We start from the raw sequence: 144,179 nt of genomic DNA, 5'->3' as shown, positions 1-144,179 counted from the left end.
CTCCTTTGTCTTGCTCACAATGAGGGAGAGGTTGTTGTCCTGGCACCACACGGCCAGGTCTCTGACCTCTTCCCTATAGGCCGTCTCATCGTTGTCGGTGATCAGGCCTACCACTGTTGTGTCGTCAGCAAACTTAATGATGGAGTTGGAATCGTGTTTGGCCACGCAGTCGTGGGTGAACAGGGAATACAGAACGGGACTAAGTACACACCCCTGAGGGGCCCCAGTGCTAAGGATCAGCGTGGCAGACGTGTTGTTGCCTACTCATACCACCTGGGGGCGGGCGGCCCGTCAGGAAGTCCAGGATCCAGTTGCAGAGGGAGGTGTTTAGTCCCAGAGTCCTTAGCTTAGTGATCAGCTTTGTGGGCACTATGGTGTTGAACGCTGAGTAGTGGTTTCTTTGCAGAAATTTGACCATGAAGGCCTGATTCGCGTCTACTCTGAACAGTTGATGTTGAGATGTGTCTGTTGCTTTAACTCTGTGAAGCATTTATTTGGGCTGCAATTTCTGAGGCTGGTAATTCTAATGAACTTGTCCTCTGCAGCAGAGGTAACTCTGGGTCTTTCTTTCCTGTGGTGAGGCTCATGAGATCCAGGTTCTTCATAGCGCTTGATGGTTTTTGCGACTGCACTTAAAGAAACTTTCAAAGTTCTTGAAATTTTCCAGATTGACTGACCTTCATGTCTTAAACTAATGATGGGCTGTCTTTTCTCTTTGCTTATTTGAGATGTTCTTGCCATAATATTTCTTGGTCTTTTACCAAATAGGGCTATCTTCTGAATACCAACCCTACCTTGTCACAACACAACTGATTGGCTCAAACGCATTAAGAAGGTAAGAAATTCCTCAAATGAACTTTTATCAAGGCACACCTGTTAATTTAAATGCATTCCAGTTTGTGCAAAGCTGTCATCAAGGCAAAGGGTGGCACAAAGGGTGGAATCTGAATTATAAAATATATTTTGATTTGTTTAACACTTTTTTGTTTACTACATGCTTACAAATGTGATATTTCATAGTTTTGATGTCTCCACTATTATTCTACAATGTAGAACATAGTAACAATAAAGAAAAACCCTGGAATGGAATACTGTATATGTGTATTTAAGTAGTAAAAGTTATTTGATCCAATATTCATAGCATGCAATGAATACATCAAGCCTGTGAGTCTACACATTTGTTTGGATGCATTTGCTGTTTGTTTTGGTTGTGTTTCAGATTATTTTGTGCCCAATATAAATTAATGGTAAATAAAGTATTCTGTCATTTTGAAGTCACTTTTATTGTAGATAAGATTAGAGTATGTTTCTAAACACTTCTACATTAATGTGGGTGCTACCATGATTACGGATAATCCTGAATTAATGGTGAATAATGATGAGTGGGAAATTTACAGATGCACAAATATCATACCCCCAAGACATGCTAACCTCTCACCATTACAATAACGGGTTGGCATTTATGGTATTATGATATATGTGCTGTGTTGAAGATTGTGGACTCAAGAGAACTTGGATCATCGGGGGACATTGATACTTCATTTCCAGCCCCATAATGTTATCAATATTGCATCATTTAAAATTAGTAACCATTATTTATTATTTTCCATAAAGGATTGTGACCAAAGTGACCCCTGTTGGTTACATCTTGGTAGTGCAGGCCATGTCCTAGTAGAGAAGGAGATAATGTCAGAACGTAAGATAAGAATCAATTAAGTGATATAATCATAAGAAAGCAGCTGATTTTGGAGGACAGTTCCACCACCAGCTAAATGGCCTTGAGGGCTTGGTCTACTCACCAGTGCACACTCGTAGATGGGAACGTCTGAGGCCCCTTGCAGCCGGAGGCTGTGTAGCACGGCGTCGTGGACCGTAGTGAACAGACGACTCTTAGGGATGGACTCAGAGAAGAAGCTTGCTCTGGATAGCTGCTCCACCACACAGACTGGAGGAAAGACAAACCAGGTTAAACAACACACGCTAGACCAGAGAGACCAGCATGAATTAGCACAGACACTCACCTTGGCATCCAGCTAAATAGATATCAATGTCAATCTCTCTATAGTCTCGGAATATCTGCAATAAAGAGAGAAAATAGTGAGAGAGATGGAAAGAGAGTGAGAGAAAGGTCAAATAAGAAGGCTGTGTTTTTCTACGGGACTGGTTGTGTTGCACCAGTTTGGATTCATCTGGTTTTTCTCTTCATCCCTCTCTCTCCACCACTCTCCCTCTCTCTCCACCACTCTCCCTCTCTCTCCACCACTCTCCCTCTCTCTCCACCATTCTCCCTCTCTCTCCACCACTCTCCCTCTCTCTCCACCACTCTCCCTCTCTCTCTACCACTCTCCCTCTCTCTCCACCACTCTCCACCACCCTACCACTCTCCTTCTCTCTCCACCACTCTCCCCCTACCACTCTCCCTCTCTCTCTACCACTCTCCCTCTCTCTCCACCACTCTCCCTCTCTCTCCACCACTCTTCCTCTCTCTCCACCACTCTCCCTCTCTCTCCACCACCCTACCACTCTCCCTCTCTCTCCACCACTCTCCCCCTACCACTCTCTCTCTCTCTCCACCACTCTCCCCCTCTCTCTCTCCATCACTCTCTTTTTCACTCTACATCTTTATAAGTGCCTCTTCCCCGACATACAAAACAATCTCATTTAGACCTGCCTACTCACAGAACACAAGACCTTTGTTTGATTCAAGCACAAGGCCACTCAGGAGTATGACAGCGAACAATGTTACATAAGGAGACTGGATACAAAGAAACTACAAATACATTTCTGAAAACATCATTAACCTCTCCTTCCTTTTTTATCCTCTCTCTCCCTTTCTCTTTCACTGTCTTCTCTCCATCCCATCTGTGATCAACCCTCCCTCTCTGTCTTTCCTCCTTCTATCCCCCTTTCATCCATCCCCATCCTTCAAAAAAACACACACACACTCCTCCCACACACACACAAACATACGTTATTCAGCATCATCACAGTGACGGTGTCTACAAAGCTGGCTGTGGAGAGATCCAGGATGATGGTATGTGTGTCATTGTCGGAGCTCCTCCCTCTCTTCTCTTCTCCTATGGTACTGGACGTCTGGGTTATGGCATCATCGCCATGACTACCAGTCTCAGAGCCCAGGTCCAACCCGGTCCCTTGCTGCTCGTAGGCCCAGTTCACCTTAGTTTGACAGAGAGACAGTATGTTACTCTGCTCTGGAGTCAATTGAGGTTTTGCTGACTGTAGGCTTTACTTGAGTCTAGAGTGTTTCCTGTAGAATTATAGTACATCATGCTACAGACCTGTCCATTAGTGGGTCTGTCAGTCAGGGCGATGTCTGTCCTGTTTCCCTTCAGGTCAGGGGAGCCCTTCTCTACATCCACCTTGTCCTCTGGGTGGACTGTACCATTGGGTAGGTGTCCATTCACACCATTCTGGGAAGGGAAGGGGAGAGACATCCATTGAAATAATGTAATTTGATAATAGTATAAAACCATTTTTGTGTACAGTGTGTGTGTGTGTGACGTACAGTATGTGTATGTGACGTGTATTTATGTGACGTGTGTGTGTGTGTGTGCATGTGTGTGTGACGTGTGTACGTGTGTGTGTGTGCATGTGTACGTGTATGTGACGTGTGTGTGTGTGTGTACGTGTATGTGACGTGTGTGTGTGTGTGTACGTGTATGTGACGTGTGTGTGTGTGGAACCTGTTTTTTTGCCTCCTTTTTGCCTTTCTTTTCTTCTTTCTTGTCTTTCCTCTTTTGTTTAGCATCTCTTTTCTTCTTTCTCGTCAGCAGCTTCCCAATGTCAATACCGCTCTGTGTGAGGAAATGAAAGAGAGCGGTTGAGAGAGAACATTTCAGAGAAAAGGGGCAGATTGAGAGTAAGAAACACACACAAACACACACACTACCTTCTTCTGCAGTGCGTCCAGGTATAACTCAGCGTTGGTATAGTACACTGTGGTTGAGGAACGGAAGATAGTGATACCTGGGATCTCTTTTGCCTGCGGGACAAACCAACAAACAAACGGGAGGGGGGGTGTCAATAGACAGTCATCTAAAAGCTGCTTTAAACTCCATTGTTCACTTACCCATCGCCCCCTTAGTATGTATTGAGGTCCTCCGTCTCACCTCTTCGTATGTGTCTGTGTCCAGGTAGAGCTCAGTCCCAGGAACCTGCCCCAGAATAGAGTACCGTGGCCTGGGAGAGAAGAGAACAGGGATGTTATGCACTTTGAGAAGAAAGTGGGACACAGTACAGTTTAGAAAATAAACCTCTCTCCCTTCTACATCAAACAAACACAGACTCACAGCTGTGTTCTGAAGATGACAGTGAGCAGAGAGAAGGCGATGGATGCAGCCAGGCCCAGGTCCAGGTTCAGCAGGATAGTACACACCAGCGTTACCAACCACACCAGCTAGGGGGCAACAGAGATACATGTCATCAATAGGGGGAATACACAGCAACAAGGGGCCTCATTTATAAACGGTGCTTGTGCACAGAATATGCCCCAACACATTTATAAAAACTGAACTTGACGTGAGAATGTGCTTATCCTCACGCTAACTTCAGACCACGAGGACGCACACTTTCTAGTGGTTGAAGTATTGTATTACAAGAAGGCAAAAGTAGCCTAGTAGCCTTGTGCCAATGGGGGATATACACTGAGTGTACAAAACATTAGAAACTATATAATATTGAGTTGTACCCCCCACGCAGATATTTAGTGTTACATTTACGGTAAAAGGTTATAAATGATGGGGTTCTATGTTCAGTCATATACGTCCAGTTAGGATGCAGGTCATAGATATGAAGTTTATGTCATGTGTTGCTCTCACCAGGTCCACTGTGTTGCTCTTCCAGAGTGCAGGAATGTCTAGGTACTGCTTAAACATGCCTTTCAGGTTTACAAACACTATGCAGGACAGGACAGCCTAGGACACACACACACACATACATCAGATCAGATCAGTGGTGTTGTGTGTTTGGGGGGGGGGGGGGGGGGATAAATACCTTGGGTAGCTCCTCAAACAGTGTCCCCAGTTGCAGAATGGTGATCAGCACAATCACTGAGGAAACCACCCCGGCAACCTGGCACAATACACAAACACACATCAGAAAGTGTGTATGCCTGCAGAAATATTAGCAGGTGGACATACAGTGCGTTCGGAAAGTATTCAGACACCTTGACCTTTTCCATGTTTTGTTACAGCCTTATTCTAAAATTGATTAAATTGTTTTTTCCCCTCATCAATCTACACACAAAACCCCATAATGACAAAGCAAGAACGTTATTTTTTTGGGATTTTTGCAAATGTATAAAAAACAAAACAAAATATTTTTTGACATATTTACATAAGTATTCAGACCCTTTACTCAATACTTTGTTGAAGCACCTTTGGCAGTGATTACAGCCTCGAGTCTTCTTGGGTATGACGTTACAAGCTTGGCACACCTGTATTTGAGGAGTTTCTCCCATTCTTCTCTGCAGATCCTCTCAAGCTCTGTCAGGTTGGATGGGGAGTGTCACTGCACAGCTATTGTCAGGTCTCTCCAGAGATGTTTGATCGAGTTCAAGTCCGGGCTCTGGTTGGGCCACTCAATGACATTAAAAAACTTGTCCCGAAGCCACTCCTGTGTTGTCTTGGCTGTGTGCGTCGGGTCGATGTCCTGTTGGAGGGTGAAGCTCCAGTCTGAGGTCCTGAGCGCTCTGGATCGGGTTTCCATCAAGGATCTCTCTGTGCTTTGCTCCGTTCATCTTTCCCTCGAAGAACATCCCCACAGCATGATGCTGCCACCACCATGCTTCACCGTAGCGATGATGCCAGGGTTCCTCCAGACGTGACGCTTGGTATTCAGGCTAAAGAGTTCAATCTTGGTTTAATCAGAGCAGAGAATCTTGTTGTTTATGGTCTTAGAGTCTTTGGGTGCCTTTTGGCAAACACCAAGCAGGCTCTCATGTACCTTTTCCTGAGGAGTGGCTTCCATCTGTTTTTATCTCTGACATGCACTGTCAACTGTGGGACCTTATATAGACAGGTGTGTGCCTTTCCAAGTCATGTCCAATCAATTGAATTTACCACAGGTGGACTCCAATCAAGTTGTAGAAACATCTCAGGGATGATCAATGGAAACAGGATGCACCTGAGCTCAATTTCGAGTCTCATAGCAAAGAGTCTGAATACTTATGTAAATAAGGTATTTCAGTTTTTTAAACTTATTTATACATTTGCAAACATTTCTAAAAACCTGTTTTTCGCTTTGTCATTATGGGGTATTGTATGTAGATTGACGAGGAAAACATTTCATTTAATCAATTTTAGAATAAGGATGTAACGTAACAAAATGTAGAAAGAGTCAAGGGGTCTGAATACTTTCCGTGTGTGTGTGTGTGTGTGTGTGTGTGTGTGTGTGTGTGTGTGTGTGTGTGTGTGTGTGTGTGTGTGTGTGTGTGTGTGTGTGTGTGTGTGTGTGTGTGTGTGTGTGTGTGTGTGTGTGTGTGTGTGTGTGTGTGTGTGTGTGTGTGTGTGTGTGTGTGTGTGTTACCTGTGTCCTGCCCCCAGTGCTCTCCTGGATGAGGCTACGGGACATAGAAGCGGTGACAGAGTAGCATTGGAAGAATCCTCCCACTGTGTTACTGAGACCCAGAGCCACCAGCTCCTAGAGAGAGAGTTTGAGAGGGGGGAGATAAGAGGTATGCAGATGCCAGAGAATGCACTAATGACCATCATTTGACCACCACAAGTCAAGTAAGTCTTAGCGCATATTCAGACTATACTGAGTCCCAGCTGCTCCACAGCCCCCCTGTTGTATTGTTAACTGCAACTGGTGTAGTTCTCATCCATACAGATGTGGGATCTTAATGTGATCGCTCTTTTGTTGATAGAAATGTTCCTGCTAAACAGGAAATGCAAACTTGTAGTGTATTCAAGGTTTAAAAAGCTTCTAAAGTTTGTCATTTCCTCTTTAAAATTTCAGACTTGATTTGACCTAACGTAAAATGTATTAACTCCTATTAAAAAATATCCATGAATTATAATCTGCATAATAATTTACATTTCCTGTTGCTGCAGGATTATTTTCCTGCTGTAGCAAACTGGCTTAAACTAAGATCCTACATCTGTGCTTGACTGAGCAGAGCGTGTCGGCCATTAAACATTCAGGACCAGAGAGCTGTCTCTCTCCTTCAGACCAGAACAACCTCAAGCATACCCCTGCCTACCTGCATAACTGTGTGCGTGCGTGTGTGTGTCCCACCTGGTTGCTGTCCACCTTGTAGCCGTGTTTCAGGCCGAAGGTTTTGCCCAAGGAGATGTTTATGGCATAACCCACTATGGCCACAGCAAACGCATCACCAACCACCATACCCCACAGACTGACGTCAGGTAGACTGGGAGACTTCAGCCTAGGGATGAAGAGGAAGAGGAGGGAAAGGTAAAAGAGAGAGGAGAGGGAGGACAGAGGGAGAGGGAGGAAGAGAGAGAGGAGGGGGGAGAGGAGAGGTGAGAGGGGGAGATGGAGGAGAGAGATGAGGGGAAGGAGAGGGGGAAAGGGAGGAGAGAGGAGAGGGAGAGGAAGGAGAGAGGAGAGAGGATAGAGGAGAAGGAGGAGAGAGGACAGGGGAGAGGGAGGACAGGGGAGAGATAGGAGAGGGGGAAAGAGGAGAGGGGGGAAAGGGAGGAGAGAGGGAGGAGAGAGGAGAGAGGAGAGAGGGAGAGGAAGAGAGGGAGGGAGGAGAGAGTTGAGGGGAAGTGGGATGAGAGAGGAGAGGGGGAGAGAGATATATACGGGAATGATGTGGGTCAAGGACAGGAATGTTGTCAACACTGTAAAATGTATCTCATCCATTACTGCCCCTGTCCAGACCCCTTCCTCCATTACTGCCCCTGTCCAGACCCCTTCCTCCATTACTGCCCCTGTCCAGACCCCTTCCTCCATTACTGCCACTGTCCAGACCCCTTCCTCCATTACTGCCCCTGTCCAGACCCCTTCCTCCATTACTGCCCCTGTCCAGACCCCTTCCTCCATTACTGCCCTTGTCCAGACCCCTTCCTCCATTACTGCCCCTGTCCAGACTCCTTCCTCCATTACTGCCCCTGTCCAGACCCCTTCCTCCATTACTGCCCCTGTCCAGACCCCTTCCTCCATTACTGCCACTGTCCAGACCCCTTCCTCCATTACTGCCACTGTCCAGACCCCTTCCTCCATTACTGCCCCTGTCCAGACCCCTTCCTCCATTACTGCCCCTGTCCAGACCCCTTCCTCCATTACTGCCACTGTCCAGACTCCTTCCTCCATTACTGCCCCTGTCCAGACCCCTTCCTCCATTACTGCCCCTGTCCAGACCCCTTCCTCCATTACTGCCCCTGTCCAGACCCCTTCCTCCATTACTGCCCCTGTCCAGACCCCTTCCTCCATTACTGCCCCTGTCCAGACCCCTTCCTCCATTACTGCCCCTGTCCAGACCCCTTCCTCCATTACTGCCCCTGTCCAGACCCCTTCCTCCATTACTGCCCCTGTCCAGACCCCTTCCTCCATTACTGCCACTGTCCAGACCCCTTCCTCCATTACTGCCCCTGTCCAGACCCCTTCCTCCATTACTGCCCCTGTCCAGACCCCTTCCTCCATTACTGCCCCTGTCCAGACCCCTTCCTCCATTACTGCCCCTGTCCAGACCCCTTCCTCCATTACTGCCCCTGTCCAGACCCCTTCCTCCATTACTGCCCCTGTCCAGACCCCTTCCTCCATTACTGCCCCTGTCCAGACCCCTTCCTCCATTACTGCCCCTGTCCAGACCCCTTCCTCCATTACTGCCCCTGTCCAGACCCCTTCCTCCATTACTGCCACTGTCCAGACCCCTTCCTCCATTACTGCCCCTGTCCAGACCCCTTCCTCCATTACTGCCCCTGTCCAGACCCCTTCCTCCATTACTGCCCCTGTCCAGACCCCTTCCTCCATTACTGCCCCTGTCCAGACCCCTTCCTCCATTACTGCCCCTGTCCAGACCCCTTCCTCCATTACTGCCCCTGTCCAGACCCCTTCCTCCATTACTGCCCCTGTCCAGACCCCTTCCTCCATTACTGCCCCTGTCCAGACCCCTTCCTCCATTACTGCCCCTGTCCAGACCCCTTCCTCCATTACTGCCCCTGTCCAGACCCCTTCCTCCATTACTGCCCCTGTCCAGACCCCTTCCTCCATTACTGCCCCTGTCCAGACCCCTTCCTCCATTACTGCCCCTGTCCAGACCCCTTCCTCCATTACTGCCCCTGTCCAGACCCCTTCCTCCATTACTGCCACTGTCCAGACCCCTTCCTCCATTACTGCCCCTGTCCAGACCCCTTCCTCCATTACTGCCCCTGTCCAGACCCCTTCCTCCATTACTGCCCCTGTCCAGACCCCTTCCTCCATTACTGCCCCTGTCCAGACCCCTTCCTCCATTACTGCCCCTGTCCAGACCCCTTCCTCCATTACTGCCCCTGTCCAGACCCCTTCCTCCATTACTGCCCCTGTCCAGACCCCTTCCTCCATTACTGCCCCTGTCCAGACCCCTTCCTCCATTACTGCCCCTGTCCAGACCCCTTCCTCCATTACTGCCACTGTCCAGACCCCTTCCTCCATTACTGCCCCTGTCCAGACCCCTTCCTCCATTACTGCCCCTGTCCAGACCCCTTCCTCCATTACTGCCCCTGTCCAGACCCCTTCCTCCATTACTGCCCCTGTCCAGACCCCTTCCTCCATTACTGCCCCTGTCCAGACCCCTTCCTCCATTACTGCCCCTGTCCAGACCCCTTCCTCCATTACTGCCCCTGTCCAGACCCCTTCCTCCATTACTGCCCCTGTCCAGACCCCTTCCTCCATTACTGCCCCTGTCCAGACCCCTTCCTCCATTACTGCCCCTGTCCAGACCCCTTCCTCCATTACTGCCACTGTCCAGACCCCTTCCTCCATTACTGCCCCTGTCCAGACCCCTTCCTCCATTACTGCCCCTGTCCAGACCCCTTCCTCCATTACTGCCCCTGTCCAGACCCCTTCCTCCATTACTGCCCCTGTCCAGACCCCTTCCTCCATTACTGCCCCTGTCCAGACCCCTTCCTCCATTACTGCCCCTGTCCAGACCCCTTCCTCCATTACTGCCCCTGTCCAGACCCCTTCCTCCATTACTGCCCCTGTCCAGTACCCTTCCTCCATTACTGCCCCTGTCCAGACCCCTTCCTCCATTATCCCCAACAAATCCCCTTGATTCCTGCCGCTGATGGTCCTCTAGGTCTTTCAACCGTGGTAACAGGTGTCGTGACAAATGTACACACACTCAATGACCCATATACAATGAATAATATTCTAGAGTTAATCATTAGGATGCCCCGGACCACAAATTTGACATTAGAGGTCATACAGTGCAGGTGCCTGGTCTTCCAAACACTGGCTGTGTAGCGGCTGCTTGGCTTTGGTCTTTGACAGTCCAGCAATCTGAAGACCATGCAAAATCAGCTAGTACGCATTACCCGAAGTGTCCCCAAAAGGCTAGGGCCGGCTCTGACTGCATGTGTGGGTATGGATGTGGGTGGGTACACAGCCCCATGAGCCTTTGCGGTCCCTCATGATGAGTTCAGCCCCCACCCCATCAAAGTTGCCCATCCCTGCTCTAGACTCCTTCTCAATGAGCTAAAGTACATTCAGAAAGTTTTCTTACCCCTTGACTTATTCCACATTTTGTTGTGTTACAGCATGAATTCAACATTTATTAAATAGATTTTTCTCTCACCTATCTACATACAATACCCCATAATGACAAAGTGAAAACATGTTTTTAGAGATTTTTGCCAAAAAATAATAGTAAAGTACAGAAATATCAAATTTATCCTGAACAAAAATATCAACACAACATGCAATATTTTCAAAGATTTTACTGAGTTACAGTTCATATAAGGAAATCAGTCAATTTAAAATATTCTCCAAGGCCCTAATCTATGGATTTCACATGACTGGGCAGTGGTGCCGCCAAGGGTAAGCCTTGGAGGGCAGCCAGGCTCAACCACTGGGGAGCCAGGCCAAGACAATCACAATGAGTTTTTCCCCACAAAAGGGCTTGATTACAGACAGAAATACTCCTCAGCATGGGGATATTTTATTTCAGCTCATGAAACAGGGCACCAACACTTTACATGTTGCCTTTACATTTTTGTTAAGTGTACTTAAGTATTCACATGCCTGAGTCAATACTTTGTAGAAGCACCTTTGGTATCGATTACAGCTCACACTCACACATTCTTTAAAAATTCTTCAAACTCTTTCAAATTGGTTGTTGATCATTGCTAGACAACCATTTTCAGGTCTTGCCATAGATTTGAAAGTAGATTTAAGTCAAAACTGTAACTCGGCCACATTCACTGTCTTCTTGTTATGCAACTCCAGTGTAGATTTGGCCTTGTGTTGTAGGTTATTGTCCTGCTGAAAGCTGAATTCATCTCCCAGTGTCTGGTGGAAAGCAGACTGAACCAGGTCTGTGAATATTTCCATTCCATGTATTTTTTATGCTGAAATTCCCATAACATGATGCAACTTATTATGTGACTTGTTAAGCACATTTTTACTCCTGAACTTAGTTAGGCTTGCCACAACTAAGGGGTCGAATACTTATTGACTCAAGACATTTCAGCTTTTTTATTTTTTATTAATTTGAAAACAATTCTAAAAACATAATTCCACTTCGACATTACGGGGTATTGTGTGTAGGCCAGTGACAAAAAAATATCAATTGAATCCATTTTAAATTGTACATTATGTTTGATTTCACCCTCCGATACTTTCTGTCCTTGCCCTCCCCCCTTGCTTTGTTCCGAGTGTAACCTTGACCAGGAGAGCACTCTGCCCCACCAGACAGGCCACAGTCAACAACCTGTAGCTACTGACACACACACGCACACACATGCAAACACGCAAACACACACACACACGCACACACGCAAACACACACACACACGCACACACGCAAACACGCAAACACACACGCACACACACACACACACACACACACACATATAAACACTCACCCTCTGGGGATCTCTCCAACCACGGCCACGTCGTATTGGCTGTTCAGTTTGCCGTAGTAGGAGATGAGTGTTGCTGCTACGATCTGTGACACACACACACACACACACACACACACACACACACACACACACACACACACACACACACACACACACACACACACACACACACACACACACACACACACACACACACACACACATATAGGTTGCCATGCTCACAACAACAAAGCATCTGCTGTTGTTTGCACGTGTAGGAACTTGTATGCATGCATGTGTGTAATTGTGAGTAAATCATTATCGCAGACCCTGTGTGGGTTTGGAATTCAAGCAGAAACGCAGGCAAATCATTGAACAGAGCTCATCACTTGAGAACATTTTATTGGATCAATGAGAAACCAAGCACTACCATGAACTGGAGGAAAACACACTGACTGGGTAGAATATTAACCCTTTGAGATGTACCAAGAGCTTCCAACTGATTCTAATTGATGATATCACAACAAAAATATGGATCATTAAACTGAGAATAAGATTAACATCCTCTCAAAATGTTTAACAGGATGAGAAGACACTGTGTTCTGTTACGCTCCTTCTAGATATCAGCCATGTAGACAGGATGCCCTCTAGTGGCTTTCATTGGAACACACATGTTCAAGGGACCAAAAGAGAGAGAAAGAGGAGGAAAAGACTTGACAGGAGGATGGGAAAGACTTGACAGGAGGGTGGAAAAGACTTGACAGGAGGGTGGAAAAGACTTGACAGGAGGGTGGAAAAGACTTGACAGGAGGATGGGAAAGACTTGACAGGAGGATGGAAAAGACTTGACAGGAGGGTGGAAAAGACTTGACAGGAGGAGGAAAAGACTTGACAGGAGGGTGGAAAAGACTTGACAGGAGGGTGGAAAGACTTGACAGGAGGATGGAAAAGACTTGACAGGAGGATGGAAAAGACTTGACAGGATGGAAAAGACTTGACAGGAGGATGGAAAAGACTTGACAGGAGGGTGGAAAAGACTTGACAGGAAGATGGAAAAGACTTGACAGGAGGGTGGAAAAGACTTGACAGGAGGGTGGAAAAGACTTGACAGGAGGGTGGAAAAGACTTGACAGGAGGATGGAAAAGACTTGACAGGAGGATGGAAAAGACTTGACAGGAGGATGGAAAAGACTTGACAGGAGGATGGAAAAGACTTGACAGGAGGATGGAAAAGACTTGACAGGAGGGTGGAAAAGACTTGACAGGAGGATGGAAAAGACTTGACAGGAGGATGGAAAAGACTTGACAGGAGGATGGAAAAGACTTGACAGGAGGGTGGAAAAGACTTGACAGGAGGATGGAAAAGACTTGACAGGAGGGTGGAAAAGACTTGACAGGAGGATGGAAAAGACTTGACAGGAGGATGGAAAAGACTTGACAGGAGGGTGGAAAAGACTTGACAGGAGGATGGAAAAGACTTGACAGGAGGGTGGAAAAGACTTGACAGGAGGATGGAAAAGACTTGACAGGAGGATGGAAAAGACTTGACAGGAGGATGGAAAAGACTTGACAGGAGGATGGAAAAGACTTGACAGGAGGATGGAAAAGACTTGACAGGAGGATGGAAAAGACTTGACAGGAGGATGGAAAAGACTTGACAGGAGGATGGAAAAGACTTGACAGGATGTCAAATGTTTTCTCTGACGCAGCCTACTACTTGTAAAGATCTAATAAACTCAATCAATCAATCAATTAATCAATCAATCAATCAATGAATCAATGATTGTGTGACTAATGACACAGAGAGCGGATAGGTATGGAGGACTTACCACTATGAGTTCTATGGGAATAGGCAGAGGTAGTTTCTTCTCATAACAGGAGTTGAGTTCTTTGACCACTATGAGGACCACCAAGGCCACTAGACTAACCACCAGGGCCCCAATGTTAGTCTCTGGCAGATGTCTACAGATGTCTATTAGGATCTAGAGAGAGAGAGAGAGAGATGGACAGTCAGACTGTTATTGCCTGCATCCACTAGGTGGAAAACTTGTACAACTTTGTCACGTCTGTCTGTGTCTGTGTGTGTGTGTCTGTGCGCTTGAGTGTGTGGATGTGTTGTGTGTACTCACATAGACCTGAGACAGGGGTCCGGAGAAGCGTGCAGGGTGGATACCAAAGATATATTTGAGTTGTGAGACGACCACGTGTGTAGCTGCTCCTGTTGTGTAGCCACGTACCAGGGGCTCCGACAGGTACGTCACCACGAAACCAAACCGCACCATGCCCAGCAGGACCTGAAAGAGCCCACTCAGTACTGTGGTGCTGGCTGCTATCTGAACTCTGTAGGCGTCGCGGGCTGTCACATCCAGAACTGCTGTCCCGTTGGTTCCATTCAGGAATGTGAAGTCACTGTCTGGAGCCAACCTCTCTGTCACACTGCCTATCATGATGCTGATCACAGCAAACGTTCCTAAGGAAAAACACACACAAAAGCACCTTAGTGAAACTCTTTATTCCTCTGACCGATGATATTAAAAACATTCATTCTCTAAAGTCTTTCTCCCTCTCTCTCTTTCTCCTCTCTTTTTCTCCTCCTTTCTCTCATTCTCCTCCTCCTCGCTCTCTCTTTCTCTCTCTCTCTCTGTCTCCTCTCTCTGTCTCCTCTCTCTTTCTCCTCCTCTGTCTCCTCCTCCTCTCTGTCTCCTCCTCTCTCTGTCCCCAGCTCTGTCTCCCTCTCTCTTTCTCCTCCTCTCTCTGTCTCTCCTCTCTCCATCTCCTCCTTTCTATTTCTCATCTTCTCTCTTTCAATCTCTCTCTGTCTCCTCTCTCTCTCTCTCCTCCTCTCTTTCCCTTTCTCTCTGTCTCCTCCTCTCTCTGTCCCCACCTCTGTCTCCTCCTCTCGCTTTCTCCTCATCTCTCTGTCTCCTTCTAACTTTCTCCTCCTCTCTCTTTCCCTCTTTCTCTGTCTCCTCCTCTCTCTCTCTCTAGTCCTCTTTCCCTTTCTCTCTTTCCCTCTCTCTCTAGTCCTCTCTTTCCCTTTCTCTCTTTCCCTCTCTCTCTCTAGTCCTCTCTTTCCCTTTCTCTCTTTCCCTGTCTCCTAATCTCTCATTCCCTCTCTCTCTTTCTCCTCCTCTCTCTTCTCCTCCTCTATTTTTCCCTCTCTCTCTTTCTCCTCCTCTCTCTTTCTCCTCTCCCTTTCTCCTCTCTCTGTCTCCTCCTCTCTCTTTCCCTCTTTCTCTGTCTCCTCCTCTCTCTCTCTCTCTAGTCCTCTCTTTCCCTTTCTCTCTTTCCCTCTCTCTCTCTAGTCCTCTCTTTCCCTTTCTCTCTTTCCCTCTCTCCCTGTCTCCTCCTCTCTCATTCCCTCTCTCTCTTTCTCCTCCTCTCTCTTCTCCTCCTCTATTTTTCCCTCTCTCTCTTTCTCCTCCTCTCTCTTTCTCCTCTCTCTTTCTCCTCTCTCTGTCTCCTCCTCTCTCTTTCCCTTTCTCTCTTTCCCTCTCTCTCTCTCTAGTCCTCTCTTTCCCTTTCTCTCTTTCCCTCTCTCCCTGTCTCCTCCTCTCTCATTCCCTCTCTCTCTTTCTCCTCCTCTCTCTTCTCCTCCTCTATTTTTCCCTCTCTCTCTTTCCCCTCCTCTCTCTTTCTCCTCTCTCTTTCTCCTCTCTCTGTCTCCTCCTCTCTCTTTCTCCTCTTCTCTCTTTCCCTCTCTCTCAGTCTCCTCCTATCTCTCTCTCCTCCTGTCTTTCCCCTTCTCTCTTTCTCCTACTTCTCTCATTCTCCTCCTTTCGATCTCTCTCTCTCTCTTTCTCTCTCTCTCTCTGTCTCCTCTCTCTTTCTCCTCCTCTTTCTCCTCCTCTCTCTGTCTCCTCCTCTCTCTTATTCCTCTTCTCTCTTTCCATCTTTCTCTGTCTCCTCTCTCTCTCTCTAGTCCTCTCTTTCCCTTTATCTCTTTCCCTCTCTTTCCCTTTCTCTCTCCATCTCTCCTCTCTCTTTCCCTCTCTCTCTTTCTCCTCTTCTCTCTTTCTCTCCTCTCTCTCTCTCTCCTCTCTTTTTCTCCTCTCTCTCTCTCTCCTCTCTTTCTCTCCTCTCTCTGTCTCCTCCTCTCTCTTTCTCCTCTTCTCTCTTTCCATCTCTCTCATTCTCCTCCTATCTCTCTCTCCTCCTGTCTTTCCCCTTCTCTCTTTCTCCTCCTTCTCTCATTCTCCTCCTTTCTCTCTCTCTCTTTCTCTCTCTCTCTCTCTCTCTCTCTCTCTCTCTCTCTCTCTCTCTCTCTCTCTCTCTCTCTCTCTCTCTCTCTCTGTCTCCTCTCTCTTTCTCCTCCTCCTCTCTCTTTCTGCTCATCTCTCTGTCTCCCTCTTTCTCTTTCTCCTCCTCTCTCTGTCTCCTCCTCTCTCTTATTTATCTTCTCTCTTTCCCTCTTTCTCTGTCTCCTCCTCTCTCTCTCTAGTCCTCTCTTTCCCTTTATCTCTTTCCCTCTCTTTCCCTTTCTCTCTTTCCGTCTCTCTCTCTTTCTACTCCTCTCTCCGTCTCTCCTCTCTCTTTCCCTCTCTCTCTTTCTCCTCTTCTCTATCTTTCCCTCTCTCTCTTTCTCCTCTTCTCTCTTTCTCCTCCTCTCTCTGTCTCTCCTCTCTTTCCCTCTCTCTCTTTCTCCTCCTCCCTCTCTCTTTCTCCTCCTCTTTGTCTCTCTTCTCTCTTTCTCCTCCTCTCTGGCTCCTCCTCTCTCTTTCTCATCCTCTCTGTCTCCTCCTCTCGCTGGCTCCTCCTCTCTTTCCTGCTCTCTCTTCCACTCTCTCTCTTTCTCCTCCTCTCTCTTTCTCCTCCTCTCTGTCTCCTCCTCTCTCTGTCTCCTCTCTCTTTCCCTCTCTCTCTGTCTCTTCTTCTCTCTGTCTCCTCCTCTCTCTTTCACTCTCTCTCGTTCTCCTCCTCTTACTCCTCCTCTCTCTTTCTCCTCCTCTCTGGCTCCTCCTCTCTCTTTCTCCTCCTCTCTGGCTCCTCCTCTCTCTTTCTCCTCCTCTCTGTCTCCTCTCTCTTTCCTGCTCTCTCTTCCCCTCTCTCTCTTTCTCCTCCTCTCTCTTTCTCCTCCTCTCTGTCTCCTCCTCTCTCTGTCTCCTCTCTCTTTCCTTCTCTCTCTTTCTCCTCCTCTCTCTGTCTCCTCCTCTCTCTCTGTCTCTTCTTCTCTCTTTCCCTCTCTCTCTCTCTTCTTCTCTCTGTCTCCTCCTCTCTCTTTCACTCTCTCTCGTTCTCCTCCTCTTACTCCTCCTCTCTCTTTCTCCTCCTCTCTGGCTCCTCCTCTCTCTTTCTCCTCCTCTGTCTCCTCTCTCTTTCCTGCTCTCTCTTCCCCTCTCTCTCTTTCTCCTCCTCTCTCTTTCTCCTCCTCTCTGTCTCCTCCTCTCTCTTTCCCTCTCTCTCTCCCTCTCGCTCTTTCTCCTCCTCCTTCTCATCCTCTCTCTCCTCCTCTCTCTTTCCCCTCCTCTCTCTGTCTCCTCCTCTCTCTTTCCCCCCTCTCTCTGTCTCCTCTTCTCTCCACTCTGTCTTACCTATGGAGATGTGTCTGGAGGTGCCAAGGAGGCAGTAGACCAGTACAGGGTAGAAGGAGGTGTAGAGACCAAACACTGGAGGCACAGAGGCCAGGAGAGCATAGGCCATACCTAGGCAAATGTTACAGGAAGGTCTTCACAAAATAGTTATCATATATTCTCAAATAGGTCATTAAACAATAACTTCAGATCAATTTATGTAAATCAGGCTTTTCCATACCTCAAGCATTGGCATCAATCAATCAAATATATTTATGTAGTCCTTTTTACATTAGCAGGAGATTTGGGAGATTTCCATGTGAGTTACACGTGTTGCTGATTTCAAGTTATGATCATGTGATCCGGCCCTGTGATTGGACCCTGTGATCTGGCCCTGTGACTGAACCATGTGATTGGACCATGTGATCAGGCCCTGTGATCGGGCCCTGTGACTGGACCATGTGATCTGGCCCTGTGACTGGACCGTGTGATCGGGCCCTGTGACTGGACCATGTGACTGGACCATGTGACTGGACCATGTGATCAGGCCCTGTGATCCGGCCCTGTGATTGGACCCTGTGATTGGACCCTATGTGTGTGTGTTTGGTCAGACAGTAGATGTAGCACAGACCCTGAGGCAGGTGCATGATGCCAACGCTGATGCCAGATATGAGGTCTCCCAGGCCGTTGTCTCTCACTGAGTAACGTGGCAGCCATGACAGGACAGGCAAAGTGCTCAGCACAGAGCGCTTCAGCTTGGGCATGGAACACCTGACACCAGGAGGGGCGGAGTGCATCATGGAGAGTTGGAGAAAAGAGGAATAGAGTTTTGTTATCCATTTGTGACAACTGAAATGTGTCTGCTGAGTTTAACAGTTGGTGGAAAGGGCATGGGTAGGCAACTCTTCTCCTGGAGCGCCACAGTGTGTGCAGGGTCTTGTTCTAGCCCAGCTCCAACACATATGATTTAACTAACCAGGAGACTTAAAGCTAGGCTGGAACAAAAACCTGCACACACTGTGTCCCTTCAGGACCGGGGTTTACAGAGAAACCATGACAACTATCTGTACGGTCCTTTTTAGCCGCCCAGTAAAAACAAAAGGGGTGTAATCTGTGTTTGGAGTGTTCATCTGGATTATGTAGCTAAAGCGTTCTAAAGAGTTCATTTTTTCTGACTTGATATATTAATATTTGTTGGCCGTGCAGTGTCATACTCTGTGATAGGTTAGTATTTGGTGGCAGTGCAGTGTCATACTCTGTGATAGGTTAATATTCGGTGGCAGTGCAGTGTCATACTCTGTGATAGGTTAATATTTGGTGGCAGTGCTGAACCTATGTTTCAGTTTCAAGAGGCCATCAGGGCTCAGGTCCAGAGGAAGGTTAACTTTTCTCTTCAAGCCTCAATAAGTCACACGACCTGGACCAAACTGTCTGGATACAGTGCCTTGCAAAGGTATTCACCCCCTTGGTGTTTTTCCTATTTTGTTTCATTACAACCTGTAATTTAAATGGATTTTTATTTGGATTTCATGTAATGGACATACACAAAATACTAAAAAAATTCCCCAAAAAATAAAAGGGAAAAGTGGTGCGTGTATATGTATTCACCCCTTTTGCTATGAAGCCCCTAGATAAGATCTGGTGCAACCAATTACCTTCAGAAGTCACATAATTAGTTAAATAAAGTCCACCTGTGTGCAATCTAAGTGTCACATGATCTCAGTATATGTACCCCTGTTCTGAAAGACCCAGAGTCTGCAACACCACCAAGCAAGCAAGCAGCACCACCAAGCAAGCGGCACTATGAAGACCAAGGAGCTCTCCAAACAGGTCAGGGACAAAGTTGTGGAGAAGTACAGTTCAGGGTTGGGTTAAAAAAAAATATCCGAAACTTTGAACATCCCAGAGCACCATTAAATCCATGATTAATAAATGGAAAGAATATGGCACCACAACAAACCTGCCAAGAGAGGGCCGCCCATCAAAACTCACGGACCAGGCAAGGAGGCCATTAATCAGAGAGGCAACAAAGAGACCAAAGATAACGCTGAAGGAGCTGAAAAGCTCCACAGCGGAGATTGGAATATCTGTCCATAGGACCACTTTAAGCCATACACTCCACAGAGCTGGGCTTTACGGAAGTGTGGCCAGAAAAAAGCCATTGCCAAATGCCAAAAGCCATTGCTTTAATACCTCTCTAGGCTAGGTGGGACGGTCCCACCTGACCAACATCCAGTAAAAGTGCAGGGAGCCAAATTCAAACTACAAAATTGTAAATATTTACCATTCTTGAAAATACACATGCAATATGTCAAAATAAATCTTAACTTCTTGTTAATCCAGCCGCGGTGTCAGACTTCAAAAAGGCTTTACGGCGAAAGCAAACCATGCGATTATCTGAGGACAGCACCCCACCATTCAAATGCATAACAATCATTTTCAACCAGGCAGGTGGCGACACAAAAGTCAGAAATAACGATATAATTCATGCCTTACCTTTGAAGATCTTCTTCTGTTGGCACTCCAATATGTCCCAGAAACATCACAAATGGTCTTTTTGTTCGATAAACTCCTTTTTTATATCCCCAAAATGTCCATTTATTTGGCGCGTTTGATTCAGAAAAACACTGGTTCCAACTCGCCCAACATGACTACAAATTATCTAATAAATTACCTGTAAACTTTGTCCAAACATTTCAAACAGCTTTCCTAATCCATCCTTAGGTAACCTAAAACATAAATAATCTATACAATTTAAGACGGAATATATTGTGTTCAATAGCGGATAAAATCAAAGTGGAGCGAGCAACAGGTCGTGCTCTAGAAACAAAAGAGTCCACTTGGCTTGACTCTCATTCTGAATAGCCGTACTTCTTCATTTCTCAAAGGAAAAACATCAACCAATTTCTAAAGACTGTTGACATCTAGTGGAACCCATAGGAACTGCAACCAGGTGCCTCATAAATCTAGTTTACCATAGAAAACTAATTGAAAACACAGTGAACTCCAAAAATGATTTTCCTGGATGGTTTGTCCTCGGGGTTTCGCCTGCCAAATAAGTTATGTTATACTCACAGACATCATTTTAACAGTTTTAGAAACTTTAGAGTGTTTTCTATCCAAATCTACTAATTATATGCATATCCTAGCTTCTGGGCCTGAGTAGCAGGCAGTTTACTTTGGGCACGCTTTTCATCCGGACGTCAAAATACCGCCCCCTATCCCAAAGAATAAGCAAACACGTTTGGTGTTCACCAAAAGGCATGTGGGGACTCCCCAAACATATGGAAGAAGGTAGTCTGGTCAGATCAGACTAAAATTTAGTTTTTTGGCCATCAAGAAAAATGCTATGTCTGGCGCAAACCCAACACCTCTCATCACCCCAGAATACCATCCCCACAGTGAAGCATAGTGGTGGCAGCATCAGGCTGTGGGGATGTGTTTCATCAGCAGGGACTGGGAAACTGGTCAGAATGGAAGGAATGATGGATGGCGCTAAATACAGGGAAATTCTTGAGGGAAACCTGATTCAGTCTTTCAGAGATTTGAGACTGTGACGGAGGTTCACCTTCCAGCAAGACAATGACCCTAAGCATACTGCTAAATCAAGGGAAACATTTAAATGTCTTGGAATGGCCTAGTCAAAGCCCAGACCTCAATCCAATTGAGAATCTGTGGTATGACTTAAAGATTGCTGTACACCAGCGGAACCCATCCAACTTGAAGGAGCTGGAGCAGTTTTGCCTTGAAGAATGGGCAGAAATCCCAGTGGCTTGATGTGCCAAGCTTATAGAGACATACCCAAAGAGTCTTGCAGCTGTAATTGCTGCAAAAAGGTGGCTCTACAAAGTATTGACTTTGGGGGGTGAATAGTTATGCACGCTCAAGTTTTCAGCTTTTTTGTCTTATTTCTTGTTTGTTTCACAATAACAAATATTTTGTATCTTCAAAGTGGTAGGCATGTTGTTTAAATCAAATGATACAAAACCCCCCAAAAACTATTTTAATTCCAGGTTTTAAGGCAACAAAATAGGATAAATGCCAATGGGGGTGAATACTTTCGCAAGCCACTGTAAGTCACACGGTCTGGACCAAACTGTCTGCCTTTCATAACCCAGATAAAAAAGACTACAGTTTACTATAGAATACTATAGTACTTACTATATAATGATATAGTATTCTGTTACTATAGAATTTGATAGTATTTTGTAGTAAACTAGTATTTTGTAGAATACTATACTGCACACTGCTGTATCCCTCGATTATGTAGTGCAAACTATTTAATTGTGTAGTATACTGTGGAATACTACTGTATACTACACACTGTTGATCATGTATTGCTTACTATAAAGTGTTGTAGTATACTGTAGAATACTATATTAATTACTACAGTATTATCTGCCAAAAACACTGTAGTAAATACTACGGTAATGTCCGCAAAAACAAAGAATTGTAAAACTATAGTAATACTACATTATTCAATTTGCATATGCTCCACCCATACCCATCCCCCATATCCCAATTTGTGCCACCCATAAGTAAGAAACCTACATGCAAATTATAGACCATATATTGTGTTCCCCTACAGATTATAGAAAAAAGCAGAAATGTTGAACTATCTATTCAGACTCCAATCCTACCTTCAGTTTATGGAATATTTGCTCATAGTATATCTTATATGTCAAAGATAATAGAACAAAAAACACTAGTAGATACTACAGTAATATCTGCAAGAACACTACAGTAATTACTATATTATATACTATAGTATTTATACTGTAATACACTGTACTAAAGTATACTACAGTCAGTCCACAAAAACATATAGTGAACACTACATTAAAGTCTGTAAAAACACTACCGGGGAATACTACAGTAAAGTCTGCAAAAACACTACAGTGAATATTATAGTATTTATACTAGAGAATACTATAGTATACTAGTTTGTCCTCAAAAACACTACAGTGAATACTATAGTATACTAGTTTGTCCTCAAAAACACTACAGTGAATACTATAGTATACTTCTGCAAACCACTACAGTGAATACTATAGTATACTACAGTCTGCGAAAACACTACAGCACATTACAGCAAAAAAACACTACAGTGAATACTATAGTATACTTCCGCAAAAACACTACAGTGAATACTATAGTATACTTCCGCAAAAACACTGCAGTGAAAACTGTAGTATATAAATATAGTAATACTACAGTATTTAGACCATAGTATACTGTAATATTTTTCATATGGGCAGCTGTCCTGTCTTCTCTTTCTGCACCTTTATCTGTTCTCTTCTTTCTCTCTCTGTGCCTCTCATTATCCTTCTCTCTTATCCTCTATCTGTTTTCTCTCTAATATTCTCCTTCTCTGTCTGCCACAGACTGTCCCTCTCTGTCCGGCACAGACTGTCTCTTCTCTGTCCAACAGACTGTCTCTTCTCTGTCCAACAGACTGTCCCTCTCTGTCCGGCACAGACTGTCCCCTCTCTGTCCGCCACAGACTGTCCCCTCTCTTGTTCATTCTGCTCCTATCTTACCTCTCCCTGCGTCAGTGGGATTGCATAATGAAAGATCATCCATTGCAACCATATAAAGGAGCATATCACACATTCAAACACACAACACACACACACACACGCTCATCTACGTGCCTTACTCAACTGTCCTCAAATAACCTGGGCAGTAAATTGTAAACTGAAATCAACACAGACACATCCAAAATAGCTTTTTTCAATGCATGTTATTCATCTGCAGAATTAGTCAGCAAATAGTGAAACTGATGCATGTTCCTGCTCCACACGTGCACTATCCTCCCTCCTCCCCCTCTCCCATCCCTTCTGCCCTGCTCCCTCTCCTTCTCTTTTACCATATCTTACCTGAGGGAATCTTTCACCCTCTCCTTCAGGGGAGGTGTGGTGGAGTGTGTCCGTCTTCGGGCCACCTGGTCAAGGCAAAGCTCGTCCAAAACATCCCGCTCCACGTAAAACTTCCCAGCTCTCTGTTCTTCAACTCCCATGGTTGCCTGCCTGCCTGTCTTCCAACACTGAGTGTCTTTGTGTTGATTGCTTTGTGTCTCTCTGTCTTTTCTGTCTGTCTGTCTGTCCTTCTAGTCTGAAACACTGTGCAGGTCTCTCCAAAACATTACTTAGAAAAAAACACTGTTGGTCCAAAAAGTAAAAAATCTATTAGTCAGAAAAGAGAAAAACCTCTTGGTCCAAAACAACAGTTGTCTGACAATTACCAACAACTGTCCAACACCCTGATAAGAGTTACAAAAGCATGAAATAAGAAGCTACTAAGTCCCACGCTCCTGGCTGTGTCTCAGTTTGTATCCAGTTTAGCAGAGTGTGGGAGTGACAGTCCTCTCCTGCCCTTATGAGGGAACACCTCACACCCCCACCCAAGCCAGTAGTGTGTGTGTGGTCTAACTTTCATATCTTTTGGGTTCCAGAAGTCCTCACAGGGACAGTAAAACAAGGACAATTCTAACAAGTGGTCACATTTTGTAGATAAAGGCTATTTTAGGCTTATGGTCAGGTTTAGGGTTAGAATTAGGTTTGGGTTAGAATTAGGTTTAGGAGTTACATTTAGGGTTAGGTTTAGTGTTAGGGGTTTGGAGTTAAGGTAAGGGTTAGGGTTAGGTTTAGTGTTAGTGTTAGGGGTTTGGAGTTAAGGTAAGGGTTTAGGGTTAGGGTTAGGGTTAGGGTTAGGGTTAGGGTTAGGGTTAGGGTTAGGGTTAGGGTTAGGGTTAGGGTTAGGGTTAGGGTTAGGGTTAGGGTTAGGGTTAGGGTTAGGGTTAGGGTTAGGGTTAGGGTTAGGGTTAGTGTTAGGGGTTTGGAGTTAAGGTAAGGGTTTAGGGTTAGGGTTAGGGTTAGGGTTAGGTTTAGGGTTAAGGGTTAAGGGTTTGGAGTTAAGGTAAGGGTTAAGGGTTAAGGGTTAGGTTTAGGGTTAGGGGTTTGGAGTTAAGGTAAGGGTTAGGGTTAGGGTTAAGGGTTGGGGAAAAAAGGACTTTGAATGGGAATAAATGTTTTGGTCCCCACTTGGATAGTAAAACCAACGTGTGTGTGTATGTTTCTCTCTCTCTCTCTGTGTGTGTGTGTGTGTCTATGTCTGTGTGTGTGTGTGTGTGTGTCTGTGTCGTGTGTGTGTGTGTGTGTCTGTGTGTGTGTGTGTGTGTGTGTGTGTGTGTGTGTGTGTGTGTGTGTGTGTGTGTGTGTGTGTGTGTGTGTGTGTGTGTGTGTGTGTGTGTGTGTGTGTGTGTGTGTGTGTGTGTGTGTGTGTGTGTGTGTGTGTGTGTGTGTGTGTGTGTGTGTGTGTTTGTGTGTGTTTTCGGCAATGAAAGTACAGTGAAATTGTTTACTCAGGCCAGTCACCCAGCTGTACTTTTTCCCTAGGTCAATCATCCTGGGTTGAGTAGACATCTCTACCTCCTCATGCACACATAAACACACACATGTGTATTTCAATTGTTTTCCTAAGTGTTATGTCCTGTTTTCATGTGCCATCCTTCAGAGTTCTTTGTAGTTTAAAATAGTTTTTCTAAATAGTTTTTAACTGTACGAATTGTTTTACCCATCAATCAATAAATCAATCAAGTCTCTTCCCTCACACCCACAAAACACACTTGTAATCTGATTTAGTAGGAACAGTATTTGTATATTAGGATGCCCATTAGCTTTAGCAGAAGCAGCAGCTACTCTTCCTGGGGTCCACAAAAAACATCAAGCATGACAAGTAACAAAACACTGATACACTGATAGACAACGACAGTCACACTCATTTTAAATACAAAATATACAAACAATTCAACAACAAAACATTATACAAACAATACAACAACAAAAATGATGTGTGTGTGTGTCTGTGTGTGAGTGTGAGTCCCCTCACAGTGCCTCGCTTGTTTTTTAATCCGTTTTTTTTTTTTTTAAGGTAATTTTGCTGTTTGCTTGACTAATTTGAGATGGAAGGGAGTTCAATGTGATCATGGCTCTGTATAAAACTGTCCGTTGCCGTGAATTCATTTTGGACTTAGTATTGCAATATACTGCCGATTTTTATTGGTAGTGATTGTCTTGTCTTGGCTCGGACAGACTGTACTACAAGGTTTAGACAGACTGAAGTCCAGATGAGGATGTTCTACTCTGACTCCACACCTTCCTCTTTCATATCCTACTGCGCAACACATCATAACTCACAACCTCTGATAAAAATACTCTCCAAAATATCGTACAAATTAGGATTCGTTTTTGATCGGCTGTGAAATACCTCTCGGGTCAGTTTAAATATGTATGTGTTCGTAGTTAATGTTTACTGGCAAACTCGTTGAAACCACTCTATCAAGTCCCCCTCCAAACTCGTTGAAACCGCTCTATCAAGTCCCCCTCCAAACTCGTTGAAACCACTCTATCAAGTCCCCCTCCAAACTCGTTGAAACCACTCTATCAAGTCCCCCTCCAAACTCGTTGAAACCGCTCTATCAAGTCCCCTCCAAACTCGTTGAAACCGCTCTATCAAGTCCCCTCCAAACTCGTTGAAACCACTCTATCAAGTCCCCCTCCAAACTCGTTGAAACCGCTCTATCAAGTCCCCCTCCAAACTCGTTGAAACCGCTCTATCAAGTCCCCCTCCAAACTCGTTGAAACCGCTCTATCAAGTCCCCCTCCAAACTCGTTGAAACCGCTCTATCAAGTCCCCCTCCAAACTCGTTGAAACCGCTCTATCAAGTCCCCCTCCAAACTCGTTGAAACCACTCTATCAAGTCCCCTTCCAAACTCGTTGAAACCGCTCTATCAAGTCCCCTCCAAACTCGTTGAAACCGCTCTATCAAGTCCCCCTCCAAACTCGTTGAAACCGCTCTATCAAGTCCCCCTCCAAACTCGTTGAAACCACTCTATCAAGTCCCCCTCCAAACTCGTTGAAACCACTCTATCAAGTCCCCCTCCAAACTCGTTGAAACCGCTCTATCAAGTCCCCCTCCAAACTCGTTGAAACCGCTCTATCAAGTCCCCCTCCAAACTCGTTGAAACCGCTCTATCAAGTCCCCCTCCAAACTCGTTGAAACCACTCTATCAAGTCCCCCTCCAAACTCGTTGAAACCGCTCTATCAAGTCCCCCTCCAAACTCGTTGAAACCACTCTATCAAGTCCCCCTCCAAACTCGTTGAAACCGCTCTATCAAGTCCCCCTCCAAACTCGTTGAAACCGCTCTATCAAGTCCCCCTCCAAACTCGTTGAAACCGCTCTATCAAGTCCCCTTCCAAACTCGTTGAAACCACTCTATCAAGTCCCCCTCCAAACTCGTTGAAACCGCTCTATCAAGTCCCCCTCCAAACGTGCTACTGGAGTGTATTTGCATCTGGATTGGACCATAATGCTTTGTTTGTTTAATTAACCTCTTTTGAACGTATAGACAGACATGTTCCTTTGAGGTCTTTTCCAGGGAATGTAGTCTGTAGTATTTCTATGAGTAACTGAGGTTATAAATACCTTCATGATGGATATGAGTAACTGAGGTTATAAATACCTTCATGACGGATATGAGTAACTGAGGTTATAAATACCTTCATGACGGATAGCTCGCATCCGCTACAAGACCATGGTGCTTGCCTACGGAGCTGTGAGGGGAACGGCACCTCCGTACCTTCAGGCTCTGATCAGGCCCTACACCCAAACAAGGGCACTGCGTTCATCCACCTCTGGCCTGCTCGCCTCCCTACCTCTGAGGAAGTACAGTTCCCGCTCAGCCCAGTCAAAACTGTTCGCTGCTCTGGCACCCCAATGGTGGAACAAACTCCCTCACGACGCCAGGTCAGCGGAGTCAATCACCACCTTCCGGAGACACCTGAAACCCCACCTCTTTAAGGAATACCTAGGATAGGATAAAGTAATCCTCCTAACCCCCCCCTCCCCCTTAAAAGAGTTAGATGCACTATTGTAAAGTGGTTGTTCCACTGGATATCATAAGGTGAATGCACCAATTTGTAAGTCGCTCTGGATAAGAGCGTCTGCTAAATGACTTAAATGTAAATGTAAATGGATATGAGTAACTGAGGTTATAAATACCTTCATGATGGATATGAGTAACTGAGGTTATAAATACCTTCATGATGGATATGAGTAACTGAGGTTATAAATACCTTCATGACGGATATGAGTAACTGAGGTTATAAATACCTTCATGACAGATGGAGGACAGGGATCACACCCCAGATATGAATGAACTAGTTACAGCCAATGGTGGAACTGCATTAGACCACCATCTTTCATCCTCCGTTCTGCTTTTATTCTATCCATAGATAGTTGTGTACACACACACACATTTTAAATACTTTATTTGAATCCACCAATCAAATTTACTAAAAAACGATCCAAACATTTCAAAGGTCCCTGTATGCATGGCCCTCGAGGGTACAGAAAGCACCTCCTTCTCCAAACAGCTAGGCTGCTTACGACAGCTGAAACAAAGCAGTATTGCTTTGCCCTAGTTTTTGTCAGGCCCGCAATCTGGAGGCCACGCACTGCAAGCCTGTGTACGTGGCCGAGACTGCCAAATATCAGAGCCACCAGCTAGCACCACCACCCGAGGCTGTCACAGCGTGCCACGAGGGGCTGGTATTTAAGAAGCTTCTCTGCTAAGGTCTTCTCCATGTAGCCGTCCAATGAGCAGCGCACCTCCAAAATGAGTACCTCCCCCTGGCCTCCCCCACAACAACAATATCTGGTGTATTTGGCCCACAGGAAGAAACATAGTTATACCAACATCACCTTACAGAACAATGTTTATGCATGTGTGCTGTTGGTGAGACTACTTGTTTCACCTCGTTGGCTATCAGTTCAACAAGGCGGTCATGTCTAGCAATGTACAAATCCTTGTATGAACAGCAGCCATTCACAACATGGGAAATGGACTCTTACATTTGACTCATGTAGAATACAAAATGTATCATGGATTACAGGGTACCAGAGTGCTAGATTATATTTTGTTGGTAGAACTTGCAGCCTCACCTTAACAGTAAAGGTGAGAATGTCCTTACCAACGGCAGCATTCTGGTACATGGAATGGGAGACAGAGTGGTCAGCATAGTCCAGAGCAGTGAGTTTCCCCTGCAGCCTCAGGCCAGTCCAGTGTTGCAGTAGCTGCATCCGTCTGATACCAAGGAGTGCCCTGGATGTAGGATGAGATGTTCAATCATAGGTGACAGAAGCCTCCACAACACAGTGATCTGCTACAACTGCATCAGAGGCAGTCACTGGCTCAGTTTGCATATCAGTCCGTGTCCACCTGAGCTCCACTCCAGTCCTGTTGCACAGGTCGTTGAGGTCCGGCCAGTCTGACCAGACTCCGAAGTCCACAACACGAGTGTCCAATTTTCCATTGGCCTTCCTCCTGAAGCCCAGGAAGTTGACCTCAGTGTCCCTGACCAGTGGAACCTTCCTCCTGAAGCCCAGGAAGTTGTTCTCAGTATCCCTGACCAGTGGAACCTTGCTCCTGAAGCCCAGGAAGTTGTCCTCAATGTCCCTGACCAGTGGAACCTTGCTCCTGAAGCCCAGGAAGTTGTCCTCAATGTCCCTGACAAGTGGAACCTTGCTCCTGAAGCCCAGGAAGTTGTCCTCAGTGTCCCTGACCAGTGGAACCTTCCTCCTGAAGCCCAGGAAGTTGTCCTCAGTGTCCCTGACCAGTGGAACCTTCCTCCTGAAGCCCAGGAAGTTGTCTTCAGTGTCCCTGACCAGTGGAACCTTCCTCCTGAAGCCCAGGAAGTTGTTCCCAGTGTCCCTGACCAGTGGAACCTTCCTCCGTAGGTCCAGAAGGACGGAGGCTCTCACATCGTCACTGTTGAGCATGTCCAACAGGCGAGTCCGTCTGGTAGCAGTGTAAATCCACTCAATATTCGGGACTTCTAAACCCCCCTCTCTTTGGCTCAGGAAGACAACGTCACGTGTGGTGTATGTTTAAGCATAGCCACTTTCTCACCACCTGAACAGTTTTGTTATTCATTTCCCTCAGAACCTTCTGTGGGAGAGGCACATTTGTAAGCAGATGTTGAATCTTTACTAGGACCACCTCTCTCACAGCTTCTAGCTTCATGACCACAGGCAGAGGGGACATGTCAATCATATCAAGCCTGGTTGAATACTCAAGGTTCCACTGAAGCAGTGCGGCTTGGATGGGTTGTGTTTCGGAGGATGCACGGCTCTCGACCTTCGCCTCTCCCGAGTCCGTACGGGAGATGCAGTGATGAGACAAGACTGTAACTACCAATTGGATACCATGAAATTGGGGAGAAAAAAGGGTGTAATTTTTTTAATATATATTTTTTTACTTATGTCCAAGATAACTATATGTTTTGTGATGAGCGTAAACTCTTATTGGTTTATTCGTTGGGGGCTTGTCAGTTTTAGACTTGTACCAGCGGTTACCTCTGCTGTGTCTTTCATAGAACACTGCACATTTACTGTCTTTCAGTACCAAAGGCCAAAGGCATCTCTAAAGTCCAAGAACACAGTGTCACACACACACACACACACACACACACACACACACACACACACACACACACACACACACACACACACACACACACACACACACACACACACACACACACACACACACACACACACACACACTTGGTGTTTATCATGTATCGTCAGTCTTCAGGCTGACCTGACCTGGCCCTGCGTTGGGGCCTCAGTGTTCCTCAGTGCGTTGGCCTCACATTTCCGTGTGTGTGTGTGTGTGTGTGTGTGTGTGTGTGTGTGTGTGTGTGTGTGTGTGTGTGTGTGTGTGTGTGTGTGTGTGTGTGTGTGTGTGTGTGTGTGTGTGTGTGTGTGTGTGTGTGACAAGACGTTAATGTGTGCCAGCACATTTTGTTTCCAAATTAATCTGCCTCGAGTCATGTCCTTTCAGATCAAATGTTGGTTTAATTCAGTGAATATATTCGCTAAATACTGTATCTACATTAAAATAATGTGGGGTATATCTAGAAACAAAATAAAATCCCATTCAGCTGGTTCATGTCTATTCAAACCAAATGTGTGCATAACTGAATAGGGGTTGGAAAATAAGGGAAGCGCCACCTATGTGTGTTATACAACCTATAGCAAGAGCCCAGAGTTGTTCCTAGTTTTTCCTGGTCACATGATCAAGAAACATTCTTGTCCCTAATCCAGTGGTGGATCAGGAACAACTCTGGGCTCTTTTTCATGGTTTACTAATACACAGATGGAGAGGGGCTCGTCTGAAAGCACCAATAAAACCCGTTTATTACAGAGCATGACTGAGTATGTAATGGTGCCTTGCAGACATTGTAGGGCAATGACAAACACAGCACAGTTATATACAGCACAATAAAATATACAGCACAATATACTGCAGGAATAAAATCATTGCATAATGTTTTCAGACAGCATTGTTTTTTCAACACTGTATTATGACTGAAAACCAATAAAAAAATAACTGAACTTGACAACAGATTTACAAGGAACAATATCGTAGAAGAAATGAGACACATAGACTGAAATGAAATGAAGACAGAAGCTCGTAAAATGCCATAAAGATAAATAGGAGCCTTTCAGTGTATGGGGCTAACAGTCATGTCACGTCATGAAACATTAAAATATCCTCATAAAACATTTAAATGTATCGTGTAAGACAAAGGGTTGTACATAAGTCACAACTTATTTATCTCAAGATCACAACATAACAAAAGTTTTCTTGTCGAGATCACGAGATAAGCTCTATAAACAGGAGTGGATCAGTATTGATGATAGATTGACAGTATGGCTGAGGAGGCAGAGCCCACTGTGGATCAGTATTGATGATAGATTGACAGTATGGCTGAGGAGGCAGAGCCCACTGTGGATCAGTATTGATGATAGATTGACAGTACTGCTGAGGAGGCAGAGCCCACTGTGGATCAGTATTAATGATAGATTGACAGTAAGGCTGAGGAGGAAGAGCCCACTGTGGATCAGTATTGATGATAGATTGACATTAAGGCTGAGGAGACAGAGCCCACTGTGGATCAGTATTAATGATAGATTGACAGTACGGCTGAGGAGACAGAGCCCACTGTGGATCAGTATTGATGATAGATTGACAGTAAGGCTGAGGAGGCAGAGCCCACTGTGGATCAGTATTAATGATAGATTGACAGTACGGCTGAGGAGACAGAGCCCACTGTGGATCAGTATTAATGATAGATTGACAGTACGGCTGAGGAGACAGAGCCCACTGTGGATCAGTATTAATGATAGATTGACAGTATGGCTGAGGAGGCAGAGCCCACTGTGGATCAGTATTGATGATAGATTGACAGTACTGCTGAGGAGACAGAGCCCACTGTGGATCAGTATTGATGATAGATTGACAGTATGGCTGAGGAGGCAGAGCCCACTGTGGATCAGTATTGATGATAGATTAACAGTAAGGCTGAGGAGGCAGAGCCCACTGTGGATCAGTATTGATGATAGATTGACAGTAAGGCTGAGGAGGCAGAGCCCACTGTGGATCAGTATTAATGATAGATTAACAGTAAGGCTGAGGAGGCAGAGCCCACTGTGGATCAGTATTAATGATAGATTGACAGTACTGCTGAGGAGACAGAGCCCACTGTGGATCAGTATTGATGATAGATTGACAGTACGGCTGAGGAGACAGAGCCCACTGTGGATCAGTATTGATGATAGATTGACAGTAAGGCTGAGGAGGCAGAGCCCACTGTGGATCAGTATTGATGATAGATTGACAGTAAGGCTGAGGAGGCAGAGCCCACTGTGGATCAGTATTGATGATAGATTGACAGTAAGGCTGAGGAGGCAGAGCCCACTGTGGATCAGTATTGATGATAGATGACAGTAAGGCTGAGGAGACAGAGCCCACTGTGGATCAGTATTGATGATAGATTGACAGTAAGGCTGAGGAGGCAGAGCCCACTGTGGATCAGTATTGATGATAGATTGACAGTAAGGCTGAGGAGACAGAGCCCACTGTGGATCAGTATTGATGATAGATTGACAGTATGGCTGAGGAGGCAGAGCCCACTGTGGATCAGTATTGATGATAGATTGACAGTAAGGCTGAGGAGGCAGAGCCCACTGTGGATCAGTATTGATGATAGATTGACAGTATGGCTGAGGAGGCAGAGCCCACTGTGGATCAGTATTGATGATAGATTGACAGTAAGGCTGAGGAGGCAGAGCCCACTGTGGATCAGTATTGATGATAGATTGACAGTATGGCTGAGGAGGCAGAGCCCACTGTGGATCAGTATTGATGATAGATTGACAGTAAGGCTGAGGAGACAGAGCCCACTGTGGATCAGTATTGATGATAGATTGACAGTATGGCTGAGGAGGCAGAGCCCACTGTGGATCAGTATTGATGATAGATTGACAGTACTGCTGAGGAAGCAGAGCCCACTGTGGATCAGTATTGATGATAGATTGACATTAAGGCTGAGGAGGCAGAGCCCACTGTGGATCAGTATTGGTGATAGATTGACAGTAAGGCTGAGGAGACAGAGCCCACTGTGGATCAGTATTGATGATAGATTAACAGTACGGCTGAGGAGGCAGAGCCCACTGTGGATCAGTATTGATGATAGATTGACAGTAAGGCTGAGGAGACAGAGCCCACTGTGGATCAGTATTGATGATAGATTGACATTAAGGCTGAGGAGGCAGAGCCCACTGTGGATCAGTATTGATGATAGATTGACAGTAAGGCTGAGGAGGCAGAGCCCACTGTGGATCAGTATTGATGATAGATTGACAGTATGGCTGAGGAGGCAGAGCCCACTGTGGATCAGTATTGATGATAGATTGACAGTAAGGCTGAGGAGGCAGAGCCCACTGTGGATCAGTATTGATGATAGATTGACAGTATGGCTGAGGAGGCAGAGCCCACTGTGGATCAGTATTGATGATAGATTGACAGTAAGGCTGAGGAGACAGAGCCCACTGTGGATCAGTATTGATGATAGATTGACAGTATGGCTGAGGAGGCAGAGCCCACTGTGGATCAGTATTGATGATAGATTGACAGTACTGCTGAGGAAGCAGAGCCCACTGTGGATCAGTATTGATGATAGATTGACATTAAGGCTGAGGAGGCAGAGCCCACTGTGGATCAGTATTGGTGATAGATTGACAGTAAGGCTGAGGAGACAGAGCCCACTGTGGATCAGTATTGATGATAGATTGACATTAAGGCTGAGGAGGCAGAGCCCACTGTGGATCAGTATTGATGATAGATTGACAGTAAGGCTGAGGAGGCAGAGCCCACTGTGGATCAGTATTGATGATAGATGACAGTAAGGCTGAGGAGACAGAGCCCACTGTGGATCAGTATTGATGATAGATTGACAGTAAGGCTGAGGAGGCAGAGCCCACTGTGGATCAGTATTGATGATAGATTGACAGTAAGGCTGAGGAGACAGAGCCCACTGTGGATCAGTATTGATGATAGATTGACAGTATGGCTGAGGAGGCAGAGCCCACTGTGGATCAGTATTGATGATAGATTGACAGTAAGGCTGAGGAGGCAGAGCCCACTGTGGATCAGTATTGATGATAGATTGACAGTATGGCTGAGGAGGCAGAGCCCACTGTGGATCAGTATTGATGATAGATTGACAGTAAGGCTGAGGAGGCAGAGCCCACTGTGGATCAGTATTGATGATAGATTGACAGTATGGCTGAGGAGGCAGAGCCCACTGTGGATCAGTATTGATGATAGATTGACAGTAAGGCTGAGGAGACAGAGCCCACTGTGGATCAGTATTGATGATAGATTGACAGTATGGCTGAGGAGGCAGAGCCCACTGTGGATCAGTATTGATGATAGATTGACAGTACTGCTGAGGAAGCAGAGCCCACTGTGGATCAGTATTGATGATAGATTGACATTAAGGCTGAGGAGGCAGAGCCCACTGTGGATCAGTATTGGTGATAGATTGACAGTAAGGCTGAGGAGACAGAGCCCACTGTGGATCAGTATTGATGATAGATTAACAGTACGGCTGAGGAGGCAGAGCCCACTGTGGATCAGTATTGATGATAGATTGACAGTAAGGCTGAGGAGACAGAGCCCACTGTGGATCAGTATTGATGATAGATTGACATTAAGGCTGAGGAGGCAGAGCCCACTGTGGATCAGTATTGATGATAGATTGACAGTAAGGCTGAGGAGGCAGAGCCCACTGTGGATCAGTATTGATGATAGATTGACAGTATGGCTGAGGAGGCAGAGCCCACTGTGGATCAGTATTGATGATAGATTGACAGTAAGGCTGAGGAGGCAGAGCCCACTGTGGATCAGTATTGATGATAGATTGACAGTATGGCTGAGGAGGCAGAGCCCACTGTGGATCAGTATTGATGATAGATTGACAGTAAGGCTGAGGAGACAGAGCCCACTGTGGATCAGTATTGATGATAGATTGACAGTATGGCTGAGGAGGCAGAGCCCACTGTGGATCAGTATTGATGATAGATTGACAGTACTGCTGAGGAAGCAGAGCCCACTGTGGATCAGTATTGATGATAGATTGACATTAAGGCTGAGGAGGCAGAGCCCACTGTGGATCAGTATTGGTGATAGATTGACAGTAAGGCTGAGGAGACAGAGCCCACTGTGGATCAGTATTGATGATAGATTAACAGTACGGCTGAGGAGGCAGAGCCCACTGTGGATCAGTATTGATGATAGATTGACATTAAGGCTGATGAGGCAGAGCCCACTGTGGATCAGTATTGGTGATAGATTGACAGTAAGGCTGAGGAGACAGAGCCCACTGTGGATCAGTATTGATGATAGATTGACATTAAGGCTGAGGAGGCAGAGCCCACTGTGGATCAGTATTGATGATAGATTGACATTAAGGCTGAGGAGGCAGAGCCCACTGTGGATCAGTATTAATGATAGATTAACAGTACGGCGGAGTACTGAGTGAATCAGCGCATCCACTTTTATTTAGGTAAGGGATTAACTCAGGGAGAGATTGTCATTATGTCTGTCAGTTATAGATAGCTTCCAGTTTTGGCTCCAATACAATAACATTTTAAAGACATGTAAAAGTACGGTTGCACTACTATTTTGAATGGATTGGATGTGTAATGTTCAGTGTAAGGAAAGTTAACATTGAGGTCTGTGGTCACAGACTACCAATGAAAGTTTACCAAAGATTACCAGACTACCAATAAACATTTATTTGAATCTCTTTAATAATTTTAACAGGGAGGTTGGCCTGTCAATAACAGCAAAAACACAGTCACAAACAACAATTAACAAGTAGTACAGAAAATTTTTACTGGTAAAACAGCTAAAGTGAATCACATGTTGAGGTTTCTAAATACTACAACATTTCATGAAGGCTGCAGTCTATTTATCATTATAGTCACAAATGGTGGGCTACATGCTGTGGTGCTGAAGGACAGCTCTGCCATTCATCCAGTTTGAAAGATGATCTCAGACCAGCGTTTCCCAAACCCGGTCCGAGCACCACACAGCTGATTCAAATAATCAAAGCTTGAATATGAGTTCATCATTTGAATAAGCTGTGTGATACTAGGGCAAAAACCAAAAGGTGCAGCCCTTGGAGTGCCCAGGACCGAGTTTGGGAAACGCTGGACTAGACACATACAGTTTGTTTGGAATTTGTAATTCCTCAGTTTGCCATCGTTTGCCTTTTATTGCTGGAGCTTTGATAAGAAGGCCCCAGCCTGTACACTAGCACATGGTTACTTAACAGATCTTACTGCCTCTGGTGCACTGTGACACCGCTGTGAATCTATTGTCAATACGTCCACTCCTGTGGGCGGCAGGTTCAAATCCCTGAGCTGACTCAGTGAAAATAAAATCTGCCAATGTGCCCTTGAGCAAGGTACTTAACCTTAATTGCTCCTGTATGTCGCTCTGGATAATAGCGTCTGCTAAATGACTTAAATGTATAGAGTTTATGTCGTGGGCTCAACAAAACAACTTTTATTATGTCGTGATCATGAGATAAATATGTTGTGATCACGACCTAACATGGGAATCATTTTTTTATTCATATGTCCTCTCTGGACTTCCGTACAGTAGTATGCCAATCTCCTCCAACTGTACACTATTTCATTCTGACCTATTTGCCAATAACAATTCTTGTTTGTAGGTCAAATAATACATCAAATTGGAGAAATGTTTCAAATGACATTTTAACAGTACCACTAAGCTCTGTGAATACCAACTATTATCAAAACGTTTAGTATATTTTGATACTGGGTTGAGCCAGAGCCATAGATAGTTTGATCGTTGCGGTTTCTGTTGATTATGACCTAAACTTGTTTATTGAAACCAGGAAATCCCAGTAGATGATGCATCTAGTTTTCAAGGGAGGCAATCGTATATTCAAATATTTTTTTTAATGTATTCAATGTTGATTGAAACCGGGAAGTCCCATTTAGATCTCTTGGACTTCAGTGTAAACCATGCATCAGAGTCAATGGGAGAAGTGCACAGATTTTCAGTTAGCATTTAGCCCTGACTGAACTACAGCATGGCTCCTTTGCACTGATCTATTTAAAACCTGTTTACACACACACACACACACACACACACACACACACACACACACACACACACACACACACACACACACACACACACACACACACAGACAAACAGCAACCAAACAGTATTAGGGACAGACACAGCAACGGCCATTGACAGAGACACAACTCCATTCTCCATTATGATACAATGCAACTGACATGACTCCTGTCCTGAAAGAGAAGCACCAAGCCCTGGAGAGGTTGTCCTGCTGACTGCTGGTACAGTAGCTCTGATCAGAGTAAACTAATGTCATGGTATTGCTTCTTAATCTAACTCTACCGCTACAGCTCAATGTCTGCCGTGTGGGGTGTACAAGGAGCATGTCTACCCTGGTGTAGTGTTACACACACCGTTGTGTCTATTTCTGATGTTCTCTCTCTCGCTCTCTCGCTCTCTCGCTCTCTCGCTCTCTCTCCAGGTTTAGCAAAGCCATCTTCACCCTCCAAGGTGAGAGATGGACCCCCAGGTGATGGTGCCTGGTCAGGCTGAACATGGACTTCTTCTGCTGGGGCAGCTGGAGAGGATGTGGGGGGCCAGGGAACTAACTGACATGGTTCTCCTGGCCGAGGGCATTCCCTTCCCATGCCACCGGGTGGTGCTATCCGCCTTCAGCCCTTACTTCCAGGTAAGATAATTGTGCTTGTTTCAATGAACCCCAAAATAAATATTACCATTTAACCATGGTGTTTACCATACTTCTTTCATCACTCCAGGCCATGTTTACCTGTGGTCTGAGGGAGACCCGTGGAGGTGAGGTGCCTCTCAGGGACACTCCTGCCCAGAGCTTGGAGCTGCTCCTGGGGTACATGTACCGCGCCCAGCTACCTCTCTCCCACGACAACACTCAGGGAGTGGCCGCTGCTGCCTTCCTGCTGCACATAGACGGGGCATTCAGGTGGGTTCAGGTGGCTACTGTTAGCCATGACACGACTAATACAATCACTACATTATGGTCACTATTACAGGTTGTGTCAGAGCTACATGTTGGACAGCATGGATACTTCCAACTGTGTAGGACTGTACCACTGGGCCAGAGACCTGGGGGCCGCTGACCTGGCAGACCTCGCCCTGAGATACTTGTGTCGTCACTTTGCCCAGGTAGGACCGTATCATTCAGTATAATCTGAAAATTCTTCCCAATTGCCACAGTCATGTCCATTTCCTCTTCTCACCACAAGAGAGCAGTAGTTCCCTGCATCTGTCTACAGGCAGAATCAAACAGAGCTGTCTGACATATAAACATTTATTACATGTATTACCTCCTCTCTCTCACAACGTCATCTCTTTGTATCACCTCTCTTCTCTTTCTCTCTCTCCCCTCCTCCCCTCTCCCTCTCTCTTCAGGTGTGTCAGGAAGAGGAGGTGTTGGAGTTGGACGCCCAGAGTCTGGGGGGTCTGCTGGGTTCAGACGACCTGAATGTGACCCAGGAGGAGAGCGTCCTGGAACTGGTGCTGCGCTGGGTTGAGAAGCGCAGGGGAGATGAGCAGAGTGAGGCCCAGGCCGTGGAGCTCCTCAGGCGGGTACGACTGGAGCTGATAGACCCCAACTTCCTCAGGAGGGCCAGGAGGAGAAACCCGGTGAGGATGGAAAGAGAAAGAGGAGGATGGAGAGAAGGAGATTTTAAAGCTATGTCCACCCTACTAATTGTAAGTGTATGGTTGCAGGTATTGCTCCGGGATGCGGAATGCTTCGGGATGATCGACGCGGCTCTCCAGACTTCTTATCTCTCTGTGGCGGCTGCCCCCCCTCGCCCCACCCTGCGTTACGGGATGGAGACCACAAACCTGCTCCTCTGCCTGGGGGGGACTGATGAAGGTGGCGTCCCAGCCCGCCGGGGGGGTCAGGCTGACCTCAGCTTATGCTTCGCCCCCCAGGCCAGAAGGACGTACTACATCCCCTCTCCAGTGAAGGGGACAGGGACGATCACGGCAGGGGCGGTGACAAGGGACAACAGCATAGTGGTGGCTGTAGAAGAGGAGGACGAACACAGGACCAAGAGGCTGGGGATGTACAGGTGTGTGTGTGTGTGTGTGTGTGTGTGTGTGTGTGTGTGTGTGTGTGTGTGTTTTTTTTAAAATTTATTTAACCTTTATTTAACCAGGTAGGCAAATTGAGAACACGTTCTCATTTACAATTGCGACCTGGCCAAGATAAAGCAAAGCAGTTCGACACATACAACAACACATAGTTACACATGGAGTAAAACAAACATATAGTCAATAATACAGTGAAAAAAAAATAAGTCTATATACAATGTGAGCAAGTGAGGTGAGATAAGGGAGGTGAAGGCAAACAAATATATGTATAAATAAATAAAAATATAAAAAGGCCATGGAGGCGAAGTGAGTACAACACAGCAAGTAAAATAAAAACTAAAAAACACTGGAATGGTTGGTTTGCAGTGGAAGAAAGTGCAAAGTAGAGACAGAAATAATGGGGTGCAAAGGAGCAAAATAAATTAATAAATAAATACAGTAGGTAAAGAGGTAGTTGTTTGGGCTAAATTGTAGATGGGCTATGTACAGGTGCAGTAATCTATGAGCTGCTCTGACAGCTGGTGCTTAAAGCTAGTGAGGGAGATAGGTGTTTCCAGTTTCAGAGATTTTTGTAGTTCGTTCCAGTCATTGGCAGCAGAGAACTGGAAGGAGAGGCGTCCAAAGGAAGAATTGGTTTTGGGGGTGACTAGAGAGATATACCTGCTGGAGCGCGTGCTACAGGTAGGTGCTGCTATGGTGACCAGCGAGCTGAGATAAGGGGGGACTTTACCTAGCAGGGTCTTGTAGATGACCTGGAACCAGTGGGTTTGGCGACGAGTATGAAGCGAGGGCCAGCCAACGAGAGTGTACAGGTCGCAGTGGTGGGTAGTATATGGGGCTTTGGTGACAAAACGGATGGCACTGTGATAGACTGCATCCAATTTATTGAGTAGGGTTTTGGAGGCTATTTTGTAAATGACATCACCGAAGTCGAGGATTGGTAGGATGGTCAGTTTTACAAGGGTATGTTTGGCAGCATGAGTAAAGGATGCTTTGTTGCGGAATAGGAAGCCAATTCTAGATTTGACTTTGGATTGGAGATGTTTGATGTGGGTCTGGAAGGAGAGTTTACAGTCTAACCAGACACCTAGGTATTTGTAGTTGTCCACATATTCTAAGTCAGAGCCGTCCAAAGTAGTGATGTTGGACAGGCGGGCAGGAGCAGGCAGCGATCGGTTGAAGAGCATGCATTTGGTTTTACTTGTATTTAAGAGCAGTTGGAGGCCACGGAAGGAGAGTTGTATGGCATTGAAGCTCGCCTGGAGGGTTGTTAACACAGTGTCAAAAGAAGGGCCAGAAGTATACAGAATAGTGTCGTCTGCGTAGAGGTGGATCAGAGAATCACCAGCAGCAAGAGCGACATCATTGATGTAAACAGAGAAGAGAGTCGGTCCAAGAATTGAACCCTGTGGCACCCCCATAGAGACTGCCAGAGGCCCGGACAACAGACCCTCCGATTTGACACACTGAACTCGATCAGAGAAGTAGTTGGTGAACCAGGCGAGGCAATCATTAGAGAAACCAAGGCTGTCGAGTCTGCCAATGAGGATGTGGTGATTGACAGAGTCAAAAGCCTTGGCCAGGTCAATGAATACGGCTGCACAGTATTGTTTCCTATCGATGGCGGTTACGATATCGTTTATGACCTTGAGCGTGGCTGAGGTGCACCCATGACCAGCTCTGAAACCAGATTGCATAGCGGAGAAGGTGTGGTGTGATTCGAAATGGTCGGTAATCTGTTTGTTGACTTGGCTTTCGAAGACCTTAGAAAGGCAGGGTAGGATAGATATAGGTCTGTAGCAGTTAGGGTCAAGGGTGTCCCCCCCTTTGAAGAGCGGGATAACCGCAGCTGCTTTCCAATCTTTGGGGATCTCAGACGACACGAAAGAGAGGTTGAAAAGGCTAGTAATAGGGGTGGCAACAATTTCAGCAGATAGTTTTAGAAAGAAAGGGTCCAGATTATCTAGCCCGGCTGATTTGTAAGGGTCCAGATTTTGCAGCTCATTTAGAACATCAGCTGACTGTATTTGGGAGAAAGAGAAATGGGGAAGGCTTGGGCGAGTAGCAGAGGGGAGGGCAGTGCTGTTGTCCGGGGTAGGGGTAGCCAGGTGGAAAACATGGCCAGCCGTAGAAAAATGCTTATTGAAATTCTCAATTATAGTGGATTTGTCGGTGGTGACAGTGTTTCCTATCTTCAGAGCGGTTGGAAGCTGGGAGGAGGTGTTCTTATTCTCCATGGACTTTACGGTGTCCCAGAACTTTTTTGAATTTGTGTTGCAGGAAGCAAATTTCTGCTTGAAAAAGCTAGCCTTGGCTGTTCTAACTGCCTGTGTATATTGGTTTCTGGCTTCCCTGAAAAGTTGCATATCACGGGGGCTGTTCGATGCTAATGCAGAACGCCATAGGATGTTTTTCTGTTGGTTAAGGGCAGTCAAGTCAGGAGAGAACCAAGGGCTATATCTGTTCCTGGTTCTAAATTTCTTGAATGGGGCATGCTTATTCAAGATGGTGAGGAAGGCATTTTTAAAAAATGACCAGGCATCCTCTACTGACGGGATGAGATCAATATCCTTCCAGGATACCCCGGCCAGGTCGATTAGAAAGGCCTGCTCGCTGAAGTGTTTCAGGGAGCGTTTGACAGTGATGAGTGGAGGTCGTTTGACCGCTGACCCATTACGGATGCAGGCAATGAGGCAGTGATCGCTGAGATCTTGGTTGAAAACAGCAGAGGTGTATTTGGAGGGCAAGTTTGTTAGGATGATATCTATGAGGGTACCCGTGTTTACGGAATTGGGGTGGTACCTGGTAGGTTCATTGATAATTTGTGTGAGATTGAGGGCATCAAGCTTAGATTGTAGGGTGGCTGGGGTGTTGAGCATGTTAAAATTTAGGTCGCCTAGCAGCACGAGCTCTGAAGATAGATGGGGGGCAATCAGTTCACATATAGTGTCCAGAGCACAGCTGGGGGCAGAGGGTGGTCTATAGCAGGCGGCAACGGTGAGAGACTTGTTTTTAGAGAGGTGGATTTTTAAAAGTAGAAGTTCAAATTGTTTGGGAACAGACCTGGATAGTATAACAGAACTCTGCAGGCAGTCTTTGCAGTAGATTGCAACACCGCCCCCTTTGGCCGTTCTATCTTGTCTGAAAATCTTGTAATTGGGGATGAAAATGTCTGAATTTTTGGTGGTCTTTCTAAGCCAGGATTCAGACACGGCTAAAACATCCGGGTTGGTAGAGTGTGCTAAAGCAGTGAACAAAGCAAACTTAGGGAGGAGGCTTCTAATGTTAACATGCATGAAGCCAAGGCTATTACGGTTACAGAAGTCATCAAAAGAGAGCGCCTGGGGAATAGGAGTGGAGCCAGGTACTGCAGGGCCTGGATTCACCTCTACATCACCAGAGGAACAGAGGAGGAGTAGGATAAGGGTACGGCTAAAAGCTATGAGAATTGGTCGCCTAGAGCTACTAGAGCAGAGAGTAAAAGGAAGTTTCTGGGGGCGATAAAATAGTTTAAAGGAATAATGTACAGACAAAGGTATGGTAGGATGTGAATACAGTGGAGGTAAACCTAGGTATTGAGTGATGATGAGAGAGATATTGTCTCTAGAAACATCATTGAAACCAGGTGATGTCATCGCATATGTGGGTGGTGGAACTGAGAGGTTGGATATGGTATAGAGAGCAGGGCTAGAATCTCTACAGTGAAATAAGCCAATAAACACTAACCAGAACAGCAATGGACAAGGCATATTTACATTAAGGAGAGGCATGCTTAATCGAGTGATCAATAAGGGTCCAGTGAGTAGAGGTTGGTTGGGGTCGTGGCGATCCAGACAGCTGGCCGGGTATATGGCTATCGGTAGCAGCATAGGATGGAGGTCTGTTTGTAGATACCTCGTGCGTTTCCGTCGGTAGGTTAGTGGGGTTCCGTGTAGTGGGGTTTTGTTCAGATAGCAGCCGATAAGACAGCTAACGATTAGCGGGCCTCAGATGAGCGTTCAGGTAACGTCGGGACGGAGGTGCCGGTTGGATAAATCCCTCGGGCAGATAACGTCGGCAGTCAGTCGCGGCAGTCAGTCGTGAAGGCCCGGTGGGGTTCCGTATCTGCAGCAGCAACAAAAGAAACGGGTCCGGATGGTGATGGAACTCCTCAGCTGGCTAGCTCCAGCATGATTTGAGTTTGCTCCGGGGTCGACGTAAGCCAAAAGTTCACACGGTTTGCAGCTAGCTAGCTGCGAAATCAAGGTGCAAGTGTCCAGAGCCTGCGGCTGGAATCCGGGGAAACTGAGAGAAAAAAGTCCCGGGATGCTCCGGTCCGAGTCGCGTTGCACAAAAGTGCCGGTAGATTATCGAGCTAAAGGAATAGCTGATGACCACAAAACGTGGGCAGCTGAAACACCAACGCTAGCCAGCAAACCGGCTAATTTCGGGGCAGCTACAGATTAGCTTCTGGCTAGCTATCGGAGTAGCTTCTGGTTAGCTTTCAGGCTAGCTTCTGAATTAGCCCCTGGCTAGCTTCCACGATGGATTTTCAGATTGAGGTAAATAATACTTTTTGTAATTGGTGAAGCGGGTTGCAGGAAAGCTTTTGCAGGAAAGCGTTTGTAGTTGAGTTCTTGGATAATAAAATAAATAAAAGATATGCGAAGAAAAAGGTGTAAATATATATATATACAGGACACGACACGACAATACGGAAAAAGACGTCTGAACTGCTAAGCCACCTTGGACAAAGAACAAATATGTGTGTGTGTGTGTGTGTGTGTGTGTGTGTATATATATATATATATATATATATATATATATATATATATATATATATATTTAAAAAAATATATACATACCTGTCCTCTGTTGTCTGCCTAGGTATGATCGGTCTTGTGAGGGCAGCTGGGAGGAGCTATGCTGGGTGGGGTACAGGGACATGTATGCCCTGGCGGCACTAGGCGATGCCCTCTACCTGCTGGGGGGACAGATGAAGGTCAGGAACCATTACATCATCACCAACAGTGTTGAGAGGTGGTCGCTGAGAAGGGGCGGGTCCTGGCTGAGCTCCGCTCCTCTGCCTCTCCCATTGGCCTGTCACTGTGTGGTCAGCCTCAAGGACCACCTTTACGTGCTGGGGGGCTGGACGCCACAGGTGAGCAGGGATGTCAGTCAATAAACCAATCAATCAATCACATATACAGTGGGGAGAACAAGTATTTGATACACTGCCGATTTTGCAGGTTTTCCTACTTACAAAGCACGTAGAGGTCTGTAATTTTTATCATAGGTACACTTTAACTGTGAGAGACGGAATCTAAAACAAAAATCCAGAAAATCACATTGTATGATTTTTAAGTAATTAATTTGCATTTTATTGCATGACATAAGTATTTGATCACCTACCAACCAGTAAGAATTCCGGCTCTCACAGACCTGTTAGTTTTTCTTTAAGAAGCCCTCCTGTTCTCCACTCATTACCTGTATTAACTGCAACTGTTTGAACTCGTTACCTGTATAAAAGACACCTGTCCACACACTCAATCAAACAGACTCCAACCTCTCCACAATGGCCAAGACCAGAGAGCTGTGTAAGGACATCAGGGATAAAATTGTAGACCTACACGAGGCTGGTATGGGCTACAGGACAATAGGCAAGCAGCTTGGTGAGAAGGCAACAACTGTTGGTGCAATTATTAAAAAATGGAAGAAGTTCAAGATGACGGTCAATCACCCTCGGTCTGGGGCTCCATGCAAGATCTCACCTCGTGGGGCATCAATGATCATGAGGAAGGTGAGGGATCAGCCCAGAACTACACGGCAGGACCTGGTCAATGACCGGAAGAGAGCTGGGACCACAGTCTCAAAGAAAACCATTAGTAACACACTACGCCGTCATGGATTAAAATCCTGCAGCGCACGCAAGGTCCCCCTGCTCAAGCCAGCGCATGTCCAGGCCCGTCTGAAGTTTGCCAATGACCATCTGGATGATCCAGAGGAGGAATGGGAGAAGGTCATGTGGTCTGATGAGACAAAAATAGAGCTTTTTGGTCTAAACTCCACTCGCCGTGTTTGGAGGAAGAAGAAGGATGAGTACAACCCCAAGAACACCATCCCAACCGTGAAGCATGGAGGTGGAAACATCATTCTTTGGGGATGCTTTTCTGCAAAGGGGACAGGACGACTCTACCGTATTGAGGGGAGGATGGATGGGGCCATGTATCGCGAGATCTTGGCCAACAACCTCCTTCCCTCAGTAAGAGCATTGAAGATGGGTCGTGGCTGGGTCTTCCAGCATGACAACGACTCGAAACAGACAGCCAGGGCAACTAAGGAGTGCCTCCGTAAGAAGCATCTCAAGGTCCTGGAGTGGCCTAGCCAGTCTCCAGACCTGAACCCAATAGAAAATCTTTGGAGGGAGCTGAAAGTCCGTATTGCCCAGCGACAGCCCCGAAACCTGAAAGATCTGGAGAAGGTCTGTATGGAGGAGTGGGCCAAAATCCCTGCTGCAGTGTGTGCAAACCTGGTCAAGAACTACAGGAAACGTATGATCTCTGTAATTGCAAACAAAGGTTTCTGTACCAAATATTAAGTTCTGCTTTTCTGATGTATCAAATACTTATGTCATGCAATAAAATGCAAATTAATTACTTAAAAATCATACAATGTGATTTTCTGGATTTTTGTTTTAGATTCCGACTCTCACAGTAGAAGTGTACCTATGATAAAAATGACAGACCTCTACGTGCTTTGTAAGTAGGAAAACCTGCAAAATCGGCAGTGTATCAAATACTTGTTCTCCCCACTGTAGGTTATGTGATGCTTTTTACAAATGCATTTGTTACAAAGTGCAACTTGGGAAAACTCTGATCCTCCTCCCTTCTCCCTTTCTCATCTCCATCCTCTCTCTCCACCCCTCCTCCGTCCCCCTCCAGTCGGACCGTCCAGACGATGAGCCAGACAGGCTGAGTAGCCGTGTGTTCCAGTTTGACCCAGGCAAGGACCGGTGGACAGAGTGTGAGAACATGAGATACTCACGCTACCGCTGTGGGGTTGCTACACTCAATGGAGAGATCTACATGCTAGGTTAGAGCACGTCTTTCAATGGAGAGATCTACATGCTAGGTTAGAGCACGTCTTTCAATGGAGAGATCTACATGCTAGGACATTTTTTGTCTTTATTTTTCTCACTTCATCCAGATGGAGATATGAGGGCCAAAACAGTTGGAACATAATAGTGAACGGAACATTTTTTATTTAACTAGGCAAGTCAGTTAAGAACTAATTCTTACTTTACAGCATTGAAGGTCCCCAAGAACACAGTGGCCTCCATCATTCTTACATGGAAGATGTTTGGAACCACCAAGAGTCTTCCTATAGCTGGCCTCCCGGCCAAACTGAGCAATCACGGGATAAGGACCTTGGTCAGGGAGGTGCCCAAGAACCCGATGGTCACTCTGACAGAGCTCCAGAGTTCCTCTGTGAAGATGGGAGGATCTTCAAGAAGGACAACCATCTCTGGAGCACTCCACCAATCAGGCCTTTATGATAGAGTGGCCAGACGGAAGCCACTCCTAAGTAAAAGGCACATGACAGCCCGCTTGGAGTTTGCCAAAAGGCACCTAAAGACTCTCAGACCATGAGAAACAAGAGTCTCTGGTCTGATAAAACCAAGATTGAACTCTTTGTCCTGAATGCCAAGCGTCAAGTCTGGAGGAAACCTGGAACCATCCCTACCGTGAAGCATGGTAGTGGCAGCATCATGCTGTAGGGATGTTTTACAGCATCGGGGACTGGGAGACTAGTCAGGATCGAGGCAAAGATGAACGGAGCAAAGTACAGAGATCCTTGATGAAAACCTGCTAGAGCGCTCAGGACCTCAGACTGGGGCGAAAGGGGTTTACCTTCCAGCAGGACAACAACCCTAAGCACACAGCCAAGACAACGCAGGAGAGGCTTCGGGACAAGTCTCTGAATGTCCTTGAGTGGCCCAGCCAGAGCCTGGACTTGAACCCGATCGAACATCTCTGGAGACCTGAAAATAGCTATACAGCAGTGCTCCCCATCCAACCTGACAGAGCTTGAGAGGATCTGCAGAGAAGAATGGGAGAAACTCCCCAAATACAGGTGTGCCAAGCATGTTGCGTCATACCCAAGAAGAATCGATGCTGCAATCACTGCCAAAGGAGCTTCAACAAAGTACTGAGTAAAGGGTCAGAATACTTATGAAAATGTGATATTTCAGTTTATTTATTTTTTTATAAATTAGCAAAATGTCTAAAAACCTGTTTTTGCTTTGTCATTATCGGGTATTGTGTGTAGATTGTTGAGGGGAAAAAACAATTTAATCCATTTTAGAATAAGGCTTTAACGTAACAAAATGTGGAAAAGTCAAGGGGTCAGAGAATTTGGCAGTACGTTCAACCGGCCTCACAACCGCACACTACATGTACAGTGCCTTTGGAAAGTATTCAAAAAAGACGTTGTAGGCGGCTTACAGTAGAGAAATTAACATTAAATTCTCTGGAAAAAGCTCTGATGGACATTCCTGCAGTCAGCATGCCAATTGCACGCTCCCTCAAAACTTGAGACATCTGTGGCATTGTGTTGTGTGACAAAACTGCACATTTTTAGAGTGGCCCTTTATTGTCCCCAGCACAAGGTGCACCTGTGTAATTATCATGCTGTTTAATCAACTTCTTGATATGCCACACTTGTCAGGTGGATGTATTATCATGGCAAAGGAGAAATGCTCACTAACTGGGATGTAAACAAATTTGTGGACAACATTTCAGAGAAATAAGCTTTTTGTGCGTATGGAAAATGTCTGGGACCTTGTATTGTAGCTCATGAAACATGGGACCAACACTTTACATGTTACGTTTATATTTATTTTCAGTGCATATGTGTGTTCTCCAGGGGGTATAGGGTGTGAGGGGGAGGACCGTGGCCAATCTCGTCGCTGCCTGAGTTCAGTGGAGATCTACAACCCAGAAGAAGATACCTGGAGGTCAGGGCCAACCCTCCCCACCGCTCTCCTCTCTTTACGAACCAATGCCTCCAACATTGGGGAGGTGGAGGGCAAGCTGTACCTCTGTGGCTACTACAAGGGGGCAGGTGAGAACCGAACACATTTACACTGATCAATCAATAAAGGAATCAATCAATTACCAATCATATTTTGACAGGTCGCCATGAGATCATCACCAAGGAGATCTTAGAGCTGGATCCCAAGGACAACGTGTGGACGGTGGTGGAACGTCGAGCAGCCATGCATGACAGCTACAACGTCTGTCTGGTGGCCAACCTCAACCCCCGTGATCTCTCAAACCCGAGCTCTGACCCTTGATGGATACAGGACAAAAATGGCCTATTCAGAGGAAGAGAAAACACAGAGACAATATTGCATAAAGAGGGACTCATGTTGCTCTAGGGCCTACCCTATAACTTTGTTTCATCGTCAAGACATGATAGCCTATAAGCTTATAAGTACTGTATGTGGTATCCCTCAGATGAAAGGATAAGGTATGGAAATCAATTGCTTTGTAAACTCACTCTGTAAGGACAACCTAAGCTTTAGACCATGGGTATTCAACTCTTACCCTATGAGGTCCGGAAGCTGCTGGTTTTCTGTTCTACCTGATAATTAATTGGTGTCCCAGGTCTCAATCAATCACCATGGAACAATGCAGTAGAACTGACAGTTGAGCTTGAGGGCTATAGACTACTAGCCTATCATACGGACTCCACTGTTTGCATGATGTGATGCCTGTACTAACATCTGAACTCTGTGTTTCAATAAAATACAAATTAAGACATTCAGGACTTCCAAATATAAAGTGTCTGGTCTGTAGGCCTATTTCTCTCCTTCCACAATACATATTCACAGCTTAACAATTTACTGGATCTTTAACTCATGTCCATCTCAAGCGTTTATTTTTCCGGTGAACGGAAAACAAACAAGTCTGATTGAACCGGTCATTCCTCGAGGACGTTGCTTACGTGCCAAGCATTCCTTCTCCTTCTCCTACTCCTACTGTTCGGCATGGTCAAAAATAGGTCGGCGGAAAGGCCAAAACGATCCTAAATTAGTGTGACGCTGCATGTTGCTATGACAGCTGGCATCCGTATGGACTGGGGTGGATCCACCAACCCCATGGGACCATGTGGTTCTCACTGCTGATTTGTGTTTTGTTTTCAGATAGAGGAGAGAGAGAGAGAGAGAGCGAGTATGAACAGCAGCATTAGAACGGGATGCGAGACAAAAGGAACAGGGGTTTCCCTAATGGGCTGATGTCTGGGATTATTAACCGAATACCCTTTTGACATTTCATTTCCTCAAGCAGAGTGAATAATTGATAGTAGCCTGGTGTTTTGTTGCTTCATCTATCTGCTATGAAACTGGGCAATTTGAGGCTTCCTTTAGTTGTTTGTAGGTATAAAGAAAAATAACCAATCCTGTGTCAGTTTATGAAATATTTCCGCTGCCAAGTAGGCAACTAGTTGCGACAGGTGCGCACTGAGCGAGACCAGGATGGGCAGGCGGGAAATTCGCAGAGAACACCGCAGCAGCAGCAGCGTGATGAGCACTGAAGACCGGTCAGAACGGAGGGAGAACATGCAGGACACGGCAGATACCGAAACCGGCGATGATGGCTCCGAGACCTCAAGTCTGGACAGCCGTCGTCTCCTCAGCGGGGACAAGCGTCCCAGCCACACCGGGGAAAGTGGCTCTATGCCCGGCCCAGTGGAAGTGAAGAAGCACCAACATAAACACAATTTAAAACACCGCTACGAGGTAATGGAGACGCTGGGAAAAGGCACCTACGGGAAAGTGAAGAGGGCGGTAGAGAGAACGACTAGGAAGACAGTAAGTGTTTTTGTTTGTTTTTCAATTAAATATCTCTGTCTATCTCGATCCTATACTGTCCTCCCTTTCCATGTGTTAGCCTTTTATGTCATATTATAACCTAAATGTTCACTTTACAGATATTACACCAACTCATCATTGCAACCAAATGTTTCTGAATGTGTGCTGCCTTCTATGTTAGGGGTACCAAGGCAAAATGTGCATCTGTTATTGACATTTTTGTTTGTTACCTGTATTGTGCGTTTGCTATATCAGTCGAACAAAGGGACCCCAGATGATGTGTGTGTGCTCTTGCCCTTGGCTGTGCCTGGAAGTCTCAGGCAGCTGTCCTTCAGTTATGTTTTGGTTCTTATCAGAATTATGTATGTGTGTTATTAATTATTCATGTGTGATAGAGGACAGATTGGAAGGGGAAGGTATTGTCATCGGTGTAATGAATAGATGCATACTTTGTGTGCGTGTCTGTGCATACCATCTGTTGTGGATTAGCTCATACCCGCTGCTATGCCAGGGATCAGGGGCCTTCTGAGGGCCTAGGCTACCTTCTCGTTATCTGACCCATTACCCTTGACCCCTCACACACTCTCACTGGCATGCACCCAGGCCCACACACAGACACGGAGGGCAGGCAGCCTAACGGTTAGAGTGTTGGGACAGTAACTGAAAGGTGGAAAAATCTGCAGTAACTGCCCTTCAGCAAGGTAGTTAACCCTGCAACAACTACTCCCCAGACTTCGATTAAGACAGCCATCGTGTTAAATGTGGAAGACACATTTCGGGTGAATGCATTCAGTTGTGCAACTGACTAGGCTTTCCCTTCCAAACACAGACCAAATGTAACAGACATAGTTCCATTCTAGGTGTGATAATGAAGGATTGGTTATTCTAAAGGGGAAAATAACCATATGACATGCGCATTATATGATTTGCAATATGGCTATTGGCTATCTATTAATGTACCTGAGAAAAATAATACATTATGAGAGAGAGAGAGAATTGTTTTGTTTTAATGGTTTTGTTGCCCGTTGGTCAGGATTTAATCCTTCAGTCTACTGTGAGCTGAAGACAAAGAGATAGATACCCCTTTCTGATTTTTAGTAAACAAACATGTTATTATAGAGATAATCTGATGGAATATCAGATTAGGAGACTAGGACTAGCCCAATCCTGTCACTGTCTGCTACTGTACTGTACACGGAGTCCCTCATTCCTAAATTTACTGGAGAGCGGGAATAAAGAATGGAAGAGCGAGAAGAGAGGGAGAGCAGGAATAAAGAATGGAAGAGCGAGAAGAGAGGGAGAGCGAGATGGTGGTAGAATTCCTTGAGCCAGTGGCCAGTGCATACTGAGAATTCCTTGAGACAAATTGACCATATTTTTAGAAACAGGATCAGGAGCTGTTGTCTGAGTGAAGAAGGACAGAGGAAGAAGAGATGTGGAGGGGGTCTATGGAAAAGGAGAGAAGGAAGGAATATAGAGGGCCGGGGCATTGACTCCAGATAAGGGTCGGAACATTTTGGCATCCTTACAGACGGCCTGCTAATGGAGACAAGAGTCTGGGGGGGGGGGGGATGGGGGAGAGAGGCTGGGGTATATCAGTACAGTAAGCTTTGCTGTAGGTCACTTTCACTGACTGAATGTGGGACTGAATGTGTGCAAACTGCATTATTGGACATATTATAGGAGGGCAGTTGAACTTCCTCTTATGTCAGATAAGGCTCTGCCACCCAGCAAGTACACTACTTCTATATTTGTACTACATATGTTTACACTCCATCTCTTTCTCTCTCTGTGTCCCACTTTCTCTCTCTCTCTCTCTCTCTCTCTCTCTCTCTCTCTCTCTCTCTCTCTCTCACTCTCTCTCTCTCGTTTCAGCACAGACCCTAGTCATTGTCCTTTTAGGAATGCTGTGTGTTCCCGTAGGTGTCTAGAAGAGAGCAGAACCCAGAGTGCCCTTCTCTCCTTCTCTGTGCTCTGCTGGTCAGGTCTTAATGCCCCAGAGGAAGGCAGGAGGGGGCAGTGGAATGCCAGGCTTTTGCCCAGGCAGGCCTGAAGTGACCCCCCCCCCCCCCCTGCTTTCAGTTCTCCTTCCATTAACCCTGTGCCTCCCTCTTCCCCGCTCCCTCATGCTCTCCACTGCCCCCTCTCACACCCCTTTTCCGCCATCAATCTCTAAGCCCTTTCACCAAATGCTAGCCCTCCCTCCTTTCCTCACTTAGTCTCCACTGCCCCCTTCTTCCCCACCATTTCACCCCCCAACCACTGCCCCTTTCCTCTTCACCATCTTTCACCCTCCTACACTACCCCCTTCTCCCCCACCATTTCAATTCAATTCAAGGGCTTTATTGTCATGGGAAACATATATTAACATTGCCAAAGAAAGTGAAGTAGTTAATAAACAAAAGTGAAATTAACAGTAAACGTTACACTCACAGAAGTTCCAAAAGAATAAATTACATTTTAAATGTCTTTACATATATACTGTTGAAGTCGGAAGTTTACATACACCTTAGCCAAATACATTTAAACTCAGTTTTTCACAATTCCTGACATTTAATCCTAGTAAAAATTCCCTGTCTTAGGTCAGTTAGGATTACCACTTTATTTTAAGAATGTGAAACGTCAGAATAATAGTAGAGAGAATTATTTATTTGAACTTTTATTTCTTTCATCACATTCCCAGTGGTTCAGAAGTGTACATACACACAATTAGTATTTGGTAGCATTGCCTTTAACTTGTTTAACTTGGGTCAAACGTTTCGGGTAGCCTTCCACAAGCTTCCCACAATAGTTGGGTGAATTTTGTCCCATTCCTCCTGACAGAGCTGTTGTAACTGAGTCAGGTTTGTAGGCCTCCTTGCTCGCACATGCTTTTTCAGTTCTGCCCACAAATTTTCTATAGGATTGAGGTCAGGGCTTTGTAATGGCTACTCTAATACCTTGACTTTGTTGCCATTTTGCCACAACTTTGGAAGTATGGTTGGGGTCATTGTTCATTTGGAAGACCCATTTACGACCAAGCTTTAACTTCCTGACTGGATATATTGCTTCAATATATCCACATAATTTTCCTTTCCTCATGATGCCATCTATTTTCTAAAGTGCACCAGTCCCTCCTGCAGCAAAGCACCCCCACAGCGTGATGCTGCCACCCCCGTGCTTCACGGTTGGGATGGTGTTCTATGGCTTGCAAGCCTCCCCCCTTTTCTTCCAAACATAACGATGGTCATTATGGCCAAACAGTTCTATTTTTGTTTCATCAGACCAGAGGACATTTCTCCAAAAAGTATGATCTTTGTCCCCATGTGCAGTTGCAAACCGTATTCTGGCTTTTTTATGGTGGTTTTGGAGCAGTGGCTTCTTCCTTGCTGAGCGGCCTTTCATGTTATGTTGATATAGGACTTGTTTTACTGTGGATATAGATACTTTGTACCTGTTTCCTCCAGCATCTTCACAAGGTCCTTTGCTGTTGTTCTGGGATTGATTTGCACTTTACGCACCACAGTACGTTCATCTCTAGGAGACAGAACGTGTCTCCTTCCTGAGCGGTATGACGGCTGCGTGGTCCCATGGTGTTTATACTTGCGTACTATTGTTTGTACAGATGAACGTGGTACCTTCAGGCGTTTGGAAATTGCACCCAAGAATGAACCAGACTTGTGGAGGTCTACAATGTTTTTCTGAGGTCTTGGCTGATTTCTTTTGATTTTCCCATGATGTCAAGCAAAGAGGCACTGAGTTTGAAGGTAGGCTTTGAAATGCATCCACAGGTACACCTCCAATTGACTCAAATGATGTCAATTAGCCTATCAGAAGCTTCTAAAGCCATAACATCCTTTTCTGGAATTTTCCAAGCTGTTTAAAGGCACAGTCAACTTAGTGTATGTAAACTTCTGACCCACTGGAATTGTGATGCAGTAAATGATAAGTGAAATAATCTGTCTGTAAACAATTGTTGGAAAAATGACTTGTGTCATGCACAAAGTCGATGTCCTAACCGACTTGCCAAAACTATAGTTTGTTAACAAGACATTTGTGGAGTGGTTGAAAAACGAGTTTTAATGACTCCAACCTAAGTGTATGTAAACTTCCGACTTCAACTGTATACAGTGTTGTAACGATGTGCAAATAGTTAAAGTTCAAAAGGGAAAATAAATAAACATAAATATGGGTTGTATTTACAATGGTGTTTGTTCTTCACTGGTTGCCCTTTTCTTGTGGCAACAAGTCACGAATACTGCTGCTGTGATGTCACACTGTGGTATTTCACCCAGTAGATATGGGAGTTTATCAGAATTGGGTTTGTTTTTGAACTCTTTGTGGATTTGTGTAATCTGAGGGAAATATGTGTCTCTAATATTGTCATACATTTGGCAGGAGGTTAGGAAGTGCAGCTCAGTTTCCACGTCATTTTGTGGGTAGTGTGCACATAGCCTGTCTTCTCTTGAGAGCCAGGTCTGCCTACGGCGGCCTTTCTTAATAGCAAGGCTATGCTCACTGAGTCTGTACATAGTCAAAGCTTTCCTTAAGTTTGGGTCAGTCACAGTGGTCAGGTATTCTGCCACTTGGCCCTAAACAGAGAGTACATTCTAGTTTACTCAATTTTTTTTGTTAGTTCTTTCCAATGTGTCAAGTAATTATCTTTTTGTTTTCTCATGATTTGGTTGGGTCTAATTGTGTTGCTGTCCTGGGACTCTGTGGGGTCTGTTTGTGTTTGTGAACAGAGCCCCAGGACCAGCTTGTTCAGGGGACTCTTCACCAGGTTCAAGCGATGGCTTTGTTATGGAAGGTTTGGGAATCGCTTCCTTTTAGGTGGTGGTAGAATTTAACCACTCTTTTCTGGATTTTGATTATTAGCGGGTATTGGCCTAATTCTGCTCTTCATGCATTATTTGGTGTTTTACGTTATACATGGAGGATATTCTTTTGCAGAATTCTGCATGCGGTCTCAATTTGGTGTTTGTTCCTTTTTGTGAATTCTTGGTTGGTGAATGGACCCCAGACCTCACAAATCAAATCAAATTGTATAAGTCACATGCGCCGAATACAACCGGTGTAGACCTTACAGTGAAATGCTTACTTACGAGCCCCTAACCAACAATGCAGTTTAAAGAAAATACGGAAAGAATAAGAAATAAAAGTAACAAGTAATTAAAGAGCAGCAGTAAAATAACAATAGTGAGACTATATACAGGTTAGTTGAGGTAATATGTACATGTTGATAGAGTTATTAAAGTGACTATGCATAGATGATAACAACAGAGTAGCAGTGGTGTAAAAGAGGGGGGGGGGGGGCAATGCAAATAGTCTGGGTAGCCATTTGATTAGATATTCAGGAGTCTTTTGGCTTGGGAGTAGAAGCTGTTTAGAAGCCTCTTGGACCTAGACTTGGCGCTCCGGTACCGCTTGCCGTGCGGTAGCAGAGAGAACAGTCTATGACTAGGGTGGCTGGAGTCTTTGGCAATTTTTAGGGCCTTCCTCTGACACCGCCTGGTATATAGATCCTGGATGGAAGGAAGCTTGGCCCCAGTGATGTACTGGGCCGTTCGCACTACCCTCTGTAGTGCCTTGCGGTCGGAGACCAAGCAGTTGCCATATCAGGCAGTGATGCAACCAGTCAGGATGCTCTTGATGGTGCAGCTGTAGAACCTTTTGAGGATCTGAAGACCCATGCCAAATCTTTTCATTCTCCTGAGGGGGAATAGGTTTTGTTGTGCCCTCTTCACGACTGTCTTGATGTGCTTGGGTATTGGTGATGTGAATACCAAGGAACTTGAAGCTCTCAACCTGCTCCACTACAGCGCCGTCGATGAGAATGGGATGTGCTCGGTCCTCTTTTTCCTGTAGTCCACAATCATCTCCTTTGATGAAGGGCAATGGGTTCTATAACTGATTCAAGTATTTTTAGCCAGATCCTAATTAGTATGTCGAATTTGATGTTCCTTTTGATGGCATAGAAGGCCCTTCTTGCCTTGTCTCTCAGCTCGTTCACTGCTTTTGTGGAAGTTACCTGTGGCACTGATGTTTAGGCCGAGGTATGTATAGTTTTTTGTTTGCTCTAGGACAGTGGTTCCCAAACTTTTTATAGTCCCGTATCCCTTCAAAGATTCAACCTCCAGCTGTGTACCCCCTCTAGCACCAGGGTCAGCGCACTCTCAAATGTTGTTTTTTGCCATCATTGTAAGCCTGCCGCACACATTATACGATACATTTATTAAACATAAGAATGAGTGAGTTTTTGTCACATCCCGGCTTATGGGAAGTGACAAAGAGCTCTTATAGGACCAGGGCAATAATAATAATATTAATAATAATCAATGATTTTGCTCTTTTATTTAACCATCTTACATATAAAACCTTATTTGTTCATCGAAAATTGTGAATAACTCATCACAGGTTAATGAGAACGGTGTGCTTGAAAAGATGAACGTAACTCTGCAATGTTGGGTTGTATTGGAGAGAGTCTGTCTTAAATCATTTCCCACACACATTCTGTGCCTGTATTTAATTTTCATGCTAGTGAGGGCTGAAAATCCACTCTCACATAGGTACGTGGTTGCGAAGGGCATCAGTGTCTTAACAGTGCTATTTGCCAAGGCAGGATACTCTGAGCGCAGCCCAATCCAGAAATCTGGCAGTGGCTTCTGATTAAATTCCAATTTTCACAGAACCACTTGTTGCAATTTTGATGAGGTTCTCTTGTTCAGATATCGGTAAGTGGACTGGAGGCAGGGCATGAAAGGGATAACGAATCCAGTTGTTTGTGTCATCCGTTTAGGGAAAGTACCTGCGTAATTGTGCACCCAACTCACTTAGGTGCTTCGCTATATCACATTTGACATTGTCCGTAAGCTTGAGTTCATTTGCACACAAACAAATCATACAATGATGGAAAGACCTGTGTGTTGTACTTGTTAATGCAGACAGAGAAGAGCTCCAACTTCTTAATCATAGCCTCAATTTTGTCCCGCACATTGAATATGGTGGCGGAGTCCTTGTAATCCTCGATTCAGATCATTCAGGCGAGAAAAAACATCACCCAGATAGGCCAGTCGTGTGTGAAACTCGTCATCATGCAAGCGGTCAGACAAGTGAAAATGATGGTCAGTAAAGAAAACTTTAAGCTCGTCTCTCGATTCTAAACAATGTTTCAATTCTTTTGCCCCTTGATAACCAGCGCACTTCTGTATGTTGTAAAAGCGTTACATGGTCGCTGCCCATATCATTGCATAGTGCAGAAAATACAGGAGAGTTCAGGGGCCTTGCTTTAACAAAGTTAACCATTTAACTTTGGGTTGGTGGGTCCTGTGTTGTCTGTCCCATTGTGGTGTTGTGGTTCACCCCCTCTGCCCCCTTCTCGCCCACCATCCTTCACCCCCCTCTGCCCTCTTCTCCCCCACCATCCTTCAACCCCCTCCTCTGCCCCCTTCTCCCCAACTAGGTATGTATGGATGGAAAGGATGATTTACAAGTAAAAACAGAGTCATAATGCGTTCTTCTAGCAGTGTTTTCCACACGCGAGCTGTCCAGAGCAAAAAGAAGGGCCCATCAATCTACTCGCTGAGCTTATTTATTATAGGAAAAGTGGTTTACAAAAGTAAACGTTCAATAGTGAACATACTAGCAATATGCTGGCTACTGTTGATAGTCTGCAAAAAGAACGACACTTAGCATTGGTCTTGGCTAGCCTACTGTACTAGCCATGTCAATATCTCTTTTGGAACGTTTGTCTTAAAAGGGCAGCGTCCTATTTCTAAAACTTCTGAAAATGACATAATGTATCTACTAGCATGGTAGCAGTTACCATATACTTCCAGTCATTGCGCTAACGCTAGTTAGCAACTTCCTTCAGACTGTACACAGAGACAAATGGTATCCACACGTTCATCTGACTCTGGGGAAATGGATAAAGGGCTTTATTGACATAATCCTGAAGTATCCCTTTAAAGTGAGTGAATTGTCCCCCTCGGACGATTACGTCGGTAGAGTTGTGATTGATTGGCGGGGCTCCGTGTCGGCAGCAAAGGGTCCAGGCCAATTGGCAAAAGAGGTAATTGAAGCCCAGGAATTCTTGATAGATCTATTCGGCTAGCCGGGAGATGGGCCTAGTTTCGAGGATAGCTCCAGGCTAACTGGTGCTTGCTTCGGGACAGAGACAGTAGCCATAAAGCTACTATCGGATAACCTATCGGATAGCAGCTAGCTGCGATGAAGAAATCCATCAGATAATCCCTGGGCTTCAATACCTCTTTTGCCAATATGCCTGGACCCTTTGCTGCTGACACAGAGCCCCACCGATCCATCACGACTGGTCTGCCGACGTAACCGTCCGAGGGGGTTTCAACAGGCGACGTCCCCCTGAGGCCCATCTGCTAGCCTGCTGCTATCCCCAGCCTGCTAGCTGTCTGAATCTCCGTGCCGCCAGTTCGCCTAGCTACGCACTGGACACTATGATTACTCGGCTACACATGCCTCTCCCTAATGTCAATATGCCTTGTCTATTGCTGTTTTGGTTAGTAATTTTTGTCTTATTTCACTGTAGAACTTCCAGCCCTGCTCAATATGCCTTAGCTATCCCTGTTGTTCCACCCCCCACACAGGCGGTAACCGCACCTGGTTTAAATGGTGCTTCTAGAGACAAAACCTCTCTCATTGTCACTCAATGCCTAGGCACTGTACTCACATCCTACCATACCCTTGTCTGTACATTATGCCTTGAATCTATCCTTCCGCGCCCAGAAACCTGCCCCCTTTACTCTCTGTTTCCGATAGCACTAGACGACCAGTTCTTTTAGCCTTTAGCCGTACTCTTATCCTACTTCTCCTCTGTTCCTCTGGTGATGTAGAGGTTAACCCAGGCCCTGCAGTGCCTAGCATCACTCCCATTCCCCTCTCATTTGTTGACTTCTGTAACCGTAAAAGCCTTGGTTTCATGCATGTTAACATTAGAAGCCTCCTCCCTAAGTTTGTTTCATTCACTGCTTTAGCACACTCCGCCAACCCGGAAGTCCTAGCCTTGTCTGAATCCTGGCTCAGGAAGGCCACCAAAAATCCTGAAATTTTCATCCCTAACTATAACATTTTCCGACAAGAAAGATCTGCCAAAGGAGGCGAAGTTAGCCTGCAGAGTTTTGTCATACTATCCAGGTCTGTGCCCCCAAAATTTGAGCTTCTTCTCTTAAAAATCCACATTTCCAGAAACAAGTCTCTCACCGTTGCCGCTTGTTATAGACCCCCTTCAGCCCCCAGCTGTGCCCTGGACACCATATGTGAATTGATTGCCCCAAATCTATCTTCAGAGTTCGTACTGTTAGGTGACCTAAACTGGGATTTGATTAACACCCCGGCCGTCCTACAATCTAAGATAGATGCCCTCAATCTCTCACAAATTATCAAGGAACCTACCAGGTACAACCCAAAATCCGTAACCATGGGCACCCTCTTAGATATCATCCTGACCAACTTGCAATCTAAATACACCTCTACTGTCTTCAACCAAGATCTCAGCGATCACTGCCTCATTGCCTGCGTGCGTAATGGGTCCGCGTTCAAATGTCCACCCCTCATCACTGTCAAACGCTCCCTAAAACACGTCAGCGAGCAGGCCTTTCTAATCGACCTGGTCCGGGTATCCTGGAAGGATATTGACCTCATCCCGTCAGTAGAGGATGCCTGGTTGCTCTTCAAAAGTGCTTTCCTCTCCATCTTAAATAAGCATGCCCCATTCAAAAAATGTAGAACCAGGAACAGATATAGCCCTTGTTTCACTCCAGACCTGACTGCCCTTGATCAGCACAAAAACATCTTGTGGCGTTCTGCATTAGCATCGATTAGCCCCCTGCGATATGCAACTCTTCAGAAGTCAGGAAACAATATACTCAGTCAGTTAGGAAAGCAAAGGCTAGCTATTTCAAACAGAAATTTGCATCCTGTAGCACAAACTCCAAAAAGTTCTGGGACACTGTAAAGTCCATGGAGAATAAGAGCACCTCCTCCCAGCTGCCCACTGCACTGAGGCTAGGAAACACTGTCTCCAACGATAAATCCACAGTAAGCATTTTTCTACGGCTGGCCATGCTTTCCACCTGGCTACGCCTACCCCGGTCAAAAGCCCTGCACCCCCCACAGCAACTTGCCCAAGCCTCCCCAATTTCTCCTTCACCCGTATCCAGATGGCTGATGTTCTGAAAGAGCTGCAAAATCTGGACCCCTACAAATCAGCCGGGCTAGACAATCTGGACCCTCTCTTTCTAAAATGATCAGCCGAAATTGTTGCAACCGCTATTACTAGCCTGTTCAACCTCTTTTTCGTATCGTCTGAGATCCCTAAAGATTGGAAAGCTGCCACGGTCATTCCCCTCTTCAAAGGGGGAGACACTCTAGACCCAAACTGCTACAGATCTATATCTATCCTAACCTGCCTTTCTAAGGTCTTCGAAAGCCAAGTTAACTAACAGATCACCGACCATTTCGAATCCCACCGTACCTTCTCTGCTATGCAATCTGGTTTCCGAGCTGGTCATGGGTGCACCTCAGCCACGCTCAAGGTCCTAAACGATATCATAGCCGCCATCGATAAGAGACAATACTGTGCAGCTGTATTCATCGACCTGGCCAAGGCTTTTGACTCTGTCAATCACCACATTCTTATTGGCAGACTCAACAGCCTTGGTGTCTCAAATGACTGCCTCGCCTGGTTCACCAACTACTTCTCAGACAGAGTTCAGTGTGTCAAATCGAAGGGCCTGTTGTCCGGACCTCTGGCAGTCTCTATGGGGGTGCCACAGGGTTCAATCCTCAGGCCGACTCTTTTCTCTGTATACATCAATGATGTCGCTCTTGCTGCTGGTGAGTCTCTGATCCACCTCTACGCAGACGACACAATTCTGTATACTTCTGGCCCTTCTTTGGACACTGTTAACAAACCTCCAGACGAGCTTCAATGCCATACAACTCTCCTTCCGTGGCCTCCAACTGCTCTTACATGCAAGTAAAACTAAATGCATGTTCTTCAACCAATCGCTGCCCACACCTGCCCGCCTGTCCAGCATCGCTACTCTGGACGGTTCTGACTTAGAATATGTGGACAACTACAAATACCTAGGTGTCTGGTTAGACTGTAAACTCTCCTTCCAGACTCACATCAAGCATCTCCAATCCAAAATTGAATCTAGAATCGGCTTCCTATTTCGCAACAAAGCATCCTTCACTCATGCTGCCAAACATACCCTCGTAAAACTGACTATCCTACCGATCCTTGACTTTGGCGATGTCATTTACAAAATAGCCTCCAACCCTCTACTCAACAAATTGGATGCAGTCTATCACAGTGCCATCCGTTTTGTCACCAAAGCCCCATATACTACCCACCACTTCGACCTGTATGCTCTCGTTGGCTGCCCCTCGCTTCATATTCATTGCCAAACCCACTGGCTCCAGGTCATCTATAAGTCTTTGCTAGGTAAAGCCCCGCCTTATCTCAGCTCACTGGTCACCATAGCAGCACCCACCCGTAGCACGCGCTCCAGCAGGTATATTTCACTGGTCACCCCCAAACCCAATTCCTGCTTTGGCCGCCTTTCCTTCCAGTTCTCTGCTGCCAATGACTGGAACAAACACTGAAGCTGGAGTCTTTTATCTCCCTCTCTAACTTTAAGCACAAGCTGTCAGAGCAGCTTACAGATCACTGCACCTGTATTTTTATTTTATTTATTTTGCTCCTTTGCAACCCAGTATCTCTACTTGCACATCTATCACTCCAGTGTTTAATTGCTATATTGTAATTGTTTCGGCACTATGGCCTATTTATTGCCTTACCTCATCCTACCTCATTTGCACACACTGTATATATACTTTTTCTATTGTATTATTGACTGTATGTTTGTTTATTCCATGTGTAACTCTGTGTTGTTTGTGACCACTGCTTTGCTTTATCTTGGCCAGGTCGCAGTTGTAAATGAGAACTAGTTCTCAACTAGCCTACCTGGTTAAATAAAGGTGAAATCTATATTTTTTTTAAATGATAATCAATACTGCCATTCGGTAGGCTACACTGACTGACGATATGAGTCTCTCACCAGGGGTAATAATTTATCGCCATAGGCAACACATCTGTCCGTCGCGCATATAAACAACTAGCTTGCCTGCTCTAGCCACACTGATTGGTGAAGTCATCTATTGAGCTAAATGTAAAAAACGGAGTGTGTTTCACAGGTTAAAAAAGGAACTGAAAGGAACTATATAAACCAGTACTTTTTGGTGGGGTCGAACCAGTTCAGAACTTTATTTTGCTGGTCGGAACAGTGGAACTGAACCAAAAAAATAGTGGTTCTGTTCTGAACGAAACAATTGGAAAATAATGTAGGATCCTACCCCTGGTGAGTGACTGTCATATCGTCAGTCAGTGTAGCCTACCAAATCGCATTGGTGAGAGAGTCGTTCGTTTGTCTCCTTAATTTGCATGGGCTACTGGTAGGCCTATGCTTTTTGCCGATTATCTGCAGATAAATTATGAAAACATTCAATGAAGATGGTGAACAATAGGTAGTGGAGCAGACAGGTCACCAATGGTACAAGTCAGTATTGGATGTTGGGAGATGACGTGGAAACCGGCCACTAGGGGCAACAGTGAGCGATGTTACCTTCAAGTAGGTTTCGGTTTTGCTAAGGTATTGGGGATGGCGGATGGGCATAAGCATATGCCTCTGATTCCAAAGGTTGATATTTTTGTTTTAATCCTATCCCAAACCGTAACCCTTACCTTAACCATTCGGATTTAATGCCTAACCTTAAGAATTAGGGGTTAATGCCTTATACACTTTGAAATTAGACGTTTGAGAAACATGGATGAACATCTAATTCTGACGTGAGACTGTGAGAGTTTGTAGAGTGGAGAGCCTCATTCGGGTTCAAATATGATAATTAGGGCCCTCACGGAATCCAGGCATTAAAATGGAATTCAACAACATTGAAAATGTATTGACCTTTGTAGGGAATCAACTTAAAGTACTGAGTGGCTCAGTTGGTGCTGCTTTAAAGCAGTATCCAAATTATATGGGCAGCGACCATGTAACGCTTTTACAACATACAGAAGTGCGCTGGTTATCAAGGGGCAAAAGAATTGAAACATTGTTTAGAATCGAGAGATGAGCTTCAAGGTTTCTTTACTGACTATCATTTTCACTTGTCTGAATGATGATGAGCATGATGATGAGTTTCTCACATGACTGGCCTATCTGGGTTAGGTTTTTTCTCGCCTGAATGATCTGAATCTAGGATTACAGGGACTCTCCGCAACTATATTCAATGTGTGGGACAAAATTGAGGTTATGATTAAGAATTTGAAGTTCTTCTCTGTGCATTACCAAGGACAACACACAGGTCTTTCCATCATTGTATGATTTTTTTGTGTGCAACTGAACTCAAGCTTACGGACAATGTCAAATGTGATATAGCGAAGCACCTGAGTGAGTTGGGTGCGCAATTATGCAGGTACGTTCCCGAAACGGATGACATAAACAACTGGATTCATTATCCCTAGAAGGCCAGCATCCCGGAGTCGCCTCTTCACTATTGACGTTGAGACCGGTGTTTTGAGGGTACTATTTAATGAAGCTGCCATTTGAGGACTTGTAAGACGTCTGTTTCTCAAACTAGACACTCTAATGAACTTGTCCTCTTGCTCAGTTGTGCACCGGGGCTTCCCACTCCTCTTTCTATTCTGGTTAGAGCCAGTTTGCGCTGTTCTGTGAAGGGAGTAGTACACAGCGTTGTACGAGATCTTCAGTTTCTTGGCAATTTCTCACATGGAATAGCTTTCATTTCTCAGAACAAGAATAGATTGACAAGTTTCAGAAGAAAGTTCTTTGTTTCTGGCCATTTTGAGCCTGTAATCGAACCTGCAAATGCTGATGCTCTAGATACTCAACTAGTCTAAAGAAAGCCAGTTTTATTGCTTCTTTAATTAGCACAACAGTTTTCTGCTGTGTTAACATAATTGCAAAAGGGTTTTCTAATGATCAATTAGCCTTTTAAAATGATAAACTTGGATTAGCTAACACAACGTGCCATTGGAACACAGGAGTGATGGTTGCTGATAATTGGCCTCTGTACGCCTATGTAGATATTCCATTAAAAATCAACCATTTCCAGCTACAATAGTCATTTACAACATGAACAATGTCAACACTGTATTTCTGATCAATTTGATGTTATTTTAATGGACAAAAAAATGTGCTTTCAAAAACAAGGACATTTCTAAGTGACCCCAAACTTTTGAACGGTAGTGTATGTGAGAGTGGATTCTCGGCCCTCACTAGCATGAAAACTAAATACAGCCACAGACTGTGCGTGGAAAATGATTTAAGACTGAGACTCTCTCCAATACAACCCAACATTGCAGCCTTATGTGCATCCTTTTGAGCACACCCGTCTCATTGACATGTGGTGAGTTATTCACAATTTTTGATGAACAAATAAGGTTTTATACGTAAGATGGTTAAATAAAGAGCAAAATGTATTATTATTTGGGCCCTGGTCCTACAAGAGCTTTTTGTCACTTCCCACGAGCCGGGTTGTGACAAAAACTCACACTCATTCTTATGTTTAATAAATGTATTGTGTGTGTTTTTTAGTTTTCTAATGTTACTTACGACTTTTATAAACACAACCAAATTATTATTCTTCACATAGCAAATATGAAATGGATTTATTACTGTTAGAATGTTGATGCCTCATTGACTGGAAGTGTCAGAAATTGGCTTTTGGCCTACTTTTTTCACTAGGACTTTGTAGAATTATACAAAACATGTCCTTTACTCTATCTAAACAAATATTTTTTATTGTTATATTTTTACATGGATATATTTCCAATAATATTTCTTCATGCAATTCATTCATACAATTGTTTATGCAATATTTATCAAGGCTTGGTGTTTGTTTGTGCACCTTGCAGGTTGATATGCATCTGAAGCGTATGCTAAATGTGACACCCGGCAACATTCTCAACATTCTCTAGCGGGTATTTATAGGCTGAAAGGTCAGGCGTTTCTAGTGTTGATTTGATTTTCAAGATAATGTGGGCTACGGCTGAGGACAGGAACAAGTACAAGAAGTCCCGCTATGACCTCTGCAGAGTCATCAAACGAGCAAAAGGACAATATAGGAGTAAGGTGGAATCATATTACAAAGGCTTTGACGCCTGCCATTTGTGGCAGGGGCTACAGTCCATTACGGAATGCAAAGGATGCCGTGGTCTTCCAAACGATGCCTCCCTACCAGACGAGCCCAATGCATTTTATGCACGCTTCAACAATAACAACATAGAATGCTTTAGAATGACACTTCCGGGTTTGGCAGGAAATCCCCGGTCACCCGAGAGAAAAGGGATTTATTCTTGGGATGGAACATTTGTAAAATACCAGGAAAATATTTAACCCTACCACTTACGTTATATCATGGCAGAGATTGTGTACACCAAGTCATTTAGTATCTTCTATATAGCAGCATGTATACCTCCACAGTCTATTCTATGGGCCTGTATAGTTGTATATAAGCCTATACTCATGGTTATTCTTTCTGTTCTCTCCATAGAAACACGTTAACACTCACACGTTCACTGTGAGCAGTCAATACATAGGAGTGTGGTGTGTTGAACCCAGTATCTGAATAAACCTGTTCTGGAGATATCTTGGACTTGTCCTTGCCTGACTATGGAACGCCGTGTAAAAAAAGATACACGTCAAATAACACTATTTGATGCGTCAAATAAGCTTTTTATTTGACACGTCAAATAACACAATTCTGTTATAGAATGATGTGTGCGAAGCCAAGCTCCACCATTACGATCACTGTCAAAGCTGTACAATACCGCGTTCTTAATGAGGCAATATTTGTTCGACCGAATGTGAAAACGTCTGAGTGAGCATTTGAAATTAGATCAGGATCAAACGAGCAGGATCAAAAATGTTTGCAAATATCTTTGATACAGATGTTATCAGCAACTTCTGCGGTACCTAGCTAGCACCAATGCAAACAGCCTGAAAACAATGAACAGTAGAAACTAGTCATTTTCAATATTCTTAGAAATGATTTAAGAATCCCATGTGAATAAGTATTAGCTAGGTAGCCACTTGTTGTACTTCTATTGAAATAAGTAGCTAGCCTGCTACTTAACCCTATTGCCCAAAACCAACATTATAAGCAGCCAGCTAGCTTCACACTCAACGTCAACAAAACAAAGGAGATGATTGTGGACTTCAGGAAACCGCAGAGGGAGCACCCCCCTATCCACATTGACGGGACAGTAGTGGAGAGGGTAGTAAGTTTTAAGTTCCTCGGCGTACACATCACGGACAAACTGAATTGGTCCACCCACACAGACAGCGTTGTGAAGAAGGCGCAGCAGCCCCTCTTCAACCTCAGGAGGCTGAAGAAATTCGGCTTGTCACCAAAAGCACTCACAAACTTCTACAGATGCACCATCGAGAGCATCCTGTCGGGCTGTATCACCGCCTGGTACGGCAACTGCTCCGCCCACAACCGGAAGGCTCTCCAGAGGGTAGTGAGGTCTGCACAACGCAACACTGGGGGCAAACTACCTGCCCTCAAGGACACCTACACCACCCGATGTCACAGGAAGGCCATAAAGATCATCAAGGACAACAACCACCCGAGCCACTGCCTGTTCACCCCGCTACCATCCAGAAGGCGAGGTCAGTACAGGTGCATCAAAGCAGCGACCGAGAGACTGAAAAACAGCTTCTATCTCAAGGCCATCAGACTGTTAAACAGCCACCACTAACATCGAGTGGCTGCTGCCAACATACTGACTCAACTCCAGCTCACTTTAATAATGGAAATGGATGGGAATTGATCAAAAATGTATCACTAGCCACTTTAAACAATGCCACTTAATATAATGTATATGTATATACTGTACTCTATCATCTACTGCATCTTGCCATCTTTATGTAATACATGTATCACTAGCCACTTTAAACTATGCCACTTTTATGTTTACATACCCTACATTACTCATCTCATATGTATATACTGTACTCGATACCATCTACTGCATCTTGCCTATGCTGTTCTGTGTATAAGGTAGTAGTTGTGGAATTGTTAGGTTAGATTACTTGTTGGTTATTACTGCATTGTCAGAACTAGAAGCACAAGCATTTCGCTACACTCGCATTAACTTCTGCTAACCATGTGTATGTGACAAATAAAATTTGATTTGATCTGACTTAACCAGGTCCGGTCAAGCCATAGCATATGTGTTGTGAAGCTACCCACAATAAGGATTAGCCAAAATAGTAGATTTTGTGGTTTGCCTTTAAAATAAAAGTCCCTCTTTGAAAGTGATGCAGAAGGTTACAATTTTTGAAATTGTCCCAAATTTAGACTTGATAATGTTAAACATGGTTGGAATGTGGAGCAATGAAATGGGGTATCAGTCTACTCGGTGACACCCAGAGAACACAACTGTGAAGAGTTTACGGAAATATTAGCGTCGTAGCTCTTATTGCGGGACTTTGACTGTGGGAAATCACCTCCCCAGTCAGCCTATTGTGCGTATTGACATTCATATTGCACTGTACAGCCTTACCTAACGATTGGGGATCAATGAAATGGGATATCAGCTTACTCAGTACTCAAGTGCTTTTTTTCCCCAAACTCCTTTTCAAGAGTTATCAGGCTCCAAAACATCCACGTTGTACGGTTTTTCCTCTGGAATAGTGTTCAATACACATAGTCGGTTGACTGGTACAATAAATGTGTCTCAATTCACAGTGGTTTCAGAGTCCCGCAATAAGAGCTACGACGCTAATGTTCTCTGGGTGTCACTGAGTAGACTGATACCCCATGTCATTGATCCACAATCCATAGGTAAGGCTGTACAGTGAAATAAGTATGCCCCCAATGAAATTCTAAAGTCTAATACATCCAGTGTGATTTCAACAGATCTTTGTCAAATTAACAAATTATTGTCTTTTGTTGAATTTATATAAGAACATTCCAACCTCGTTTAGCATGATCTGTTTCATTATGGCATGATTCCACTATTTGTATTATTTGGATGACTTTCATTGAGACTTATTTTGAAAGCTAAACGCAAAGTACACTGTTGTGGCTAATCCTTATTGTGGCTAGCTTCATGTAACCGATGTGAAATGGCTAGCTAGGTAACGGTGGTGCGCGCTAGCAGCCTTTCAGTCGGTGACGTCACTTGCTCTGAAACCTTGAAGTAGCGCTTCCCCCCGCAGCTTTTGTGGAGCGATGGGTAACGATGCTTCGTGGGTGACTGTTGTTGATGTGTGCAGAGGGTCCCTGGTTCGCGCCCGGGTCGGGGCGAGGGGACGGACTAAAGTTAAAACTGTTACATTCACATAGGTGGGTCCGACCACCATTAATCAAATAAGAACTGTCTTATAAATGTATGGGTATTTTAGATGATGACACTTAGCTAGGTAGCTAGCTAGCTAGATTATGTCATTTTGGTATGTTTTTGGGGAAGAACATTGTGCGCATCCATCAGCTAACTAGCTTTTTTACGACCAGCACTGTCCAGAGCTTGGGGGAGTGTCTGCGCTCGTGCTGCAGACAAAAAACTTTACCAGCATCATAGCATACGTATCGGTGAATCGTTGTGACATGGAATACGAGTTATAGTGTAATCAATGTGTAATAACTACGTAAGAAATGTATGAACGTGTTCAATTATTATGTGACGTGCAGTCATATTCAGGTCAAGCTTATTTGACACGTCAGATAATGTTAATTGACGTGTATATTTCTTGACACGCAAAGACTCAAATGACGTTCCATACCCGACAGACCTGTGGTGGATGAACCATATCCTCTGGCACATGTATCTATCTAGTAATACCTGTTATTCATGGTCCAACCGGATCAGCCTTTAGTATTTTACTACAAACAAATGATTGATGATTGAAATGATGATTGAAATGATCCACATATTTTTAGAGGTCATTCAGATACTTGGACTAATAGTTCCATGAACACAGGCATGCGCTCACACACGCACACACACATACACACACACACACACACACACACATACAATCCCCTACATGATCAAATGAGATGTGGAGTCTGTAGGGAAACTCAGAGGTGTGGTTACATCACTGTTCTCTCTAGTGGGATATTACCCTGCTAGCACGTCCACACAGTTTACAAGACATGGATCTCTGGTGGCTGATCAAGCAAGCATGAGTATCTAAGCCAGGGAGTCCCAGGAGTGTGTGTGTGTGGATATGTGTGTGTTTTGTAACTGTGTTGGCCCAGAGAGCGTGTGAATACCATCTTCTGATGTCCCAGAGTTCTTTCCGGCAGCTGAAAATTCTAGAACTGTGACCCAACTGGAAGAACAGTGGTCCTCTGAGAGAGAGAGAGAGAGTGCTAGCTTTGAGAACCCTAGTGATTGCTCTGAGATTAAGTGAACAGTGGTCCTCAGAAAGAGAGAGAGAGAGAGAGAGAGAGTGCTAGCTTTGAGAACCCTAGTGATTGCTCTGAGATTAAGTGAACAGTGTGTGAACACTGCAGCCTCTGCCTGCTGTTACCCTCCACCCCTAAAACCCCAAAATCACCTCTACCCAGGGACTTTACGTTTGTGTGTGATTGGAAACTCGTGAATTGTGTGTTTGCCTGTCTTCCTTAACGAGGCGATTTTAAGTTTGAGAGAGATAAGGAAGAGTGAGTGAATTAAGTGTTGGCCCGGGGATTTAACTAGTGAGGAATTTCTTGTTGCTGGGACCAAACCCTGGACAGACAAACAACAGGGACAAATAAAGCATCACCATGGTTACGCCTGGATCATGGTAAGGTTGGGAATTTCCAGGGACCTCAAGATACGATATTATCACGATACTTAGGTGCCGATGCTATATGTATTGCGATTCGATACTGTGATTTTATTGCAATTTGCTGTTTCAAACATATTGCTCACTCACCATGTCTGTTGCAGAGGGACAAGAGAGAGCCATGAGAAAACGAGTTTTGATCAGTCATTGAAATAAAAGTGCTGAAAACAAATTGGTTCCCTATTTAAAAAGAAGATGGAGAACAAGCTATGAAGGAAACATACTGGAGTTTTGGTGCAGGTACAGCCAACTAGCGCAAAAATAATATTGCAATATTGTCAAAACGATACAATATATTGTCAAAAATAATATCCCGATATGTAACTGTATCGTATTTTTTCACCTATCACTAGCTCACAGTACGTGATGTTTAGACTGCTCTATAGACCAGATAGAAGGAAGACTGCTCTATAGACCAGACAGAAGGAAGACTGCTCTATAGACCAGACAGAAGGAAGACTGCTCTATAGACCAGACAGAAGGAAGACTGCTCTATAGACCAGATAGAAGGAAGACCGCTCTATAGACCAGATAGAAGGAAGACCGCTCTATCGACCAGACAGAAGGAAGACCGCTCTATCGACCAGACAGAAGGAAGACTGCTCTATCGACCAGACAGAAGGAAGACTGCTCTATAGACCAGACAGAAGGAAGACTGCTCTATAGACCAGACAGAAGGAAGACAGAAGGAAGACTGCTCTATAGACCAGATAGAAGGAAGACTGCTCTATAGACCAGATAGAAGGAAGACTACTCTATAGACCAGATAGAAGGAAGACTGCTCTATAGACCAGATAGAATGAAGACTGCTCTATAGACCAGATAGAAGGAAGACTGCTCTATAGACCAGATCAAGGAAGACTACTCTATAGACCAGATAGAAGGAAGACTGCTCTATAGACCAGATAGAAGGAAGACTGCTCTATAGACCAGATAGAATGAAGACTACTCTATAGACCAGATAGAAGAAGACTGCTCTATAGACCAGATAGAAGGAAGACTGCTCTATGCTGACCTTGGGGGATATGAGGGCCAGAACATGGCTAATGAACTGAATGTTTTCTTCTCAAGATTTGAATCAGACAACTTCGTGTCGGAGGTAAAACAAATGGAAGCATCATTACAAATGTTTGAGAGAGTTGTTGTCCAACAGTCTGATGTTCTAAAGTTGTTCAGGGGATGTAACACATACAAAAGCCCAGGCCCAGACAAAATACGTGGACATGTGTTAAAGCACTGTGCTGAACAACTGGCTGGTGTTTTTACAGACATTTTCCAATCCTCACTCAACCAGCAACACGTTCCAGTGTTGTGGAAAAAATCTATAATTATACCAATTCCTAAAGCATCTAATACCTCTGTGCTGAATGACTACCGCCCTGTCGCCTTGACATCCTTAGTAATGAAATGCCTTGAGAAAATTGTGAAAAGTCATATTCTCAGTGTCACCCAGAAGCTCCTCGACCCATTTCAGTTTGCCTATCAGCCTAGCAGAGGAGTTGATGATGCCATTCTTACTCTCCTTAACATGGTCTATAGACATCTAGAGGGTGCCAAATCCCATGTCAGGGTTCTGTTTGTTGACTTTTCTTCTGCCTTCAACACAATCCAGCCTTACATTCTGGCACAGAGACTCATTCAGGACTTCTCCTTAGATGGGGGGCTGGTTTTGTGGCTGTTGGACTTCCTGAGCCAACGCTCACACCGAGTCAAAATAGGTCCCCACGTGTCGAATATACGCAACACCAACACAGGCTCTCCTCAGGGATGTGTTTTGTCCCCACTTCTGTACATTTTGTACACTAATAGTTGTACTACTTCCCATACTGACAGACACCTCGTTAAGTTCGCTGATGACACTGCCTTGATCAGCCTGTTGCACGATGACGAGGAACATCATGGCCCGGTCCTAGATGACTTTGTAGAGTGGTGTGAGGAATCACACTTGGTCCTCAATACCAACAAGACCAAAGAGATGTGCATAGACTTGAGGAAGCGTACAACACCTACCTCTGCAACATCTATCAGAGGTCAGAATATCAAATCAAATCAAATCAAATTTTATTAGTCACATACACATGGTTAGCAGATGTTAATGCAAGTGTAGCGAAATGCTTGTGCTTCTAGTTCCGACAATGCAGTAATAACCAACAAGTAATCTAACCTAACAATTCCACAACTACTACCTTATACACACACACAAGTGTAAAGGGATAAAGAGTATGTACATAAAGATATATGAATGAGTGGTGGTACAGAACGGCATGGCAAGATGCAGTAGATGGTATAGAGTACGGTATATACATATGAGATGAGTACTGTAGGGTATGTAAACATTATATTAAGTGGCATAGTTTAAAGTGGCTAGTGGTACATGTATTACATTAAGATGGCAAGATGCAGTAGATGATATAGAGTACAGTATATACATATGAGATGGGTAATGTAGGGTATGTAAACATTATATTAAGTGGCATTGTTTAAAGTGGCTAGTGGTACATTTTTACATAATTTCCATCAATTCCCATTTTTAAAGTGGCTGGAGTTGAGTCAGTATGTTGGCAGCGGCCGCTAAATGTTAGTGGTGGCTGTTTAACAGTCTGATGGCCTTGAGATAGAAGCTGTTTTTCAGTCTCTCGGTCCCTGCTTTGATGCACCTGTACTGACCTCGCCTTCTGGATGATAGCGGGGTGAACAGGCAGTGGCTTGGGTGGTTGTTGTCCTTGATGATCTTTATGGCCTTCCTGTGACATCGGGTGGTGTAGGTGTCCTGGAGGGCAGGTAGTTTGCCCCTGGTGATGCGTTCTGCAGACCTCACTACCCTCTGGAGAGCCTTACGGTTGTGGGCGGAGCAGTTGCCGTACCAGGCGGTGATACAGCCCGACAGGATGCTCTCGATTGTGCATCTGTAGAAGTTTGTGAGTGCTTTTGGTGACAAGCCGAATTTCTTCAGCCTCCTGAGGTTGAAGAGGCGCTGCTGCGCCTTCTTCACAACGCTGTCTGTGTGGGTGGACCAATTCAGTTTGTCCGTGATGTGTACACCGAGGAACTTAAAACTTTCCACCTTCTCCACTACTGACCCGTCGATGTGGATAGGGGGGTGCTCCCTCTGCTGTTTCCTGAAGTCCACAATCATCTCCTTTGTTTTGTTGACGTTGAGTGTGAGGTTATTTTCCTGACACCACACTCCGAGGGCCCTCACCTCCTCCCTGTAGGCCGTCTCGTCGTTGTTGGTAATCAAGCCTACCACTGTAGTGTCATCCGCAAACTTGATGATTGAGTTGGAGGCGTGCATGGCCACGCAGTCGTGGGTGAACAGGGAGTACAAGAGAGGGCTCAGAACGCACCCTTGTGGGGCCCCAGTGTTGAGGATCAGCGGGGTGGAGATGTTGTTACCTACCCTCACCACCTGGGGGCGGCCCGTCAGGAAGTCCAGGACCCAGTTGCACAGGGCGGGGTCGAGACCCAGGGTCTCGAGCTTGATGACGAGTTTGGAGGGTACTATGGTGTTAAATGCTGAGCTGTAATCGATGAACAGCATTCTCACATGGGTATTCCTCTTGTCCAGATGGGTTAGGGCAGTGTGCAGTGTGGTTGCGATTGCGTCGTCTGTGGACCTATTGGGTCGGTAAGCAAATTGGAGTGGGTCTAGGGTGTCCGGTAGGGTGGAGGTGATATGGTCCTTGACTAGTCTCTCAAAGCACTTCATGATGACGGAAGTGAGTGCTACGGGGCGGTAGTCGTTTAGCTCAGTTACCTTAGCTTTCTTGGGAACAGGAACAATGGTGGCCCTCTTGAAGCATGTGGGAACAGCAGACTGGGATAAGGATTGATTGAATATGTCCGTAAACACACCAGCCAGCTGGTCTGCGCATGCTCTGAGGACGCGGCTGGGAATGCCGTCTGGGCCTGCAGCCTTGCGAGGGTTAACACGTTTAAATGTTTTACTCACCTCGGCTGCAGTGAAGGAGAGCCCGCAGGTTTTGGTAGGGGGCCGTGTCAGTGGCACTGTATTGTCCTCAAAGCGGGCAAAAAAGTTGTTTAGCCTGTCTGGGAATATAGAGATTGTAGAGGAATATAAATATCTGGGTGTCCTCTTGGACAATAAGCTTCAGTGGAGTAAATGTACAGACCTGATCTACAAAAAGAGCCAACAGAGACTGTACTTTCTCAAAAAGCTGGGATCTTTTAATGTAGACTGTACTATATTGACTCTGTTTTACAAATATTTTATTGAGAGAATTTTTACTTTTTGTATTGTTTGTTGGTTTGGCAATTTCACTGTCAGCCAGAGAAATATGCTGAGAAGGATTATTACCACAGCAAGCAAGGTACTTGGAGTCAAACAGACAGGCCTGGATGAGATCTTTAAGGTCAGGGCCCTCTGTAAGGCTCACAAAATCATTTTAGACCCAAGCCACCCCCTGTACCTGGACTTTGAACTACTCCCCTCTGGGTGCAGGTATAGGGCACCCCTCAGCAGGAAAAACACAACGAGACAATCATTTGTGCCAGGTGTGATATCCTTCTTAAATAGCTCGGGCGAATGTTCCCATGTAAGTCCAGCAGGCTAGTCTTTTTTTTAATGATTATGTTTTATTTCTTGGTACGTAACTGTTATGAAAGTTGTATTGTCAATTTAGTTTTGTATTTAAACGCCATTTTAAATGTGTACTTTAAATGTGTACATGACACTGCAACAACATTTCCCCATGGGGACAATAAAGTCAGGAAGATAGAACAGATAAAGGAAGACTGCTCTATAGACCAGATAAAAGAAGACTGCTCTATAGACCAGATAAAGGAAGACTGCTCTATAGACCAGATAAAAGAAGACTACTCTATAGACCAGATAGAAGAAGCCTGCTCTATAGACCAGATAAAGGAAGACTGCTCTATAGACCAGATAGAAGAAGACTGCTCTATAGACCAGATAGAAGAAGACTACTCTATAGACCAGATAGAAGAAGACTGCTCTATAGACCAGATAGAAGAAGACTGCTCTATAGACCAGATAGAAGGAAGACTACTCTATAGACCAGATAGAAGGAAGACTACTCTATAGACCAGATAGAAGGAAGACTACTCTATAGACCAGATAGAAGGAAGACTACTCTATAGACCAGAATTTACTTATGTGAGTAGATCCCAAAATGCCCCCCCAAAAAGGAAACCATGCATTGGCCGGGAATCGAACCCGGGCCTCCCGCGTGGCAGGCGAGAATTCTACCACTGAACCACCAATGCTTTGATAGAGATAAAATCTCCCCGAGAGTAATATAAAACTCTCGATGAAGTGAACCAGAAGTTGAAATATGTTGAGTTACTATTTAGCTATCCGTCTCGAAGGACCATTGAATGAGAGGCAGTACAATGTAATTAGAGTGTTGTTACATAGTACTTACAGCCTGTTTACAACGAGGATGTGAAAATAAACATTTGAGATACCTGACTGATCTAAAAGAATGATTCTAGAGGTTTAGCAATAATTAACTTGTTGACAAATGCAATCCAAAAGAAAAGTTAATATTTTCTACTAGTACTTATTTCGGAGTAAATCCTACAATGCTTAACTTTTCCCACATTTTGTTACGTTACAGCCTCATTCTAAAAATGATTAAACAGTTTTTTGCCCTCATTAATCTTCTATCTTGTAGCTCGGAGGTGTGTGTGTAACCGTAATGAAGTCTAACGCTGTGTGTGTCTGGTGTTGTGTGTTCTCAGGTTGCCATCAAGTCGATTCGTAAGGAGAGCATCACTGATGATCTGGACAGAGTTCATATCCAGAGAGAGATAGAAATCACCTCGGCCCTCAAACACCCCTACATCATACGCTTCCACGAGGGTGAGAATACACACACACACTGAAAGGAAAACAACGCAGACATACACACACACACACAATGTAACCTTTCTCTGTGCTCTCCCTGTCCTGTGTAGTGTTTGAGAGTCGTGATAAGATAGTGATAGTGATGGAGTACGCCAGCAGAGGGGAGTTGTATGACTACGTCCATGAGAGGAGGAGACTGGTGGAGACAGAGGCCAGAGACATCTTCAGACAAATCACCTCCGCCGTGCACTACTGCCACACGGTAAACACACACACGCATACTGCACAGGCTCACACAGAAATGCATGAGTGTTCACACACACACAATAATTGTATTTAAATTTGCATAATTATTTGCTAATTAATGTGATGAATCCTAGATCCGTGTGTGCTGCAGTTTCTCTTTTCAGGAGTGATGGGGGGAATACTTTATACAGTTACAGTGCCTTAATTAAGAAAGTATTCACACCCCCCAAATTAAAAGGCTTCCCTAAAAATGGGACAGAGAAGGGGAAAACCTCCCCAATCCTATAAGCAACAGTTCGGTCCTCCGAGTTAAAAGTCTGTTGTTTAGACTCCCTCAGTCACTCACTCACTCACTCACTCACACTCTCTCTCTCTCTCTCTCGCTCTCACACACACACAGAATGAGTTCAGACTGTCACTGTGCTAGAGAAATGAACACTTTCTCGTAAAATCTCTGTAGCCAAGTTGCCATCTTCCTTAGCGACAGTAAGGCTTGAGTGGATTTTCACAGTAGTGGGAGAACTGAGGAGAGGGTTGTGTGTTTTCTCCCTGCTTAGGGCATCTGGGAATCCTGTTAGTGGAGCCAGGACATCTTTCACTATCTCCAGTGTAATGACTACAGTCATCTTTGGTATAAGATAGCACTTCTTGTTATCAGAAAGAACTGCGCAAACAGCTGGCTGTACCTCGACTAACCTGTACACCCGCACATTGACTCGGTACCTGTACCCCCTGTACTGTATATAACCTCGTTATTTTTATTTTGTGTTACTTTGTATTTTTTACTTTAGTTTATTTAGTAAATATTTTCTTAACTCTATTTCTTGAACTGCATTGTTAAGGGCTTGTAAGTAAGCATTTCACGGTAAAGTCTACACCTATTGTATTCAACATTTGATTTAATTTGCGTAAGAAAGCGTACTACCATCTCGTAGGCTGAGCCCTACCTTGTTGGTTCATCGTGGATGAGCTTTTGGTCTGGTAAGCACAGAAGATCCTGTTTAGCTTCCTGCTGCCTATTCATAGGATCTGACCTTGTAAATCCTGACACTGTTTTTCGCAGCCTGGATAAGCTTGCACAACACGGTCAATGTTCAGTGCCTTGTTGATTGCAAGATCTAGGTTGTGCCCAAAACATGGGATCCAATTGTAATCTAAGAATGCCTTGCAGTTATTGGATGCGTTTTCTGTGAGTAGCAAGTCCCAGTCCTCCTTCAGTGTCTTGTCCAGTGCTTCTCTTAGGCTCTCTGCTGTGTGGTCGCTGTTCAGCCCAAGCACCATGATTGCATGTCCCAGGTATCTGAAACAACGAACTGAACAGTCACAACCATGTATCCATTCATTGCTCTGCTGGTCCAGAGATCAGTGGCGCATGAGTAGCAGTGGATGTCTTCAAATTGAGCCTTTATGTTTCGCTGTAGAGCTTTGGTATCTCTGTATTCATGAAGAAGTTCCGGTAGCACATATAGTATTTTTGGTTCAGCTTCCTCACGAGTTGTTTAAATTCCCACTTCTCTGGCACTGGCATGTGGTCCACACAGCTTTCTTGTCCTCTCTTGAATGTGGTTCATAATGCTTCAGGTTATCAAACAGCTTTGGGAGGGTCAGGGTGGGCTGGGTTTGTATTCATGTAGGCCTGCATTGATTCTGAAGGGAAAGAGGGGGGGAAAACAGGTCTTCATTTTCTCTTCCATTGTCTTCCCGACACCCACACACACACACACACATACACACACACTTGGAAGGTGAGTGATGGTGAGTGATTGATGGGTAGGGCCCAGTAAGGGATGTTACTGGTTGATGACATACACGCACATTATATGGGCGTAAAAGACAAGTGGACTGGCACATTGAGAGACCAGCTGCTGTTGCCCAGAGGAACATATTCACTACTATATAAAACGGTACTACGTCTTCTAAAATGTTGGTATCATAACATTTTGGTACCGTGGTACCGATATATATCTAATTAAATGTCTGATTGTTCAAATTTGTGCCCTTCTTTTCAAGGTATTGGAAAACTTCCCTGATCTTTGTGGTCGAATCTGTGCTTGAAATTCACTGCTCGACAGAGGGGTATCAGTGACACAAACTCTCAATTTAATCAATTAAACAATTCAGGCTGTAACACAAACATTTTTTGGAAATGTCAAGGGGTGTTAATACTTTCTGAAGGCACTGAGGGCTGAGAATTTGCAGAGAACTCACGATACGATATCACGATTCTTAGGTGCCGATTCTATATGTATTGCGATTCACACAATTCTATATGTATTGCGATTCGATGTTCCAAACATATTGCTCACCATATGTCTGCTGCAGAGGGACAAGAGAGAGCCATGATAAAACTAGTTTTCATCAGTCATCTAAATAAAAGTGCCGAAAACAAATTGGCTCCCTATTTCTCCATCTTATTTTTAAATATCTATGAAGGAAAAATAAAGTAGTTTTGGTGCAGGTACAGTCAACTAGCGCAAAAATGTATATATAGTCAAAAATAATATCCCGCGATGTAACTGTATCGATTTCTTTCCCCCCATCACTTGTAGTACTGAACTATACTCCACTCAAGTTTACTGTAGAGTAAAGTACACAAGAGTACATTATAGACATACGGGAAAGGGAAAAGGGGACACCTAGTCAGTTGTACCAAATGCCTTCAACTGAAATGTGTCTTCCGCATTTAACCCAACCCCTCTGAATAAGAGAGGTGTGGGGGTGGTGCCTTAATCGACGTCCACGTCTTCGGCACCAGGGGAACCGTGGGTTAACTGCCATGCTCAGGGGAACAGTGGGTTAACTGCCATGCTCAGGGGAACAGTGGGTTAACTGCCATGCTCAGGGGAACAGTGGGTTAACTGCCATGCTCAGGGGAACAGTGGGTTAACTGCCTTGCTCAGGGGCAGATTTTTACCTTGTCAGCTCTGGGATTCGATCCAGCAACCTTTCGGTTAGTGGCCTAAAGCTCTAACCACTAGGCTACCTGCCGTGTTTGGGCCACATTAGAATATAATTTGTCAATTGACATACCTTGATTAGACTATCATTTAATGACAACAAAGATTATATTAACTCAATCATGATTGGCTTGATGAAGTTACCAATATTAGATGTAGACAGTTTAGGAATACTTTCTTTTCCCCTTTTAATAAGAAATGACCAAACTGTATTAAGTTTTATCTAAATTGGAAATGATAAGTAAGTATACCAACAAGCTTTACATTAATAAAATGTGTAGAGGAAATTGTAGATTCTCTCTGGTAAATGAGGAAATACCTAATTTCAGTTGTATTGAATTATTTTCAAATAGGTAAATTTGTGCTTAGTCTTCTCAAATATTATTAGGTTTAATTTATACCCAAGATAATTCCCACCAGAGGGCTAAATAGTTAAACATTTTAGCTGCACAGAGCCCTGACCTCAACTCCATCGAATACCTTTGGGATGAATTGGAACACCAAATGCGAGCCAGGCCTAATAGCAATTTTTTTTTTGACAGTATCCAGGACTTAAAGTTAACACACTGAGATCAGCTTTAGGGAGCAGTAGTATGGTGGCCAGTAGTGGTTGCAATTGAGATCAGGTGTGTGGGCGGGTGATCTTAGCGCATATTTATGGTTTAACGAGAGTTCACCTCATGTTGAGGCAGTGCTCAATGTTGGTTGCAATTAACCCACTTAGTTTGAAACGGAGCAACAGGCAAACATGGTACTGCTAAGCCACAGGAGGCTGGTGAGGGGAGGACGGCTCATAATAATGGCTGGAATAGAGTGAATGGAGTGATATTAAAACATTTGTAAACCATGTGTTTGATACCATACCATTAATTCCGTTCCAGCCAATACAATGAGCTTGTCCTCCCCAGTTAAGGTGACACCAGCCACCTGTGAGCTAATCCCCAAAAATCCATATCACTGCAGTTTCTCTTCTCAGGGTGTGAAATGAAGCAACAGGCAATCATTGCACCGCTAAACACACAAAATCCTACTCCTAATACCAGAGGAAAACTTTGTGGGTCAAAGGAGAATTACAGTTGAAGTCGGAAGTTTACATACACTTAGGTTGGAGTCATTAAAACTCGTTTTTCAACCACTCCACAAATTTCTTGTTAACAAACTGTAGTTTTGGCAAGTCGGTTAGGACATCTACTTTGTGCATGACACAAGTCATTTTTCCAACAATTGTTAACAGACAGATTATTTCAATTATCACTCACTGTATCACAATTCCAGAGGGTCAGAAGTTTACATACACTAAGTTGACTGTGCCTCTAAACAGCTTAGAAAATTCCAGAAAATTATGTAGTGGCTTTAGAAGCTTCTGATAGGCTGATTGACATAATTTGAGTCAATTGGAGGTGTACTGTGGATGAATTTCAAGGCCTACCTTCAAACTCAGTGCCTCTTTGCTTGACATCATGGGAAAATCAAAAGAAATCAGCCAAGACCTCAGAAAAGAAATGGTAGACCTCCACAAGTCTGGCTCATCCTTGGGAGCAATTCCCAAACGCCTGAAGGTACCACGGTCATCTGTACAAACAATAGTATGCAAGTATAAACATCATGGGACCACGCCGTCATACCGCTCAGGAAGGAGACACGTTCCGTCTCCTAGAGATTAACGTACTTTGGTGCGAAAAGTGCAAATCAATCCCAGAACAACAGCAAAGGACCTTGTGAAGATGCTGGAGGAAACAGGTAAAAAAGTATCTATATCCACAGTAACATGAGTCCTATATCAACATAACCTGAAAGGCCGCTCAGCAAGGAAGAAGCCACTGCTCCAAAACCGCCATTAAAAAAAGCCATACTACAGTTTGCAACTGCACGTGGGGACAAAGATCGTACTTTTTGGAGAAATGTCCTCTGGTCTGATGAAACAAAAATTGAACTGTTTGGCCATAATGACCATTGTTGTGTTTGGAGGAAAAGGGGGAGCCTTGCAAGCCGAAGAACACCATCCCAACCGTGAAGCACGGGGGTGGCAGCATCATGTTGTGGGGGGTGCTTTGTCCAGGAGGGACTGGTGCACTTCACAAAATAGATGGCATCATGACGAAGGGAAAATTATGTGGATATATTGAAGCAACATCTCAAGAAATCAGTCAGGAAGTTAAAGCTTGGTCGTAAATGGGTCTTCCAAATGGACAATGATCCCAGGCATACTTCCAAAGTTGTGGCAAAATGGCTTAAGGACAACAAAGTCAAGGTATTGGAGTAGCCATCACAAAGCCCTGACCTCAATCCCATAGAAAATGTGTGGGCAGAACTGAAAAAGCTTGTGCGAGCAAGGAGGCCTACAAACCTGACTCAGTTACACCAGCTCTGTCAGGAGGAATGGGCCAAAATTCACCCAACTTATTGTGGGAAGCTTGTGGAAGGCTTCCTGAAACGTTTGACCCAAGTTAAACAATTTAAAGGCAATGCTACCAAATACTAATTGAGTGTATGTAAACTTATGACCCACTGGGAATGTGATTAAAGAAATAAAAGCTGAAATAAATCATTCTCCACTATTACTCGGACATTTCACATTCTTAGTTTATAGAATTTGTGTCGTGGTAAAAGTTAAAAAGATACATTTCCTAGTTGGTGCAGAAATGTAGGAAATAGGAGACTTAGGAAATAGGGAACGCCTATTGGCAGAGTTTTGGTATAAAGCTCTTCAGTGGAATAAACCATATGCATGTGTGCACACCAGAGCTAGCTCATAGCTGATAATGCTTAACACCCGATGGCTAAATTATGTTGGTCATTTTATTTGGAGATTGCAAAGCATGTTTACCCCCCCATCTATCCCCCAACCCCAAACCACTACATTAGAATGAAGAACAAAAAACACCCCTCGCTATTTTAGCTTTGGAGCTTGATGCTGCATCCTCTAGTTGTGTCTGACCTCAAATAGTGTTCTAAAATAGACATGAATGTTCCGGAACGCGTGAATTATTTAGAATGCTTCTGAGGTATGCAGCTTTAGCAGGAAGTATTTAGGCTTCAGGGGAAAAGGAACGTTTTTAAAAGACACGCCACAAAACCTCTCTCTTTCCCTATTCATGTCTCAGTCTCTCTCCCCCCCTCCTTGTTTCTTTATCTTATTCGCTCTCTCACATTCACTCTTCGCCTGAATTGACCTCTGCTGTGCTATTCATATTTTCCTGTAGCAAACTCTCAAACCCGCTCTTTCTCTCTCCCTCACTCTTTAATATCGTTATACTACATTAGAGATATCATCTGTCCATGTTGGATTTGTTATAGAGCTGGATTGTTAATTGTGATAATACAATGAAAGACAGAAGGAGGAATTACTGAACAATCCAAAATAATTAAGGAAAGCTAATTGAAAGACAAACAGAAACAAAAACTAAACAAAGCCCTGGCTATGAATAGACTAACAAACACAGACCAGGTTTACACACACTCAGACTGTATACTGTTGACCATTCACCAGTACTGTATGCTCGTGGATTAATCATTGAATCAAACACTCATATCACGAGAATTAACTTTCAATGTCAATTAGACAATTACATTTTCATCTCTCCTCTTTCAAGCTGTTCTTTTGTTCTCTTAATCTGTTCCCTATTTCTCTTGAATCTCTATACAGCAACTGTGTTACAAAATGATTGATATCACACACGAAACACAAACACACACTGGACCTCCACTTAAGTATTCAGGCCATGTTTGTGTAAATGTCATCTGCTCTCTAGTTCCTAAATCAACACAGCAGTGTCTTCCTAGAAAAACATCAAGGGGGTGAAGAATCTGTGCGTGTGTAAAGATCTGTGTGTAATAGTGGTACTTTACTTGATTGTCTCTTTCCCTCTCCTTCAGAATGGTGTGGTCCATCGAGATCTGAAGCTGGAGAACATTCTACTAGACCAGGACCTGAACGTCAAGGTGAGAACACACAAAGAATTTAAAAAAATAAATTGGTTAAAATCGAACCCTCCTATTGGTATATTGAAAATGTGATTCTACAGATTTTCCGCTTATGGTGAAGACCTTGTGCCTGTCATCCAGTGAGTGTAAAGGGTAGTTATTTTAAAAGGATATGCCTGCATTGGCCGGGAATCGAACCCGGGCCTCCCGCGTGGCAGGCGAGAATTCTACCACTGAACCACCAATGCTTAGCTGCTCTGTTCATTTTCTCCAGAGCTCACAACACAGTGGGGGTGGCGTGAAGGACAAGGAGAAGGTAGGAGTGAAGCAGGAAGGAGGAGTTGAAAATAGGAGAGAAAGACTGGAAGGGGTTTAAGAGACATATAGGACAAAAATGTAGAGAAGTAGTTTGTAAATAGGTTGATATAGCTCCCATGGACATTCCCACACGCCCTCAACTCTCACTTACCTTACCTGCTACTTCCTCTATGGACATTCCCACACGCCCTCAACTCTCACTTACCTTACCTGTTACTTCCCCCATGGACATTCCCACACACCTTTAACTCTCACTTACCTTACCTGCTACTTCCCCTATGGACATTCTTTATCCTGCTGCTCCCCCCCTTCTACTCCATCTATGGACATTATTTACCCTGCTGCTCCCCCCCTTCTACTCCATCTATGGACATTATTTACCCTGCTGCTCCCCCCCTTCTACTCCATCTATGGACATTCCACCCCCCAACAGTTTTTACTCTGCCCCCACCCCAACGTGTTGCAGTTGTTAATATGCATATTATTACTTTTTGTTTTTATTTCACTCAATGGTCTTTCTGCTGCTCCCCCTGTGGGCATACCCTCCACCCCCTCAATGGTCATTTTGCTGCTCCCTCTGGTCATTCCCCCCACCCCCTCAACAGTCTTTACTAGAGGTCAACCGATTAATCGGAATGGCCGATTTAATTAGGGCAGATTTCAAGTTTTCATAACAATTGGTAATCGGCATTTTTGGACACCGATTATATTGCAATCCACGAGGAGACTGCGTGGCAGGCTGACCACCTGTTACGCGAGTGCAGGCAGCAAGGAGCCATGGTAAGTTGCTAGCTAGCATTAAACTTATCTTATAAAAAAACAATCAATCTTAACATAATCATTAGTAAACCACACATGGTTGATGATATTACTAGTTTAACTAGCTTATCCTTCGTTGCATATAATCAATGCGGTGCCTGAAATTGTGTCACTTCTCTTGCGTTCAGTGTAAGCAGAGTCCGGGTATATGCAGCAGTCTGGCTCGTTGCGAACTGCGTGAAGACCATTTCTTCCTAACAAAAACCGTAATTAATTTGCCAGAATTTTACATAATTATGACATAACATTGAAGGTTGTGCAATGAACAGCAATATTTAGACTTAGGGTTGCCACCCGTTTGATAAAATACGGAACGATTCCGTATTTCACTGAAAGAATAAACGTTTTGTTTTCGAAATTATAGTTTCTGAATTTGACCATATTAATGACCTGAGGCTCGTATTTCTCTGTGTTTATTATTTTATAATTAAGTCTATGATTTGATATTTGATAGAGCAGTCTGACTGAGTGGTGGTAGGCAGCAGCAGGCTCATAAGCATTCGTTCAAACCGCACTTTCCTCCGTTTGCCAGCAGCTTTTCGCAATGCTTGAAGCACAGCGCTGTTTATGACTTCAAGCCTATCAACTCCCGAGATTAGGCTGGCACTAGTCAAAGGTCTATGAAATACAAATGGTATAGAGAGAAATAGTCCTATAATAACTACAACCTAAAACTTCTTAACTGGGAATATTGAAGACTCATGTTAAAAGGAACCACCAAGTTTCATATGTTCTCATGTTCTGAGCAAGGAACTTAAACGTTAGCTTTTTAACATGGCACAATATTGCACTTTTACTTCTTTCTCCAATAATGTGTTTTTTGCATTATTTAAACAAGTTTGAACATGTTTTATTATTTATTTGAGACTAAATTGATTTTTTTGATGTATTATATTAAGTTCAAATAAAAATGTTCATTGTTCATTCAGTATTGTTCTAATTGTCATTATTACAAATATATATCTATATATCTCGGCCGATTTAATCAGTATCACCTTTTTTTGGTCCTCCAATAATCGGTCGACTTCTAGTCTTTACTCTGCCTCCACCCCAAGGGACATTTATTTATTAATCACTGTATATAGTGCTACTTCTATTATTTTTATTTCAATTTTCATTATTTTATTTCACTAGCACTGCATGTTGAAGCTCGAAGCCTTAGATTTTCACTGTACCCTTCAATTACACCTGGAACCCTGATATTAGATTTTCAAGGAGTAGGTGTCCACATACTTTCGAACATGTAGTGTATGAAAACAAATACATGGTACTTATTTATTTATTAGAACATGGTTGGAATGAAATTATCAGAATTTATGTGAGTAGATCCCAAAATGCCCCCCCAAAAAAGGAACCCATGCATTGGCCGGGAATCGAACCCGGGCCTCCCGCGTGGCAGGCGAGAATTCTACCACTGAACCACCAATGCTTTGATAGAGATAAAATCTCCCCGAGAGTAATATAACAGTCTCAATGAAGTGAACCAGAAGTTGAAATATGTTGAGTTACTATTTAGCTATCCGTCTCGAAGGACCATTAAATGAGAGGCAGTACAATGTAATTAGAGTGTTGTTACATAGTACTTACAGCCTGTTTGCAACGTGGATGTGAAAATAAACATATTTGAGATACCTGACTGATCTAAAAGAATGATTCTAGAGTTTTAGCAATAATTAACTTGTTGACAAATGCAATCCAAAAGAAAAGTTAATATTTTCTACTAGTACTTATTTCGGAGTAAATCCTACAATGCTTAACTTTTCCCACATTTTGTTACGTTACAGCCTCATTCTAAAAATGATTAAACAGTTTTTTGCCCTCATTAATCTACACACAATACCTGCATGTTGAAGCTCGAAGGCTAAGATTTTCACTCTACCCTACAATCACGTACATGTGACCAGTAAACAATCTGAATTAAAATCAGCAAAGGGAATGAGATGTTTGACGAGCAGGTGTCCACATACATTTGGCCATGTAGTGTATGTAAGCAAATACATGGTACTTATTTATATATTGAAACATTTCTGAGTCGATCCTAAAATACTTTTTGAAAAAGTCTTACATGCATTGGCCGGGAATCGAACCCGGGCCTCCCGCGTGGCAGGCGAGAATTCTACCACTGAACCACCAATGCTTTGATAGAGTATGGTGCCGTCTCCTATAGTGATATAATAGGAAAATAGAAAGGGGACGACGGCTGTTGGAGGGGGGAGCAGATGGGAGTTAAGGCATTTGTGAAAAATGTAAAGTAGTTGTTTTGAAAGGAGGTATGATTTATGTCTGATTGTGGACATCAGCCTGTTTACGACATGGATTTGAAAATACACTTATTTGAGATACCGGAGGGATCTAAAAAGAATGATTCCAGAGCTATAGCCATAATTAACTTGAGTTTCAAATGTAATCCATAAGATCATGTAGCTGCTGTTTAAAAATGTGTAAATAAATACATGTACTTATTACTTCTATGCGAATATCCAACAACATTTCAAAATGTGTCTTTGCATTGGCCGGGAATCGAACCCGGGCCTCCCGCGTGGCAGGCGAGAATTCTACCACTGAACCACCAATGCCTTGGTGAGACAACTGTCTAGACTTCGGAGTTTGAATGGAGCATGCGTTTGGCTCTGTCCGTGTGTTTTGTGTTTGTTTATTTCTGTTTATTATCTGTTTCACTTGCTATGGCAATGTAACCACATGTTTCCTATGTCAATAAAGCTATGAATTGAATTGAAGTGAAAGAGAGGGAGAGGGAGAAGGGAGATGTAGACTGGATGATCGGAACCAAGTTAGTCAGACACTGAATTCCACTTCCCTAGACCTCTTTCTGAACCATTGAGGATGAGTGAGAAAATGCAGTTGCAAGGCATATAGTAATAATGGTTCATCCTTCCTAATCCTTCCTGTTAATTAATATACATTAATTACGTAAACAAGCATACATGACTGTTCCATGCGCCAAACCCTCTCACAGACATTGTCATCTGCTCTTAACATAGCATAGTTAATTGCCTGCTGATTGGACATAAACAGCAGATGGGCTTCCCATTGTATTCAAACTGTTTGGGTAGGTTTTAGACTCCAAGAACATTCACACCTGGCCTAATGGGTAACCAGTTGACTGGACTTCACAGAGATATGGAAGTTGACAAAAAACTGAACACAGTTGCAATGTTGTTCTTTTTTTATTGCAACTGGGGTAAACAATATGTAGCCTACAGTAAAGTGTTTCCTAAATTCCTATATTATATTGATATCAAATGGAAAAATGCAGCTGATATGGACTTTCCATATCGGTGCCCATCACTACAGATTAATGTTTGAGACAAATACTTATTGGTCATTGATTTGACAAGGACCATGTTCTTTGTATGCTGCACCAGAGTTTTCATTGTTAGTTTTAACTGTCAAGCTGGAAAACACAGTAAAATAACTCCGTGTTGACTGAAAGCCAAAGCTGTGAAATGTGCTGCATTGTGAAGGCATGCGCTAAGAACCAGCCTAAAGACATGGTGTCAGTTCCTATAACCCAGCCCTGAAGTCATTCCATTCCTTTTATGGCCGGTACTCCCCTTATATGGTTGCACAGCACGAGGGAATACACGGAATCTGCAAATCTGGGAAAGCAGAGGGTTTTAATAAAAGTCACACACACTGGCTAAGAGTTAAAGAAAACAGACTACGTACTTTTCTCTCAGCAGCTTCCATACTTCCTCACCACAGTGGGTATTATTCAGACCAATGCGGAAAATGCCATTCTGTATGGTATGCAAGTTGCCCTTAGACACTGATTCAAGGCCAGTTTAGCATATTCTCCTCTAATGGTTGAAGCTGGAATCATTAATAGGTGAAATTGCCACATACGTTTTGGATATTACAACAAAGAAGTTACTGCAAACAGTTGCATGCGCAATAGGACAGCAGAATATGCACTGCACATTTTGTTCCTATGCTGTAGAACAGTCCTTTCCTCATATTTTTATTTTACCTTTATTTAACTAGGCAAGTCAGTTTTAAGAACAAATTCTTATTTACAATGATGGCCTACTAATAGCAATTACAATAGTGCTACAGTGGCAGGATAATAGCTAAGGAATAGCAGTGTAAAAACATAGGCTACAAATTGGGCTATAAGATTAGATGTACTTTATTGTCCATTACCTTACAGACATTGGAAATGTGTGTTTATGCTCATAACCCAACAACCCAAGAGACACACACACACCACAAGGAGCTGGAAGCAATGGGTCAGCCACCGTGCAGAGTAAATGTAGGGGGTTAAGTACCTTGCTCAAGGGCACTGGGCACTCTGTCAAGGGCACTCTGTCTGAGCTGGGATTCGACCCAGTTACCAGAGGGTTGCTGGCCAGCTTCTCTAATTATAGCTAGGCTACCTGCTAAAATGGTTAAGGCTAATGGGCTAGACAACAATAGCAGTGTAATACCATCAATGGTAATAATAGACCAGAAGTAATGCTATACAGGCTAATACACTGTAATAATAGGATTAATAGCAGCAAGGCTAACAGCATAGTAGCAATGGGCTTCCGAGTGGCGCAGCAGTCTAAGGCACTGCATCTCAATGCAAGAGGAGTCACTACAGTCCCTGGTTTGAATCCAGGCTGTATCACATCCGGCCGTGATTGGGAGTCCCATAGGGTGGCGCACAGTTGGCCCAGCGTCGTCCGAGTTTTGCTGGGGTAGACCGTCATCGTAAATCAGAATTAGTTCTTAACTGACTTGCCTAGTTAAATAAAGGAAAAATTTAAATGGGAGTAAAGCCCATTGGCAATAGGCAATAACTTTTTAGGAAGCTAAAAATAATAGCAGCTAATTATTAGAAACAGGCTAATAGAGAATAAAGAATACACTATAAAGCTACTAGCACAAATGAACAGCTAGACTAACACTACAGGCTAGTAAGGAAAGGTTAAGTATTATAGCTGAAAGGCTAATAAGCTAGTAGGAAAATGATATAAGCTAACATAACATAAAAGTAAAACCATAAATTAGCATTGAATGTTAGCATTCCGGTTAGCATACTAAATTCTAATATAAACAAGGCTATAGGGGCCGCCATCTTGGAATTGTCACATGACAATAATAACAACAGGAAACAGCGGCCATATTAGACAGGTTAATTAACTCGCTACCTGCGGCCATCTTAGGCCTGTAGGTTTCAATAGCAAGTAGTGTGACTAGTGAGAAACAACACCAAAGTAAACACGATAAAACAGGCTAATGTAACATGGCATAGTACTAGGAGGTAAAATACTAACATACTGTAGTTACGGAATACCAGTTGGATAAAAGTTGAAAAGTTGTAAGCAGGTAACAAGGGATTGTTAAATAGAACCTCTTCAGGATCGGTGGGTATTTCGTGGGATGGTTGAGCTAACGTAGGCTAATGTGATTAGCATGAGGTTGTAAGTAACAAAAACATTTCACAGGACAGACATAGCTGACATTGGCAGAAAGCTTAAATTCTTGTTAATCTAACTGCACTCTCCAATTTACAGTAGCTATTACAGTGACAGAATACCATTCTATTGTTTGAGGAGAGTGCACAGTTATGAACTTAAAGTTAATAATAAACCAATTAGGCACATTTGGGCAGTATTGATACAAAATCTTGAACATAAATGCAATGGTTCATTGGATCAGTCTAAAAACTTGGCATATACAAATTGCACTGAGCTGGATAATACATTATGGCCTTTCTCTTGCATTTCAAAGATGAGGGGACAAAAAATAAAATTAAAAAAATGCATGTTTTTTTCTTTGTATTATCTTTTACCAGATCTAATGTGTTATATTCTCCTGCATTCATTTCACATTTCCACAAACTTCAAAGTGTTTCCTTTCAAATGGTATCAAGAATATGCATGTCCTTGCTTCAGGTCCTGAGCTACAGGCAGGTAGATTTGGGTATGTCATTTTAGGCGAAAATTGGGAAAAAAGGGCGGATCCTTATTAAGAGGTTTTTAAATAGGACTACAACAGCTGCATAAACTAATACACAAAGGCACTCTGGCTCCACAAAGTCCACTTACTTTGGAAGGAGAGATGTCAGAGTGAGCTGCAGAAACTTCTAAGTTTAATAAGGGAGCCACAGAGGGGTTTTCCACGTGATCCTAGAACTATGCGTAAGGGCAACCTCATCCCAGAGGCATGGGGTACTGGGTGTAAAATATTAAAGGCTGATCCAGGTGGACCATGAATAACGGGCATTACTAGAGAGCTACAGGTGCCAGTGGATACGGTTCAGCCACTACAGGTCTGTCCAGCAAGAACAAGTACAAGATATCTTCAGACAGGTTAATTACTGATCTAAGGGTTCACCACACCACACTCATAGACAGTAAACATTGTAAGTGGTTCTATGGAAAATAATAGAAATAACATGAAGTAAATAGCCTACAGGGCATCTCTGGAATGTCAAAATAGGCTATATATAATGTATATTCACATACTGCAAACTGTAGGAATATACCGTGTAGGATACAGTAATAACATATCTGTGCAGTGCCATGAACACTGTAATGACCAGACAGTAAAACCAGTTATATGACTGAATACAACAAAGTAGCATACAGGTAAATAACGCACACAACTGAGAATTACCACTGATAAGCATAGGCTAGTTCTACACCAATAGACCCTTTTCCAATACAACACACTACGGACTGCAATCACATTGAATAGTCCCCACGATATACAACTGTTCAGGGATGTCAAGAACCAATACACGCAGTCAGTCAGGAAAGCAAAGGCTAGCTTTTTCAAACAGAAATTTTCATCCTGTAGCTCTAACTCCAAAAAGTTTTGGGTCACGGTAAAGTCCATGGAGAACAAGAGCACCTCCTCTCAGCTGCCCACTGGACTGTGGCTAGGTAACACTGTCACCACCGATAAATCCCCGATAATCGAGAATTTCAATAAGTATTTCGCTACGGCTGGCCATGCTTTTCTCCTGGCTACCCCAACCCCGGCCCACAGCTCCGCACCCCCCGCAGCTACTTGCCCAAGCCTCCCCAGCTTCTCTTTCACCCAAATCCAGATAGCTGATGTTCTGAAAGAGCTGCAAAACCTGGACCCGTACAAATTAGCTGCGCTAGACAATCTGGACCCTCTCTTTCTAAAATGATCCGCTGCCATTGTTGCAACCCCTATTACCAGTCTGTTCAACCTCTCTTTCGTATCGTCTGAGATCCCTAAAGATTGGAGCAAGTTTGCAAACACAGAAAGGTGTTTATCTAATGACAGAGTAGTAGACTGACAAGCAACTGAAAGTGACTGCAACGTAACTACGGTCTGCGCATGTGCAACTGCATGTGACCACCACCATCGTGGAATAGTAACTGCACCACAAGGAAAGGCACAGGCTAAATTAGCTACATGCTAACAGTTCAGGGGGCTTAAAATATGACAGCCTAACAATATGAACAGAATAATATGAATTTACTATCTTAAACAAGGCATGTGGTACACAGCATTATGAGCTAGCATGACTTGCTAGCACCTAGGCTAGCTGGCTAGAAATAGCATGACGCACATGGAAAAGGAATGATTCTATAAATGTAACAAACATGGTAAATATCTCGACTGTCGAAGCAACACCCAACTAAATACACAAAGACATGTCGGACAGTATTTACACTTACTTAAACTTCTTAGGGATGGGGGCAGTATTTTCACATCCGGATGAAAAGCGTGCCCAAAGTAAACTGCCTGTTACTCAGGTTCAGAAACTAGGATATGCATATTATTGATAGATCTGGATGGAAAACACTCTAAAGTTTCTAAAACTGTTAAAATAATGTCTGTGAGTAAAAGTGAACTGATTTGGCAGGCGAAACCCCGAGGACAAACCATCCAGGAAAAAAAAAAATTGAGGCCCTATTTAATAGGAACCTGGTTGCAGTTCCCATGGCTTCCACTAGATGTCATCAGTCTTTAGAAATTGGTTGATGTTTTTCTTTTGAGAAATTAAGAAGTATGGCTGTTCTTTGTAAGTGTCACTCCATGTGGACTCTGCTGTTTGGTGAGCGTGAACTGGAACGCGCTTCACATTGTTTTTATCCAATATTGGAAACAGTTTATCCCGTCTTAAATTTTATCGATTATTTACGTTTTAGGATACCTGAGGTTGAATTAGGAACGTTGTTTGAAATGTTTGGACCAAGTTTACAGGTAACTTATTAGATACTTTGTATTCAAACACGCCAAATAAATTGACATTTTGGGGATATAAAGAAGGACATTATCGAACAAAAGGACCATTTGTGATGTTTCTGGGACATTTTGGAGTGCCAACAGAAGAAGATCTTCAAAGGTAAGGCATTTATTATATCGTTATTTCTGACTTTTGTGTCGCCACCTGCCTGGTTGAAAATGATTTTCATGTGTTTGTATACCGGGCGCTGTCCTCAGGTAATCGCATGGTCTGCTTTCGCCGTAAAGCCTTTTTGAAATCTGACACTGCGGCTGGATTAACAAGAACTTAAACTTTATTTTGATGTATTACACTTATATACCACCTGAAGAAATCAGATGCATGTTTAAATTACCAAGGAGACTGCAGGGGTCATGGTGTTTATACATTAGGCTGTTTCTGAATTGGGAATCAGTCTGTTTATGCTAGCTGTAACCTGGAGTCTTTGTTTGAAGACTACATTAAACTATGGAACGCTGTTAGGGTCTTTGCGTGTCAAAAATGATAAGCTTGTTGACCAATCAAGACATGACTATGACTGCACATCACATAATAGTTAGTTATTACAGATTGATTACACTATCACTGATATTTCATGTCACAGCGATTCATCTATACATATGCAATGATTTGCATAAAGGTTGTTAGGACTCTGCCCAATTCTCCAACGGAACATTCTCTCATGTATGTCTTCACGTTCGCTCAACTTTCTGTTCTTCTGAGGTAAAGTTAGCTAACTGTTCCTTTGAGGTAAAATTAGCTAGCTAGTTAACACTTAGTCGAAAATTGCAAATCTACCATCTGTGATTGCACCAGACTGCTGGTCACGGACAGAAGAGATGGACTTCAGCCATCAATAGCCAGGTAACCTTAAATTAATATTAGCTAGCTACAGTAACTTTTAGCTAGATAATATAAAACGTTAGCTAGCTAGATCTGCCTGCCATGCATTGACATTAAATGGAAATCAAGATAGCTAGCTAACGTTAATTGTCCATCATATAGCTAGTTATAGAATCTATAAAAACGTTAACCAGCTAGCTACAGTAGCTATATTGATGTCTGTATGAAGAACCCTTTTTTTTAGCTAGTTTGTAGTTAAAACTGCATCACCTGTTAATGATCGATTGTCATCATAGGTCGGAGGCGCTGAGCGTTGGCACAGATTAGACAAGTAAACACTTCAAGAGTTTTTAGCTACACAAAAAGAAAATGCACTGGACCAATCGGGTCTGCTGTCTATTTTTCAGGCTAGAGACCATGTTGCTGAGCCTTCGGTGGGCAAGCGGTCATTTGATTGATGAAGAGATGGCCCGCTGTTGCAGAGTTCCTGCAAGCGATAAAGGACATCCAACAACAGGAACCTTAACAAGATGGCAAGTTGTTACATTGTATACTTTTTTGAATGGCAGGCATGGCAAAGACAGAGATTGTATAATTTTACTTGTCCTGTGTCAAGTCTGCGCCTTTATCTAGCAAAGTCAATCAATGAAAAACATTTTGGTTGGCCTATCTCTAATGCTGTTCTTAAATTATGTATGTTGCTAAGTCTTAACCTAAAAAAGGTTTTAGGAGTGTATGTTAATAATATCATAATTAATGATTTATTGTATTTTTTATTTTAGTCGCCTATCAAGCCCCTTTGGTGGGAAAGCGGTATCAGATCAACAATGAGCAGCTCGAGTTCCTCATAGATTGTCATATGGACTATCAGACAAATGGCGGCTGTTCATAATGTGTCACACTCCGTGGTCAAGTGGCACATGAGGTAAGTTATCGTAATTGAATAAAGCAATTGTAACACTAGTGGGAGATCTCTACATCCTCCCTAGATTTTAACACATTCCTGATTAATGTATCTTTGTGTTCTTTTGTATTTAGTTAATTTCAGTTATTCAGGTCCTACTCACTGTTGTCAGACTCTCAACTGGATAAGAGGATCAAAAGAGCTGATAGGCCAGAATGAAGAACTTGGTGCTGAGTCTGTGAGGGCACGCTTAAGAGAAGAGGGTGTTCGAGTCCAGCGGGAGAGGGTCAGACAGAGAGCCATGCAGCAGCGGCTACACCGGAGGCAGTACAGAGTTGAAGGCCCAAATTCTTTGTGGCACATCGATGGCAACCATAAGCTGATCCTGTAAGTGCATAGACTTAGGCCTTCTGACCACTACACGTTTTTACAATCTTAGCATCGTAAAAACGTAATGGTTTATCTTGCTATATTGCCATGAAAGAATTGTGGCCCTATTCCCGGGTATACAGTGCCTTCAGAAAATATTCACAGCTTGACTTTTTCCACATTTTGTTTTGTTACAACCTGAATTCAACCACCATCACCTCTCAAGCCACCACCTCAGCTCCTTCAACCACCACCACCACCTCAGTTCCTTCAACCACCACCACCACCTCAGCTCCTTCAACCACCACCTCATCTCCTTCAACCACCATCTCAGCTCCTTCAACCACCACCTCAGCTCCTTCAACCACCACCTCAGCTCCTTCAACCACCACCACCTCGGCTCCTTCAACCACCACCACCACCACCTCAGCTCCTTCAACCACCACCACCACCTCAGCTCCTTCAACCACCACCACCACCACCTCAGCTCCTTCAACCACCACCTCAGCTCCTTCAACCACCATCTCAGCTCCTTCAACCACCACCTCGGCTCCTTCAACCGCCACCTCAGCCTATTCAACCGCCACCTCAGCTCCTTCAACCGCCACCACCTCAGCTTATTCAACCACCATCTCAGCTCCTTCAACCACCACCTCGGCTCCTTCAACCACCACCTCAGCCCCTTCAACCGCCACCACCTCAGCTTATTCAACCGCCACCACCTCAGCTCCTTCAACCGCCACCTCAGCTCCTTCAACCACCACCACCTCAGCTCCTTCAACCGCCACCTCAGCTCCTTCAACCACCATCACCACCTCAGCTCCTCCAACCACCACCACCTCAGCTCCTCCAACCACCACCACCTCAGCTCCTTCAACCACCACCTCAGCTCCTTCAACCACCATCACCACCTCAGCTCCTCCAACCACCACCTCAGCTCCTCCAACCACCACCACCACCTCAGCTCCTTCAACCACCACATCAGCTCCTTCAACCACCACCTCAGCTCCTTCAACCACCACCTCAACTCCTTCAACCACCACCTCAGCTCCTCCAACCACCACCACCACCACCTCAGCCACTTCAACCACCACCTCTGCTCCTCCAACCACCACCACCTCAGCTCCTTCAACCACCACCTCAGCTCCTACAATCACCACCTCAGCTCCTTCAACCACCATCTCAGCTCCTTCAACCACCACCTCAGCTCCTCCAACCACCACCTCAGCTCCTTCAACCACCACCTCAGCTCCTCCAACCACCACCTCAGCTCCTTCAACCACCACCTCACCTCCTTCAACCACCACCTCACCTCCTTCAACCACCACCTCAGCTCCTTCAACCACCACCTCAGCTCCTTCAACCACCACCTCAGCTCCTTCAACCACCACCTCAGCTCCTTCAACCACCACCTCAGCTCCTTCAACTACCACCTCAGCTCCTTCAACTACCACCTCAGCTCCTTCAACCACCACCTCAGCTCCTTCAACCACCACCTCAGCTCCTTCAACCACCACCTCAGCTTCTTCAACCACCACCTCACCTCCTTCAACCACCACCTCACCTCCTTCAACCACCACCTCAGCTCCTTCAACCACCACCTCAGCTCCTTCAACCACCACCTCAGCTCCTTCAACTACCACCTCAGCTCCTTCAACCACCACCTCAGCTCCTTCAACCACCACCTCAGCTCCTTCAACCACCACCTCAGCTCCTTCAACCACCACCTCAGCTCCTTCAACCACCACCTCAGCTCCTTCAACTACCACCTCAGCTCCTTCAACCACCACCTCAGCTCCTTCAACCACCACCAACACCACCTCAGCTCCATCACCACCATCTCAGCTCTTCCAACCACCACCACCACCTCATCTCCTTCAACCACCACCTCAGCTCCTTCAACCACCACCTCAGCTCCTTCAACCACCACCTCAGCTCCTTCAACCACCACCTCAGCTCCTTCAACTACCACCTCAGCTCCTTCAACCACCACCTCAGCTCCTTCAACCACCACCAACACCACCTCAGCTCCATCACCACCATCTCAGCTCTTCCAACCACCACCACCACCTCAGCTCCTTCAACCACCACATCAGCTCCTTCAACCACCACCTCAGCTCCTTCAACCACCACCTCAACTCCTTCAACCACCACCTCAGCTCCTCCAACCACCACCACCACCTCAGCCCCTTCAACCACCACCTCTGCTCCTCCAACCACCACCACCTCAGCTCCTTCAACTACCACCTCAGCTCCTTCAACCACCACCTCAGCTCCTTCAACCACCACCAACACCACCTCAGCTCCATCACCACCATCTCAGCTCTTCCAACCACCACCACCACCTCAGCTCCTTCAACCACCACATCAGCTCCTTCAACCACCACCTCAGCTCCTTCAACCACCACCTCAACTCCTTCAACCACCACCTCAGCTCCTCCAACCACCACCACCACCTCAGCCCCTTCAACCACCACCTCTGCTCCTCCAACCACCACCACCTCAGCTCCTTCAACCACCACCTCAGCTCCTACAATCACCACCTCAACTCCTTCAACCACCATCTCAGCTCCTTCAACCACCACCTCAGCTCCTCCAACCACCACCTCAGCTCCTCCAACCACCACCACCTCAGCTCCTTCAACCACCACCACCTCAGCCCCTTCAACCACCACCTCAGCTCCTCCAACCACCACCACCTCAGCTCCTCCAACCACCACCACCTCAGCTCCTCCAACCACCACCTCAGCTCCTCCAACCACCACCACCTCAGCTCCTCCAACCACCACCACCTCAGCTCCTTCAACCACCACCACCACCTCAGCTCCTTCAACCACCACCTCAGCCCCTTCAACCACCACCTCAGCTCCTTCAACCGCCACCACCACCTCAGCCCCTTCAACCACCACCTCAGCTCCGTCAACCGCCACCACCACCTCAGCCCCTCCAACCACCACCACCTCAGCTCCTCCAACCACCACCACCACCTCAGCCCCTTCAACCACCACCTCAGCTCCGTCAACCGCCATCACCACCTCAGCTCCTCCAACCACCACCACCTCAGCTCCTTCAACCACCACCTCAGCTCCTCCAACCACCACCTCAGCTCCTCCAACCACCACCTCAGCCCCTTCAACCACCACCTCAGCTCTCCCAACCACCACCACCACCTCAGCTCCTTCAACCACCACCTCAGCTCCTTCAACCACCACCTCAGCTCCTTCAACCACCACCTCAGCTCCTCCAACCACCACCACCACCTCAGCCCCTTCAACCACCACCTCAGCTCTTCCAACCACCACCACCACCTCAGCTCCTTCAACCACCACCTCAGCTCCTTCAATCACCACCTCAGCTCCTTCAACCACCACCTCAGCTCCTTCCAGAGTTCAGACAGAGGTGGCCTTCACAGAAGTTAACTACTTCTCCATTCCAGTACGATTTTGTTTGATCATATTTGGAGAGAGTAAGGTACTTTTCAGATATATGGCCTATGGTTGAGGTCTATTGTATTTTGCTCTATGGCACTGTAGCACAACAGTGCCATCTGCTGACAGAATATTTGTCTTCCACTCGGTACAACACGACCCAGGAGAGGCCTACTGCAATCACTGGATTGGAGCCTTCAGAGCGTGCCTGCCGTGGGAGGACCACAGAACATTCTGAATGGACATTAAAACAGAACTTTACCTTTACCTTTTGGAATGCCCAATTGGGACTTTTAGAAATCGTTTTTAAAAAATGGTGTGGAAGGTTCTACAGTCTGCTCCTCAAGATAGGGATTCTACTGGCTTTTTACTGGACGGGTGGTTCGGCCCCCATTACATTACATTTTATATAATTGTGATTAACAGCAACCTATTACAGGTTGAAGATGGACTAGTGCGGGACTCTCCATCCCTGTTCCTGGAGAGCTACTGCCCTGTAGGTTATCGCTCAAAACCTAATCTAGCGCACCTGATTCTAATAATTGCCTGGTTAATAAGTTAATCGGGTTAGTTACAACTGGGGTTGGGTCTCGAAAACCTACAGGAGGGTAGCTCTCCAGGAACAGACTTGGAGTGAAAACCTACAGGAGGGTAGCTCTCCAGGAACAGGCTTGGAGTGAAAACCTACAGGAGGGTAGCTCTCCAGGAACAGGCTTGGAGTGAAAACCTACAGGAGGGTATCTCTCCAGGAACAGGCTTGGAGAGCCTTGAACTAGTGGTTCTAGTTCTTAGAGATCAATGCATTTTGAATTTGATAAGTCACCACAAAAGGTGTGGTTCCCAGAAGTGGAGCTGTCACTTAATGCAATGGATGGGAAGCCTTATTTTATATAGTTCTAATTAAAGGATAATGGTTGAAGTTAATTTGATGTCCTACATTTAATGACAAATGATCAGATTTAGATGAGTTTGCTGCAATATGGCAGCAATACTAAAGTCAACATCAGTCACTATCAGCAAAGGATATTGGTTATTAGTGAAGTGTCAGTAAAGTGTTTCTGAAAAACAACTAAACCATAAAACACCAAGACAAACTACAATATGGACTATATAATTCATTTAATTTCAGATTAAGGATCATTACGTTTACATTAACAGACAATATGGATATACTAACAATAAATAGACAGTAAGTAGATAAATGCTTAAATGTTGATGTGCAGTCAAAATAAATGAAATGCCATACCCATACATACAATTATACACAGACATAATTCAAACTTTCAAACACTCATTCAGGGCTCGTTCCACAAGGTTTATAATCACAATTATAAACTGGGTGGTTCGAACACGGCTGACAGCCGTGTTATATCAGTATGATAAAATATTTATTTGTACTGCTCTAATTATGTTGGTAACCAGTTTATAATAGCAGTAAGCCACCTCGGGGGTTTGTGATATATGGCCAATATACCACGGCTAATGTCTGTGTTTAGGCACTCCGCGTTGCGTTGTGGGTAAGAACAGCCCTGGGATATTGGCCATTTACCACACCTTAGTGCCTAATTTTTTAATGCATTTTTTTATTTCACCTTTATTTAACCAGGTACGCTAGTTGAGAACAAGTTCTCATTTACAACTGCGACCTGGCCAAGATAAAGCAAAGCAGTTTGACACATACAACAACACAGAGTTACACATGGAATAAACAAACATACAGTCAATAATACAGTAGAAAAAAATCTATATACATTGTGTGAAAATGTGGTAAGATAAGGGAAGTAAGGCAATAAATAGGCCATGGTGGCGAAGTAATTACTATATAGCAATTAAACACTGGAGTGATAGATGTGCAGAAGATGAATGTGCAAGTAGAGATACTGGGGTGCAAAGGAGCAAGATAAATAAATAAATACAGTATGGGGATGAGGTAGTTGGATGGCTATTTACAGATGGGCTATGTACAGGTGCAGTGATCTGTGAGCCGAGGATCGGTAGGATAGTCAGTTTTACGAGGGTATGTTTGGCAGCATGAGTGAAGGATGCTTTGTTGCGAATAGGAAGCCGATTCTAGATTTAATTTTGGATTTGAGATGCTTAATGTGAGTCTGGAAGGAGAGTTCACAGTCTAACCAGTCACCTAGGTACAGTTGAAGTCGGAAGTTTACATACAGTTAGGTTGGAGTCATTAAAACTCGTTTTTCAACCACTCCACAAATGTCTTGTTAACAAACTATAGTTTTGGCAACTACTTTGTGCATGACACAAGTAATTTTTCCAACAATTGTTTACAGACAGATTATTTCACTTATATTTCACTGAATCACAATTCCAGTGGGTCAGAAGTTTACATACATTAAGTTGGCTGTGCCTCTAAACAGCTTAGAAAACTCCAGAAAATTATGTCATGGCTTTAGAAGCTTCTGCTAGGCTAATTTACATAATTTGAGTCAATTGGATGTGTACCTGTGGATGTATTTCAAGGCCTACCTTCAAACTCAGTGCCTCTTTGCTTGACATCATGGGAAAATCAAAAGAAATCTGCCAAGACCTCAGAAAAAAATGTGTATACCTCCACAAGTCTGGTTCATCCTTGGGAGCAATTTCCAAAGGCCTGAAGGTACCACGTTCATCTGTACAAACAATAGTATGCAAGTATAAACACCATGGGACCACGCAGCCGTCATACCGCTCAAGAAGGAGACGTGTTCTGTCTCCTAGAGATGAACGTATTTTGGTGCGAAAAGTGCAAATCAATCCCAGAACAACAGCAAAGGACATTGTGAAGATGCTGGAGGAAACAGGTACAAAAGTATATATATCCACAGTAAAATTAGTTCTATATCGACATAACCTGAAAGGCCACTCAGCAAGGAAGAAGCCACTGCTCCAAAACCGCCATAAAAAAGCCAAACTGCGGTTTGCAACTGCACATGGGGACAAAGATCGTACTTTTTGAGAAATGTCCTCTGGTCTGATGAAACAAAAATAGAACTGTTTGGCCATAATGACCATCGTTATTTTTGGAGGAAAAGGGGGGAGTCTTGCAAGCCGAAGAACACCATCCCAACCGTAAAGCACGGGGGTGGCAGCATCATGTTGTGGGGGTGCTTTGCTGCAGGAGAGACTGGTGCACTTCACAAAATAGATGGCATCATGAGGAAAGGAAAATTATGTGGATATATTGAAGCAACATCTCAAGACATCAGTCAGGAAGTTAAAGCTTGGTCGTAAATGGGTCTTCCAAATGGACAATGACCCCAAGCATACTTCCAAAGTTGTGGCAAAATGGCTTAAGGACAACAAAGTCAAGGTATTGGAGTGGCCAACACAAAGCCCTGACCTCAATCCTATAGAAAATTTGTGGGCAGAACTGAAAAAGCGTGTGCGAGCAAGGCCTACAAACCTGACTCAGTTACACCAGCTCTGTCAGGAGGAATGGGCCAAAATTCACCCAACTTATTCTGGGAAGCTTGTGGAAGGCAACCCGAAACGTTTGACCCAAGTTAAAGAGTTAAAAGGCAATGCTACCAAATACTAATTGAGTGTATGTAAACTTCTGACTCACTGGGAATGTGATGAAAGAAATAAAAGCTCTCTACTATTATTATAACATTTCACATTCTTAAAATAAAGTGTTGGTCCTAACTGACCTAAGACAGGGAATTTTTACTGTGAAAAACTGAGTTTAAATGTATTTGCCTAAGGTGTATGTAAACTTCCGACTTCAACTGTATTTATAGTTGTCCACATACTCTAAGTCAGAACCGTCCAGAGTAGTGATGCTGGACGGGCAGGCAGGTGCGGGCAGCGATCGGTTGAAGAGCATGCATTTTGTTTTACTTGCATTTAAGAGTCGTTGGAGGCCACGGAAGGAGAGTTGTATTTAATTGAAGCTCGTCTGGAGGTTAGTTAAAACAGTGTCCAAAAATCCAAGGTGTGGGTCTAATTCTGAATGCTGATTGGTTAAAAGCGCATTCCAGCTGGCGTCTATTCCACAAGTTACCACCTGCTAAATCTATGATGTTAATGTCTATTTACTCTGTTCCATCTGACTGCGCAATCCACTGTCTCATCAAGTTATAAACTTTATCTCCACTATAGAAAGCACCTAGACATCTCACATTTCTTTTGGACTAACATTTCGTTTTCAACAGCGGAGATTTGTATAAACCTTGCTGTCTGTCTCCGATGTTTGCAACATTGTTTCAATATTCAAATTCGATCTCCAGCTGTCCCATAGTAATGAACGTGTAGGGGTCGGGACGAAGCAGCCAGTCGAAATCATGAATCAGCTGGCATAATTTTTTAGGATATATACGAACATGTCAATTCGAAAAAAAGTTAAACGAAATACAGCTAGTTTGCAGTCTTTCCGGCTTCAGTTTGAAGTGATTGTGTTAGCTTTGTTGTTGGCTAGCTCCTATGAACAACAGTGTCCTGACGAGTGAGCACATTTTCTATGCCACACGAAATCGCGCCTCATTAGCTCATTGTTATGTATGTTTCCAAATAAACTCAGCAAAAAAAGAAACGTCCTCTCACTGTCAACAGCGTTTACTTTCAGCAAACTTAACATGTGTAACTATTTTTATGAACATAAAATTCAACAACTGAGACATAAACTGAACAAGTTCCACAGACATGTGACTAACAGAAATGGAATAATGTGTCCCTGAACAAAGGGGGGGTAACAGTCAGTATCTGGTGTGGCCACCAGCTGCATTAAGTAGTGCAGTGCATCTCCTCATGGACTACACCAGATTTGCCAGGTCTTCCTGTGAGATGTTACCCCACTCTTCCACCAAGGCACCTGCAAGTTCCCGGACATTTCTGGGGTGAATGCCCTAGCCCTCACCCTTCGATCCAACAGGTCCCAGACATGCTCAATGGGATTGAGATCTGGGCTCTTCGCTGGCCATGGCAGAACACTGACATTCCTGTCTTGCAGGAAATCACGCACAGAATGAGCAGTATGGCTGGTGGCATTGTCATGCTGGAGGGTCATGTCAGGATGAGCCTGCAGGAAGGGTACCACATGAGGGAGGAGGATGTCTTCCCTGTAACGCACAGCGTTGAGATTACCTGCTATGACAACAAGCTCAGTCCGTTGATGCTGTGACACACCGCCCCAGACCATGACGGACTCTCCATCTCCAAATCGATCCCGCTCCAGAGTACAGGCCTCGGTGTAACGCACATTCCTTCGCCGATAAACGCGAATCCAACCATCACCGCTGGTGAGACAAAACTGCGACTCGTCAGTGAAGAGCACTTTCGCCAGTCCTGTCTGGTCCAGCGACGGTGGGTTTGTGCCCATAGGCGACGTTGTTGCCGGTGATGTCTGGTGAGGACCTGCCTTACAACAGGCCTACAGGCCCTCAGTCCAGCCTCTCTCAGCCTATTGCGGACAGTCTGAGCACTGATGGAGGGATTGTGCGTTCCTGGTGTAACTCTAGCAATTGTTGTTGCCATCCTGTACCTGTCCCACAGGTGTGATGTTCGGATGTACCGTTCCTGTGCAGGTGTTGTTATACGTGGTCTGCCAATGCGAGGACGATCAGCTGTCAATCCTGTCTCCCTGTAGCGCTGTCTTAGGCTTCTCACAGTACGGACATTGCAATTTATTGCCCTGGCCACATCTGCAGTCCTCATGCCTCCTTGCAGCATGCCTAAGGCACGTTCACACAGATGAGCAGGGACCCTGGGCATCTTTCTTTTGGTGTTTTTCAGAGTCAGTAGAACGGCCTGTTTTGTGTCCTAAGTTTTCATAACTGTGACCTAAATTGCCTACCGTCTATAAGCTGTTAGTATCTTAATGACCGTTTCACAGGTGCATGTTCATTAATTGTTTATGGGTCATTGAACAAGCATGGGAAACAGTGTTTAAACCCTTTACAATGAAGATTTTTTGGATTTTTACAAATTATCTTTGAAAGACAGGGTCCTGAAAAAGGGACGTTTCTTTTTTGGCTGAGTTTACATGTACCTAGAAAACACCATAAACAAATGCAAATGCAGCTACTATTGTTATTCTGGCTGCACTGTTTGGTGTGAGTGTAAATTAGCCGTAGTTAGCTAGCTAGCAAGCAAGGGATAAGTACGTTGCCAGCCAGTATGGCAATGGAACATTTAGAAGGAACGACTGGGTCTCATCCATAGATACAGAACAAAGACTGAACGACTGGGTAGCGTCTCTAGAAACCGAACCGATAGAACGAACCAGCAGCCGGCTTGGGTAGCAACCCTAGATTTGTGTCAGGACTATATCTTGTGGAAGGAAATGGTATGAATAAATTCATCGACTTCGTCTCGGGCCTAACAACACTCGTGCCAATATATCCTTTAAAAACCGGCTTCTCGGGCATTGGCCAACCCTTTCATATCATTTTCATATTGTTATTTGAAGCATCAAATACTGTTATTTGATGCGACAAATAGTGTTATTTGACGTATATCTTTTTTGACACGCAAAGACCCAAACGGCGTTCCATAGTATGTCAGGGAACAATTGTTCTTGTAAAAACATTAGGATTAGTTTTGACCATTTTGATTGACTTTACTTAATTTCACCATGCCAACCAGATACTTTTATGGGTATGTAAAGTGAACATTTCTGGAAATGTGTCTTCACCTGATGTTATGTTATATCCCTCCGCTGATGGCATGACAACCTGGTTGTAAAACATAAAATATTTTGAGAATTATTTCCATCTAAAGAAAGTATCTGACTTGCAGATGATTTTGGTTGGGCCTAATATTATGATGATACTGTTTTGACAACCTGTAAGCACATATAATAGTCAGTGGTGGAAAAAGTACCCAATTGTCATACTTGAGTAAAAGTAAAGACACCTTAACAGAAAATGACTCAAGTAAAAGTGAGTCACCCAGTAAAATATTACTTCAGTAAAAGTCAAAGTATTTGGTTTTAAATATACTTAAGTATCAAAAGTACATGTAATTGCAAAAATATACTTATGTATCAAAAGTAAAATTATAAATCATTTCAAATTACTTTTATTAGGCAATCCAAACAGCACAATTGTCTTGTTTTTTAAATTAATGATAGTTAAGGGCACACTCCAACACTCAGACTATTTACAAATGAAGTATTTGTGTTTAGTGAGTCTGCCACGTCAGAAGCAGTAGGGATGACCAGGGATGTTCTCTTGATAAGTGGGTGAATTTAACCATTTTCCTGTCCTGTTAAGCATTCAAAATATAACAAGTACTTTTGGGTGTCAGGGGAAATTAATGGAGTAAAAAGTACATTACTATCTTTAGGAATGTAGTGGAGTAAAAGTAAAAGTTGTACAAAAAAATGTAATGGTAAAGTAAAGTACAGATACCCCCAAAAATGACTTAAGTAGCACTTTAAAGTATATTTATTTAAGTACTTCACACCACTAATAGTTTTCCACTGACCCAGTTTCTCTATAGTGATAGGTGTACAGTATGAGGGGAGATGTAGCAGGTAGCTTGCATACCTTCCAAGCCTCTGATAATAGTTCAGCTAATCCTCAGGCACGTGTGGGCAGAGGAGATATGGAGAGAGGCAGTGTGTGTGTTTGTGTGTCAGGGCAAAAGAATGCCTCTTCTAAGAACTAGAGGAACAAAATGAGAGCAGGAATGGCATGCAGGCTTAAGTCCGTCCGCCTGACTCGTGCTGGAGCCAGGTAGAATTTACACCGCACACACACACTTCCCCAATTATGATACAAATCAACTGTAATATATTTTTATAAACACACATGTAGAGATGTAGGATCTTAATTTGATCAGGAAAAATAGATGAGCTTCATGATTTACACAAATTCACTGAAAACCCCCACTAACACACGGTTATAGTATCGGCACTGTTCATGTAGTCTACTGTTGTCCAGCTAACAGCCTAACCACCGATCAAGCAACATTATGGACTAAATGTTCAAATCCTGTTACAGCGGGAATATTTTGCTGCGACAATACAGTTCCAATTAAGATCCTACATTAAGATCCTACATTTTGCTGCGAAGAGACAGAATCAATAGATCATTTATTCCGGTATTGCACCTATGTAGCTTGTTTCTGGTCACAGGTTCAGGAATGGTTAAAAAATCCCAACATTCATTTAAAATTAACCTTACATTTTTATTTATTTATTTTACCTTTATTTATACAGGTTTTTCTCATTGCGATAACATCTCTTTTCCAAGAGAGACCTGGTCCAATAGCAGCAGGGGGAACAATGTTTCAGACAAAACAACTTACATACACTAACACAACATTAAACAAAACTATAAACAAACAACAAACGAACACTACAAATAGCAGTGTTGGGCGATTTGGAAAGCCATAGTCAGTCAATAAATAACCTTTCCTACAAGTATTATTATATTATCTTTATCTCACAATTAGTTGAAAGTTTACGATTTGAAAGGTTAACATTTTCTGTAAAACATCACCGCACAATTGAAAAATATATGGCACATGGAAACCAAATGAGGGTGGTCTATGGTGATAGGTGGGATGGGCTGAGAGTGGCTGAGGGGCGGGATTAAAGAGTTTATGTTTGGTAATGTATTTTTGTTATGTGACTGCTTTATATAAAAGTACCACAAATGTAAAATGTACGTATGTAAATGTAGCAAAAAAGCTGTAAAAAAACGAAGATATTTGTCCTCCGAAGAGGGGGGGTGGTGGATTGGTTAATAAAAAAAGATCCTACATCTGAATAGACCATACACACACAACAGAAGGTGCATGAGGAGGTAATTGTGTGTAAGGTCAAGGGTCATTTTGATCTAGGATAGGCAATAGGTCTTTCTATTGACAGTGCCCCTGGGGCGCGTGTGTTAATATTCACTCAAGATCGCAATGACGACCCTGGTCCTCGGGCTACAGTCTGGCACCCCTGGGCCCTCACCCTTCTGAGGGCCTGTCCTGATACATGAGTGTTTGTTGGATGCTGTTCTTAGCCCTCTCCTCTATCCTCTGGCTTGCGTTGCCCAAACCTGACCGCACGTCTATTTCTGGCCCTTTGAAAATAACTGAATGGAGTGTTGTGGTGGGTTGATGTGTTCTACCACAAGGTTAATACAGGGAAAGCACAGTCACCAGGATGGAATTTGTAACGTGCGTGTGTGTCTGTGTTACATTATCACAGACTAATTAGCCCATTATATCATCATTATGTGTGTTTCTTGACTCCACATAATAGCAGTCTGGCCTGGGGTCTACAGTTCAATATGTCCCTGATGTTATCTCATGACATTAAGTATCCATTCAGTATATCATGTCACTTCAGTCACTGGTGCTCAGCTGTCAAATTATTTTATAGAAATATTAAAATTAGATTTCTTTGTTCAATAGCTAACCTAAAATTATTCTCTCTCCCTCTTTCTCTCTCCTCTCTCCTCTCTCTCTCTGTCTGTAGCTGGCTGACTTTGGCCTGTCCAACCACTTTAAGAATGACAATTTGCTCCAGACGTACTGTGGGAGTCCTCTCTACGCCTCCCCAGAGATAGTCAAGGGACTGCCCTATCACGGCCCAGAGGTGAGAGGACAACACACACACACACACACACACACACACACACACACACACACACACACACACACTTACACTGTTTCCCTGTTTCTCCTGGGTGTGTGTCAGGTGGACTGCTGGGCTATGGGAGTCTTGCTGTATGCGCTGGTGTACGGCAGTATGCCGTTTGACGGGGCCAGCTACAGAGCGCTCACAGAACAGATCAGCCAGGGACGCTACCGCAGACCAAATCCTCCCTCAGGTAAGCCTACACATCACCTGCTGTCTCACAAGTAACTGTAAACCTGTTAGTCCATGACTGTCCTGTAAACCGTGGTGTTTGTACTGAGCCCTGCCTGTGTCTGTCCCCTCCACACAGATGCCTGTGCCCTGATTGACTGGCTGCTGACGGTGCGTGTAGAGGAGAGGGCCACGGTGGAGGACATAGCCAACCACTGGTGGGTCAACTGGGGCTATGAGGACAGTGTATGTGACTGCCTCTCATCCCCCCACCAGGACTGCCCCTCCCCGCTGCTCGCCCGCTACATCGACTGGCAGAACCGGGTTGCCACGGCAACCAGTTGCCCGAGCTCTGACCCTTCCGCTCACCCTCACCCGTTCTACTTCAGCTTCCCCCTGAAGGGTGATCGCGGGGGAGGGGGGAGGTCGAGGGGGGAGAGGTCAAGTTTAAGGAAGTCGCGTAAGGAGAACGCTATCCCCCAGAATGCACTGGGAGCATGTAGTCCAGTTTGTACTACAACTGCCATCAACACCACCATCACTGCCGCCTTCATTTCCTCTTCCTCCATAGGCCAGGTCGAGAGGAAGAAACCAAAGGGGATTCTGAAACCCCAGCGGAGCTTTGATTCAACCTTCCTGCCCCCTCCTAGGATGATGGGGGAGAACTCCTCCTCCCAGCCCTGCAACCTGCCTCCCCAGCCCCACAGAGCTCACAGACACACTCACTCACACAGTGATGGTCTGTCCACAAGCCTGCCTGCCCCCTCTATGTTCTCCCATTCCTCCTCCAAGATGCCCAAGAAGGGGATCCTAAAGAACCTGTACGGTGGTGAGTCAGGGTACTGCTCATCCCCAGAGAGAGGTATGTCTGGAGCGGGCACAGGAGTAGGAGGTAGAGGGGTTGATGGAGATATGTGCTGCTCTTACGAGCCCCACTCCCGCTCCCCCAGCTCAGAGGACAGTCCAACGATGCAGACGGAAGCAGTGAGAAGGAGGAAAGGCATTCTAAAGCGCAACGGCAAGTTCTCACACAGCCTGGACCTCCCTGATGCCCTTCATCCCTCCTTATCCTCAGCTCTGCCCCATTTCCCTGAGGCCCTGCACCAGCTCCATCAGGCCTCCGGGGGCAGCAGACCCCCCAGCGTGGTAAGTGAGGACAGCCTCCTCTCCTCCGATTCTTTTGACCTGCTGGACCTCAGCGCCCAATCACGCCGCAGGATCTTCTCCCGGGGCACCCAACGCAGTGCTTGCAGCTCAGAGGAGGAACTCGAGGACCCGGTAGCAAGGGCGGCAGACGGGATTGGATTAGGAAGAGGGCAGGGCAGAGAGGAGGAAGATGAGATGTCATTGGAGGAGAGACATGAGATGCTAAGATAAGATAAAGGTTGCGTTCCCCTGCTCAAACAATGGTTGCGTGCCACGTCATCGACTGTCCCGTCGGGCACCAGATTGCTATAACATATGATGTGGGTAGCTGATACATAAAATACCTCTCCAGGTGTTGTAAGATCTGGTATGCGTCATTAATGCCTGGGTAGAGCAATGTGCCCACAATATGATAAGCCCAAGAGATGACTGGACGCTTGTAATATCAGTTACTGGTGCTGTCTGATAGGCCCAAATTACTGACTGACTTTGTCTTTGCTAACCAAATGACAAATAACAATAAAGAATTTGGCGGAAGCACCTAGTCATACAACCTGCAGTGATCGTATGTTGAAGGAAAGTCATCAAGAAATTGTTCATTTCATCAAGATCAGTTACTGATTGGAATGGATTGAGACTGCTGTCCTAGTGATGGGATAAAACACCTTTGGACTCTTTAACTGTGTGAATGAAGCCATCACTGACTTTAAGGACTCCTCTGTGAACTAACTCAACACTGTACAGGAGACCACATGGCATTCCCAATCTGGCCCTCATACCATCATGCCCATCTAATCATCCCCTACTTCCAGCTGGATCATTCATCCCACCTTCTCTCCCCTGTAACTATTCCCCAGGTCGTTGTTGTAAATGAGAATGTGTTTTCAGTCAACTTACCTGGTAAGATAAGTGTTAAATAAAAATAAAATGTCTATGGACTCCTGTGGACATGAAGCTAATGTGCAATTATAAGACATAGTTAAAATTGTTCCTTGAATTCAAGCATGCTGTTTGCAGCATCAGACTTGAGTTGTTTGATTCCTGCATGGGCCAAATATACTGTATAATATACAGATTTGATGTGTTAATTCTAAGTCACTTTGGATAAAACAATTATCTAAATGTCTGTACAGTGTATGTCTTTGACTGGGGTGAAACCAACTTGTGTAAACGTGGATGTGTTATATCTGTGACACAGGACATGTAATATTACTCTTATTTCAAATGTTTCATCTGATTTTACCGACAGCATGAGCCTTCATATATATATATATATCTCTGAGGTCACAAGTGGCTGACTGATGTCATTTCACCATGGAATGTGATCTTATGGTCAAACAGACTGGAAGATTGAATGAGACTTTGAGGATTTTAAATCTGGGATCTGTGCGCTGGAAAAGTGTAAGGGTATGTGATTACATTTGACTGGGAGGCAAGTTACAGTAATAAAGTATTATTGCTTTGGTTTTTGGATTGGTTCAACCGTTTTGGTACTGTGAAAGAAAGAATAAATACATGGAATGATGAAAATGAATAGTTTTTTTCTGTAAATAGGCCTAATGCTTTCTGCTGTCTCACTTCATCCAGAATGAGCAACGACCAAAAACCACATTCATTTCTTATCAGAAATTGCAGGAAGTGTTTGAGGTATTAACTTGACTGATTTGTGTCCCTGGCACTTTCACAGATGTCTGGAGGTCTAGACATAAGATGCTGAGAAAACATTGTGAGCCAATGGAGATGACAGATTAAACAAGCATATACTGGACACAAAAATAGGAGCTTTTTAAAATACAATCATGATAGTGATTATAAAACGCCTATCTAATACCGAACAGAACATCCATTTTTAGACAACACTTCTCTGTTCTCTGCAGTCAAGAGGCCTTTTCCCTGGGTTGACCGTAAGTAGGGGAACATTAGGGAGAACAGAGCGTTGTGTTTATAATGTGCCAGTAGTGGTTGTTTTTGATCGATAGCAGAAACCCCATTCCGTCCCTCTACACAAAGACATATTTACTCTAAAGTCCATTTCCATGTTCTGTTCATTTGCTACGATTAGAAAGCATCTGAAGTAGTGCACTCTACTGACTGGAGTCACAAACACAAAATGACTGATGCCTCTCTGTTGCAAATGCAGTTTATACCACAATCCCCTCTATGGAGCGAATCTAGGTCATAGTCTAGCCAAACCCTCACCATGTCACCTCATGCCATCAGAAAGACTGACCCAAAGGCAGCCATTGTAATCTCAGGTTGACTCTAAAGTGTTTAAAAAAAATCCGCATCAGAAAAGGATGGTGTTGCTTAAATGGCTAATCCTATTCTTTTCAGGGAGACTTAATGATGCCATGGCTCAGGCAACACTAAACTAACATTTACCCAAGAACGGTGGTAAGAATAACATTCAGCTAAGCAACACAGAACATCTGAATAATGGATTGTATGCAGTGAGAGTAATTTGTCCCTCTCTTTAGTATCATCTTCAAGAATCTTTTCCAGTAACTTTGGAGCAGTGTGTTGATCTACTTGATACTTACAGTGCCTTGCAAAAGTATTCATCCCCCTTGGCGTTTTTCCTATTTTGTTGCATTACAACCTGTAATTTAAACTGATTTTTATTTGGATTTCATGTAATGGACATACACAAAATAGTCCAAATTGGTAAAGTGAAATGTTTTTTTTTTTTTTTTTTTTATAATAAATTAAAAAACTACAACTTGAAAAGTGGTTTGTGCATATGTATTCACCCCCTTTGCTATGAAGCCCCTAAATAAGATCTGGTGCAACCAATTACCTTCAGAAGTCACATTATTAGTTAAATAAAGTCCACATGTGTGCAATCTCAGTGTCACATGATCTGTCTAATGATCTCAGTGTATATATACATCTACAGAAATACATCCACATGTACACCTCCAGTTGACTCAAATGATGTCAAATAGCCTAGCAGAAGCTTCTATAGCCATGACATCATTTTCTGGAATTTTCCAAGCTGTTTAAAGGCACAGTCAAGTGATCAAGTTTAAAGGCACAGTCAAGTATCAGTGATACTCTCTTTGGGTGATACTGTGAGGAATCACAGGATGTGTGATGCAGGTACACTGGACCATTTTTGGATTGAACAGAACACCAACATCCTTCATTAAACACATCAGTGACGTGTTAGGGGACGTCAGTTGACGGAGTAGACTTCCACTCACAAACACTGCAGGCTGAGGTTGACTTGTGTACATAACGTGAATATATAACTCAACCTCAGCTTGCAGTGTTTGTGAGTGGAAGTCTACTCCGTCAACTGACGTGTTTAATGAAGGATGGAGTACAGGGCTGTAAGTTGTTGTTGACAACCTTTCAAAACAGCTCTTGACTTCACATCAGGCCAGAGCCATAACGTTACGTAACATCCCCCTTTAAAATGTTGAGTTAATGTTCAGCTGACAGCTATAATGAGTAGTGGCATCAACAGCCATCGACCATGGAACTCTAACTATGCAATGGTCCTTCAATGTTCCTGTCTCCAGGGCCATATTTCCATTACACATCATTATTTAGGAAAACCTTCGGCCCCAAAACAAAACATAGAAGCATAGCCACAGTTTGTCCTTTCCAAACATTAAAAAGGATTCAAACTGCTTAATTTGAGAAATTAGGCTTTGGGCAATGAAAAAATGATAATAATTCAGGAACATACACAGGAACATGAAGAGATTGTCTAATTTCCAGGGGTAGGGCTATTCATGTCTGAACTGGCTTTTCAAGCTGAGTGACAAATGCCAGATTTTGCACCATTTTACAGTTTCTGACCAAAGTCCTAAATCTGGCAACTTTGACAGAGTCAGGGTAAATAGTTTAAACCCTTTTGTATTCAGTGATTGCCAAGTCTTGAGGTCAGATCATTGTATTGGACTGAAGTGGTACTGTTAGGTTAGTGTTAAGACATAGACAAACACACTATTCAGGATAAACTTCCACACTCCATCCCCCAGGGGGCAGCAGCAACCTTGTCCAAATACTGAGCCTGGTTGATAAGCACATCATGTGTAGCTAATTAGGGGGATTGTTAGTGAGTGTCCCAGCTGGTAAGCCGTAAGGCTGCAGGTTTTGTTTGGTGGTCATGAGACCTTTTTTGGGGTTTTGAGTCTTTAGTTTGGGGCATGCCTGAATTTTTCAGTTTTGGAAGTTTATTTTCATCACCATCTAAACAAAAAATACTCTGCTTGGACTGGCCGACTAAGAGGTCAAGACGGAGCTGGCCCTGAAAGAGGTCAAGACGGAGCTGGCCCTGAAAGAGGTCAAGACGGAGCTGGCCCTGAAAGAGGTCAAGACGGAGCTGGCCCTGAAAGAGGTCAAGACGGAGCTGGCCCTGAAAGAGGTCAAGACGGAGCTGGCCCTGAAAGAGGTCAAGACGGAGCTGGCCCTGAAAGAGGTCAAGACGGAGCTGGCCCTGAAAGAGGTCAAGACGGAGCTGGCCCTGAACTCAGTAAGTTGCTGTCTCCCTGGGAACATGTACATTCAACACCTATGCGCATATGCTGATTTCTCACATTAATGCACACATCCATTCAGGTTACAGACCAGTTAACTAGACCTTAGACCCCTAGACTTAACAAGTCAGGTTACAGACCAGTTAACTAGACCTACGACCCCTAGACTTAACAAGTCAGGTTACAGACCAGTTAACTAGACCTACGACCCCTAGACTTAACAAGTCAGGTTACAGACCAGTTAACTAGACCTACGACCCCTAGACTTAACAAGTCAGGTTACAGACCAGTTAACTAGACCTACGACCCCTAGACTTAACAAGTCAGGTTACAGACCAGTTAACTAGACCTACGACCCCTAGACTTAACAAGTCAGGTTACAGACCAGTTAACTAGACCTACGACCCCTAGACTTAACAAGTCAGGTTACAGACCAGTTAACTAGACCTTAGACCCCTAGACATAACAAGTCAGGTTACAGACCAGTTAACTAGACCTTAGACCCCTAGACTTAACAAGTCAGGTTACAGACCAGTTAACTAGACCTACGACCCCTAGACTTAACAAGTCAGGTTACAGACCAGTTAACTAGACCTACGACCCCTAGACATAACAAGTCAGGTTACAGACCAGTTAACTAGACCTTAGACCCCTAGACTTAACAAGTCAGGTTACAGACCAGTTAACTAGACCTTAGACCCCTAGACATAACAAGTCAGGTTACAGACCAGTTAACTAGACCTTAGACCCCTAGACTTAACAAGTCAGGTTACAGACCAGTTAACTAGACCTTAGACCCCTAGACATAACAAGTCAGGTTACAGACCAGTTAACTAGACCTACGACCCCTAGACTTAACAAGTCAGGTTACAGACCACTTAACTAGACCTAAGACCCCTAGACTTAACAAGTCAGGTTACAGACCAGTTAACTAGACCTACGACCCCTAGACTTAACAAGTCAGGTTACAGACCAGTTAACTAGACCTAAGACCCCTAGACTTAACAAGTCAGGTTACAGACCAGTTAACTAGACCTTAGACCCCTAGACATAACAAGTCAGGTTACAGACCAGTTAACTAGACCTTAGACCCCTAGACTTAACAAGTTAGGTTACAGACCAGTTAACTAGACCTACGACCCCTAGACATAACAAGTCAGGTTCCAGACCACTTAACTAGACCTAAGACCCCTAGACTTAACAAGTCAGGTTACAGACCAGTTAACTAGACCTACGACCCCTAGACTTAACAAGTCAGGTTCCAGACCACTTAACTAGACCTAAGACCCCTAGACTTAACAAGTCAGGTTACAGACCAGTTAACTAGACCTACGACCCCTAGACATAACAAGTCAGGTTACAGACCAGTTAACTAGACCTACGACCCCTAGACTTAACAAGTCAGGTTCCAGACCACTTAACTAGACCTAAGACCCCTAGACTTAACGAGTGTAGCAAAATCAGTAGGCTAGTTATGGTTTTCGTAACACAATCTGGCAACCATGGTGGGAGGCAGAGGTGGGTTTCTAGGCCTGATGAGATCATATTTATGGAAGCCTTACTCTGTTTGTGTTGCTCTGCAACTGAAATGTCACATGATCTTATATTTTCCGTTTATTAATTAGTCAATCCGTTTGTCCATTTTTCATAGGTCTTTAAGGTATGAGCATCAGCTAAATGCATTTCACACAAATGTGATGAAGACTAACAGCCCAAGTAGTAAGTAACAGAACGTGCCAAGTAATAACACGTGTCAATTTGGTACCACTGGCACAGAACCAGTGGTGGAAAAAGTACCCAAATGTCATACTAGAGTAAAAGTATAGATACCTCAATAGAAAGTTACTCAAGTAAAAGTGAAAGTCACCCAGTAAAATACTTAAATATAAAAAGTAAATGTAATTGCTAAAACATACTTACATTAGTATCAAAAGTAAAAGTATAAATAATTTTTAATTCCTTATATTGAGCAAGCAGGCGGCACCATTTTCTTGTTTTTAAAATGTATGGATAGCCAGTGTCACACTCCAACACTGAGACATTATTTACAAAAGATGCATGTGTGTTTAGTGAGTCCGCCAGGCCAGGCGCAGTAGGGATGATCACATGTTCTCTTGATAAGTGTGTGAATTTGACAATTTTCTTGTCCTAAGCATTCAAAATGTAACGAGTACATCCCCTAAATTGAGCTTAGGTGCACCCTGTTTTCATTGATCATCCTTGAAATGTTTCTACAACTTGTTTAGAGTTCACCTGTGGTAAATTCAATTGATTGGACATGATTTGGAAAGGCACACACCTGCCTATATAAGGTCCCACAGTTATCAGTGCATATCAGAGAAAAAACCAAGCCATGAGGTCGAAGGAATTGTCAATAGAGCTCCGAGACAGGATTGTGTTGAGGCACAGATCTGGGGAAGGGTAACAAAACATTTATGCAGCATTGAAGGTCCCCAAGAACACAGTGGCCTCCATCATTCTTAAATGGAAGAAGTTTGGAACCACCAAGACTCTTCCTAGAGCTGGCCTCCCGGCCAAACTGAGCAATCGGGCGAGAAGGGCAATGGTCAGGGAGGTGACCAAGAAGCCGATGGTCACTCTGACAGAGCTCCAGAGTTCCTCTGTGGAGATGGTAGAACCTTCCAGAAGGACAACCATCTCTGAGGCACTCCACCAATCAGGCCTTAATGGTAGAGTGGCCAGACGGAAGTCACTCCTCAGTAAAAGGCACATGACAGCCCGCTTGGAGTTTGCCAAAAGGCACCTAAAGGACTGAATGCCAAGAGTCACGTCTGGAGGACCCTGGCACCATCCCTACGGTGAAGCATGTTGGTGGCAGCATCATGCTGTGGAGATGTTTTTCAGCGTCAGGGACTGGGAGATGACGACGAAAGTACAGGAGATCCTTGATGAAAACCTGCTACAGAGCGCACAGGACCTCAGACTGGGGCGAAGCTTCACCTTCCAACAGGACAACGACCCTAAGCACACAGCCAAGACAATGCAGGAGTGGCTTCAGAACAAGTCTTTGAATGTACTTGGACTTGAACCCCGATCAAACATCTCTGGAGAGACTTTAAAAATAGCTGTGCAGCGACGCTCCCCATCCAACCTGAAAGAGCTTGAGAGGATCTGCAGAGAAGAATGGGAGAAACTCCCCAAATACAGGTATGCCAAGCTTGTAGCGTCCTACCCAAGAAGACTCGAGGCTGTAATCGCTGCCAAAGGTGCTTTAACAAAGTACTGAGTGAAGGGTCTGAATACTTATGTAAATGTGATATTTCACTCGTTTTTTTAAAGAAATGTGCAAATAATTATAAAAACGCTTTGTCATTCAAATCAAATCACATTTTATTAGTCAACTGCGCCGAATGCAACAGGTGTAGGTAGACCTTACAGTGAAATGCTTACTTACAAGCCCCTAACCAACAATGGAGTTTAAAAAATACAAATAAGAAATTAAAGTAACAAGTTATTAAAGAGCAGCAGTAAAATAACAATAGTGAGACTATATACAGATATACAGGTGGTACTGGTACAGAGTCAATGTGCGGGGGCACCGGTTAGTCGATGTAATTGAGGTAATTCTTTGTAGCCATTTGATTAGATGTTCAGGAGTCTTCTGGCTTTGGGGTAGAAGCTGTTTAGAAGCCTCTTGGACCTATACTTGGCACTCCGGTACCGCTTGCCGTGCGGTAGCAGAGAGAACAATCTATGACTAGGGTGGCTGGAGTCTTTGCAATTTTTAGGGCCTTCCTCTGACTCTCCATGGTATAGAGGTCCTGGATGGCAGGAAGCTTGGCCACAGTTATCCCCATTATGGGGTATTGTGTGTAGATTGATGAGGGGGGGAAACGATGTAATCAATTTTGGGAATAAGGCTGTAACGTGACAAAATGTGGAAAAAGTCAAGGGGTCTGAATACTTTCCGAATGCACTGTATGTCTTAGTCTAACCACTGGAAGCTGTTGGGACATTCCCCAGCCAATTATTAATTCTTCTTTCTGCAAGAATGTGGATTTGATTTAGGCAAACTGTAAAATGATGACCAGTCATCCATACCTTCCAGAAAACTCACAATAATAACCACAGCGCAGTCTCACCTCACTCTCTCAGCCTTTTAAAATGAATGATTCATAGATTGATGTAAAAAGAAATGCCTTTTTGGGCTACAACCCCTCAAGGCAAGCATCGTGCTATAAGCTCTTATTGGAGCTTTGGGCCTCCTTTGGACAAATTACGGTTTAGTTTGGTTCAGAAAAATCATGTAAATCCATCTGCCTTCTAGCCTGGTCCACGATCCAACGATATCTGCTTTGGCCAACTCCTCTGGCTGTCATTGCCTTAACATAACCTACATATTAGAGAAAATGGCTTAAGATCTGGAAGCATGTTGTACCCTCGCTAGCTAGCTAGCTAGCATTATCTTCCCTATGGACCAGTACACTGATCGTAAAAGAGAAGAAATGTCTCTGTCTACTGGTGAAATACACTCATTACAACTCTAAAAGACCGTGATCCGGAATCACTTCCGGATCACGGGAGTATCATGGGACTGTCAAATGACTTTGCATCTTCGTCTCTTTATACAATCTTTGATCGCTCCTCCCTCCTTCTGGTCAGTCAGCCCAGTAAAAAAGCTAGTTTCGGAAAGAGAACCTGTTTAGTAGACAATTTTGTTTAACGCGCCATAGTTTAAAAATAGTTAGCGCGGAAGGAAGTCCCCAGTACCGGCTTGAGTGTATTACCGGCACGGTTCAATCACCGATCATTATGGATATTCGAAAGCGTCCCAGAGAGGATTTGCTGAATACTAGTAGTAGTGATCAGTTCAACCCCCCGGAGAAACGGGTTTCTGAGGCGGCGTGGCGGGACTTCGGGCAGTGGGGTGTCGAGGATGTTTGTAGATATCTGCATCAAGAAGGTCACTGGAAATCGGAGGATACATTCAGAGGTTCGTTTGTTTTGATCAGTGTTTTTGCATATCTTCTAACTAACTACACATTTGATTGAACATGCCAACGTGGCTTGAAAACTTGAAACTAAATTGTGATCCGTGAACGTGAGGGGGTCAAGAGTACCCAGAAGGACCACATTGTCCTTTGAACTACAGTACCTTAGCTAGGCTAGCAAGTTCTTATCACTTTAACTACGCACACACGGTTCTGGTTTTATGCCATGCAATTGACCTGTGACATTTTATTCTCATTGTGCATATTTACACATCGTTAATGACACACACACACACACACACACACACACACACACACACACACACACACACACACACACACAGGAAAGATGACCTGTTATTTTTGTTTTGTTTTTCCCCACACAGCGCAAAAGATAACAGGAGTGGGGTTACGATACCTCACAGAGACACTTCTGGATAAAATGGGTATAGTGTACGTTTGGTGGTATTGTGTTGGGTGTGGTGGTGGCATGGCAATCAAATGTGCACCGGACCCTCTCATAACCTTGGTTTATTTGTGACATGTTTTTCAGTCAATGCCTTGGGTTGTGTTTGTGCTTTTATGATTATGAACTTGAACACACTCTTTCTCTCGCTCTCTCTTCCCCCTCCTCCGCAGGCCTCTAGGCACCCGGCTGCAGATACTGCAAAGTCTGAGGAAGCTGTGGCAGATGGCAGCAGAGACCATCAAGGTAACACAGATGGCACAACTAACCCCTGTTATCTTCAAAGGCTGGAGAGAGTGAATGAAAGACAAAATGAGGGAGACATATGTGTGAGAAATTACGTATTTACCTGCTTTGTTTAATATTAATAGTTAACAATTATGCTTAACATTGGTCAAGTGATTTTCAGAACTTGCAATACTGTGCTTGAGAAAGGATGGTTCCCCCCTCTCTTCTTCCTGCAGCTGGTCTGGGAATATCGTCAAGGACATGGTGCGACGACCTGTTATTGTTTCCAGGCTTCTGTTCAACTTGGTCACACGGCATAAGACAAATACCCTCTGAGAGTGACCACAGTGTCTCAGTCCATCCTGTTCTTCTCATATCTTTCAAGGGCACAGCTGTGTGGAGATATGAGGTGAACAGAGGCTGGCTTGAACAGAGAGGAGTACATTATAACTTGTTTGTGTGCTATGACCCGATTGACATAGCTTATCATGCACTGATCTGTCGGGGAGGGGTGGAACCAGTCCACCATATATATATATATACAGTGGGGAGAACAAGTATTTGATACACTGCCGATTTTGCAGGTTTTCCTACTTACAAAGCATGTAGAGGTCTGTAATTTTTATCATAGGTACACTTCAACTATGAGAGACGGAATCTAAAACAAAAATCCAGAAAATCACATTGTATGATTTTTAAGTAATTAATTTGCATTTTATTGCATGACATAAGTATTTGATACATCAGAAAAGCAGAACTTAATATTTGGTACAGAAACCTTTGTTTGCAATTACAGAGATCATACGTTTCCTGTAGTTCTTGACTAGGTTTGCACACACTGCAGCAGGGATTTTGGCCCACTCCTCCCTACAGATCTTCTCCAGATCCTTCAGGTTTCGGGGCTGTCGCTGGGCAATACGGAGTTTCAGCTCCATCCAAAGATTTTCTATTGGGTTCAGGTCTGGAGACTGGCTAGGCCACTCCAGGACCTTGAGATGCTTCTTACGGAGCCACTCCTTAGTTGCCATGGCTGTGTGCTTTGTGTCGTTGTCATGCTGGAAGACCCAGCCACGACCCATCTTCAATGCTCTTACTGAGGGAAGGAGGTTGTTGGCCAAGATCTCGCGATACATGGCCCCATCCATCCTCCCCTCAATACGGTGCAGTCGTCCTGTCCCCTTTGCAGAAAAGCATCCCCAAAGAATGATGTTTCCACCTCCATGCTTCACGGTTGGGATGGTGTTCTTGGGGTTTTCTTTGAGACTGTGGTCCCAGCTCTCTTCAGGTCATTGACCAGGTCCTGCCGTGTAGTTCTGGGCTGATCCCTCACCTTCCTCATGATCATTGATGCCCCACGAGGTGAGATCTTGCATGGAGCCCCAGACCGAGGATGATTGACCGTCATCTTGAACTTCTTCCATTTTCTAATAATTGCGCCAACAGTTGTTGCCTTCTCACCAAGCTGCTTGCCTATTGTCCTGTAGCCCATCCCAGCCATGTGCAGGTCTACATTTTTATCCCTGATGTCCTTACACAGCTCTCTGGTCTTGGCCATTGTGGAGAGGTTGGAGTCTGTTTGATTGAGTGTGTGGACAGGTGTCTTTTATACAGGTAACGAGTTCAAACAGGTGCAGTTAATACAGGTAATGAGTGGAGAACAGGAGGGCTTCTTAAAGAAAAACTAAGAGGTCTGTGAGAGCCGGAATTCTTACTGGTTGGTAGGTGATCAAATACTTATGTCATGCAATAAAATGCAAATTAATTACTTAAAAATCATACAATGTGATTTTCTGGATTTTTGTTTTAGATTCCGTCTCTCACAGTTGAAGTGTACCTATGATAAAAATTACAGCCCTCTACATGCTTTGTAAGTAGGAAACACTGCCAATTTTGCAGGTTATCAAATACTTGTTCTCCCCACTGTATATATATATAATTTTAACAAGGCAAGTCAGTTAAGAACAAATTCTTATTTACAATGATGGCCTACCGGGGAACAGTGGGTTAACTGCCTTGTTCAGGGGCAGAACGACAGATTTTTGGCTTGTCAGCTCAGGGATTTGATCCAGCAACCTTTTGGTTACAATGCTCTAACCACTAGGCTACTGCTGCCCTTATATAAGACATCAGCATTTCCTGTATTGTCAGGCTCTCAAGATATGTACCGTCATCTATTCCCGAGAGAGAAAAAGAGGAAGACTATTAGAGTCAGTAAGGGTATCAGCAATAACGTGTATTATTGTCTCCTGTAGGTGTTTAATGACCCCATCCATGGCCATGTAGAGATGCATCCTCTGCTGGTCCGTATCATGGACACCCCTCAGTTCCAGAGGCTCCGCCACATCAAGCAGCTGGGAGGAGCATACTTTGTCTTCCCTGGGGCCTCCCACAACCGCTTCGAACACTCCATAGGGTATGATTGTGGGTGCTTGAGCACTCCATAGGGTACAAGTGTATGTGTGCTTGAGTACTCTATAGGGCAGGGGTGGGCAATAATATCGCCTTGAGGGCCACATTGGGCCGCACAGATTTTTTTCCAGACCGGTTTCTTAGTCAAAGGCAATTTGCGGCCATATATGCTTTCTATCTAGTTTTAGATGTTCAAGAGTGGCCTGCGTTTTTTTTATTTTTTATTGTTTTACCCCAAATTAATAACCCCCCCCTTAAGCAAAAAGAAAAGTTATTTTTAACTCAAACCTCCCCTGGGCTGGATTGAATGGGATCCGGTCCGCGGGCTGTATGTTGCCCACCCCTGCCATAGGGTACTATTATGTGTGCTTGAACACTCCATAGGGTACTATTATGTGTGCTTGAACACTCCATAGGGTACTATTATGTGTGCTTGAACACTCCATAGGGTACTATTATGTGTGCTTGAACACTCCATAGGGCAGGAGTTCTCAACGTGTGGTCCGTGGCCAGATTTCAGAATATACAGGGCCTTCAGAAAGTATTCACACCCCTTCACTTTTTCCACATTTTGTTGTTTACAAAGTGGGATTAAAATTGATTAATTGTCATTTTTTTGTCAATGGTTTATACAAAATACTCTAATGTCAAAGTGGAAGAAAAATGTAAACATTTGTAAAAAAATATAATGAACACATCTTGATCACATAAGTATTCAATCCCTAGATTCAATACATGTTAAAATCACCTTTGGTGGCAATTTACAGCTGTGAGTCTTTCTGTTTTTAAGAGTTTTGCACACCTGGATTGTACAATATTTGCAATTTTTTCTGTCAAATTGGTTATTGATCAATGCCAGACAGCCATTTTCAAGTCTTGCTATTAGAATTTCATGCCGATTTTAACTCAGAACTGTAACTAGGCCACTCGGGGACATTCAATGTTGTCTTGGTAAGAAACTCCAGTGTACGGTATATTTGGCCTTGTGTTTTAGGTTATTGTCCTGCTGAAAGGTGAATTTGTGTCTGTAGAAAGCAGACTGAATCAGGTTTTCCTCTAGAATTTTGCCTGTGCTTAGCTATATTCAGTTTATTTTTCTCATTAAAAAAACCCTCCCTAGTCCTTGCAATGACAAATACCCATAACATGATGCAGAACCACCATGCTTGATAATATGAAGCGTTGTACTGTGTTGGATTTGCCCCAAACATAATGCTTTGTATTCAGGACATAGGGTAAATTTCTTTGCCACATTTTTGGCTGTTTTACTTTAGTGCCTTACTGCCAACAGGATGCTTTGTAGAATTTTTATTCAGGCTTCCTTCTTTTCACTCCATCAATTAGGTTAGTATTGTGGAGTAACTAAAATGTTGTTGATCCATCCTCAGTTTTCTCCTATCACGGCCATTAAACTCTGTAACTGTTAGTCACCATTGACCTCATGGTGAATTCCCTTAGCGCTTTCCTTCCTCTCCGGCAACTGAGTTAGGAAGGACGCCTGTATCTTTGTAGTGACTGGGTGTAGTGACTTTTACTCCTCTACAAGTAGGTGCCCTTTGGCAAGGCATTGGAAAACCTCCCTGGTCTTTGTGGTTGAATCTGAAATCTTGAAATTCACTGCTCGACTGAGGGACCTTATACATGCATTCAAAAAGTATTCAGACCCCTTCACTTTTTCCACATTTTGTTACATTACAGCCTTATTCTAAAATGGATAGTTATTTTTTCAATCTACACACAAAACCCCATAATGACAAAGTGAAAACAGGTTTTTTGAATATTTAGCAAATTTCTTAAACATGCCTTATTTACTTAAGGATTCAGACTCTTTGCTACGAGACTAGAAAGTGAGCTTGGGTGCATCCTGTTTCCATTGATCATCCTTGAGATGTTTCTAAAACTTGGAGTCCACCTGTGGTAAATTCAATTGATTGGACATGATTTGGAAAGGCACACACCTGTCTATATAAGGTCCCACAAACCAAGCCATGAGGTCGAAGGAATTGTCCGTAGAGCTCCGAGACAGGACTGTGTCGACACAGATCTGGGGAAGAGTACCAAAACATGTCTGCAGCATTGAAGGTCCCCAAGAACATGGTGGTCTCCATCATTTTTAAATGGAAGATGTTTGGAACCACCAAGACTCTTCCTAGAGCTGGCAAAACTGAGCAATCGGGGGAGAAGAGCCTTGGTCAGGGAAGTGACCAAGAACCCGGTGGTCACTCTTTCAGTGCTCTGGAGTTCCTATGTGGAAATGGGAGAACCTTCCAGAAGGACAACTGTCTCTGCAGCACTCCACCAATCAGGCCTTAATGGTAGAGTGGCCAGACGGCAGCCACTCCTCAGGAAAAGGCACATGACAGCCCGCTTAGAGTTTGCCAAAAGGCACCTAAAGGACTATCAGACCATGAAAAACAAGATTCTCTGGTCTGATGAAACCAAGATTGAACTCTTTGGCCTGAATGCCAAGCGTCACATCTGGAGGAAACCTGGCACCATCCCTACGGTGAAGCATGTTAGTGGCAGCATCATGCTGTGGGGATATTTTTCAGCAGCAGCAACTGGGAGACTAGTCACGATCGAGGGAAAGATGAACAGAGCAAAGTACAGAGAGATCCTTGATGAAAACCTGTTCCAGAGCACTCAGGACCTCAGATTGGGGTGAAGGTTCACCTTCCAACAGGACAACGACCCTAAGCACACAGCCAAGACAATGCAGGAGTGGCTTCGGGACGAGTCTCTGAATGTCCTTGAGTGGCCCAGCCAGAGCCCGGACTTGAACTCAATCGAACATCTCTGGAGAGACCGGAAAATAGCTGTGCAGCGACACTCCCCATCCAACCTGACAGAGCTTGAGAGGATCTGCAGAGAAAATTGGAAGAAACTCCCCAAATACAGGTGTGCTAAGCTTGTAGCGTCATTCCCAAGAAGACTTAAGGCTGTAATCGCTACCGACAGTGCTTCAACTAAGTATTGAGTAAAGGGTCTGAATATTTGTCAATGTGATATTTAAGGTGTATTTTTTTTAAATAAAATAGCAAACATTTCTAAACCTGTGTTTGCTTTGTCATTATGAAGTATTGTGTGTAGATTAGTGAATAGAATAAGGCTGTAACGTCATAAAATGTGGTAAAAGACAAGGGGTCTGCGTGTTTTCCGAATGCACTGTAGATAATTGTATGTGCGGGGTACAGAGATGAGGTAGTCATTCAAATATCATGTTGAACACTATTACTGCACACAGTGAGTCCATGCAACTTATTATGTGACTTGTTAACCTTAAGCACATTTTTACTCCTGAGCTTATTTGGGCTTGCCATACCAAAGTGGTTGAATACTTATTGATTCAATACATTTCAGCTTTTCAGGTTTATTGAATTTGTAAAAATTTAAACGCATGTTTCCACCTTGACATTATGGGGTATTATGTGTAGGCCAATGAGATTTTTTTATTCAAAATTAATCCACTGTTTGTAACAAAAAAATTGGAAAAAGTCAAGGGGTGTGAATTCTTTCTGAAGGCATGTTTTTAAAGGAATATTACTAACAACAGATGAAACACATTTTTGCCAATACATTTGTGTAATATTTTTTATCTACAATGTATGTTCTTAACCCTGGGAAACATCAGGGATATTGGTATCCACAATACTTTTCAACTAAATCCTTATTGTATTCACCCCCCCCATTTATGTACATAAATGCACTGTAATTTAATCTTTAAAACTGCAACGTTTTCTCTCTGCCCCATGACAAAATGTATAGATTTGCAGAACTTTAGCATAAACTGCAGAAGTTATAGTAGTACTCCTTGTATGGCTACCCAGTGGAACGGTGGTCTAAGACACTGCATGTCAGAGCAGGAGACGTCACTGCAGTACATGGTTTGAATCCAGGCTGCATCACATCCGGCCGTGATTGGGAGTCCCATAGGGCGGCACACAATTTGCCCAGCGTCGTCCGGGTTTGCCGGGGTAGCCCGTCAATTTTGTGTTCTGATTATGAGGGGGCCCTTGATGAATTTGTTATCACAATAAGTTTGAAAACCCTGCCGTAGGGTATGAGTGTATACATAGGCGGAGTGTGAGTTTGAGGAAGCAATTTTTTTATAATAGTGAACGATTGCATGCATGCATCTATCAGACTAATGTAAAACAGTCTTCTATTCCTAATGTGTTCAGTAGATTTTAGTCATAATATAAGCTAATAATATAACTCAATCACTGTTAGCAAAACTGACAGTTCTGAACAATGCTTGCATGAGCGTGTAGTGCAAATCAAAATCAAATCAAATGTTATTAGTCACATGCACTGAATACAACGGGTGTAGACGTTACAGTGAAATGTTTACTTATGAGCCCCTAACTAACAATGCAGTTAAAAAGAATACGGATAAGAATAAGAAATAAAAGTAACAGGTAATTAAAGAGCAGCAGTAAAATAACCATAGCGAGACTATATACAGTGGGTTACCGGTACAGAGTCAATGTGCGGGGGCACCGGTTAGTTGAGGTAATATGTACATAAAGGTAGAGTTATTAGAGTGACTGCATAGATGATAACAACAGAGTAGCAGTGGTGTTGAGGGGGGGGCAATGCAAATAGTCTGGGTAGCCATTTGATTATATGTTCAGTAGTCTTATGGCTTGGGGGTAGAAGCTGTTTAGAAGCGTCTTGGTCCTATACTTGGTGCTCCGGTACCGCTTGCCGTGCGGTAGCACAGAGAACAGTCTATGACTAGGGTGGCTGGAGTCTGACAATTTTTAGGGCCTTCCTCTGACACCGCCTGGTATAGAGGTCCTGGATGGCAGAAAGCTTGGCCCCAGTGATGTACTGGGCTGTTCGCACTACCCCCTGTAGTGCCTTGCGGTCGGAGGCCGAGCAGTTGCCATACCAGGCAGTGATGCTCTCGATGGTGCAGCTGTAGAACCTTTTGAGGACCCATGCCAAATCTTTTTAGTCTCTTGAGGGGTTAAAAGGTTTTGTCATGCCCTCTTCACAACTGTCTTAGTGTGTTTGGATCATGTTGGTGATGTGGACACCAAGGAACTTGAAGCTCTTAACCTGCTCCACTGCAGCCACATCTATGAGAATGGGGGCGTGCTCAAGCCTCTTTTTCCTGTAGTCCACAATCAACTCCTTTGTCTTGATCAAGTTGAGGGAGAGGTCTCTGACCTCCTTCCTATAGGCTGTCTCGTCGTTGTTGGTGATCAGGCCTACCACTGTTGTGTCATCGGCAAACTTAATGATGGTGTTGGAGTCGTGCCTGGCCGTGCAGTCATGAGTGAATAGGGAGTACAGGAGGGGACTGAGCACGGGCCCCTGTGTTGAGGATAAGCTTGTCAGATGTGTTGTTACCTACCCTTACCACCTGGGGCGGACCGCCAGGAAGTCCAGGATCCAGAGGGAGGTGTTTAGTCCCAGGGTCCTTAGCTTATTAATGAGCTTTAAGGGCACTATGGTGTTGAAAGCTGAGCTGTAGTCAATGAACAGCATTCTCACAGGTGTTGCATCATCTGTGGATCTGTTGGGGCGGTAATCAGAGACGTTTCTTCTCCTTAGCACGGAAAAAAATTGCCCTTTTTATTAACACATTTCATGCAATTCTACTACACTATATGACTGGAGACATAAGCAACATATTTTTTTATATGACAAATTAGTAGCCTACTCTACTGACACTGACACTGATCATTAAGTACGACCTCTTCTTGAAGGCGACTACAGTGCATTCTGAAAGTATTCAGACCCCTTTTGTTACGTTACAGCCTTGTAGTAAAATTGATGAAATCGGTTTTTAGCCCTCATCAATCTACACACAATACCAGATAATGACAAAGCTAAAACAGGTTTTAGACATTTGTGCAATTATTGTTTTTAATAACAAAACAGAAATACCTTATTTACATAAGTATTCAGCTCCTTTGCTATGAGACTAGAAATTGAGCTCAGGTGCACCCTGTTTCCATTAATCATCCGGCCTACGAAAAGGGGAGGCACAAATTGTATTATATGACATAAATCTGGCCTGGAGGAGGAAAGTATTGTCCACCCAAAAGACGTTCCAGTGGTTCTGATCCAACGATAAAGATGGCCCCGGTGAGTGCACTATGGCCGTTGCTGTCCGCTGGTACAAATAAGACAGGCTACTGTTTGCTCATTTAAGTTGAGAATTTTTGTAACTAAAAGACATATTAGTCTTTTCTTTGTCTTCTCTTTAAAGTAATAACCATTTGCTTTCTAAACTATGTTTTTCCTACGATTGCATTTGCAATTAATGCTGAAAGGCCTTGGTAGGCTATTTGCCACATGCGCTGCCCAAATTGCGCTCTTAAAACAATCCACAGCTCATTTTTGAAAGATGCGAATGATCCCCTGTGGCCAAAATCATGCTCTCTGGTGTAGTATTATGAATTATTTTATGTATTTATGTTTAGGCACGAGTACTTCAGAGGAGGAAGGGGACCATCCTCCTCATTGAATTCCATAAAAATGTGAATAGTGAAATATTAAAGTTATCCGTCTAAATATATTCACGTCACCAAATAATTGTTTAAAACGCACTGTTTTGCAATGAAAGTCTATAGTATCCTCAACAGCACTCTGTAGGGTAGCACCATGGTGTAGCCGGAGGACAGCTAGTTTCCGTCCTCTGGGTACATTGACTTCAATACAAAACCTAGAAACACAGTAATTATGACAACTTCCTTGAAGATGTCCTCCAACCTATCAGAGCTCTTGTCGCATGAACTGACATGTTGTCCACCCAATCAAAGGATCAGAGAACTAATCTAGTACTGAAAGCATATGCTACAGTTAGCTAGCCCTACAGTGCATACAATGTGGTGAGTAGTTGACTCAAAGAGAGAGCAACAATAGTTGAAAAGTTATGAACAAAATTAATTTCTTCAAAAATGATAGAGAAGCGTGTGTGAGAGAGCTAGTTATATTCTGTTGTAATTTTTTCCACTTAGCTAGTGAATGCAGCTAGCTAGTTTAGCCTACTCAAACACCTGGCTCAAACAGAGAGGTATGCTATGTTAGTTAGCTGGCTATGGCTATTCAACATTGGAACTCTTCCAAGTCAAGGTAAGCTTTTGGTTTTATTAATTTATTGCCACTGGGGCCAGCCGGTGTAACTGCTAAACTACTTGCTGACTACACTGTACTGCGTGATTGTAGCGGGTTTACTAATGCATTTGTTCTTGTAGCTATGTTGACTGACGTTAGCTAATATGGCGACAACGATGTAGGCCTTGTGTAGCAGTTATGATACGAAGGTTTGGCTTGGAAAGGTTTTTTTCGCCTGATTACAGACAGCTGATGTGTTGTGCACTGAAGTCCACAAGTGAAAGGAAAAGGTGAGAGGACGTGAGTGTGTAGATGCGAGAAGGAATTATAAAAAGAGCAAATCATGCTGTTTGCATGGGGCTGCAATAAAAGTGAACTGTGTTTGTGTGTCATCGGGGGTGTATTCATTCTGCCCGATTCTGTTGAAAAACGTTTCTTAAATGGAAGCAAACTGAACAAAACGGGGATAAACATACTTGAATTTGTCTAATCGAAACTCTCGTTTGCAACTGTTGGACTAATGATTACACCCTATATCAGCTAGATTTGATTTATTTCACCTTTATTTAACCAGGTAAGCTAGTTGAGAACAAGTTCTCATTTACAACTGTGACCTGGCCAAGATGAAGGAAAGCAGTGCGACACAAGCAACAACACAGAGTTACACATGGAATAAACAAGCGTACATTCAATAACACAATAGAAGAAAAGAACGTCTATATACAGTGTGTGCAAATGGCGTGAGGAGGTAGGCAATAAATAGGCTATGGTAGCGAAGTAATTACAATTTAGCAGATTAACACTGGAGTGATAAATGAGCAGATGGTGATGTGCAAGTAGAGATACTGGTGTGCAAAAGAGCAGAAAGTAAATAAAAACAGTATTGGGATGAGGTAGGTAGATTGGGTGTGTTATTTACAGATGGACTATGTACAGCTGCAGCGATCGGTTAGCTGCTCAGATAGCTGATGTTTAAAGTTAGTGAGTGAAATATAAGTCTCCAGCTTCAGCGATTTTTGCAATTCGTTCCAGTCACTGGCAGCAGAGAACTGGAAGGAAAGGCGGCCAAAGTTGGTGTTGGCTTTGAGGATGACCAGTGAGATATACCTGCTGGAGCGCGTGCTGCAGGTGGGTGTTGTTATCGTGACCAGTGAGCTGAGATAAGGCGGAGCTTTACCTAGCATAGACTTATAGATGACCTGGAGCCAGTGGGTTCTTGCGACGTATATGTAGCGAGGGCCAGCCGACTAGAGCATACAGGTCGCAGTGGTGGGTGGTATAAGGGGCTTTGGTAACAAAACGGATGGCACTGTGATAGACTGCATCTAGTTTGCTGAGTAGAGTATTGGAAGCTATTTTGTAGATGACATCGCCGAAGTCGAGGATCGGTAGGATAGTCAGTTTTACTAGGGTAAGTTTGGCGGTGTGAGTGGAGGAGGCTTTGTTGCGAAATAGGAAGCCCATTCTAGATTCAATTTTGGATTGGAGATGCTTGATGTGAGTCTGGAAGGAGAGTTTACAGTCTAGCCAGACATCTAGGTATTTGTAGTTGTCCACATATTCTAGGTCAGAACCGTCCAGGGTAGTGATGCTAGTCGGGCAGGCGGGTTGTTGTATGGCATTGAAGCTCGTTTGGAGGTTAGTTAACACAGTGTCCAAAGAAGGGCCAGAAGTATACAGAATGGTGTCGTCTGCATAGAGGTGGATCAGGGAATCACCCGCAGCAAGAGCGACATCATTGATATATACAGAGAAAAGAGTTGGCCCCAGAATTGAACCCTGTGGTACCCCCAGAGTCTGCCAGAGGTCCGGACAACAGGCCCTCCGATTTGACACAGAGGAGGCAAGAGTGTGCAAGGCGGTATTGATTTTGCCACTGTCTGTCACTCAAATGTTTCTCTTGACCTGTGCATCTACAATATAAACTTTAATTCATAGGCTAGGTTGTAGCAACCTCCATGATGGGTATTGAAAGGATTTTGTAATATCTGTACATTCTAGGAACACCTGTAATTACAAAAGTACAATGATTCATGTTTTGATTTAGCTTGAGATTAAGAATCAGTGGTAGACACTTTGTAAGTGCATGAAGAGGTCAACTGTAGACAAGTCATGTGCCTGTTCGTTGAAACTATACTTTCAGTTCCTGTTGATACTATGTTCGTCTTACTTCTGGTAGCACATGATAGTAATAGGCGGTAGAAGGATTGGAAAACGAACTGCAAATAACCGTAAACTGAGCTCCGCCTAGCAGAAACATCTTTGTGTTAGCAACTATTAATTATGAGCTTATATGGTATTAAAGTTAAGGGACGTCACCCTGGGCGGGGTGATCCTCAGTAGGGGATAAAAAGGGAAAACCTCATATTTGGAACTGAGTGTGTTACTTGCAAATTACTGTAAGTAATGCTCTGGGTTGCAATCCTTATTAAACAAACTAACCTCTGATCAAAGAAGTTTCCTGTGGTCTCTTGTATGAACAGGGCAGAAATCCCTAACAGTATAGGGAACATTTTTGTATCATGTAGTAGCCTAAACTTATGGATGTTACACTGAGCTGGGTGAATGGAATATGAATGATAGTCATCCAATATGCTGTAATAGAAATAAGGTAATGCTCATTAAAAAACTGTCCTCCCTCATCTTAAACTGCACCGACCGCCACTGGAGTACTTATATAGTCAATTTACTTTGAGGGAAGCTTAGGTTCCACCCTTCTCCCAAAGTGTATAGCCTGTGCTTACACCATTCATATGCTTTTAAATCCATCATGGGAAGTGGAAAAGAGTGGAGAATTGGGATTCAGCCTATGTGGTTTGAGGCCCTATCCTGCATTTAAAAGGCACAACAGAAACTGGCCTAGTTGCTTTTCAGACCCAAGCCCCTTCCCTAAGCTCCCACCCCTGTGGTTGCCTGGCAGGTTTAATCGGTTGTACAATGGTTATTAATTGGTTGTGTTGTGGTTATGTGTTTTCAGGGTGGGCTACCTAGCAGGTCGGCTGGTCCAGGAGTTGAATGAGAGACAACCAGAGCTCCTCATCTCCAGTAGAGACATCCTGTGTGTCCAGATTGCTGGGCTCTGTCACGACCTGGGTGAGTCTCACTCACTCCCTCCCTCCTTCCCTCAATCTTTTCCAATCTTATTCTGTTGAATGTGATCTCTTTCCAGGTCATGGTCCTTTCTCCCATATGTTTGATAGGATGTTCATCCCCAAAATGCGTCCAAAGTCCAAGTGGAAGGTAAGACTACAGTCTGAATAACCTACTCTTTCTTGTTATAGCCTTCTCTCCTCATCTTCCTGTGTGGGTGCGAGAATGTCCATGTCACATGTATGTATGTATGTATGTATGTATGTGTGTTACAGCATGAGGAAGCGTCCCTTGCGATGTTTGACCACCTGGTGTCTGTGAATGCCTTGGAGCCAGTGATGAAGGATCATGGCCTGGTCCTACCTGATGACCTGGTCTTCATCAAGGAACAGATTGCTGGACCACAGAACACTGTCCCTCTCAGCCAGGGGGTGAGTCAGGAACACTGTCCCTCTCAGCCAGGGGGTGAGTCAGGAACACTGTCCCTCTCAGCCAGGGCGTGAGTCAGGAACACTGTCCCTCTCAGCCAGGGCGTGAGTCAGGAACACTGTCCCTCTCAGCCAGGGGGTGAGTCAGGAACACTGTCCCTCTCAGCCAGGGGGTGAGTCAGGAACACTGTCCCTCTCAGCCAGGGGGTGAGTCAGGAACACTGTCCCTCTCAGCCAGGGGGTGAGTCAGGAACACTGTCCCTCTCAGACAGTCAGCCTGTCAGTCGGCTAGCTAGTCAATCAGCATAAGTCAATTAAGAATTTAAGCATCAATCAACATTTTGTGAAGTACTTTATGAATATGATTTACTGATGGATACTAGCAGTGTATTGACTGCAGGTTGAATTCAAACTCTTAAAGGGATACTGCGAGATTCTGGCATTTACGCCCTTGTTCAGAAAAACTTCTGGATACGCTAATTAGCAGTAGCTTGTGAAACTACTGCTGACGTACCAGTGGCTCCAGGTCATCTATAAGTCTCTGCTAGGTAAAGCCCCGCCTTATCTCAGCTCACTGGTCACCGTAGCAACACCCACCCAGAGCATGGGCTCCAGCAGGTATATTTCACTGGTCATCCCCAAAGCCAATTCCTCCTTTGTACACCTTTCCTTCCAGTTCTCTGCTGCCAATGACTGGAACGAATTGCAAAAATCATTGAAGCTGGAGACTTATATCTCCCGCTTCAACTTTAAGCATCAGCTGTCAGAGCAGCTGATCATTGATCAACCGATCATTGCACCTGTACACAGCCCATCTGTAAATAGCCCAACCAACTACCTCATCCCCATATTGTTATATATTTTTGCACCCCAGTATCTCTACTTGCACCTCATCATCTGCACATCTATCACTCCAGTGTTAATGCTAAATTGTGATTATTTCACCACTATGGCCTATATTGCCATACCTCCCTAATCTTACTACATTTGCACACACTGTATATAGATTTTTATTTTTTATTTTATTGACTGTACGTTTGTTTATCCAATGTGTAACTATGTTGTTTTTGTCGCACTGCTTTATCTTGGTCACAGTTGTAAATAAGAACTTGTTCTCAACTGGCCTACCTGGTGAAATAAATCAAATAAAAACTCTGGTTAAGTATCCCTTGAACTTATTTGGAGTTACTGTACATGCTTGGATTTCAAAGGATTCGTCTTATTCTGAGTCTGTCGTCTTTCCACAGTGGCCTTATAAGGGCCGTCCAGAGGATAAGTCTTTCCTCTATGAGATTGTGGCCAACAAAATGAGCGGCATCGACGTGGACAAGTGGGACTACTTCGCCAGGTGAGTCCCGCAGTTGGAGTTGATCTCTCTTAGAAACCATCATCAGTTACTGGAGTAAGCTATATAGAGTACTACAGTATGTGTCATAATACCCATAAACCTAGCAGGGAAACAGGGAAATTGTTCCAATCATTTTTCCCATAGGGGATTTTATAAACACTTAAAGTAAGGGCTGTGTTTCGTTCTCATAACTGTGTAAATCTCTCTAGGACAGGGTGACTTTTATCAATATATTTGCCTGTATTTAGAGCCGACTGTTGATAAAAGTCACCTTGCCCAAGAGATTTACAAGGTTATCAAAACATCACACCAGGGTAAGCCTACAAGAAACACAGCCCTTATTTTAAGTGTTTCTAAAGTCCCCTATGGGAAAAATGATTGGAACCATTTCCTTGTTTGACCGCTAGGTTTTATGGGTAATATGACCCCTCCACTCTGGGTCTCTATTAGAGATCTAACAATAAATAGGACCACTGGTGTACACTACCGTTCAAAAGTTTGGGGTCACTTAGAAATTTCATTTTTAAGAAAAGCAAAAAACAATGTCCATTAAAATAATATCAAATTGATCAGAAATACAGTGTAGACATTGTTAATGTTGTAAATGACTATTGTAGCTGGAAACGGCTAATATTTAATGGAATAGCTTCATAGGCGTACAGAGGCCCATTATCAGCAACCATCGCTCCTGTGGTCCAATGGCACGTTGTGTTAGCTAATCCAAGTTTATCATTTTAAAAGGCTAATTGATCATTAGAAAACCCTTTTGCAATTATGTTAGCACAGCTGAAAAATGTTGTGCTAATTAAAGAAGCAATTAAACTGGCCTTCTTTAGACTAGTTGAGTATCTGGAGCATCAGCATTTGTGGGTTCGATTACAGGCACAAAATGTAATTTTTTTTATTTAACCAGGTAGTCTAGTTGAACAACTTCACAACTGTGACCTGGCCAAGATAAAGCAAAGCACTGCGACAAAAACACCACAGAGTTACACATAAACAAACGTACAGTCAATAACACAATATATTATTTCTATGTACAGTGTGTGCAAATGTAGGGAGGTAAGGCAATAAATAGGCCGTAGAGGTGAAATAATTACAATTTAGCATTAATACTGGACTGATAGATGTGCAGATGATGATGTGCAAGTAGAGATACTGGGGTGTAAAAGTAAATAACAATATGGGGATGAGGTAGTTGGGTGTGCTATTTACAGATTGGCTGTGTACAGGTACAGTGATCGGTAAGCTGCTCTGACAGCTAATGCTTAACATTAGAGAGGGAGATATGACTCCAGCTTCAGAGATGTTTGCAATTCGTTCCAGTCCTTGGCAGCAGATAACTGGAAGGAAAGGCGGCCAAAGGACGTGTTGGCTTTGGGGGTGACCAGTGAAATATACCTGCTAGAGCGCGTGCTACGGGTGGGTGTTGCTATGGTGACCAGTGAGCTGAGATAAGGCGGGGCTTAACCTAGCAAAGACGTATAGATGACCTGGAGCCAGTGGGTTTGGCGACGGATATGTAGCGAGGGCCAGCCAACGAGAGCATACAGGTTGCAGTGGTGGGTAGTATATGGGGCTTTGGTGACAAAACGGATGGCACTGTGATAGCCTACATCCAGTTTGCTGAGTAGGGTATTGGAGGCTATTTTGTAAATGACATCGCCGAAGTCAAGGATCGGTAGGATAGTCAGTTTTACGACGGTATGTTTGGCAGCATGAGTGAAGGAGGCTTTGTTGCGTAATAGGAAGCCGATTCTAGATTTAATTTTAGATTGGAGATGCTTAATGTGAGTCTGGGAGGAGAGTTTACAGTCTAACCAGACACCTAGGTATTTGTAATTGTCCACATATTCTAAGTCCAAACCGTCCAGAGTAATGATGCTAGTCAGGCGGGCGGGTGCGGGCAGCAATCGGTTGAAGAGCATGCATTTAGTTTTACTAGCATTTAAAAGCAGTTGGAGTCCACGGAAGTAGAGTTGTATGGCAATGAAGCTCGTCTGGAGGTTTGTTAACAGTGTCCAAAGAAGGGCCAGATGTATACAGAATGGTGTCGTCTGCATAGAGGTGGATCAGGGAATCACCCGCAGCAAGAACAACATCATTGATCTATACAGAGAAAAGAGTCGGCCCGAGGATTGAACCCTGTGGCACCCCCATAGAGACTGCCAGAGGTCCGGACAACAGGCCCTCTGATTTGACACACTGAACTCTATCTGAGAAGTAGTTGGTGAACCAGGTGAGGCAGTCATTTGAGACACCAAGGCTATTGAGTCTGCCGATAAGAATGCGGTGATTGACAGTTGAAGCCTTGGCCAGATCAATGAATACGGCTGCACAGTATTGTCTCTTATCGATGGCGGTTATGATATCGTTTAGGACCTTGAGCGTGGCTGAGGTGCACCAGTGACCAGCTCGGAAACCAGATTGCATAGTGGAGAAGGTATGGTGGGATTCGAAATGGTCGGTGATCTGTATGTTAACTTGGCTTTTGAAGATTTTTGAATGGCAGGGCAGGATAGATATAGGTCTATAACCGTTTGGGTCTATAACCGAGTGTCCCCCTTTTGAAGAGGGGGATGACCGCGGCAGCTTTCCAATCTTTGGGGATCTCAGACGATACGAAAGAGAGGTTGAACAGGCTAGTGATGGGGGTTGCAACAATTTCGGCGGATAATTTTAGAAAGACAGGGTCCAGATTGTCTGCATTCAGGGCTCCAACCCAATTTATAATAGGAAAAAAGTGCACTTTGGTCAACCTTCCATCTATAATCTCTCTCCCTCTCTTTCTGTTTCAAATATGTTTTGTTGTAGAGCAGAGGAAATTAATACAAATGTACATTTTGTTTAGTGAGCTCAGTTTTAATATTTTTTTACTTAAATGACAACAGGAACATACAAACAATTACGGCAGGGTGTGAAGGATGGTTTTGTTCTCTTTTTAACAAAAATATATGCCTTATAGAAATAGGACATGTTAATCACAAAACATAGCGTGACTGCAGAAAAGCTGTTGTTAATCTAGGGTGTCGACTGTGCAAACCACAAGGTTGAGACAAGATGGAAAAATGCTGAATAACAAGAAAACAGGAACTGAGGAATGTGTAGAAACCAACAAATCAGCTCAATCTTCACAAACACCATTCCGGACATTTGAATCCTGAGTGCTGTGGCTGGGCACCACCGATAGGCTAGCAAGTTTAAACCACGCTAAGCCTCTACTGTGACAGGCCAACTCTAAAGTTGGAACTACCTCTGTCACAGTATAAAAGAAGATGTCAGTTCTCTGCTTTACCCTGCGTGGTGATACAGTGAACCCGTATATACGAAAATTGCATTTACCATTTATCACTTGTGTTAAATACATATAATTATAGTATATTCGGTGACTCTGAATCACATTTTATCCTGATACCAGATTTGATTGACGCAACCTTTTACAAGGGGTATTACGGCAGGACAGCAGTTTAAACACATTTAAACAAAATGGATACATAAGTATTATTAATAAAGAAAAGGATAACCCAGACTGAAGACCAACCCAACACTCTCTTTCCCTCCCCATAGGGACTGCTACCACCTGGGCATCCAGAATAACTTTGACTACCATCGCTTCCTCAAGTTTGCTCGTGTGTGTGAGGTAGATGGGAAGAAGCAGATCTGCACCAGAGAAAAGGTGAAGGCTTGTCCCTAGATTTCACCTCTCATTCATTCCCTTCATTGTTATGTTTTCATTTACCTTTTCATTCAACTTGGTGATGAGGTATTAGCCTAGTTTACTGGTGATATAGACTAGGCCCAGCTATAGACTTGTGTCCTGTCTAGGGGGTGTACTTGTACATCAAGCTGCCTCACACTACAGAATTAGGAGATAGGCTCCTGCCCTATGGGCTGCTCGGATAAGGTCACTTCCGTTACCGGTGATATCCATGTGTGTTGTCCGCATACAGGAAGTGGGTAATCTGTACGACATGTTCCACACACGCAACATCCTCCACAGAAAAGCCTACCAGCACAAAGTGGGACACATAATAGAGACAATGTAAGTGCTCTCACATCAACAACTATTCATTCTACTGTTAAATATCTAGCTGACTTACGATCTCTTATAGAGTCACACATACAAGTTCTCAGACATTCAGGTGCTTTTCTGTTGTCGGTTTAAAATGACATGTTTGATATAAGTGCGTGTGTGCCTGTGTCTGTCTTGATTCAGGATCACAGAGGCCTTCGTCAAGGCAGAACCCCACATCCAGATTCAAGGTTCAAAGGGAAAAATGTTCACCATCTCCACAGCAATATATGACATGGAGGCCTACACTAAACTCACTGGTCAGTTCAACCCCATAGAAATATAATATGTAGAATGGCTCTGGTCTTGTCTACTCACTCTCATTATATGGTTCAAACCTCTTTGGTTGTCAGGGTTTTATTCTAGGGGACATGGCTGCCCTAACAGGCTGGGTTTGCCAGACCTGGTTCTCTGTCACGTTCATGTCCATAATCACTGCCTGGGCTTCGTTTGCATTTTTAACCTTTTTCCCACGCTCCTTGTCTCTCTCCGTCTCCTCTCCTGTCTCTCTCCGGCTCCTCTTTCTCTCCTCTGTCTCTCTCCCCCCCCCATGTAGACCATGTGTTTGAGCAGATCCTGTACTCGTCATCCTCTGAGCTGGCCGAGGCCAGAAACATCCTCCACAACATCACCTGCAGAAACCTCTACAAGAATGTGGGACAGACTCAAGCCAAGAAACGTGTAGAGGTCTCACAGGTGTGTGTGTGCATGTCTGGGGGATGGAGAGTGAATATTCTCCCATGGCTTTCTAGGTGAGCTTTTTTAGAAGATCCATATTATGTGCCTCTCATCCTCCTCTTCTCTCGCCCAGGAACAGCTCCTGAAATGGGCAAGTGAATTGGCGACGTGCAGGCCTGAGAGCGACCTCCAGGGCGTCACTCTAGAGCCAGGGGACTTTGTAGTCAATGTGAGTGTCTAGTCTTTTCACCTCAATCAGGGAACTGATCGAAGACACAACATGTCACATAACATGCCCGTCTATAGATAACCCTTTATTACCGTTTGCTTTATTGGAAATATGTCAATCAATAAAATGTATTTTTATAAAGCCCGTTTGACATCAGCAGTTGTCACAAAGTGTTTTACAGATACCCAGCCTAAAACTCTAAAGAGCAAGAAATGCAGATGTAGAAGCACAGTGGCTAGGAAAAACTCCCTAGAAAAGAAGGAACCTAGGAAGAAACCTAGAGAGGAACCAGGCTCTGAGGGTTGGCCAGTCCTCTTCCGACTGTACCAGGTGGAGATTTAAGAGGACATGTTGCCATGAAGGCCAGATTAACCACCATCAGTTTTTTGGGGGGTTATTAAACGACTGATTGACCAACGTTGGTTTAATAACTTGAATTCCATTTAGTTCTAGGTTTTTTGTGAGCCCAACACGCCGTTTCTCTAGAGAGAAATCAAATCCTTCACAATTAAAACGCTCAATTATTTTTTGTCATTATTTCATAATGCATTATATGTTTTACAAAAATGATTATCGAAAATCGTGACTCTTTTTTTTAATAACCGAACCGACCTAGAAAAGCACTCAGCAATACTCTTTGCCTCTTTATCTATCTCTCTCTCTCCCTCCCTATCTCTTTCTGTCCCTCTTTCTTTCTCTTCATCAGATCATCAACATGGACTGGGGTATGAAGGAGAAGAACCCCATCAACAACATGCGTTTCTACTGTAAGAATACCCCAACCAAAACCACCCAGATCAGCAGGAACCAGGTCAATACTACAATGCACTCTCAAATGTTTTCAGAAATAGTCTGTTCTTTTTGGATCTTGAAAACATTATTTTACATGATTGTTCTCCCCTGTAGGTGTCTCAGATGCTGCCAGATCGGTTTGCTGAGCAGCTGATCAGGGTCTACTTTAAGAAGAGAGATGAGAAGACTGTGGAGGCAGCTAAGATGAACTTTGTCAAGTGGTGCATGGACAACAACTTCTCCAAGCCTCAGGTCAGGAGGCCTCTATCTCTTTAATTTACTGTATGGATCTCTTTATCTCATACTGTTAGCGCTGTGTGGGGAAGATGGCATTTGAGTGCAAGGCTAAGCCAGCTAGCTATGACCAGCTTACCTGCACCACACATTATCAATCAAAAAAAATGTTTTATAATGTCCTTTTTACATCAGCTGATGTCACAAAGTGCTTATACAAGAACCCAGCCTAAAAGCCCAAACAGCAAGTAATGCAGATGTAGAAGCACGGTGGCTAGGAAAAACTCCCTAGAAAGGCAGGAACCTGGAATAACCTAGAGAGGAACCAGGCTCCTAGGGGTGGCCAGTACTCTTCTGGCTGTGCCGGATTCATAGATGACCAGCAGGGTCAAATAATAATAATAATAATAATCACAGTGGTTGTAGAGGGTGCAACAGGTCAGACCCTCCATGAGTAAATGTCAGTTGGCTTTTCATAGACGATCATTCAGAGTTAGAGACAGCAGGGGCGGTAGAGAAAGAGTCGAAAACAGCAGGTCTTGGGACAAGGTAGCATGTCCGGTGAACAGGTCGGGGTTCCATAGCCGCAGGCAGAACAGTTGAAACTGGAGCAGCAGCACGACCAGGTGGACTGCGGACAGCAAGGAGTCATCAGGCCAGGTAGTCCTGAGGCATGGTCCTAGGGCTCAGGTCCTCCGAGGAAAGAGAGAATTAGAGGGAGCATACAGGACACTGGATAAGACAGGAGAAATACTCCAGATATAACAGACTGACCCTAGCCCCCCGACACAAACTATTGCAGCATAATTACTGGAGGCTGGGAGGGGTCGGGAGACACTGTGGCCCTGTCCAACTATACCCCCGGACAGGGCCAACCAGGCAGGATATAACCCCACCCACTTTGCCAAAGCACAGCCCCCACACCACTAGAGGGATATCTTCAACCACCAACTTACTACCCTGAGACAAGGCCAAGTATAGCCCACGAAGATCTCCCCCACGGCACGAACCCGAGGGGGGAGCCAACCCGGACAGGAAGATCACGTTAGAGACTCAACCCACTCAAGTGACGCACCCCTCCTAGGGACGGCATGGAAGAGTTCCACTAAGCCAGTGACTCAGCCCCTGTAATAGGGTCAGAGGCAGAGAATCCCAGTGGAGAGAGGGGAACCGGCCAGGCAGAAACGGCAAGGGTGGTTCGTCGCTCCAGTGCCTTTCCGTTCACCTTCATACCCCTGGGCCAGACTACACTCAATCATAGGACTTACTGAAGAGATGAGCCTTCAATAAAGACTTAAAGGTCGAGACTGAGTCTGCGTTTCTCACATGGATATGCAGACCATTCCATAAAAATGGAGCTCTATAGGAGAAAGCCCTGCCTCCAGCTGTTTGCTTAGAAATTCTAGGGACAATAAGGAGGCCTGCGTCTTGTGACCGTAGAATACGTGTAGGTATCTACAGCAGGACCAAATTGGAGCGATGGATAGGAGCAAGCCCATGTAATGCTTTGTAGGTTAGCAGTAAAACCTTAATCATCCCTAGCCTTAACAGGAAGCCAGTGTAGAGAGGCTAGCATTGGAGTAATGTGATCAAATTTTCTGGTTCTAGTCAAGATTCTAGCAGCCGTGTTTAGCACTAACTGAAGTTTGTTTAGTGCTTTAGCCGGAGAGTAGAGCATTGCAGTAGTCTAATCTAGAAGTGACAAAAGCATGGATAAAGTTTCAGATTTATGCAATGTTACTTAGATGGAAAAAAGCTGTCCTTGAAACAGTCTTGATATGTTCGTCAAAAGAGAGATCAGGGTCCAGAGTAACGCCGAGGTCCTTCACAGTTTTATTTGAGACGACTGTACAACCATCAAGATTAATTGTCAGATCCAACAGAAGATCTCTTTGTTTCTTGGGACCTAGAACTAGCATCTCTTTTTTGTCCTAATTTAAAAGTAAAAAATTAAGTAAAAATCGAAAAACTTCCTTATGTCTGAAACCCAGGCTTCCATGGAGGGCAATTTTGGGGCTTCTCCATGTTTTATCGAAAATGTACAGCTGTGTATCGTCCGCATTAACATTGTTTCCGAATGACATCACTAAAATGGAACCTTGAGGAACACCGAAACTTACAGTTGATTTGTCTGACGACAAACCATCCACAGAGACAAACTGATATCTTTCCGACAAAGGCCAGAACTTGACCGTGTAGACCAATTTGGGTTTCCAGTCTCTACAAAAGAATGTGGTGATCGATGGTATCAAAAGCAGCACTAAGGTCTAGGAGCACGAGGACAGATGCAGAGCCTTGGTCTGACGCCATTAGAAGGTAATTTACCACCTTTGAGTGCAGTCAGTGCTATGATGGGGTCTAAAACCAGACTGAAGCGTTTCGTATACGTTGTTATTGTTCAGGAAGACAGTGAGTTGCTGCGCAACAGCTTCTTTAAACATATTTTTGAGGAATTGGAGATTTGATATAGGCCGATCATTTTTTATATTTTCTGGGTCAAGGTTTGGCTTTTTCAAGAGAGGCTTTATTACTGCCACTTTTAATGAGTTTTGTACACATCCGGTGGATAGGGAGACGTTTATTATGTTCAACATAGGAGGGCCGAGCACAGGAAGCAGCTCTTTCAGTTGTTTAGTTGGAATAGGGTCCAATATGCAGCTTGAAGGTTTAGAGGCCATGACTATTTTCATCAATGTGTCAAGAGATATAGTATTAAAAAACTTGAGTGTCTCCCTTGATCCTAGTTCCTGGCAGTGTTGTGAAGACTCAGGACAACTGAGCTTTGGAGAAATACAGAGATTTAAAGAGGAGTCCGTAATTTGCTTTAATGATCATCTTACTTTTTAAAATTGACTCTGGTATCTGTTTGTTTAGGACGGAGATTCGATTGCACCGGAGCTCACCCCTCTGAAGCGAAGCTGGGCCCACAATGATGATGAAAACGATGATGAAGCGGATAGCCAGGGAGGACGAAGCAGGGCTGCAGTCAACATTGGACAACAGAAGGCAAAAGCCAGACTCTTTTAGGAGGATGAGAAAGAGGATCTGTCTGTTTACTTCTTATGGCAGTTGTCACCAATCCTGGTTCTGGAGAGCTACAGGGCATGCAAGGTTTTGTTCCAACCCAGCGCTAACACACCTGATTCAGCTAATCTAGGTTATAATGATTCATTGAGTAGCTGAATCAGTTGTGTTGATGCTGGGTTCGAACAAACCGTTGCATACCCTGGTGCTCCCTAGGACTAGGGGTTGGGGACCAAAGATGGTGGATAAATGATGTCTTGCTCAGGCCATTTACCGTTGAAAGAAATGGTCATTGTTCAAGTCTTAAAGGAAAACTCCACCCAAAATGCTATTTTCGTATTTGTGTCGTTAGTCCATTGTTGATACAGCACCAATTGTTTTGCATTTCAGCAATCAAGTTAAAGATATCTAACTTTCAAAATACAGAAATACAGCTGGTATGATGCATTTTGCATCATATGATGCAAATTGCAGCATCATACCGGCTGTATTTCTGTATTTTGAAAGTTAGATATCTTTAACTTGATTGCTGAAATGCAAAACAATTGGTGCTGTATCAACAATGGACTAATGAAACAAATACCAAAGTATAGTTTTTGGGTGGACATCAATGGGATAGCAGCTGGGTCTGGTCTGCTTAGTTCATTGACTCTTTATGAACCAGAGAAAATTAGGGAGTTGGAGATCAGTCCTTTGGCTCAGGGTTCTGTTCACTCTCAGTTCTGTCAGGGATTATATCATATAGTCTTTATTTTATTTGCTTTTTATCTCGTTTTATTTTAAGCATATGTTATAGGTTTTTAAGTGTTGTTTTGCCTTATGTCATTATCTGTGTCATTGTGGTATTACATTGTTTGAGAAGTGTGGGAGCCTGTGAGTGAGTGAAATACTTGCGCCAGCTTCCTCACTTTTCTCTGGCTATGCATCTTGATGTGCCACTATCATACAGGCATCTTTCAGATAGCCTAGCAGCAACTGTTACATAATTTATCCAACCTGATGAAAGTTGTTCTCAAACCCTTTTTTGGACAATCATGTTTGTTTTACATTGTAGCTGACTATGTAAGTATTGTATCACCATTGTTTGTCTTTCAGGACATTGTCTTTCTTATAAGCATGGTTTCTACATGGTTTTAGTTTATATATAAGCACCCACCATAGTTAGCCTGGTCGTTGACATACGTACAGTATGTTTGCTGAGGTAGGGGTTGACTAAAGCACAAAGATCAGAGATCTGTCTACTGTATAGCTTGATTATTTTCCCAAAAGGCCACTTTAACTAACAAACCGAGATGGGTCACAGTGTGCAGTGTGGGTAGTGTAGTCAGTTATACATACACAATGCATGTGGTGTGTGTGATTCAGATCTGAAACGTTTTTGGTTTTGATTTTGACTTTCTGATTAGTGTGTTGTTTTTCTAAGTGCTGTGGTATCACATTGTGTTTTCATCCATGTTACCTACCTACCTGTCTGTCTACTGACTGGTATCATTTGTGAGTCTGGCTATGTTATCTTCATTTAAACAATATAAACACAATGTTTACCATACAGTCTGCATCAAGATGAGTCCACAGCTGTTGGTCATTGATGGTATATTTGTTGATTTAATTATGTGCTTCGTGTTTAAAAAATATATAGTGAAAGACAAATCGTAGAGACAGTCTCAACGTTTGAGGGATTTTATGATACAGAGTACAACTGTCAAGCTGTGAAATACAACTCTTTTCTCTACCTGGCTATCTGAGTTCTGTTTTCTTAGAGCTCTGTGTAGATGTCTTTTGGCACAGGTCTGAGATCAGCATTCCCTCACTAAATCCTCAATTTAACCATTCGAGGGGTGAACTCAAAGCTGACGTGATCAGTTCTGTGTCTATGAACTTCATCCAGTGTTTCACATCTTTCTCCACTAGAGGGCGATAAGACATCCCCTTTCCATAGAGGGGATTTTCTGTAAAGCAGAAATGGCTCTGGCAACAATCACATATCTAAGTATGTATACAATACATG

General features: G+C 44.1%; 4 protein-coding genes and 5 non-coding genes across 12 annotated transcripts; 3 read left to right on the top strand and 6 right to left on the bottom strand.

Annotated features, from left to right (window-relative positions):
- Positions 1-1,264: 1,264 nt before the first annotated feature.
- On the bottom strand, positions 1,265-23,867 carry LOC139542934 (solute carrier family 26 member 6-like). 2 transcript variants are annotated; one of them, XM_071348935.1, is made up of 19 exons: positions 23,419-23,867; positions 18,171-18,310; positions 17,561-17,671; positions 14,159-14,499; positions 13,859-14,011; positions 12,051-12,133; positions 7,258-7,405; positions 6,547-6,660; positions 5,014-5,091; positions 4,839-4,934; positions 4,311-4,417; positions 4,131-4,200; positions 3,911-4,003; positions 3,705-3,815; positions 3,300-3,431; positions 2,971-3,177; positions 2,022-2,076; positions 1,800-1,945; positions 1,265-1,668 (listed from the first exon to the last, which is right to left on the bottom strand). In XM_071348935.1, the coding sequence occupies exons 1-19, from the start codon at positions 23,556-23,558 to the stop codon at positions 1,642-1,644; spliced, it is 2,352 nt and encodes a 783-aa protein (XP_071205036.1). In that variant the 5' UTR covers positions 23,559-23,867; the 3' UTR covers positions 1,265-1,641. The 2 variants fall into 2 exon arrangements, with proteins under 2 accessions (XP_071205036.1, XP_071205037.1); XM_071348936.1 differs by lacking the exon at positions 4,839-4,934.
- A 13,248-nt stretch (positions 23,868-37,115) lies between these two features.
- On the top strand, positions 37,116-48,975 carry LOC139542933 (kelch repeat and BTB domain-containing protein 12-like). The gene is made up of 10 exons (XM_071348934.1): positions 37,116-37,353; positions 37,554-37,760; positions 37,849-38,030; positions 38,101-38,233; positions 38,480-38,713; positions 38,801-39,150; positions 44,039-44,312; positions 46,093-46,243; positions 48,077-48,274; positions 48,346-48,975. Exons 2-10 carry the CDS (start codon positions 37,590-37,592, stop codon positions 48,504-48,506), a joined length of 1,854 nt encoding a protein of 617 aa, XP_071205035.1. The 5' UTR covers positions 37,116-37,353; positions 37,554-37,589; the 3' UTR covers positions 48,507-48,975.
- A 360-nt stretch (positions 48,976-49,335) lies between these two features.
- On the top strand, positions 49,336-110,193 carry LOC139542931 (NUAK family SNF1-like kinase 1). Its single transcript, XM_071348933.1, has 7 exons — positions 49,336-50,027; positions 75,635-75,755; positions 75,851-76,002; positions 82,820-82,885; positions 107,185-107,304; positions 107,407-107,539; positions 107,657-110,193. Exons 1-7 carry the CDS (start codon positions 49,692-49,694, stop codon positions 108,892-108,894), a joined length of 2,166 nt encoding a protein of 721 aa, XP_071205034.1. The 5' UTR covers positions 49,336-49,691; the 3' UTR covers positions 108,895-110,193.
- On the bottom strand, positions 75,087-75,157 carry trnag-gcc (transfer RNA glycine (anticodon GCC)). The gene has a single exon. It is a non-coding gene; the product is annotated as a tRNA-Gly (tRNA).
- On the bottom strand, positions 83,045-83,115 carry trnag-gcc (transfer RNA glycine (anticodon GCC)). Its single transcript has one exon. It is a non-coding gene; the product is annotated as a tRNA-Gly (tRNA).
- Positions 85,363-85,433, bottom strand: trnag-gcc (transfer RNA glycine (anticodon GCC)). The gene has a single exon. It is a non-coding gene; the product is annotated as a tRNA-Gly (tRNA).
- On the bottom strand, positions 86,071-86,141 carry trnag-gcc (transfer RNA glycine (anticodon GCC)). Its single transcript has one exon. It is a non-coding gene; the product is annotated as a tRNA-Gly (tRNA).
- Positions 86,510-86,580, bottom strand: trnag-gcc (transfer RNA glycine (anticodon GCC)). The gene has a single exon. It is a non-coding gene; the product is annotated as a tRNA-Gly (tRNA).
- Positions 110,194-117,715: 7,522 nt separating the features above from the next.
- On the top strand, positions 117,716-143,909 carry LOC139542930 (deoxynucleoside triphosphate triphosphohydrolase SAMHD1-like). Of its 3 annotated transcripts, none has more exons than XM_071348931.1 (16): positions 117,716-118,104; positions 118,489-118,555; positions 118,742-118,814; positions 121,049-121,209; positions 131,254-131,369; positions 131,446-131,516; positions 131,642-131,797; positions 133,042-133,142; positions 136,710-136,818; positions 137,093-137,184; positions 137,359-137,474; positions 137,771-137,910; positions 138,032-138,121; positions 138,828-138,932; positions 139,028-139,165; positions 142,022-143,909. In XM_071348931.1, exons 1-16 carry the CDS (start codon positions 117,924-117,926, stop codon positions 142,172-142,174), a joined length of 1,869 nt encoding a protein of 622 aa, XP_071205032.1. In that variant the 5' UTR covers positions 117,716-117,923; the 3' UTR covers positions 142,175-143,909. The 3 variants fall into 3 exon arrangements, with proteins under 3 accessions (XP_071205032.1, XP_071205031.1, XP_071205033.1); XM_071348930.1 differs by having other exon boundaries at positions 117,717-118,104; positions 138,026-138,121; XM_071348932.1 differs by lacking the exon at positions 117,716-118,104 and having other exon boundaries at positions 118,489-118,548; positions 138,026-138,121.
- Positions 143,910-144,179: the final 270 nt, after the last annotated feature.

The sequence above is a fragment of the Salvelinus alpinus genome, chromosome 17, assembly GCF_045679555.1.
Source record: "Salvelinus alpinus chromosome 17, SLU_Salpinus.1, whole genome shotgun sequence".
Lineage (NCBI taxonomy): Eukaryota > Metazoa > Chordata > Actinopteri > Salmoniformes > Salmonidae > Salvelinus > Salvelinus alpinus.
The sequence above is the reverse complement of the archived record's forward strand: the minus strand, read 5'-3'. Positions and strand labels throughout refer to the sequence as shown.

Coding starts and splice junctions, on each gene's coding strand:
- LOC139542934 (XM_071348935.1), bottom strand. CDS start 23,558: ATGGGAGTTGAAGAACAGAGAGCTGGGAAGTTTTACGTGGAGCGGGAT. Junction 4,935..5,013: donor TGTTTGAGGAGCTACCCAAG/GTATTTATCCCC, acceptor TGTGTGTCCTAG/GCTGTCCTGTCCTGCATAGT. Junction 1,946..2,021: donor CTATTTAGCTGGATGCCAAG/GTGAGTGTCTGT, acceptor TCTTTCCTCCAG/TCTGTGTGGTGGAGCAGCTA.
- LOC139542933 (XM_071348934.1), top strand. CDS start 37,590: ATGGACCCCCAGGTGATGGTGCCTGGTCAGGCTGAACATGGACTTCTT. Junction 38,031..38,100: donor CACATAGACGGGGCATTCAG/GTGGGTTCAGGT, acceptor TCACTATTACAG/GTTGTGTCAGAGCTACATGT. Junction 39,151..44,038: donor AAGAGGCTGGGGATGTACAG/GTGTGTGTGTGT, acceptor TTGTCTGCCTAG/GTATGATCGGTCTTGTGAGG.
- LOC139542931 (XM_071348933.1), top strand. CDS start 49,692: ATGGGCAGGCGGGAAATTCGCAGAGAACACCGCAGCAGCAGCAGCGTG. Junction 76,003..82,819: donor CCGTGCACTACTGCCACACG/GTAAACACACAC, acceptor CCTCTCCTTCAG/AATGGTGTGGTCCATCGAGA. Junction 107,305..107,406: donor TGCCCTATCACGGCCCAGAG/GTGAGAGGACAA, acceptor GGTGTGTGTCAG/GTGGACTGCTGGGCTATGGG.
- LOC139542930 (XM_071348930.1), top strand. CDS start 117,924: ATGGATATTCGAAAGCGTCCCAGAGAGGATTTGCTGAATACTAGTAGT. Junction 131,517..131,641: donor GTCCAAAGTCCAAGTGGAAG/GTAAGACTACAG, acceptor TGTGTGTTACAG/CATGAGGAAGCGTCCCTTGC. Junction 131,798..133,041: donor CTGTCCCTCTCAGCCAGGGG/GTGAGTCAGGAA, acceptor GTCTTTCCACAG/TGGCCTTATAAGGGCCGTCC.